The 129,783-nt window shown below is 38.3% G+C and overlaps 3 protein-coding genes across 6 annotated transcripts; 2 read left to right on the forward strand and 1 right to left on the reverse strand.

Annotated features, from left to right (window-relative positions):
- Window positions 1–5,483: 5,483 nt before the first annotated feature.
- p4ha2 (procollagen-proline, 2-oxoglutarate 4-dioxygenase (proline 4-hydroxylase), alpha polypeptide 2) lies at window positions 5,484–46,911 on the forward strand. Of its 3 annotated transcripts, XM_084729824.1 has the most exons (16): window positions 5,484–5,860; window positions 18,856–18,961; window positions 21,319–21,415; window positions 23,705–23,856; window positions 26,878–27,015; window positions 30,412–30,651; window positions 33,369–33,565; window positions 34,223–34,399; window positions 35,100–35,170; window positions 35,442–35,541; window positions 35,979–36,032; window positions 39,762–39,821; window positions 39,893–39,958; window positions 42,293–42,361; window positions 43,379–43,475; window positions 46,421–46,911. In XM_084729824.1, exons 2-16 carry the CDS (start codon window positions 18,874–18,876, stop codon window positions 46,489–46,491), a joined length of 1,677 nt encoding a protein of 558 aa, XP_084585950.1. In that variant the 5' UTR covers window positions 5,484–5,860; window positions 18,856–18,873; the 3' UTR covers window positions 46,492–46,911. The 3 variants fall into 3 exon arrangements, with proteins under 3 accessions (XP_084585950.1, XP_084585953.1, XP_084585952.1); XM_084729827.1 differs by lacking the exon at window positions 39,893–39,958; XM_084729826.1 differs by lacking the exon at window positions 39,762–39,821 and having other exon boundaries at window positions 5,485–5,860.
- Window positions 46,912–58,140: 11,229 nt separating this feature from the next.
- LOC146319244 (sodium- and chloride-dependent GABA transporter 2-like) lies at window positions 58,141–74,082 on the reverse strand. The gene is made up of 14 exons (XM_084729828.1): window positions 73,703–74,082; window positions 73,451–73,585; window positions 72,508–72,648; window positions 70,124–70,211; window positions 69,712–69,844; window positions 67,486–67,620; window positions 66,816–66,919; window positions 65,461–65,585; window positions 64,416–64,528; window positions 64,194–64,331; window positions 61,150–61,252; window positions 60,755–60,855; window positions 60,067–60,237; window positions 58,141–58,685 (listed from the first exon to the last, which is right to left on the reverse strand). Exons 1-14 carry the CDS (start codon window positions 73,890–73,892, stop codon window positions 58,551–58,553), a joined length of 1,812 nt encoding a protein of 603 aa, XP_084585954.1. The 5' UTR covers window positions 73,893–74,082; the 3' UTR covers window positions 58,141–58,550.
- A 3,445-nt stretch (window positions 74,083–77,527) lies between these two features.
- jakmip2 (janus kinase and microtubule interacting protein 2) lies at window positions 77,528–116,093 on the forward strand. Of its 2 annotated transcripts, XM_084729830.1 has the most exons (24): window positions 77,528–77,844; window positions 94,878–95,126; window positions 97,381–97,635; window positions 97,879–98,121; window positions 99,144–99,353; window positions 101,997–102,095; window positions 102,742–102,888; window positions 103,017–103,157; window positions 104,443–104,499; window positions 105,594–105,716; window positions 105,857–105,985; window positions 107,502–107,585; window positions 107,913–107,975; window positions 108,237–108,335; window positions 110,113–110,214; window positions 110,507–110,560; window positions 110,646–110,711; window positions 110,821–110,889; window positions 111,709–111,786; window positions 112,053–112,103; window positions 112,617–112,769; window positions 113,252–113,317; window positions 113,690–113,766; window positions 115,718–115,855. In XM_084729830.1, exons 2-23 carry the CDS (start codon window positions 94,998–95,000, stop codon window positions 113,738–113,740), a joined length of 2,469 nt encoding a protein of 822 aa, XP_084585956.1. In that variant the 5' UTR covers window positions 77,528–77,844; window positions 94,878–94,997; the 3' UTR covers window positions 113,741–113,766; window positions 115,718–115,855. The 2 variants fall into 2 exon arrangements, with proteins under 2 accessions (XP_084585956.1, XP_084585955.1); XM_084729829.1 differs by lacking the exon at window positions 113,690–113,766 and having other exon boundaries at window positions 115,718–116,093.
- The last annotated feature ends 13,690 nt before the right edge of the window (window positions 116,094–129,783 follow it).

Consider the following 129,783-nt stretch of genomic DNA (forward strand, 5'->3'; position numbering starts at 1 on the left):
TAAGACAGTGATGATGAATAGTAGATTGAATGGTGTCACTGTGTGAAGGGTGCAGTGGGCAAAGAGTGACGCCTGCTGACCAAACCATAAACAGCATGAAAACAGTTTGTGACTGAGGCTCCTAAAATTTTAGTCTTGTGATCCTTCATCACAAGTTGCATTTGTTCACTGCTTGTATTGTTTAATTTGAATTATTTTTAGAAGCCCAGGGAAGTAAAATCATATATATAAACAAAGGTTTAAATTTATGTTGCAGTCTGTCTGCTCTCCTATTTGGCTTATAATCTTGCGACCCCACAGAGTTATCTTTAGACCCTTTAGGGGGTTCTGACCCCCAGGTTCAAAACCAACATTGTAAGCTGTTAAGTAAACAGTGCTAGGTTTTTGCTGATCTCTGTTGTTAACACGTGTCATTCAGCCAATGCTCAATTAAAGAATAGTATGTAGGATTTAGTGGCATGTAGTGCTGAGCTTGCAGATTGAAAAACACCTGGTTCAAACACCGGTGTTTGGTTTGTCTGTTCTGGGCTGATGTAGAACCATAGCAGTGCAGCGTGACAGCAAGTCAGGTAATTATACACTAATGACAACATTCATATGAATAATATTTTCCATTTATGCCATACCAATAAATCCCTGGAAAGCTTACAGACTCATGGGCCCAGTCCGTCCCTTTAATAATCTAAATATGGCCCTTCAAGTACATGTTAATGGGCATTAACAGTCATCATTTTATTAATAGGCTAATAACCCCATTCATTGGTTATGTCTGTTAAACAGAGACACACAAATTATAAAAAAAAAAAAAAACTCAGGCTGTGTAAGCAAAGGGAATTAGGCATGGCAACAACATGTTCATTAAAAACAATGTTTCTTCTCCAGTTGTGAAAACTAGTAAAGTACAAAGGTGCCTTGGTTCAAACATTTAAATTCTTTATTTTACAGGTCAGACATAGGAAATGGAAACATCCAGCCTCTTCACACTTTACTTTAAAAAAAAATCTGACCCTTTTAAAAGATAAATTGAAAAGGCCTTGACTAGGAAAATGTCTTTATACAAACCCAGTAGTTGCCTACTGTGAAAATGGCTGGTACACATGGAAAAATCCTTCTAAAGCAGTTGTTCTCAAACTTAGAAGCCAAAGGAAGTTCACGCCCCACATCTTGCAATTTTTTTTTTTTTAACAATCATTAACAACGAAAGGGGAATCAACTAACAAAAAAGGGTCCGAGTTTTAGTGAAATGAAGGTCAGCACAACAGCATCAGCAAACACTTTTTTATTTTCTCTACATTAAGCATATTAATTCAGCTTGATTTCGCTCCATATTTTGCCCCTGGGCATCCACACTGTCTCCTGGCTCTGTATGTCCCCACAAGGAGGACCACCCCTGAGTTAATGTCACATTTATCAACAGGATTAATACATTTTATTTGCTTTTTTGTGTTTTGTTGTTTACCCAATACTGTTTGGATGATGATTTTATCAAGATATTCTTATTTATATCTGTGTTTTTACTTTATAATTCCTGTGTTTCATTTTTAATTTCTTTGAAAAACACTTCGGTCAACATTAGTTGTTTTTAAATGTGCCCGCATTTTGGCACAAATTATCTCTTTAATGGCAGACATAATATCTGTCTGAGAATTTTGAAAGCGTTTGCCTTTTATCCATTGAATACTGCTGACACTTAGTGGACATCAGTGAACGCTGCGGCTACATTGTTCCTCATCGACAATAATAACTTTATTTAAACAGCACCTTTAAAAACTGAGTTTTCAAAGTGCTTTGACAAACAAGACAAATGACCAGAATATTCCAGAGGCAAAATAGAAGGTCAATACAATAAGGCCAGAGAGGAGCGCTAATATAAAGCTAGATAAGACTGAGACACAAAGCTAAGACACAAGCAAAAGACACTAAAACATAGCAAGACAATACAGAGCAGTGCAGGAAAAACAGAAAACCAAGACAAAAAGAATAAATAAGATAGAGGGAGGAGATTTCAGAAACATTAAATGATGTTGTCTTCCTGATTGGCTGCTAAAAGAAGGTTATTGGTCACCTTGAGGAGGGCAGTTTCTGTACTATGTAAAGCTCTAAAACCTGATTGAAATTTCTCAAATCAGGTCAAATCAAGACAAATAAAAGCTAAAAGCTGGGTTGAAACCACTTTTAAAACTTTTGATAAAAATGGAAATTTAGAAATCGGCCTAAAATTGATAAAAACACAAAGTGCCTCCTGTGGCTGGCCGGTGGCTGTTGGGCGCCCAACCTCGCTGCGACGTGACGGGTGTGGCATGGTGGAATCTTGATATTTCGGCTTTCGTAACTTTAGTATCAATGATCCGATCTGCACCAAACTTCATGTGATTGGTAACAGTCCCGCCCTGAACACATCTAGATGACAATATTCCACAATAGTCATATCGCCACCTACTGGTAACAGGAAATGACATGTTTTAGACTTTGACATACTCCTCCAGGCAGGTTGACCAAATTCAACTCAGATCTGGTCAGAAAGGCCTTAAGACCTTGGTACTGATATATTGTGGAGATATTCGGTGCATGATGGCACAACACAGGAAGTAGCATTAACTTTTGTTTACTTGCTCGAATCTGCCCCAAACTTCACATGTTCAGCAGTAGTCCAGGCCTGAACATATGACAGGAGTTTTGCTGATGGGCGTGGCTAAATGGCTTGGTCACACCCTGTAGAGTGCTACCCCTACAGCACTGACATGAACAAAAATCAGTACACACAAATGCTCAACCCTGCTACTTCCACTCTGCCACACTGTAGATTCTGCTACCAGATACTGTTTGCTATGTTTAAAGCCATTATTTATGTGGCTGTGTTTTATCTCAGTCTTGTTGTTTGTTCTCAGAGACACATCCCTGCTCAATAATGTATTTTTACCCCAGTCTCATTATCTGTGTCAGCACTTATGCTCACCCACATAACAGCAATGTTGTTTATTAAAAAACTTGTGAATCATGCTTTTTCCTTTCACTTTATGAAATGTGCAAGCTTCCCTTTCCTACAAACTGGGCTTGCACATCTCATGATGGTGACAAAATACAGAAATGACCATTAAGCATTGCTGTTACATCAAATAAGGAAATATTTCAGGGTTCATATGTTATATGGGCAATGTTAGGAAGAAATATATATTCACATTTTTCCCCCAAAATCTTTTAAAATTATATAACATACTGTGTTTGGGATTTGGGGGGATAGTGGGGCATAAAACTGACTGCAGACTTCTGATTAACGGGATCAGTTCAAAACCAGGCTCATAGAGCATCACGTTGATAAAACAATGTTAAAAATGTGTGACTCATGATTTAGGGTTTATTTGAAAGCTTGTGGTTAAATAAATCTGCTGACACATTCGTACATGTACAACATATTAGCCGTGTCTGCTCTTTTCATTAAATCCAATTCGCTTCCTCTCTTCATGAGTAATGATGAGTCATGATGTGGTAGAGACAGAGCAGGAATATTAAATCCCTTAGGAAAATGAGGCACGGATTATAATAAAGGGATTACGAGACGGAAAGGTCAGTTTAAGTGCACACATAAAAAAAAAATTTATATCACAGAGAGTACAAAAGGCAAATTCAGGCCTACATGTTAACTAACAGTTAATTAGCTGAAATAATAGTTTTTAATTTCCCTATTTATTTAAATTCTATTCATTTTACTCAACATTCTGTGATGTTTCTGTGTAAAGTGTAAGTGCTGATTGAATTGATATTTATCAGTTGTGGGAGGGGGCTCTTCTGCTGACCCACAGTGACACCTGCTGGTCGAACTGCTTCTGGAGTGTTTTCATATTCTAGATGTTCATCAATATAAATCTATGGATTACATTGCTCATCAGAAATCAGATACACCTATGAGCCTATATTATATAATATCTTTTAACAGTCAAAATCCAAGGTGTATAATGTGTCATATTTTGGCTTAATTTTGCATTATAAAGTAATCTATATGTCTCTAAAAGACCAAAAAGTCAAGTTAAGTTAAACCTTTCTTTCTCTCATTAATTTGAAAGACGAGTGTGCAAATTTAGCCAATACTGCAATCACGAGGAATGTTTCATCAGATGTGCCTCAGCCTGACACACGTGTCAACAGTATGTTGCTCTACTAAATGCAAATGCATCTTGGCCCCTCACTATCCAACTGGCTTTAATTACAACGTCTTAAATCGTTTATAAAGGTGTAAATAAAGTCCCATTGCTCCCACTTGCACAAAATACAGAAACATCGTGGACAGGGACAGCACGAGAACAGAAACTTCGAGAACACTGGATAATTGAAAAGCCATGTCTACAGGTTCCGTCTCCAGATGGTGCTCAGTCCATCCACAGAACAAGCTCTGGAAACCCAGATCCAAACTGTAAACGTGACGGATTGCATGGATTCCCATTACCGTAAATATTCTATAAGATCGAACTGTAGCGATGAACAAGCTTTTGAATGTTCACCTATCATAAACATTTTTTTTTTTTTTTTTAGATATTTAGCGATTGGGAATAAAACGGAGGCCTACAGAAAAACCTTTTATTGCAAAGGTTTTTGTCAATCTATCTAACTTAAATATAAATTGGAGCATATATGGCTAATTCTCAGGATTTATCCTGACCAATACTGTCGTCACAAAAATAACATTATGTATGTGTGCAGAACATGTTTTGAACCATATCATGTATGCTTTAATTTCCTTTCAGGATCAGCTAGCCATGAATTGCAAATTAAATTGCTTTCATGCATTTTTGGGCAATGTACCCCCCCCCCCCCCCCCAAAAAAAAAAGTGCTTTCTTTTGGTGTTAACAGCAACTATAACATATTTCCGAGTCCCCCACAATGCTTTTTTTGATATATAAAAATATGTCTATTGTCTACTCAAACTGACATGGTTGTCAAATGCTGCTGTAGAGTTTATATTGCAACATCCCAGATTCTTACATCATTACTGGCACTCAGGAGTGAACGACAACCCATGGCTGGTAATAGTGATGGAAATAACTAATAAGGTCTTCATACTTCTGTTCCACTACATTTCAGAGGGAAATATTTTACATTTTACTCCACAATACATGTGACAGCTTTAGTCACTTATTTTGCAACAATATTATTAATCTTTTATAGATTTAATTACCCAAGAGTATATAAAGTAGTTCAAGTTAGCCTGCGTCAGCCTGGTAACACATTTAAGTGCTTCTTATATGTTCATGCATCAATAATAATGATTATAATAATCCGGCAATGTAACCTAGCACTCAAAAAAGGAGTTTGCATGATGAGTAGATCTGAATTTTTTTTTAGTACTTTTTGATTCAAATACTGCTGTACTTTTATTTAGATAAAATTTGGAATGCAGTACTTTTTACATTGCGGTATTTTTAAAAGACCCGAGCACTGTGCTGCTCCACCACTGTTTTTTTTTTTTTTTTTTTTTTTTTTGTTTGTTTCACTTTTATAAGCAACATTAATTGAATCCTTCTTGCAATTCAAGTTTAATTTATAAAACTGTAGTCTAAATAACCTATAAAACAAATTATCTTTTCCGTTTTTTTTTGTTTTTTTTTATGAGTACAAGAAGTCAATTGTCCAGCCTACACTGAAAAGTCGGAACTTACGAGGCGCACTAGAGGGCAACACAATAAATAAGCACGAAGAATGTCTCTGCGCCTCTACTCTGAGTATTAAGGTCAGCCCTCCGGGAGGTTCTGTACGTGGCAGCGACCAAAACCCCTCTCTGTCCTACTCACAACCCCGGGGTGCCAAGTCAAACTGCGTCCACATACCAGAGTGTGACTGTGCTCTTTCAAGCCCAGGAGAGCAGAGGTAAGATGACATTAAATGTTGTATCTAATGACCCACAAATCCCTTCTTTTCATCTCTGGAAGGAAGGGGGCTGAGTCGCTGAGCTGCCGTGCCTACCGAACATGCTGGGCTGGTTGTCAATAGCTGGGTCCAACAGGTTCATTTGTTTTTTTGGACGGAAAGCGTGTTTACTCGAGACTTTTGTGGTCCCAGAAAGGAAAAGTAATAACGTGCTGTTATTTCGTGAGGTGCGTGTTTATTTCCGACATGTTGGTCACAGTGTAACGTAAGACTGTGCGAGGCTGTAGGGTTACAGTGTTTCACAGCGAAAGGGGGAGAAAGTTTTGAAACTTTGTCGCCCAGCATCTCAACCGGTGTTACTTTCATGTCATTGTGTATGAAAGGCGTTCTTTAAAGCGGACAGTGAGACGATTTTTTAAAAATTTTGTCGCTGTAAACAGCCCGTAGCACAGGCTGCGGGACGTCCAGGAGACCCTCACAGCTAAAGTGTTTTTGGGAATTTCTAGAAACAACTGGGCTGACGTCACCGGGAAGGCTACCGTCCAGCTGGAGATGATGAGCAGACTCTCGGTTTCAGCAAATTCAAGGGGGAAGTCTGTTTTTTTTTTCGAAGAGTCGTTTCACACGGAACAGCTAAAAGAAAATCTTTTTTTCTGGCAAAGAAAAAGTCCCAATAAAAGAGTTTGTCAACTGTGAAGTCTGAGGATTATCAGAGTAATCAGAGTATCACCGTTTTGATAGATGTTTTGAGATGTTGTTGATGATTTATATAAAGTACGTAAAGTATTTATATGTATGTATGAAGTTTCATAAACAATCTGTGCAAAATAAGCAAATCTGTTTGCCTAGCAACATACCACAAAAGATGAATGAGATTTTCTATTATGGCAGATGGTATTTGCACCTATGTTGGAAAAGCCATTGGAGCTATTTGCACCCATTGGTGAACTAGCTAATAGCTATTTGCACCTGAGTGCATATAGCTTAGCATGGCAGGGGGTGTTCATAGCCAACAATTGTATCCGAGGAGGGAGGAAGTAGGCAGTGTGGCTACTTGATCTCTCGCTAGACCTAACCATAATGCAACTGAAAACTATAAAAGCAGGTAAGACTTACACTAGGTGTGGGAGAAAAAAAGATTCTCTTAAGTATCCCGATTCCTGAATCAGTTTCTTGATTGCTGAATTAGTGTTTTATCTACCACTTTTCTTTATAGTATATCATTGATGCTGTTGATATAAAACACAAATATTGACTGGCATGTTATGTGTATTGTTGTTGGAATTATGACTCATGAATTACAGTCTATCAAAATGTATGATTAATTTGTTTTTCTACATCGTCCATTATTCAAAGGCAAACAAAAATTGCAATAAATCACAATATTTAAGAATTGCAGTGCATAATGAATTGGCAACGAAGGAGCTCATATGCAAAACCCAGCTATCCAACCTCTTTTCAATAGCGACTTTGTTACTCTGTATAGTTAAAGTAAGGGGGTTAGTGTGAAGAGCCGAATAGCTGCTGTGTGCCTATCTGCACTCAGGAACAAATAGACACTCCATTATTTCCACTATCGCTTAATCCGCTGATTGTTTTCTTTTGTGTAATCATTTGCTTTAGATGCAACGAGAGCTGAAAAAGCATCTGCAGCCACATAGCAACTAAAAATAGGCTGAGTCTATTATACCTTGAGGGGCAACCATTTATAAATGTCCTCCTCCGCTGCCACTGAATGTGACTAAACATCCTAATGTAGCAGCTAGACTGTCACCTGACTGCTGTGTTGCAGACAGATTCATCTCTGCCTGGTAGAATTAAAACAGGATTACTGTTAACATAGCATGGGTAATTTTAATAAATGTATTTAAAAAATCAGTTAAAATGACACTTAAAGGAATGAAAACAAGAATTTTCTTATTTGAACAAACACTTAATTATATTTTCACAACTTATTATGTCCTGACAGACCTGAAATATTTTTAAGTAACAATAATAATGCAAAATCCATCATTGTAGATAAGTAAAAGTACATGGTATGTTAATCATCAGTTTTCATACTGCGCTGTACTGTGACACTGATATACTGCAGCAACCCTATCGCTGATAAATTGTTATCGGTCTGATAAGTCACAAAAAATTGCAGTTCAGAAATGCCAAACTTGGTTTGAGGTAATTCAGGAACAGAGTCATCTACTTAGTTTGTCAAACAGAGAGCACTGACAAGTTGATTTTTATAGCTTAAAATGTCTCACTCAGGTTGCATGTTAGTCACAGTCAGGAAAGATCGAAGGGATCGAAGGGATCTGTATCAAGATTGTTTGTTGGCTAATATGTCATTATGTTATCTTTGTCTTTGATCCATTGAACTCCCAAATATTGACGTCAGTATGTGCCTGAAAAATCCCGAATCTGTCAGGCTGTGCTTCAGATGTCCTGTTTCGTGCAACAAATTGTCTTAAACTTAAAAATATTCACTTGAATGTCATATAAGAAAAAGCAGGAAATCCTCACAGCAGAAATGCCGTAACCAGAGAATATTTGGCACTTTTGCTTGAAAATGGACCAAAATTATTCATTGATGATTTAAGTTAAAGGTTAATTTCCTTTCTGATAATCAACTAATAGTATCTGCTCTAGAACTAACCCTTTAATTTGTCTGAATCCAAAGTAGCTCAATGAGCAGCTCTTTGGGTTCAAAAGGTTAGTTCATTGAGAAAAAGCTCCAGAAGAAAAGTCGTTGGCTTTGTCCACCCTTTGGCAAATAGAACAAAATGTCACTGTACACCCAGTTCCAGTATAAAGGGTTGTATGCATGCCAGGCAGATGCCCTGCAGTGATTTGTATGTGGCACAATGGCCATAATTGGATGTGGCAGTCAATGGATTGTTTATAAATCAAAGACAACAATTGGAGGGATGCCATTAATCTGTCAGCAGTAATTGGGCAGTAAGGCAGGTGATATACATGCTCCAGAGGATAATGTCTTGCAAGATACAGCTGAAACAACTGCTTTATTAAGTTATGTGAGTCGTTGTCTGATGATCTAACCTTTTCTATGTCTCTCTTGTCTTTCTTACGTAAGGTGCAGTCAGTGTCCAGATCATAAGCAGAATTCCTGTGTGATTTATATTACAACATTTGTGCCTTTTTGTATTAAACGTTCATATGAGCCTGCAGTGTTTACATACCAGGAAGGCTTTTGGAAATGGATTGTGTACTTTTGCACATAAAAAAACGTGTGTGCGCTCGCTTATGTAAACTAATGCATGCAACTTTGAGCCTGTCTCTTTATGTTAATTTATGGTTTGAAAGGAGCCACGCTCTGCAAACAGCGAGCCTGTGGTATGAATGAGCTCTTCTACCAGGCAGAGATGAACCTGTTTGCATCATAGCAATCTTGCAGAAGGTTACTGGTGTGACCACAGTCAGTCTGCCACGTTAGGCTGTTTAGTCACGTACAGGGCAGGGGGGAGAAATGGCTTAAATTAAAGTAGTGCTAGCCTATTTTTAGTTGCAATATGGCTGCAGATGTTTATATTTTTCAGCTCTCATTGCATCTGAAACAAATTTGCCTTAATGTCAACCACATTTGGTCAGCAGAAATCTTGGAGTAGGACATAAAAAACTTTTTAACCCTTTACCTCTGTCCTCCCCGATATTGGTGGACCATAGGGCTGCAATTATTAATTAATTATTGTTAATTACTGTTACCATCATTACTTATTTTTATTGTTGATTAATCTATTGATTTTTTCTCAATTGTTTACTTGTTTGGTCTGTAAAATGTCAAAAGTTGGTTAAAAATGTCAATCAGTGTTTCCCAAAGCCCAAGATAATGTCCTCAAATGTCTTGTTTTTTCCACAAACCAAACATTTTCAGTTTAATTTCATACAGGACTAAAGAAAACAGAAAATATTCACATTTAAGAAGCAGAGAATTTTGAGCTTTTTTTCCTTTAAGAATTACTCAAACCAATTAATCAATATCAGAATAGTTGACAGTTAGTTTAATAATTAAGAATTGATTAACAGAATCGTTGCAGTCCTAGACTGTACATTAATTAGGGTTCAATATTTATATTGCTCAGTTGGGAAAGTTGAAAGTAAGATTTTACTGGCCTCCATACAAATTTATTTATTAGCAGTTATTAAATGATAAAGTAACTAGTGTTTTTTAAACATGATATGCTTTGATAATCAGTTTCGTGATTACCTGACTTGCCTCAGCATTCGTGTTTCCTACAAGCACCAAAAAGACCCCAGAGCAGGGTCTCCAGCCCTTTTAGCTGCAGTGCAAGCAAGACACTGTTGACTCTTATTATGCCACACTTCTTTTTTTTTTCTTTTGAAACTTGACACACCTGTTAAAAAAAACAAATGTGTTTTATCCACCTCGCCCTTAAATTTGCAGCAAACTGTGCAACAAATCGTTTCGCCCACATCCTTTAACACCACCCAACTAAACTCCTGTTTCCAGGATAACTGAAGTGCTGTCTTGCACTTCAACTCGGCCTGGGTGATAAAAACAATACTGATATCTATCAGTGACAGACATGTAATCAATAGCAATAAGAAAGTATGATCAGCTGTCCTCTTGTCACTCATTGAAGACTCCTACTGATGTCATGTCCCTTGATGAAGGAGTGTTCAGTGAGTGACAAGAGAACGGCTGATCATTTAACAGATGAACCCCAGGTGTGTTCCTGTCCCATAAACAGCCAGTCATATCCCTTGGTGCTTTAAGTGCCACGCGAACAGTGACCTGACAAAGAGTGGTAATACAACAAACCTATTTAATCACATAAGCTATTTCCACCCTTTGCACACAGCACATCCTCAGTCACAAGCTACATGATCAATATTTCTCGATATCTACCAGTATGAAGACTGTTACTATCAATATACACTTTTCAGTTATATGGTCGAGGCCTACTTCAGCTCCTAAACTTTGTCTTTGCCGCTAATTTCTTGCAAGTCAGTCCTGTGCATGTGCATCTTTGAACGGAGAAGTAAGATGGCTCACTCACTCTTAAGCTGCTTCCATCATCAGCCTTAAGAAAAACAATGTTTTAATTATTTTTTACAACAATGTGTGGTACTATATGAGGCATTCTGCCTGCTGTGGGCAATCAGACAATCCAATCCGGAAAAAGAGCTTGATGTTATCTAGTTTATAGGGTCAGCAAAACTGTATCGGAAATGCTCACTTCCGTTATCTCAGAGTCAGGACAGAGTAAAATGCCAGTGTAAGTACTATTCCTAAAGTTTAGATGTATGAAGTTGCAAAATTGCCTCAAAAGTAGAAACCTCTTTGACCTCTTGTGGTTTTTTAGTGGAAGTGAAAGTCAAAGCACTTGTTTGACTCAGCTGTGTTTAGAGTAAATCTTGAGGGCGCTGCTGAAACTAAGCAGACACCTAATGTTTAGCCTATCTGTTGTCTTACTAAATAATGAATAAAAATCATTGTCTTGTCAGCAATGCCAACCATAACAGATTAATTTTAATCTTACTTGAGTGTAATTGAGGCGGAACTATTCTTGTTCTGTGTAAATTGAAATGCACGGAGCAGCAGATGTGACAAGTTTCAAGAATCTGAAATTGTTTGCTTTGCTGGTGGAGAGAGTTAAATCTGTGTCTGACAGGCAGCGGTTGTCTGAGCATGTTCACAGCCTGTGGTTACAGTATGCACATGCATATTTACTGTATGTGGTATCTTATGTAACATGCATATATCACTCTGCACACGTGTTAGCATGCTTACGTGTGCCCATGTTTTGTTCTTTTCTATGTCTGTGTGTGTGTGGGCGGGGGACACACACCAGTCCTGCTTACTGATTAACATCAGTCAGAAAAATACCTGTTTAGCATCAACCATGTGTCGTTTATCTCAGTACACCACTTACAGTCCTGACAGTATGGAGAAAGTTGGCAAGCGCCTTGCCCTTCGTATGAGGGATTCAGTTTTCTGGCCTGCAACTCTAGATAGCTTTTTTCTTATTCAGGGCTTAGTTTTATCAAAATACTGGAATTTGCTCTTCATTGGTGAACTGTAATGTTGAAAAAATGTAATCTGCCACGATACCTCTGCAAGCTGGGAAAGACACCAGCCGGGTGTTTTCACGCTTGAGTTTGACAGTTTTGAAACAACTGTTGCAAAAGGGAATAGGGGTCAGATTAAAAGTTTGGCTTTGCTGGAACTGTGAGTCAAATACTTACATATTTCGCTCTGGGGACTGTTCATTTTTGTCAACTTGGATGCTCAATAGCCAGGCTGCAGTTCAATCTAACCTCATTCTTTTCCTTTTTTTTACGTCTCAGCCTCCTCTTTGTCCCCTTGTCTGAAGTTATCTTCATCTTCTTCATGTAACTATCTCACTACACATTAAATATATTCTGTAGATATGATTCTGAAAGAGTAGTTTAGTTTGTAGGACAAATTTCTTACAGTAACTAAAGGCTTTTAAAAAGTTTGGAATAGGTCTTTTGCAGCAATATTAAACTTTTGCCCCAGTTGTCTTGACAACGCTCTCCTATTCACATCAGCGCCAGTACATTTTGGCTTTGCTCTTACTTGGATTTCATATGAAGTGATATTATCTAAACTGTCCAGAAAAAAAACGTGAGAAAGATCAATTATATTGTTAATCCATTTTTAGAAATAGACTTTATCTCGTTACCTTGACATATATTTTAATCTGCTGTCTCTCAAAACTTCAAAAGATGTGCGTTTTAATAACTTCCTCGGTTGGCACTTGTGTGATCCCAGACAGCTGCTGCTCAGAACAGCCAGGTTTTTTTTTCTCTGTGGATTTGTTGGCAAGTAAAGTTCAGCAGAAAAGAGGAACAAGACCACTACAGATGTTGAAAATGTTGCTTTCTGAGTATAAACGTTTGCTTCTGCTCCATAGCAGACCTTGGATCCTGACTGCTTTGCCAGAGAATGTGTTACTTTGGTTTCTTATCTCTCTCATAGAGCCACACCTTCATGTAAAATAGCAGAGGTCTGGAGGAACTTGAAGTCAATACTTGGCTGCGGACGAGTTCCTGTGGTTTGCTGTCATCATTCAATCCATGCAGATTTTCATACAGCAGAGACTTAACACTGGTACTTACTGTAAATCAATGAAGAAACCACTAAAGACTTAAAAATGTCTTGTCATGTTGCAAACAAGAAGCCTTGCAGAGTTATTTTGCAGAGTACTGGATCAGCTTTAAACCATTTAAAGCTGTGTGTCAAATAAATTTGAGATACTGAACTGCACGTTGATGCGCAGTAAATAGTCCCAGTATTTATCTGACTGATTTGGCCTCGATCTGCAGACTCAGAAATGTTTTTCAGGCTGTCTAATGGCAAAGGCTTGTGAGATTTGGTTCCCTCTTGTGATGCTGCCAGCCAACAATAGGTCAACACAACAAATGAAACACAATGATGTTAAAGATTATGGTATCTGTAGATAAAAACCTACAAGCTGATATGCTTTTATAAAAACATCATCAACTTGACCAAATGTAATGAGTGAGGATGTAATATATTGAAAATTGTGATGTCAAAAATAGTGTTCAGTGCCTTTTACTGTAGGAGCACAGGTTAAAAGGTTGGACTTTTTTGTGCTTTGGTATCAAAAGAGGTTGAGTATAATCAGTATTGTATCAAAAATTAAACTACGGATATCATGACAACCCTAATTTAAATTAACACAAAAAACAACTTCCTGGACAAAAAATGCAATTCACATCAGATTATTTTTAATAAAGGATTTTTTTTCCAAGTCCTTGTTTTGGGCTATTAATGAGCGTTTCTGCGAGCAAAGAATTGAATCTTGAATAAGATTTACGCATTAAGATTTGCGAGTTGAGAAACCAGAGGTACTGCCTCACAGGTGTCAGCGAGAATCATGAATTTGTCCAGCAGGGTCACATTTTGATTATATTTGCTCACCTTTATTGTATTTAGAAGAAAGGGTAGATAGACTCTTGTTGCCTTGCAGCTTTATTTAATATTTAATGCACAAAAAAAAAAAAACACACACAAGGTCTGCAGCATTAGAGATGCCTCTGAAACACTTTTTCATATCTGACATCACAACCATGATGAACTGCTGATACCAGTGCAATACCATCCTTTTCCATTATTTAATCAACTAAGCTGTCAATAATACAGTTTTATGATTGCTCTTTGCATAACCAAGCCAAATGCTCTAATACTAAAACAAATATTGTACTGCCATGACAGAAGAAAGGCATCCTGATACTTCTTTTAATTTAAACTTTTTCAGCTTTTTTTTCATTTTCTTAGCACAGTTTTTGTTTGGTCAGACCCATTGAAACATTCAAAATGCAAATTAAATAAATTGCATAAATATATAAATTGCACTCTGCTGTTTTTCTTTTTTCTCCCTTGAGCTTAAAATAACTCAGCTGACATGATGACAGCACTGCTGACAGGTCGTACTCACGTTCTAGCTTCTGTGACACGTGATACTCATCAGTGTTACTTGTGCTGCTCAAAGTTTATTTAAGCATTTATGTGATCATTTAGGCTTTTTTTTTTTAAATCCAGATATCCAGTGATCCAGTTATTAGACTGATACAGATGCTGGTAAATGCAGCACAGGAAGACATGTTGCACTGAATGTATCAATGCTTGAGATACAGCTGTGTGGTGCTGTCCTCCCATGACCTTGTTATATCATATCTTCTCCTGTCAATGCTATTTCCTACATTTGCCAGAAATACCAGTAGAGGGTCAGGAGGACTCGGGAACATGGGTTAGTGAATGTAACAGGTCTCTTTTCAGGAATGTGACGTGGGTGTTACAGCTTGCAACAACAAGCAGGACTGTTTGGGCTGCGTAATTGCATGGGCTGTAAATTGCAAGGAGAAAAATTTGGTCCTTTCATTTGTTATTTAGGACTGAGGTAATACTTAGTTGGGCAGACGCTCATTATGTAAACCAACAGCAATCCCAGGTAAAACACTGGGAGCTTATTTAGTCCTGGTAAGAGTACATTTCCCTGAGACTTAAGAGTTCTTTATGAAGCTTTATAGTCACTTCATAGTCATAGCCTCCTTTGAGAGTGATCGATATCACTGTTTTACAGCACTTCAAACACTGAAAAAATCTTTTGTGTTTTTTATTTGCGCTCTTGTGTGCCATCAAAAGTGTTGCACATAGTTTTTGTATAGGAAAGTCTAAATGCCTGAGTGTTTTTGCAACTCAGATCATTCAACCAATGCTTTGGCACTGACGTTGGTCTGATTTCATGGTCCAGGACCGTCCATGTGCACCCAAGCCAACTGACCACAATGACCATGCATGCATGACCAATATGTGTTTAGTCCTTTTCAATAATCACGATAGATGGCGGAAAATTATTTAGTGTGCATGGCAGAGGAGCTTGTTCCATTTTATAGCTATTTTTGCTAAAATTAAAATTCTTAATAGGTGTAGTTTTGTGATTAACAGGCGTATTCTTGACATAGTCAGACAAAAAAGGCTTAAGCTTGATTTTAATTTACCTTTATCGTTCTGTTGCTCCAGATCTGTGGAGTATGTAGGCTTGTTTGGAGACAAGTTAGGGCAGCTCTCCTACAGAATGACAGACAGAAAGAATGACTTTTATATGTTGAGAGATTTGAGCCAAACTTTATTACTGCTACAGTTACTTATTACATACTTAATACCTATTACAATTACTGTAATTGTAAATTATGGTCTAAAATATATATCAAGGTATAATTTAAAGCATGGACAGTATCATGATATATCTGCTTTTCTTTAAATTTCAATCTAAATTCTTCTGCATGGTCATAACACTGGTATAACAATGGCATGACGGCTATTGCTGTACTCTTAACTGTATTACTAGGACATATTTCACATAGTACAGTATAGAACATTTAATGTGCAAAACTGGAATGATAAATACAGAAAAAAATACAAAACTTTTTCTCAAGTGTATCAAGTATCGCCACCACTTTAAAACCACTGTTGCTGGATATGATTTACAGATTATCATTTTCTGGTCGTTGTCATTTTCAGCCTGAACCATGTTCATAAAATGGCAGCTGCATCGGTCTTTTTACCTTTTACTTTCTCTTCTTCCTCTTCGTTGGATGCGGTGCAGCAAACTGTTACAAACAAGCTAAAGCCAACGCTGCCAGTTTAGCCTAGTTTGCCATGTATCTCCAAATTTGGCCAAGCTGTGATGGCATTAGTTCCTTTGTCTGTACTTACAACATTTTGTTGTAACATTTTATCGTGTTGCTTTTTGGACGGGCAAAGTCAGAGCTCTACCATGGCATTGCGGTCTAGTCTAACCTCATACTGTAGGGCAACTTTACACAGGTGTACTTTCTCTACCGGTTATGCCTTTTACCCCTACAGTGAATGTTAAAACTTGGATAAAGAAAACTAAGTTTCAAGTCATTTCTTTTCACCAAATAATTAGTAACAGCAAGTTACTGATCTTGTGTAGTTCTCTTTATGTTTTTCTGTTTAAGATTCATCAGGCAGTCAGTAAAAGCATAATTGTAGCTCAGGCCTCTCCTATCAGTGAGCATGACAAGTCATGCAGGCCTAGAATTCACAGTGGCTTGTTGTGTGTTTTTAAAACCATTTCACAGCCTTTCACTAATGACACCTGCTGTTTGTTTAGCGCCATATGGTGTGGTAGTCTTTGTTTGCCTCATTAAAAGGATCCATTTGTCACAAATAAACCAATTTATACCTTCCATCATGTTTGTTTCGCAAAGGATCCACTGAACACTGACATTGTATCCTGTAAAGTTCTAGATGTTGATGGGTTACTTCCTCCAGGACATGATGTTGGTGTCTTAGTGTCTCTTTGGCTTAAGGCTGCTATATGCATTAACTTTGTTATGACCTATTTTGGCAACAGTAGAAAGTCGACAAGTATTTTGTCAACAGGTGTCATGTAAGTGAAATGATTTCTTTATAACCTGGAGCAAATTCCTCACAAAGTTATTACTACACTAACAACTAAGCTGTCCCTTTTGTGCTTTAAAACGTCTGTCTTTGTAAGCCTTTGATTATATGGTGGTGCAGACAGAAGTACGGATGTATGTGCATGCTTTACACAGGCAACAGTAAACAGTTATCACTGAGAAGTGATGTGGCAAAGCAGACTTTTAATGAAATCCAAGAGGAGAAAGTGGAGCAGTGTTACTTTCACCTAAACAAATCTAACAGAGCGTCTCAGTTCTGAGCAGGACGCAGGGTCTCTGCCAGGTAATACACCATTGTTTAGTCCTTTTTTAACTTGAGCTCTGTTGTACGGTAGCCGAAAGTCCACACGGCTCATGTTGCTTTGCCCTAAATAACACTACTGTTTCTTTTAGAGAATAAATATGGTGAAGGAAATGTGGCAACGTCTGACAAGAAAACCACAATAAACCTGGAAACAAAAGGTTTCACACAGCTGTTTGAACTCAAGCCGCCTGCTTAATGAGGATAAGTTAACTTAACATTCACAGTGTATTTGTTTGGTATTTTTCCTTATTATGCCAATTGTATTTCAGGTTGGGTATTGTTCAAAAACGTTTGGTAACGGTACCTTAAATAATACCTTCACTTCGATACCAGTTCCTACTTTTTTCATTTCCGATCCATTTAACAAAAGGAAAATTACATTACACTTTACGGTACAAATCTTTAGTTTCACTTTTGCACACTCAAAGTAGTTTGGTCACATAAAAATATAAATATGTTTGCCACAATGTGGTTTAAATTAAGTTGTCTGTCTTAGCTCTTGACAGACAGTGATTTATCTGTCGATTATTATCCTGATTAATCAATGAGTTGTTTGGTTCATAAAATATCAGAAAATAGTGACAAAAGTTGATCATTATTTCCCAAAGTCCAAGATGATCTCCTCAAATGTCTTGCTTTGTCCACAACTCAAAGATGTTCAGTTTACTGTCATAGAGTAAAAATATTCACATTTAAGAAGCTGAAATCAGAGAATTTTGACTTTTTTTTCACTAAAGAATTACTCAAAACATTTAATTGATTAGCAAATTTAATTGATTAATCTATTAATTGTTGCAGCTCTACATAAAAATACCAAAGTTTGGTACTCAGTGCTACTTGTATGGCTACAACTTCAGTTTACAACTTCACGTTATTGATTAAACTACAGCTGACCATATCCAAATCTGCAGCTCACTTCAGTTTTACTGAACTTAATTGTGTCTTTGTTTCATCATCTTTCATTAGGCAGCTGGTGGCCATGTTGAACTCCAGAGCAGAACAAAATGAATGACACACACATGCTTAAGCTCAATTGGACGAGTGCTGGATCATAAAAATACCTGAACAGAGAAGGAAATATCTGCACACCAGATTCCTACATTTTGTTCTCACGGCTGTGTCTGCATTGTGAAAACTACGGATATAGTTTCTATATTTTGTGGGTACAGAATGTTTTGTTACAAAAAACACGTTTCTTTGTCCACATTGTCTGTCTTATTCTTTCGTAACAGGAACTGGGCGGAGAGGCTTTTATGACAGCATGCATCCCAGCAGGGATTACTGACTCATTTATAGGAAACACAGTGGAAACTTTGAATAGCGTTTGACCATCATGTAATTCAGTGCGGAAACACAGCATCATTGTATAAACTGTTGACTCGGGGTAATACAAATTGCAAGTTTATTTATATGTGTGGTTGAAGAATAAGAATTCTCAAATGAAATCCCGTTTGTCAGCTTTTAGTGGCCAACATGAAAGCACAGCACAGTCCCAATTATTGATGGGTACAATATTAAATTGGAAACAGATGGACTGGTGTTGGAGAAGAAATGGACTATATGCAAAAACTAATCTATAGTTAATACAGTCTTGCACAATTTTTGTTAACTAATCTTATGAAGAATAACAGACTGGTGATGCAGACAGCAGAGTGTTCTGCTACATGAAAAGGTCGTGTAAATCTATGGTGACATGATGTGGTTGTGTTTGTCCTTGCAGGTTATTGGAAGAGACAGAATGAGACGGTTCCTGTGTAATATCCTCTGGGCTCTGCTCTGGTGCTGCTGCTGCTGGAAAACACAGGCAGAGGTCTTCACGTCCATTGGTAAACTTTTTTCCCTTGTTATTTTTGTTATAATGAAATTTACAATGAGTGTGCTTCCAGCTCTCATTTGATCCAGTGTGACAGTTTCTGGATCCAGTTTGGTACCAAATCCTTGAGTGACATTGAGTCTTCGGTGTCAGGAGTTAGTGACACTGAAGCCAATATTTTGCTGTTGTTATGTATCATGGCCTCAGAAGGCTGTTAATACAGAATAAAACCCCCTGACTGTGGCTTTGACAGCTACAATAATTATTTAACTATTCAATGATCAGAATGTCCAAAATTGTGAAAAATGCTCATCGCAATTTTCCAAAGCTGAAAGCAACGTCTTCAAGTTGCTGTTTTTGTGATACCAACAGTCCAAACCCATAAATCAAAATCAAGAATTAATAAATCATTAAATCACAAAGAAAATAAACAAATCCTTACATTAAAGAGAGTGAAACCAGCAAATGTTTGATTAATTGTTTCAGTCATTTTAAGCAAAAATGCCAAACATTTATCAAAATACTGACAAGACTGTGAATGTTGGGTTGTTAACTAACATGGGCTGAGACTTTTTACCTCTGTATGTACATTTTTGTATGTGACTGTTATATCGTCTATGGATTATTTTCTAAACTTAACTTATTATTGTAATTGAAGGTGATGAACACCTTCAGCCTACTAATTGCGTCAAGTTTATTTTTGCTTCACATTCACCTCAGGATATAAAGCTAAATGCTATTTTGAAAAAGATTGTAATGATTTAGTCATGATTGAGGCCAGGCACACCTACTGATACTGTATTATTCAGAGTGCAAACCTTGCATCTTAAGCCACAATAACACAAAAACATATCGGCATGGCAGTGTGACACGTAACACACCACACCACAAGATCAGAAACTCCACCGGGTACCTTCTTACGCAGGCTATTAAAAACCGCACACTTAAATGTGTTTTTTGAGCTGTAAACTAAATGATATGACGTTATTGTGACGAAACACATTAATGATGGTGTTACTCAATTCAGTTTTGAAAAAAATTGCAGTTTCATGGTCTGAAAATAGCTCAACATGCCATCTGCTGTTTTAAATTATCCTGAACCAATAGAGTCGACAATTTGGGACTGCATGTGTTCATAAATAAAGAACGTAAACGCCCTCTAATCAGAGGTGTGTGGCCACCTCACTGAGCAACTCCTGCCTCAAACATCCACCCCGACTCCACCTCAGCCTCTGCCTGCTTCTCCTCTCAGCCCATTTATCCTCTTTTTTTTAGCATTTTTCAAAATAGTGCAGGTGGGATTAGGCTAAGACTTAAGGGATTAGTTATACTTAGAAATTGATAATTAGGACATCGAAACTTGTTACACTGCCCTGAATAGGAGCATCAGCAGAGCGCCACATGTAGAAGAGAAGAGGTTTGAGCTCAGGAATGCATGTTTTTCTCTTGCTATAAAAAAGGTTTTAGATGGAGGAAGTGGCTAGGAGGCCAGAGAGTCTGAGTTTATTTTGAGACTCCCTGAGTAACTTTTAAGAGAAATAATTGTGGTCCTTTAAGTCTTTAAATCAAATCTGTAAAAAATTACCAAAAAAAAGTTCTGTGCAGCATCACAGTCAGCAATTCTGAAAATGAAATGAAGTTCTCTTGATCCCACTTCAACAGAAATAAAGTGTCCCGTTGAGAAATCCCACAAACTGTCCCTTTGCCTTTTGTGATAATTACCTCCCTCAATCAAATACGTGTGAAAAGGATCACTGACTTACAAAAACTTCTTTTGATAATACAGTATGGATTGCATCACTCTGCAGGCTGCACCTCATGAGATAAACACCCACTTAAATCACACTGATTTACTGCACTTGGCTGGTCAGCTATACTGGTTGCACACAAAAAACAATGAAAGTGTTTCATTATTCTGTTTCCCTGGCAACCTCTGTGAATTAATGATGGCCGGTCGTTTCCATGGAATTGTTTACTACATCCCAATCGTCCCCTCAAAAGCTGACGGATGAACAGCCCACTGTAGTTTGCTGAGTAATTCTATACAATCAAAGCTCCACAGTTTGTGGCTGAGGATTTATTTTTGCCTCAGTGTTAGTCTGTGGCAAACAGTTTTACCAGAAACACATTTTGTAGGCCTTTAAAGCAAAACACAACAGAGTTCAAACAAGTAAAAGTTGTCAGTACTTGCAAATCTTTTAGTTTTATATTAAAAATGGGTAGGTCACGCAGGAATACAGGAATTCTGTGTTTTGTTTTTTTTAAAAAGGAAATTAAAAGGCGATGCATCTTTTTAGTGAGAAAGGTGATGCTGATTTTTATCTTGAGTGACACCTCTCGCTTACCTACAGTATCTGTCTCTCTCTGCAGGCCAAATGACAGACCTGATCTACACGGAAAAAGAGCTGGTGCAGTCCCTGAAGGAATACATAAAAGCAGAAGAGTCCAAGCTTGCTGCTGTCAAAAGGTACTGTAGTGGTATGATTTTTCACCATCCTGTCTGTATCTCATTCCCTGGTTGTGTTGGTGCGGTCATGTGTGTCAGCAGCTCCTTTCTTAAATGAAAGCCAAACTTAGAGATAAGAGAACACCTGGGATATGGTCAAGGACACACTTAAGAGCCAATGCCGAGAAAACATCCACTGGGATATTTTAATTGGGTAATCTCAGTCAGAGGCACACAAGAAGTCAACTGCCAGACAGAGTGTCTAGCCTATAAAAAACATAAATTGAATGGTTGAAGTGCTAGAAGGTGTACCTATCCGATGCAAAGCATCCATGGATGTTTGATTGATATTATTTTTAAAAAACAGTTGAGTAAGCCACACAAATCTAAGGGTAGTAGACATTTCCTGTATTTAGCTATGAGAAAGAATTAGGGGACAAGGAAAAGCAATAGACCAGTAAGTTTGAGTGTGGTTCAAAAGTTTAAAGAAAAGTCTCCAAAAAGTATAAAGAGAGGTGTATTAGGCTTTGTTCTTCAGTCTGATCCTGGGATCGGCTCGAGTTTGTTGGTTTTGCTGCACCAGATCAATCAATAAACTTTAAATAGCAGAAGTTGCTCTTTCTCCATTGATCCCCTTCCACCCAATCAAGGATACGACATATTTTATTTGCGATATTCAATATATTGTTACATGCTGGCTTGTGACCCTTTTGGAGGGGACTTAACTCCTTTGTTGAGAACCACTGGACAAAACAAAACTGTATGCAAATGTCATACATGAAAATATGACTTTTGCTACTTGATACCTTTGATACTAGTATATTGCTGATGTTTCTCCGTACTCTGTGGACTGGTGATGTCCTCGTATGGGACCAGCATTACTTGTCTGAGAGGCTCTAGTTAGAACTAGAATGAAGACTCTATTGTCATATGAAAGTAGAAGACCTACAGAATCCAGTGGTGCAACCATGTTAATCATGGTTACCTTGTCGGGACACACAGTGCTGACCTGCGTCTCAAATTGATCTTCAGGTTCACACCTTTCAGATGATGTATACCTTGTCTGTGTAGCATGTACTGTTGACCAGGTATCTCCCCCTAAAGATCCCGTGTCTCCCCTCCTTAATTACAAAAACAGGTCTTTGGTAATGGTGTATTTTTACTATGCTGCATTGTTATTTTTACTTTAGTACAGGAACTGAGTACTTCTTCCCCCTCTGACCATAATGAATGCTTGATAGCGTCTCTATGGTGTTGACAGGCTGGGTGGTGTGTCATGTGATATTCCTTATTGTGGATTAAGGTGTCAAAATCATCTCAACAACACTGACACATATTATAAATATTAACTATCTGTCTCAATAACATTCACCAGCACTAACACATGAAAGAAAGAAAAAATGCATCAACAGTCCTTCAACCGTTTAGCGGTCACGGATGGGAAACGAGATCCTGTTCCAGTTGAGAACCAATTTCAAATTGTGTGATCCGTCAGAATTTTGTGCCTCTGAGCTTATCAGATCCTTTTATCAGTGCCAGCATGTTTTTTATTTCAGTTGTGCATTGCAAAACAATGATACCAAACTCTCTGCTGTTTCACAGTGTGTTCAGACTCAGACATGATTGCTGAAAACCTTTGTTGGCCGACTTGTTCCCCCACGCAGAAAATTTATCAGGAATCAACAGGGAATTGATAAAGAATTGAACGGATAAAGCAGAATCAATCATGGTATTGATAACAATAAAATGTCACCAGTTCTAGTGGAGATTCTTGGTTCCATTTTGATTTTAGGGTCATGGTTTGATTTTCGATTTAAACGTTTTTACACAAATATCAGATTCTCACATGCAAAAAGCCACCAGCCCTTTAGAGAAGGTGGCCTTGTGGGTAACCTGAACTCTGTGTGACGGAGACTAGAGGGTTTGTTGCTGGCAGCAAGTCTCTCCCAGTGCCAGCATGTAGCTGCAGTCACAGAAAAGAGCAATATACGAGGGGTACTTAAATGTACAACATGGGGTTTTAACTGGTTATGAAACAGTCTCAATTATATACTGATGCCTCTATATTACCTACATGAGCAAACTAGATCGTCAGCGAGAAGACTGGTTATTTCAGTCTTGCTGATCCTGTCTTTGGTTTGGATTTAATTTCAGTACTGAAATCAAAAGCTCATACAGTATATGTATACATACTGTCAGACAATTTAGTAATAGTAATAGTCAATGTGAATGAGTACAGCATCTGTATGGATCTGTATAATGGGAGCGTTTATATTCATAACAACACTCCTCTGTCTGTCTGTCTCTTAGCTGGGCCAACAAACTTGATGCTCTGACCAGAATGTCCACCTCTGACCCAGAGGGCTACCTGGGCCACCCAGTGAACGCCTACAAACTGATGAAGAGACTCAACACGGAGTGGACCGAACTGGAGAGCCTGGTGCTGCAGAACCCCTCTGATGGTAAGGAAATGAGGAAGGGAACGAGTGAAGGAGTGAAGGAGGAGTGGAGCTGGAGATCACTGGTGTAATTTTACTTTACATGGAACATGGAAGCTCTCTGTGTAATTAGTTATAATATGTGTGCTTTATTTGCATAAAATTGACTCCTGGAGTGTGAGTTTGTGTTTCTTGGCCACACGCAGCTATGGGTCTGTTGCCTGACTGAGAGTAAACAGAGATTCGCTGCGATAACAAACACAGACTGTTAGCGTGAACTGTGCGTGCTTGTGTGCAGCAGCTCTGGCCCAAACATACTTTAACGTAAGAGTCTTGTATTTTCATCCAGACTACATACCTTTTTTTTCTCCTCTTCTCTGCTTTGATTAGTGATACATCTGTAAATGTTGTTCAAGTTGATTGCAGTTCTTTATTAGGAATAACCCCTTGAGATGCATCATTTCAGTTTCAAGTGGATCATTAACAACAAAAATACAGTATAAACACATGAAGCCAAAACATTTTACAAAAACAAAATGAATAATTAAAGGACAACTGAGAGTAAATCTGCAAAGTCCGTTCTAAACAATATTAAGAGGAAGAAGATTAGATTAGATAAACAGTTGAAACATTTCCAAATACACCTTGGCTCAAATCTGCATTTGTTAGCCTCAATTCATGCCCTTGGCGTTGTATGCATTTATACCATGTCTAAATATCTCTTCGCACTGTTTAATGCTCCCTGCTCATTCTGAGAAAAGCCCCAAAGAAATAAGTGATGACTGCTGCCCTGCAGATGCAAGTTTTGTGTGGCAAATAAAACCCAGAGCTGATGTGAACAAAGTGATTATAGCTTCAACTGCGGAGTGGAAATTTCAGCTCAGATACTCCTCATTTCCAGTGAACAGATAGAGAACAGAGCCTGTCATGTTCTAGCTCCAGCTGTTCCTCATCGCTGCATATTTTGGCCATGTTCTTCCTTTTTCTCTGTGTGTGTATGTTTGGACCTGAAAGTCTGTGTGTGTTTACACATTGGTCCCTATCTGTGTGAGGGAGACAAATGATGAATCATGTTTCATACAAGTGAAACTGTATACGTGGCTGTGACTGAGACACAGTGAGACAGTGAAAGAAACTGAAGTCAAACATTTAAGCAAAAGTAGACAGAAGAAATACTACATTTTTCTTTACATTAGCAGGCAAAGAGCATTGATCTTGTTTTCCTTTATTCATATTTCTTTTCCCTTTATGCTTTAGCAACACTGATGTCATGTCCTTCATATTTGATGTCAGTAAAGCAAGTTAAAGGAGCAATACGTAGCAGTGGCCACGCATTAAAAAATCAACTGTGCATTTCCTTAATCTAACATACCATGGTCATTTTATGATAAATTACTGTAAATACTATAGATCTCTTCGTTAATAGAAAGACTGACATCAGTTTGAATGTAAACAGCAGCAACATTATGGTGATGATAATATGATCAGCATCTTCATATTAAAGGTTTGACATGTGTGAAATATAGTCTGTCAGCTGTGTTTGAGCACGATGAATCATCAATGCAAAGACAGAGTCCCGCTCCCTTCGTCCTGCCAGAGTCTTTCGTGTTGCATCCTGTCAGAACTGATCCGCCCATCAAGTGCAACAACTTGATCCTTTTCCTGGCCTGTTTCATCCGTTCCATTTTCCTGTAACGTAGAGATGCCGTATGCATTGTAGATCGTCTCAGCGTCCACTGCTCTTTAATACAAACCCCACGCTTCCTTTTGCAATGTCTACAGGTGTATTTCTGTCATTGGTGACACCTGTTACAGAAATGTAGAAAAAGCAACAGTAGAGTAAAAGTAGAGAAGATGGTGATATCTGATATGTAGTTATGTCATTTCTCCAATATATAGTACTTGTTAGTAGTCATCATTAGCCACACACAAGACAACTAAATTGAACTAGATGTGATTGATGGGTATTGGCAGCATGAGAAGGATAATAAAAATCACTCTGAGCAGAGGCTCAAATTATTTACAGAAAGTCTGGAACTGCTGTGGCACGAAAGTTTGTACTGGCTAAAGGTTTCAAGCATGAATACATCAAAGATACTGGCAATAGCCATTGTTAGCTTTGTTTTCGTTAGCCAACTAAATAATATTGAGATAGGGTGAGTAAGAGGGGAGGAAAAGAAAAAGGACAAAGACGAGCACCCATTAAAAAGAAATGGGATGACTGGCAGTTCTGTTGTTTAAAATATTAAAAACATTTACTTTTCAGTCTACTCCAAGATGAATATTGACTAACTCCGAGGGAAATATTTAAAAAAAATGTATTGTTCAAAGTATATTGAGAAAAAGGTATAAATAAAATCAGTCAAATGAGTTTAATTATGGTGCAGATGGACAGAAACAGAGTGGCGAGCTCCATCTTGATTCTTCAGTTCAGTTTAGGTTGGTGTTGGACGGATCCCAAAATAAAAGAGCTGGTCCTTGAGCTGGTGGGTGGTGAAGCTGTAGTGTGTCTTCAACTGAACTGTCTAAAAGCTGGTGTTTCTGCAACACTCATTCAAGCACTGCGCCCCCGATACACCTGAACTTCGTTACTATTATTAACTACTCCAGTGTGTGAGTGTGAGCCCCACAGTGATGTAATTTCAGCAGCACACAACTCAACCACACCTCATTATTATATTTCAATGAAAACCAGTCCAGAGTGTTGGGTGGAAAAGGAAAAGAAAAAGGATGAAGATGAGCTATAACTCCCTATTACTCTTAACAACATCAAGTACAATGCTCAGCTCCAGAGCATGCACAATGGACATAATGTGTCCATTATGTAGGGGTGCACAATTAATCGTAAGAACCAGAACCAAATTTTTTAAAAGAAAAATGTGTGAAAAAACAGCATTAGAATGAAGTATTGTAGTTATAAATGCAAAAATGAAGAATTTTCATTTTTGGGTGAACTATCCCTTTAAACAAGGCAGTAATTGACTCAGATTTCATTCTCATAATCATCCCGACATTCCTAACAGCATGTTTGTACTTCCTCTCCAGGGTTCATTTCCAACATGTCCACACACAGGCAGTACTTCCCAGATGAAGAGGACGAGACGGGTGCAGCCAAGGCGTTGATGCGGCTTCAGGACACGTACCAACTGGATTCTGAGGCTTTCTCCAGAGGAAAGCTGCCAGGTAACCAAGAGTGTGCAGTGATCATTTGAGAGAACATGAATATGTTTACAGTAGAAGAGCAGAGTGTGCAGACCAACATTTATAAGAAAAAAAAAAGAGAGGAAGGCAAACCGAACCCACCCATAATGACACTAAATGGTGTGTTTGTGTGTTTATGCTCCTCTCCTTGTAATTAGCAGTTTGAGTTTTGGACCCCCTGACAGAGTACATTTTTGTGAAATTTGGTCATATTGACTTGTCCTCATTTCTTCAAGAGTTTAGGCTTGAGTTTAAAGTTAAAGCTACTGTTAGTTTAAGGTGAGATTTTAGTCAAGTATAAGGTTATTTTAAAAATTATTACCTTGGTTTTGGGCCATGATTGGATTTAGGCTGACTTAACTTCGTGAAACTTTCACACAATTAGTTGCTGGTCGCAAATTTCTCGAAACATTTACTACCAGTCAAAAGTTTGGACACACTTGTCTTTTGAGGTTTTTTTTCAATATTTTTAAAGGAAATGGTTCAGATTATACACAGTAGATAAAGCTGTCATCAAACCAAAAGATGGCGACTTCTAAAACATCAAAGAGCAAAAAACTTTTGCATGCTTTTAAGTTGACAGGTGCGAAGGAGAAGACCGTTGGACGACAGAAAAAAGCAAAAAGACTCTTGCATGCTGTCTTTTGTACTTGCAATCAAAGATTTAATACCAACAATGTTATTAAATCATTTATTGCACAGTCAGAAAACAGTATGTGAGTCTTTTTGCTTTTTAAGAATCTGAAATATGAAGCATTTTTCCTCATTGTCACATTTTTGCTTACTACATAATTCCATGTAGTTCCATATTTAATAGTTTTTACAGATGTCTCCAGTATTAATCTAAAATGTAGAAAAATTATATAGATAAAGAAATAACATTTAATAAGATGATGTGTTTAAACCATATATCGAAAGTATCAGCGTTATAAAAAAAATTATCTAAGTCTTTCATTCAAGACTTAAATTTAGTTCACGCTTTATTGTCCTGCCTGCAATTTGGCTTACAGCTAAATCAGGCAGTGGTTAGTGATTTTTATCGCAGTACCAGCTCTGTCAGCACACTGTGCTGGTGGGGAAAAAAACACAACCTCCTGACTACTCAAAAGAGAGACCAATGGATCATTTCACACTCCAACGAGCCTCCAGTGAGGGCATTCACCCTTTGATTCAGAAATAAATAAATAGCTTTGTCGCCACCGTCTGACTTAAGTATGACACTGTAGCTTGATACATGACTATTTTAAAGAACAGCCGTGATTCATATTAAAAATTCAGCAAAAAGCTATAACATAGCGTTATACTAACTACTACTAACTGCAGTGTAAACAGTCTTTGTTTGTTTGTTGACAGCGTTACCAACCTTGCATGAAGTCTGTGGTGATAATCTCTTAAGCGTCCAAGAGACCATCTTCTGTTTCAGTTAAAATCAGTTGGAAAGATAACGCATCATAGTTTGATGTCGTCAGCTGCCACGTTAGCAGCGTTTCGACTGGTTGTTGTGTAAAACTGCGCATATTTGTCAGCTCTCCCGGTTTTCCCAGGAGACTGAAGTTTTTCCATTGCCGTCTCCCTATTTCTTCCCAGAATCACAATTCTTCTGTATTTCTCCCCATTTATGACTATTTTTCACACATTTTTTTTCTTTTCACTATCAAAACCTTTTTCTGACTGACACTTCACAGTGTGTTTAAGCCCTGTGACTCTAAAAGTTTACTGTTTTCAGCAGACTCTCTGAAACTCACATTTTTTGGCTTCAAAATCATCCCTATTTTTGAGGTCTCAAAGTTGGCAAGTTTGTTGATGAGTTTCAGTCAACTACAGCAGCATGAAATTTTCTCTCTACAAAACCAGTCTTAGAATAAATGGGAGTGTAGTTAGGAAGCTAATGACTCTGTTATAGTTGCATCATACACAGACACGTTTAATTCCTCAACCTCAAGTTCAGCTTTATTTAATTCAGCCCTTCATCACAGTAAGATTTCAAGATTTCATGCACCGCTGTCTGCACTGTGTACTACTAGACTGCCATTGCCAAAGACAGACAGTCTTAAATTTTGCACATATTTCCTTTAAAGTCATAACTTATCATAAATGGTTGATTGAGATGCATTTGAAGCATAGTTTCTAAGTTTGAATGGAAATCCAGTTTCAGTGGCCTCTAGACATGAATTGGATACAGCACAGGTATGAACAGGTGTGTTCCTCTGCAGGTATGTGTCTGTTCAGTGGCACAAGCCTGGTTTTGTATCTGTGTATCTGTGCCAGTTTATACTGTGCTAGGATCCAGTAACCTTAGTTGATACATTCTGCATGTCTCAACTTGCCCACCAACAAATAACTTGTCAGAAATGTCCAAAAAGAGACAAGTCAGGTGTCTGATACACATTTTGTGACAGTGTAACATTTTGTTTTCCAGAAAATTTAAAAGCTGAAGCAGGTGGGCATGCATGACACCCAAGTACCGTCATTCATAAGCCTCACTTTGTTTTATAAGTTGATCATAAGGAAAACAAGAAGACATAAGTCAAGTGATCTGTTGGAGGGCATGTGTCACAGCAATAAAAGAAAGTAAATGCACATATGCATAGTGTATATAAGTAACTTTAAAATACAAACATTAAAGGGATAGTTCAACCCCCAGTTACTCAAGGTAATCCACACACCTTATTGTGAGCACTTTCATGTAGGAACTGCTTTCTTTATGCAGTAGAATTGATCGGAACTACTTTCTTTCTCTGAGAGAGAAACTAGTTCCTACATAAAGCCGCTCACAACAAAGTGTGTGGATTATCTTGAGTAATTTTTTGATGCTGGTTTTTAATTTTTTCAAATTTACTTTTTCAGAATAATCTAGATGGATAAATAGCACTACAGGTCAGGAGGGAAAATATGTATTTTTTGATTTTCTTTAATATTATGAACATTCAAGTTATGTCCAAAATGAAGTTTTAAAAACAAAACTGTTGGGTTGTAGGTGCATGTGATGTGCTGTCTGTGGTCATAACCTCGCCTCTCTTTAAGGTCTAATCATGAGTTGAACACATTATGTCATATTTTTTTTTATGTTAATATATCGGCCAATATGATCATCAACATTTTTGTGTCATTTTATAAACAACTTATCAATTAATTGAAAAAATAATTAATCCTTGCAGCTCTAAAAAAGGTCATTTAAATATTGTAAGAAGTTTTAAGTGAAATTGATGAGCTGTGCAAGTTTCTCTCAAACCTTGACACCTTATTCCAAGCCCAGATGAGTTTAAAACATGATTCATCAGTGATGAATAAACTGTGTAAATATGTCATGAAAAGTAAATCAGTAAAAATTAACGTATAATATGTTCGATGTTTAAATCGAATGAATCCCTCCCCCAGGTGTTCACTCCAGTGCCCTGCTGACGGTTGACGACTGCTATGACATGGGAAAGACAGCTTATAACGACGCAGACTATTACCACGCCGTGCTGTGGATGCAGCAGTCCTTGAAGCAGTTGGACACCGGGGAGGAAGCTGTGGTTTCCAAGGCGGACATTTTGGACTACCTCAGCTACTCGGTTTACCAAATGGGAGACTTGCCTCGGGCCGTTGAGCTTACACGCCGACTGGTCGCTATCGGTAAGGTGCAGCTTACACAAGTGTACAGACAAAAGACGTGAGATCAAATCAGTGTGTACACTAATACATATGACACGTGCTGTCATTCATTTATTCCAGCCTGAGTTGTTCTCACTATCGTCTTTCTTGCAACCATGAACGATGGGTGAAAGGGTTCATAGTCTGTACTTTTAGAAATCTAAAATAACGCTTCTGACAGTTGCCTCCCATAACACATAAAGGGACCACTTCACTGACCAAAACAGCCGCGGTCCTCTACCGTGGGGTAATTGATGGGTTGTCTTCTTGCTGTTTCACTAATGACTACAGTGCACCCCCCTCTGTCTCTCTGCAGTGATGCTCTGCTTGCCAGAGCAGCAGGGTGTAGTCCTTTCAGAGTGAGGACCTGTGGTTTATAACTGTTATTTTAGTCTCTGCATCAAGGACTGCGTTGACAGCTGCAGGGCATCATTTTAGAGCTGTGGTGTGCCTGTTTACATGACAACTAAAATGAATCAGAGTAGCGCAGATGTAGCAGACATAGTGAAAATTCATACATTCAGCTTACATGTGAAAAAAGAAAATGTAAACTGTAAAAGATGTAGAAGAGCACGAAGCAAAGTATGGAAGAAAAAGGAAGAGCAAAGGGCAAAGCAAGTGATCACTTTTATTCTGTTGTTGGAGTTAAATGTCACCAAAAACTACATTATATTCACATCATAAGAAGCAAAGAACATACAGAGTCTGAAGTGAACAAAAATGAACACAATAAGCACATGTACAGACTAGGGGTGTTCCTGTGGACTTTCCTGTTAATTAAAAGGAAGTTTAAAGAGAGTTCACACAAAAATGAAAAATCATTAATTTATTAGATATCACTGTATTTGCATTTGTTACATGGGGGGTTTGAGGAGGAGGAGGATGTGGGATGACGACAATGCATGCCAGGTTAACTTAGTTCTTATCCAAGCTCTATTAATGTTCTCTAGATCAAAATTCTTTATGAGATGAACAACAGGCCTTTAACGCAGGCAGAGGGCGGCTTTGTAATAATTTAAAGGCAACAGTTACCTGGTGTTGTACATTAACAAAATATGAATAAATAGTTTAACAGATTAGTATTTCTGTTGCAAACTAGTGAGGATAGCAACAATAATTGTTTAGTTGACAAATCGCGCTCAGTCCTGGTGCAGACAGAAGGATTAAAAGGGTTTTTTTTGTGAGACTTTTTCTTCGTTCATTCAAGGATCTAAAAAACAGGATGGCGCACACTTAACAGATTGCAAAGCCCTCTGAGGCAAATTGTGATGTATGATATCGGGCTGTATAAATAAAATTTGACTTGACTTGACATCACTACAGACGCATTATGGGACAGTACATCAGTTAGCTAAGCAATGCAATGAAGATGACACATGAAATGAAAGAAAAAAGAATAAAGAAAAGATTTTTGTCACTGTCTCATCATCCAAATAAATATTGTTAGATTAAGAGCTAGTTAAATCATTCAACGTTCTTCATGTTTTGTTTTGTTTTTTGTGGCAGATCTTCATTAGCACAAACTGTTGTCATAGTCGTCAGTTGCCAGGACTGAGTTTGTGTAGCTGAATCAATGCACTGCAGCACTGCTGGAAAAGACCACACATACTGGTACACTGAGCTGTTTATTGTGTCTCTTTCTGAGTGGTCTCACTCCCTGGTGCTGAGTTTAAATTACCTCCAGCAAACTGCACATTTTCGTCCCACAGAACAACCTTAGCTAAGTAAATATTTAGGATACACTTTGTTTATTGCTGATGTCCCTGTAATTTTGGTACACACATGAAAATGAGCAGGCGACAGTTTATGTTGCTGTAATTGCTCTGCTCACTGAGGATTCAGTTTATTTATGCAAAACTCCACAAGGGGGTGTTCTCTCTCAACTGTTCACTGTGATATTGCTTCAGTACATCAAAGGTTAACCAAAGGACATGAGGGGAGACACTAAGGATTTACTGTGCTGGAAGAAATAATCACATAATTAATTTAAGTAAGTGATATCAAACAATATCATGTAATAAAATCCTGTAGCACAAGCCAAAGCACTGCATTAAAAATGTTACTCAAATTAAAGTTCTAATGTAAAAGCAACAAAATTTACTCAAAGTATCAAAAGTAATAGTGCTCATCATGCAGAATGGTCCCTGTCAGTGTGGCTTTATTATACTGTTGGATCATTATTATTGAAGAAGTATTTTAATGTTATAGTTGGTCAATGTGGTGTTAATTTCAATTTCATCATATACGGTTGTGTAGTTTAATCTATATCAATGCATTATATTTCATTAACTGATCATATGTTTTGTATTAATCTACAAAGTAACTAGTAAAGATAGGTGTTGAGTGGTATAGAAATTGCAATATTTCCCAATGAAAAGTAATGGAATAGAAGTATTAAGTAGATTAAAATGGAAATACTCAAGTATAAGAACCATTAAATTGTACGTTTATACTGTGCTTTGTTACTTTGCACCACTGGTATTGTTTTCATTGAAGCCCACACTTACTGTTACGATAAATTGACAAATTGTTCCAGCTGCCATAATTGTTTAATCTTGAATTAAACCATACACTGCTTGCTTAAAGCAATTGCTGTCCTTGTTTATTGGTACTGACCAGACAAACATTTTAATGTGGTATCTCCTCAGCTCAGTTGAGACTTAGAACACTAACATCAACTTTTTTTTTTGTACTGACAGATCCTAGCCACCAGAGGGCAGGAGGAAACCTCCGTTATTTTGAGCGGCTGCTGACCAAGCAGCTCAATGAGTTGAACCAAGCCTACGAGCCTCCGTCTGAGCAGCCCATCCAGCTGGGAACCTACAGCAGACCTAAAGACCATCTCCCAGAGAGAGAGGCCTACGAAGCCCTCTGCAGAGGAGAGGGGCTCCAAATGGTGAGACCCTAACGGAAAAATGACGGCATGTTTAGAATTAGGCAGGACGTAATGAGAAGATCTTTTGATATTAGATTGTATACACATCTCAAAAAAACTGAAAAGTTGACTGCAGTCAATGCTTTTCATTTGCAGTATTTATACAAACCAGCATTACCTTACACATATACCTTACTGTATAACTTCACTATGTTGGAAATGTTTGACTTTAGTCGATGATGATGGAAAAGCACAAGCTTCTGATGAATTTAGTCAACTTGTATGTGGCTTGTTTATCAAAGCTGTGTAAACCCACAGAGGTGTTTATCAGTTATTCCATCTGATTAGAGCTCTCTTTATAGCTGGGAATTAGGTGACATTACCCAAAGGTGCTATGAAATTATAGTGTAGTCAATTGTCCTGTCTTAACAGGTCTCACTGTTGAAACCCTGTATGGGTGGAGCATGTGTATACAAGATTATTTATGGCCACAGTATTGCCATTGATTTTGACACCAGGGGGAAGTCGACGCAAATCAAATTCCAGATTTTCCAACTGAAGCTGTGCATGCAAGCTTTTTTAATTCTGTTCATCCTGCTGGTTAGATTCAGATGGATAATTGCACATCAATGAGACAAATGACAGATTATTTTCTGTTCATCTTGTGTGTTTTATCAGAATGAAGCGAGGCGCAGCCGTTTGTCCTGTCGCTACCGGGATGGTAACAGGAACCCTCGTCTCCTGCTGAAACCCATGAAAGAGGAGGATGAGTGGGATAGTCCCCACATCGTACGCTACCTGGACGTCCTGTCACACGACGAGATTGAGAAGATTAAGGAGCTGGCTAAACCCAGGGTGAGACAAGATGCAATGAATGAATCAATCTAAAAAATCTGTGCTTAAAACAAGAAATAAAGCAAAATTCGAGCCCTGCTCCCCTCACACCTAATGTTTATGGTTTGGCTCGCTTGGGTTGGTGTGAAAGATGTCATTCCAACTCTGGCGTGGACCGAACGGCTGAACCGAGACCACTTAAAAAGCCAGCGCAAGTTTTTTCTAGAGATGTTCCAATGCAATTTTTTGCCCTGCTCAGGTTAAACCCTTTGTATAAACATAAACAAAATGAATTCCACAGAAAATGACATTGCCACCCTGTGAAAAGTCCCTGATATATTCAAAAAGTTCAAAAGTTGTTCCCTCATGGCATATAACAAAGCGCACTTATGAATGTCGACTGTGTTTAACACTTGCCAAATAACAGGAAGAAAATATTTTGCCCATGAACTTATCAATGTCAAGAACTGATGGCTGGTGTATCAAAGACATAAATGGTACAGAGAAATCATTCTTATGTCATGAATGTATAAAAGCTGTTCTCTTTGAGAAAAGTCTCTAAATTTGCAAATAGAATAAGAAAAATGTGTTTATTTTGTAAGATTCATGGGAGAGAGTAAATGAAAAGACACAGATATTCCTACATGGTATAAGAATGATGTGATATTTATGATGACAAACACTTATTTTGTTTCCCTCTGTGTCGTTTTTGTTTTGTAAGCTTGCCAGAGCGACTGTTCGTGACCCTAAAACAGGCGTCCTGACCACAGCCAACTACAGAGTGTCGAAAAGGTAACTCATTCAGAAGAGAGGCTCCGTGGGTGCCTTGGATGGTTCAGTCATTAACACACAGTTAGGACTAATAAAAAAGAACTAGTTTATTATTAATACAATTTGCAGTATAAGCCAAGGTACTCCAACCATTTACAGTATCGCATTTTTTGGACGTTGGACGTCAAATAGAAAAATCTAAAGAAGTTGCATATGCATCCAATGTTAACATGTTTGTGTGCATATGCACTGCACTATGTGCTCATACTGTATGTGTTTTTGTTTTTTTCAGTGCATGGTTGGAAGGAGAGGATGACCCCGTCATTGCCAGAGTCAATCAGAGGATAGAAGACATCACAGGCCTCACAGTAGATACTGCAGAGTTATTACAGGTAATATAACACAGACTCCAGAATTACATTACTGTATAAATATATCATCATGTCACATATAGCACAAACATTTGACGTCAATTCTTCTATTTTTGTTAAAGGTTATAACATTCACATCCATAATAATAAAACTGGTACATACAGCATATATCTAAGAGCACAAAAAATGTAAATACAGCAAAATAAACACAACAGAGTAGAAAAAGACATAAAAACGGGTAAAAAGGAACACTACAAATATCACAGAATAAGACAAAGGATTATATAATATCTTGTCTGCAGATGAAAGCCTTTTGAAGGGATTAAAATAATTTATCTTGATCTATCATGCCTGAGTCTGCACAGCATGTACCAGTACATGGATTGTAGTTTTCCAGTGAATCTGTAGTCATGCTATTATTTTATTAATATAATTGCTTCTGTCATTGGCTGCCCAGGTTGCCAACTATGGAGTTGGAGGACAGTACGAGCCACATTATGACTTCTCGAGGGTGAGTTCACTTGTGGGTGAAGAGTGGGTGTGAGTCAGTAAACGTGTGAAAATTTAAGTGACGTGACTTAACGTGCTTCAGATCAGCCTGGGAAGAGGACAAACTACACAAACTCAAAGGAGACAAAGCCATTGACTCAGATGGGAGAAAGGAAACAAACACAAACGAGTTGTGTTTCCATCGACGTATTTGTATTCACATCTTGAAATATGGTTTTAGGAAAGCTTGATAGAAATGGCCAAAAAGAAGTCCTCTGTTTTGAAAAAACTTTTTTACATTCGCTCGAGGTGTTTTTTGCCCTTTTTTGAAAAAGAGTTAATTGGAAAAGGTGTCTCCATCTCCCTTTAAGCGCATTAAGTTCTGATAAAGCAACATTTAATGAATGACTAATAAGCTTTTGGAGAAAAAGAAGCTGTGTCAACTGTTGGTGTCGACTGTCCCATGAAAGAATTATTACAACTTTCCCAAATGGAAAAAAAAATCCTTAAGATATCTTGCTAGTAGCTCTTGAAGATGGCGAAGGTGACAGTTGTTTTTTTTTTCTTCTTTGTTTTCTTCTTCTTCCTCTAGGTGTATTTAGTCCACAAACAGTTGGTTCAGTTTCCAGTTCGCGATGTCTACCTCTTCTAGTCTGTTTATTGATGTAGCCTATCCAGCCGATTTATGACAAAAATATGCTTTGTGTGGTTCAGTTACTTCGCTAGCAAACTAATATAGGGGTGTAACAGAACATTGTTGGCCCGTGCTTCGTACGGATCAGCCTCCGCGGTTCAGCCTGCATGCGATCCACGGACTAAAGGAAACAGTCATAGTGTGAAACGCAGTTTAAGGGACTGATTTAAAAGCCATCAAAGCAGTAGTCAGTCTATAAAAAAAACACAAAGGCTCTCCGCTGGCAGTTTGAAGAAGTCCATAGTGGGATTTTTTTCTATACCCGGAGTCCTTGAGGTAAAGCAGCTCAGTATTTGGAGATCTTTCCAAAAATGTTTTTTTCCTTTAAGAGTATCTCTCTTCATCAGATCTGAGCATGGCATAAACACACCATCTTGGTACAAGTTACCAGTATGACATAGCTTGTTAAGATGCCAATTTTTCCAGTATATTGGTGTCCTCCCAATAGAAATTGTAGAGTTATACCATAAAAAGGAGTAAGATTGTCTGCAATGTGTTATTTTTAACATCTTATGTATTCTGGTCCAGACCTCTTTAGAGTGAGATAAAATGGGATTGGGGGAGCCATGTTGAGATTGGGATAAAATATTTGTAGGGATAAATGGAGAACACATCTTATCCTCAATAGTAACCCTCTCCAGTTTATTTTCTTTAATCCAATGTTTGGCTTATTTGGCGATTTCAAATGAAATTTGATATCACCTCAGGTCAGGTAGACCCAGACCTCTTTTGTCTTCCAAACCTTGGTTTTATGCACAGCTATATCATTTTACTTTGGGGGGGGGGGGCAACAACCATTTTAATAACATTGACCTTGCCCCATAAGGTGAGCTTCAGGTTTCTCCACTTGTTTAGATTACTTTTAACTTTTTGTAGTGCAGGCTCAAAATTTAGTGATGGTATTTCTTCTATGTTCTGACTTAATTTTATTCCCAAGTATGACATGCCGCTCCCCCGTTTGAAGTTAAGACCACGATACTAAACTTGAGCGACCTGCCAGAGATGGACATGGCCTCAGATTTTCTCCAGTTAATTTTATACCATGATAATTTAGAATAAGACTGTACTGTTTCCATTAGGGGGGTAGAAAGTTCACAGGGTTTTTGATCAGTGTTAAAATATCGTCCCTGTACAGTGATTTTTTTTTTTTCCCACCTCCCTCCACTCCCTTGATGTTCACATCCAATTTAATGGTAATGACTAGTAGCTGGAGTACGATGTTAAACAGTGAATGGGAGTGATCAACCCTGTCTTGTACCTCTAGTGAGGCCAGAGAGAGGTGAAATATTTCCAGTGGTCATTAGAGCTGCCCGTGGACTTTTATAAAGTATTTTAATCCAATTAATAAAAGTCGGTCCAAATCTAAATTGCGATTACTCGTGACTTCTGACCAATCAGATAGTGCTGTTGGTGGAACAGCGTGTATAGTATTGCATCATACTGTATAGTGTATAAGTATCTATTACATGCACTGTAGTAGATCCGATCGATGTGTGGTCTGTTGCACCCCTAGCCATCTGTCATACAAATGTGGTACTTTTTTCTTGTGTGTTTTGAAATTGTGTCTACTAATTAATTTTGTTTGATTCAAATGTGTGTTGGTATCCAAAGACAATCACACACTCAGTCCCATCATTTGAATACTGTATGTCTACAGTATGATATCTAGTCTGCTTGTTGAATGGCTGTATCTCAAACTGGCTGGTGATGACCTTGAATCTGAACAAATAACGTCACTCAATGGTCTCTTCAGTCCATTGTAATGCTAATGAGATTGTTAGCATTTGCACTGATTATTTCCCCCACCTTACGGTCAAACTCTAGAGCAATGAATGCATATATATTGATTGAACTAACGACTTTCTGTATTTAGTGTAAAATAAACTTCTTACCTCTGTTCTTTTAGATATCCACCCAAATATTTTTCCCCCCATTAAGGCTTTAATTTGTCTTTGTTGGATGATGTAGACTTTGACTAAATCAAACCAGTAATTAAGTGGAAGCTGTATCTTTTTTATTTCTAGAAGCATTTCTCCTATTTTAACTTCTCATGCTGTTGTTGTAGTTATTCTAAAGACACCTGACAATAATCTCAAAGCCATTGAGATATATATATATATATATATATATATATATATATAGTGTTGTTAATTGATTTTCACCAAAACAGTTCCTTGGCTGTCATGATCTGCATGAGATATTGACCAATTCACATTATACTGACAAATTTGTTTTTCCACGGCAAAATAAAAAAGGTTCCTGTTTGGAAAAAACAAGAACCAACCCAATTGAAATGTGCCAAATTTTGAACGAATTTTCATAAATGCCAGACAGAACAAATATAATACAAACAAAATATCAAATATGTAAAGTATATAGGAAAAAAGATGGAATTAGCATTAAAGTTTTAAAAAATGTAACTTATTTGACAGTTATTTGATATGTTGGGCTTCATATGGTTAAGTATTATCTTAAGTTCCTCCCTCACAGCCTCCCTTTGACTAACCCAGTCACACTGACCACCCTTCGTACGCTCTCCTCCACCTGAAGTATCTTTAAATGTCTCTGACCTTTAGCTTTAACTATGAGCTATGTTCCCTCTCTGTGTTGTATTTGGCAACCTTCTGTGAGTTTTATGTAATCTATAGCTGTGTGCACTCTGCACTGCATGACCAGCTGTCTGAGGTTTTGCTGCAAATTGATATGTAATACAAAAGGTCATTGCAGTGTTGCTAAATCACTCACTTGAGGTTAAGACTGTACAAAATGATGGGAGATGATTAATGACCATTGTCCTCTGTGGATACCCCTAAAACAAATAAGCAGCTTTGTGATTAATTGAGAAGTGCTGTTTGTTATCTTTATATCTATATGTGCATTATTTGTTTTTAGCTAATATTTTAAACTGAGATGACAAATGTAATTCAGTAATTTAAGTAATTTTCTGACAGATAGTAATAGATTTTGTATGATTGAGTGTAGTTAGTGCCCTTTGTGGCGGGCTCCTAGTGTGAGTCTTTTTGATGATGGGTTAAACGTTTTAAACATCTGTTGCAGCGCCCTTTTGACAGCCTCCTCAAGGCCGACGGAAATAGACTTGCTACGTTCCTAAACTACGTAAGTACACGTGTGTGGGAGTGAGCTGTGTTTTAATCATGTATTTTCACTTTTGAATTTTATCTTTGTAGAAAGATGAGCCTGATGCTTTCAAAAGATTAGGCACTGGAAATCGTGTGGCGACTTTTTTGAACTACGTAAGTACGTGCATCCAGTCGCCGTTGCTTGAAGGCGGGTCGTGGTAGTCACCTGAAATCTGCGCTCCATCCTCCTTTTGTTGTAGTTTCATGGGCATATGCATAAGCTCTGGTTCAATCTTGGACTTGGATTGATTGACTTTGATAGTCTCACTAATTGGCCTCTAGTGTGGTGTTAAAGTCCCGTAGTTCAAAATCAAGAATTAGAAATAATGCTCTAAAAATGGCACTGGATAAATATCTAACAGTGAAGTGTTTCTGTCAATCAGTTCCAGTACATGTTGTGGAGAGTTGTGTTGGATATTCCCCCATTAACACACTGATGTAGAAGCCTGCCACTCTTTATTTTACCCCTGCTAACACTGGGCCAAACAGAATAAAATGATACCCAAAAAGCAAAAGTATTCGAATGAGGTATGTACCTGAATGTTGTTTGGGTTTTTTTTTAATTATTACAATTACAATTATTACAATTAAGGAGCATTGTGTAAAATATGGCCTGAATTTTAACTTAAAGCTACCACAAGGAGTTTTGACCCAGTTATGAAACCATCTTAATTTAATACTTTATGAGAGATTTTGTTAGATCATTTTGTTTTGGACATTATATTTTGAAGTTATTACACTACTGTTTTTGTCCACAGATATGACAGCTCCTTGTATTAGTTTTAAAACATTAAAAACCTGCTGAACTAACATTATCAATAGAATGTTAACACATATGCGTGATGTCAAAGACGTCTGTGTCTGTGTTAGCATGCTAACCAGCTATCCCCAGTCCGTCCTGTCTAGTGATACCACTTTGTGTCTCAAGAGACGATACACCGAGACCCTCATAGATTCAGCTGAGAGATGCATGCAAGCGGCGGGGTTGCTTCTTTCACCAGCTCGCTGAGCTTTTTGTAGTTTAATAAATAAACAAAATAAACAACGTGTCAAGAAAGTAAATATTTTTACAAATATTGTCCATGATATACTGTACACCTCCTGAATTCAAGTTTCTCTCTTTTACTTAACTCAGACAAGCTTGCTTATAAAAGACACTTCAAACTGGACAGAAACAAAACAAAACTGAGCCAGAAGACTTTGTTTGTCTGTACTCTGTCCCAAAATTCACAGACTCCTGTTTGGTTAAAATTAATTCTTAATCTATCATGTTAGATGTGAAAATATTCCGACACCCTGCAGCTTCTCCGATGTCCGACCTCCCCCTCTCTCCTCTCCGCTTCACACCTCTCCTGTGCCCGCCTGCCGCCCTCATCTCCCTCGGAGTCAGAATCCTGGTTGGAACCGCTGTAAATCAACCCAGTTCAGTTAGTGGTTACCCTTGTGATATGCAGCCCCCTGTGCATTTGGAGTTCCTTTCGACAGGTGGCCACATTTTACACGATGCTCCTTCAAGTTGCTCATTAGATACGTACAGGATAAAACGGTCTAACAGGGCAAAATACAATGAAACCCTTGATGGGAAATCATATCTAAGTAACAGTAAATACTACAAAAAATAAACATATATAAAGCATTTAAATGCATGTATCAAAACAGGGCATTACAAATAAATTTATTTGTAACAACTGTTCAATAGTGTCCAGTGCATATTTAGTATGACACTTAAAAAAAACGGTAAAGGAAAAAAACGTCACACAGCGACAGTACATATTTTAGATAGTGGACCATCACTGCAGATCAGTAAACATGTTTGAGTCTTGGAGAAACAGATGCGTTATGGGACGTGGCTGATCATCACAGCCTATTAACTTTGGAAATGTTATGTGGAACAGCTGAAAGGTCAGTTTAAAGGAAGACCATGTTTCCTTTTCTTTTTCTTGTTTCCAAACACTTCATTCTGTCTTGTCTTTCCTTGTTTTAGTGCACTTAGCAACTTTCTTATACTCCACTGTTGTTTAAAGATGCGTAACTTGAGATTTTGTACAGCTTAATTTTTGCAGGACCTTCACATGACTTTGTTTGTTTTATCATATACCACTCATGAGGCGTTTTTTTCTATATTTTTTTCTAACAACATAAAATCTTTCAAAATTTGATTTTTCAGCTAATTGGCATCCATTGGTATTTATGAATGTATACACATAAATTATTATTTTCATTATTTTTGCATTTCTGTCACTTTAAATCAAAGTATATCTTACTAGCAAGTTTTATTTTGAGTATACATTTAACATGTTGCTTTGAAAAGTAAAACAAATGTTTCTTTAGCCACAAACTCAGATGTGTTGCGTAACAAAATCACCCTTTGAGGATTGGTGAATTCCTGAGTGTATTCCTTCACAAATTTCAGAAGACGTCTCCAACCACTTTGTCTTCTTTTCTCAGATGAGTGATGTTGAGGCTGGAGGCGCCACAGTATTCCCTGACTTCGGAGCAGCAATCTGGCCTAGAAAGGTGAAAGAAGAGTGTGTCCCTGTTTGCACGTATGAGTGAATGTGTGTGAAGATAAAGTGTTATGAGCACCATGTCACAGTGTGTTGAGAGTGTGTATTTCAGTTGTGTGCAAAATTAATGAAAGATGAAAGATGAAAATCAACATCTCTGAGGTATATCTAAAGTTTTTGGTGTTTCAGGTTGATTTGATTGGACTGATACCTTTATTTTTTCAAAATAGGCCCCCAGATTGTTTACATGTGGGACATTTAACTAAATTTTTAAGACTTATTGGATTTCATTGTCTTTATTGTCTTTTCACTTTATTAAGGAAACCATGAAAACTACTTGATTATTCTTACAAGGTTATATTTGGTCGATCAAAATTGGTCAATTTGTGCAACAATGCTGCCTTCAAATGTTACACACGAACATGTTTGAAGTCTTGTGCGCGACTCATGAACTCGGAGCTTTCAGACAGTTTGCATTTTGGAGGAGGGCCATTCATGTGAAATCTTCTCATGAACAAATGTAAATGTGACCCCATTTGAGTACAAGAAATAATCAATAACAGCGGTGAGTTCAGATGTGCTGTCTACGGTCAGTACCACCAACCGACCTCTGGATTGCTGATGTGAAAAGTGAAAATCATCGTTCATGCAGTGTTTGTGTTGTAGCTTTGAAAATGATCAGTCAGCGCAGGACGTTCTCTCCCGTCATCAGCCCAAATCTTAGATGTGCTGGTTGAGTGTAGAGTTAACCACTTATATCACGTTTCTTGCCTATCAGTAATTGCACACAGTAGCTCCTCGGATTTCTTCTGCATCCATTCTGCTGTGACTTTGTGCCAGTGTGGGACGCAATAGCATAGTTGTCAAGCCACCAAAAGTCTGTTTGAGGAACATATGAGTCATTGTAGTTGTGCAATAAACTGCTCACAACATGAAACCAATTCTTCTCCAGGTCTGTTTTATTTCAGCATATTTCTCGTCACATTCCTCCTATTACCATAAATTTGTTTGTGTCATTTCTCTACAGGGGACGGCAGTCTTCTGGTACAATCTGTTCAAGAGCGGAGAGGGAGACTACAGGACCAGGCACGCGGCTTGTCCCGTCTTAGTAGGGAGTAAATGGGGTGAGTCTAAATTCAGATTCATCACAATTAGGTATTGGTACATTAAGTGGGATTAGAAAAAAAGCTACATTTTGACGGAAATTGAGCTTATAAAATTAGCATTATTTGGTAAGAGCATAAGCAAATTCGGGCTGCGCAGTTTGTGCAAGTTTTAATTTTGTGTTTCACTGTCATCCATTATCCATCTGACACTAAAACATGGATACTTACTGGGAAGCTACAGAATGTTATAAAAACTAAAATAAAATCATTGGCCTCCCATTTAAAAACCTTCAGCAGATGACACACAATCAGTTTAAATGATTGTTTAGACTACCAGCTCTAATCTGTTTTTGGCGTATTCAGATTGATTTTTAGAAAGTCTGCACTGTTAAAAAAAAACGCATGAAATGCAGATCCCAGAAACATTTGGAGGTGGTTCGCTCTGGCCGCTCAAAGCCAAAGTTTTTTTTTTCTGTGCAGACTTTATAAAATCAATCTGGATATGTGAAAAAAAAATTGGGCCAGCAGTCTGAACTCTTAGAGTTATCTGATGGCCGGTTAGTGCCTCTCTTACACTGTCTAATTCAAACAATAAAATAATAAAATTAAATGAAATTAGGGGGAATAAGGGGAGCGTTTTGCCTAAATTCTCAATGCTCTTCCTGGGTGAACTTCCTGTCCATTTGATCTGCTCTGTGCAGCTCTGTGTATTCAGGCCGTAATGCAGTACATTGTGTAGGACAGCCGCTATCGGTTTTGGTGGCTGTTGTGGCGCTGCAACCAGACACAGACGTGTCCAGTGGAACGAAGCTGTTAGATAGAATCAGGAACATCATGTGTAGTTCCTTTATCTACAACCTCAGCTTGTTACAGATTTAGTTAAGAGGGAAATTTAAGACTGTTTATCAGTTCAGTCAGCCCAGAGAAGATGTTCTGGTCACTATCCAAGGTTTCCCCTATTCTCTAATAAAGAAATGTTAGCCTTGACAGAAATGTTCCTAGAAGGAGAAGACTGGGAACTGGGGATTATTGTGGTTTGGTAACAGTGTCACATATCTGGCATCCACGTCCTTGTTTGATAAGTTTTTAAGAAACCACTTCTACAAGCAAATACCATCATGCATCAGCCAACATGTTGTACTGCATATACAAGTTATTGTAGCCATTTTACAAAATGTTTAGCATTAAAATCATTCTCATTCGAAATTTTCCCTGCCTTGGCAATGTAGTCTACAGAGAAGAAGCTTGGTGTCACAAAGAAGTAATTTATTTTATTTAATTTTATTTTTTTATTAGACTGCACATTGGTGTCATGAATAATGACTAACAGGCAGAGACAGGACAAAAACAAGGCATTTTGCACAGTTATGTTTTACTGTGGGATCATTGTCACACACTTTTTAATGGATTTACAAGCACAGCAGTTTTAACAGCTTTTGACTTATTATTGAGAAAAAATGCAAATGCTGACACGCATATGTTTTGTGATAATTGACTCCATTATAATAATAATAAACCTTATTTGTATAGAATATTTCATAGAAGAAATGCAGCCCAAAGTGCCTCATAATAAAATACATTACATGTGCCAAGTGTCTCACATTAAAAGATATAGAATGAACATTATAAAATCCACATGTAAAAATAAAAATACATAGAATGCATCTTCATATGGGTAAGTAAGATAAAAATAGAATGCATAACATAAGATGGAAAATAAAACCAACTGAGATAATATTAATACAAAAAAATAAAGCTAAAAATAGAGTGTACAGAATGTATAAGATTACAGAAGATACAGCATTTTAGAACAGCAGTGCACAAGTTTGAAGCAAAATGCAAAGCAGTTAAGTCAGCGCTGGATAAAGGCTAAAGTGGAGAGATACATTAATAGCTTTCTTTTAAAAAATATTTAGCAGGCTGGCTTCTTTATCTACAGGTAGTGTGTTCCAAAGCTTTTTGGCGTAACTGACAAACACTGTATCCTCAGTTTTCTTTTGGCTGCAGCTGTAAGGCAGCTGCAGATGATCACATTGTTTCTTGAAAGTAAACAGGGAATAAGGGAGTTAGAAATGTAACTTGGTCCTTTCCCATTAAGGGCTGTGTATGTAAAGAGCAGTCATACCTGTGTGACACAAATTATTTCATGGTATGACAGAACTTCACTCCAGCCTGGCCACCCATGAATCTCTTGTTAAATAAAAATTCCCCAGCATCAAAAAGGGGACAGTGATGATCAGAAACAGGCCATTCTGATAGAGAAACATTGTCAGCATCATCTGTTATTTTTACCAGATGTAGAATGTTACCATGCTGATGTGCGATGAGTAAATTCAAAGCTGGCCAGCAAATTCAAGAACTCCTTTGTAGTCATTATTTTTATTGATAGGAATATTCAGATCTCCATGAATATTGTTATACAGAGTAATGATGAACACTGACAATTCTGTTTTCAGCTCAAGAGCAAGATGTTCAAATAATGATCAGTGTCATTACACAAACTGTAGAAAAAATGTCAGCAATCCCTCCTCCTCTCCTGTTTTGTCCGACTAGCCAGGTCACAACTAAAAATGTGGCACTAAAAAGAGCAAATTTAAACTGTAGGCATTCTGTGGCACAATGCTGACAAATTAAAGATAACTGAGACAGCTCTTTTCTACTGAGGAAATAGTCCAAATAAATGTACACTTAAAAACATCAGCCTGGGCAGTTTAAAGTAAAATATATGGTGAGGGCATGAATTCATCCTGTTCTGAAGCGATGAAGAGATTCAACATCTTCAGGTTTCAGGTTCTATTAGAAACACATTTAAAGTAAAGCTGTACCAGAGCAATGCTTTTACCACATGCTGGCATGGAAGATTTTGGCAGTGCTGCTGTCTTTTTATTGTAATAGAGTTTTTCCTCCACTGGCTCAGCAGTTTTTGGTCGTCACGTGTATGTTTTCTGTTTTTTTTTTTTCAGTGTCAAACAAGTGGATTCACGAGCGAGGGCAAGAGTTCAGGAGACCCTGTGGCCTTACAGAAGTGGATTGAAGTTTGATCCACACTCAAGGAACATCCAAACACACACACAGAGACACACACACACACACACACACACACACACACACACACACACACACACACACACACACACACACACACACACACACAGATACACAGCAGTGCCTTAACTTTGGTAATGTTGCAACTCACAGACATATTCAACAACACTTACATAAGTGCTTCCACCCTCAGCTCTTCTACATGATTACCAAATACTTCACGAGGAAATTACGACACTGGTGTCCCCACACCAACCCCATTTAATTAAATGATCAAATTAAGTTAAGGATTTTATAACTGCTGAACATTTAGGAAAAAAACACCAGCTGCATCAGTGCAATCTTGGTTTGCCCATGTACGCCCATTTTATAGTATGAAAATTAAATTAAAAATTCAATGACAGGCAGATCCAAATGTGGGAACTCTATGCCAAACCTTTTTCCACTGATACCAAAACGTAATACTTTCAGGTTAACAGCTTATCCTCCACAATGCTACTTTAAGATTTTTCTGTAACAGTTAGAAGTAACTATTAACTTTTCAAAGTAAAAGCATTAGCATTAGTGGTGATACAGAGAAGCCCTTGTTGATTTAGCTAATATCTGGTGTTAAAATACCAAAAAATACAGGAGGTGTGACAAAAACCTTACCAAGTGTTGTCAGAGCAGCTTAATTTAATAGGTACATTTCTTGAAGAGAAAGAAAAGTCAGATTTCCCTACATATAAAACCCCAGTTCCAAAAAAGTTTGGACAGTTTGGAGTAAACTGTTATAAAAACAGAACGCAATGATGTGCAAAGGTTTTTAAGCACCTGTGATGGTATGAAAGAGTGTTGGTCACATCTGCCCCATTGATGCTGAAAGGGACATACAGGTTTTGGAGAAACATACGCTGCCATTCAGACGTCTTTTTCAGAGACATCCCAGCTGATTTCAGCAAGACAATGTCAAGACACATTCTGCATGCATTACAACGCCTCATAGTAAAATAGTGCAGATACTAGACTACTTGAAATCGTATAACAAGCAGAAATAAGATAGAATTTAAATTTTAAAACTACAATTAGCAGGCTCAGTTCCCAAATGATTAGTGAGTGTTTTCAAAAGAAAAGGTGACGTATCACAGTAGTAAACATGCTCCTTACAGAAAAGCTTATCAGTTTGAACATGAAATAGCTGATCTTTTTAAGGTATTCAAGTGAAGTCAGCACCAACGTTTTTGGAACTGGGGTTGTATTTCTGAACAGGAAGCGGCAACTAAGTAAAACAGTGGGTTTTTTTTTGGTTTTTTTTTGATAAATGAAAAATAACTGCTTATGATGATGCACGGCTCTAGACTTCTGGATCCGAATGAGGACTTTGCCCAGCATTCATATATTACAAATTACACCAGAGTTAGCTATTACCCCTGTTATGTGATGGTACAATGTACATTTTCTAGTTCTTTAGTAAGTTTTTGGGAAGGGCTGCAAAGATGTCCTGCAAAATATTTGGCTGCCATCTATGAGAAATAGTTAGTTGTCTACAAAGTAAAGTTATGGCCTGGTATCAGCTCTATTTAGAGATTAATTTAGTCTGAGAAAAGCTATTGTTTATGTAAAACAAAAATTGATTTTTAAGGAATAACGAAAAAAAACATTTGAAGTTACCATCAGTCTTTTTAGACACAGATTGTCATTTCTGTTTCTTCACTGCTAACAGCTTTACTTACTGTTATTACAATGACACTACACTCCTGTCACTCTGTTCCTTATCATTTGCGCCCAAAGTGTTTTATTCTCCATCAAAACTGACAGAGAAACACATTTCCTCCAAATCATGTTTTTATTTATATAGTGTTTAAATTATTACACTGTTGTTACATTGTGTGCTCTTTCCATAAAATGGCAAACAAGCAAGTCAATAAACAGTGTCTTTTATTAAAATGTTTGGTGTTTTTATTTGCTTTTACATTGTTTCTCAGTTTCTTGACAACCCCTGATGACTAATTTTCTGCTTCTGCCATTTTTGGGCCTTTTTTCTTTGTTTTTTCTAGGAAAGCTTAAGTTACGACAGGAAAGGGGAAGAGAGAGGGTTTAGGGTGACACTGATTCACAGGCATGTGATTCATAATGGCCCATGAGATATCTGTATCTTGTGATTTTGTATTTTGTGATCCCCTGTTTAGGAATGAATGCTCAAAATTCTAAGGGATGTATCCTAGAGCCAGCATTTCGAGAATATATTGTCTCATGATATATCTGCACTTCTTGGCTGCTGCTTAATGAATTTTGTGACAACAGGGAAAACAAATTCAGATTAACCGGTTAATATTTCCAACTTTAGAGTAACACATAAAATCAAATTATTTTTTTCATTTTTAGATAACATCGCTGTACTCAGGTATTTGAGATGACTTTGCACAGGCCTCAGGCTCTGTCCTGAACTGATGAATCTATTAAACTGCAGATGACGGACGCTGACGCCCCTATTTTGGAATGTTTCAAAACTGTTTACAGCATTTCTTTTCCAATGAATCTCCACTAAATCTGTGAATATATTTTGGTAATATTTGAAGTATCCTTTTGGAGTTGATTGACTGAGAGATAAACTTGACAATAGGTTACAGTAAAGCAACGTTTCTTATTGGTGTAAGATGTGCTTTAATGTTAAACGAATGTTATAACTGACTTATTACCAAATGCAAGACACCTCAAAAGAGAGATCAGGATCAAAACTGAACGTGTGTAGGAGCAGTCATTTTTTTCCATGTATGTAGCTTCTTTTTGTCTGTATGCACCTTTTAATGTTCATGAAAGTGTGTGCAAAGAACTCTGAGGTAATTCATGTTCAGTAATTGTTACCAGGTGAGGGTTGGTTCTCAGAGCTGTTCATCACAGTTTAAGAAACATCAGCATCTGCAACAATAAATCATATTTTTTCCTCCACCTCCCTCCAATGTGTTAACAGAAGACAGACATTTCTCATAACAGAAAATAAAGCCTGGGGATAAAAGAAGGTGCCAATTAAAATAAATATTGCTTTCTTAAGATGCAACAGCTGCAGAAGGCGCGAAAACTACCATCCTTCTTAATTTCCACCCATTTTAACCATATCAGTTACTGTTAGCTAACTATTGCAATGTGTATCAACTATTTATCACATACATGTGACTATTTTAACTGTTTATACATTATTGTCAGCTAAATATTTAAACTGTTCTGTTACTTTTAACTATTTCACAATTTATCCACTAGCTATTTAAATAGCCTTTTTACTTTTACTTGGGCTACATTCCAACAATTTATCTATTGGCTAGTCAAACAATTTATAAATTAAGTAACTAATTTAGATGTTTATGTGTTGCTTTCATCAAACTCTTTCATCTATCTATCCATATACATCCATCTATCCATCAGACTTACTTTTAGCTGACTATTAACAGTTTTTCCATTAGCTAATTATTTCAACCTTTTTTTTATCAGCCTTTTACTGTAGCTATTTTGAAACTATTCATTTATTACCTTTGGCTAATTATTACAACCATTTAGCCTATCCTTTACATTTAGCTAGCTAATTTAGCTATTTATTACTTTTTAGCAAACTATTTTAACTGTTTATTCATCACTTTTATCAGACTTTTTTTTTTTTTTTTTTTTTTTTTTAGCCATTTATCCATTACTGTTAATGGAATTATATAACCCATTCTATCCTGTCAGTCTACTTCTGCTTAATTATTTCAAGTATTTATCCTTTAGCTTACTTTAAACAAGGACATATAGGACCTTTAGTCCTACATTTACATATATAATCCTACATATAATCTTTTGTCAACAGTGACTCCCCCGAGCTCTGTATAAGATCAAAACACATTGAGAGACTGAACTGGGAACAGCCTTGAGCACAATAAACTCATCATGTGCGAGCCTCAGCTTCATCCAGTTTTAAGTATTTCATAGATCCATTTAAATCTGTTTATTTGGAGGTCAATCTTTGTTCTTATTTCAGAGACACTGGAACTGACTCAAGACCCATCAACTCAGATCACAATCTTTGGTTTCCCTGAGTAAGGCAGACAAACTAATGTGATACCCTTTGCATCTTTAATTGCTCATCATCGAATTTTACCATTTTCCAAATTTTTTACATGTAAAAATCACTCACCCTAGATAACCAGTAGATGTGTCAATGTCATTTCTGGAACTTGAGAAGACTGAATTCACCATGTGTGGTTCCACAGAGAAGTTTTATAAATATTGGCAGCCTCTCATCTCTTACTTTAAATCAAGGCAATCTATCACTGGATTAAAGTATTGGAGATATGAAATATCTCATGTAAATATCTGTGTACTGGCCCTGTAAGGGTCTATCCATGTAAATGCCTTCAGCCGTGTAAACGTAGATCATGTGTAGATAAAACAATGTATAGATATATACATGTACAGGTTGTCATATTGACTGTATGAATCATCAGCTGTCCATTTTCCACAATCTCTTTATTTATTGTATTTTTTTCTATTATGACTACATGAGCAGGGATCAGATTGCTGGGGTTTAGGGAGGACAGTTATGGTTATTATGGTCTGAAGAGAGAACCCGAATCTGTAATGCTGTTCCACGTCATGTGCATCTCATCATATAAAACTCTGGTTATAAAATAAATAAATAAATAAATAAATAAAATCATGGTGCCCACTGTGGTGGATTACCTGTCATGTTATCTCATACTTTGCAACCACTTTATTTTGTAGTAACTGATGCTCAGATTAAATCTCCTCAAGTGTTCCTTGCCAGCACTGAAGCCACTGAAATGAGAAAGTTTTGTTGTGTAATCTTGCACGTGTTTCAAATGCTGCAGTCACGTGAGTTGTCTGACCTCATAGGGACCGTTAACCCAAGAATGGATCTTTTCCCCATGATCTCCGTCTTTATTTACTTCATTTTGTGGCATCTGATATTCAAAGTCAGTCGCCTTAAGTGTGCCTTGTCAGCGCTGAAGCCACTGAAATGAAGTTTCGTTGTATAATCTTGCACGTGTTTCACTGTGTTTCAAATGTTGCAGTCACATGTGTTGTCTGACCACAGCGGGACTGTTAACCCTAGAATGGGTCTTTTCCCCCTCATCTCCACCTTTGTTCCAGGAAATAAACCAATAAAATTTAGTGAAATCTCATGTCCTGCTGCTTCAACATCTGTGAGTTACATACAGAATCTTGATATGCCTTGGACAAAAATGAAAACACTCATGATGCCCACTGTGGTGGATTATATGTCATGTTATCTGAGGCTTTGTTACTATCTCGTTTAGTAGCATCTGATATTGAAATGGAGTCTTCTCAAGTGTTCCTTGTCAGTATTAAAGACACTGAAATAACACAGCTTTGTTATATAATGTGTAAAATGTAGTGAAATCTCATGTCTTGTGGCTTTAACATCTGTGTGTCACATACAGCATATCGCCACTTAATGAGAGTGAGGTATCTGGATAGTACATTTGGGGAACAGTGACTTAAAGTGCTTTGCAAGGATTAGACAACACAAAACAGAGACGCAGCAAGAAACCTGACCGGAGAAATAGCAGAATATTTCAAGAAGAAGAGAAAAGTGGCTTCCATTGCAAAATTAACTGATTTGTATTAATCTAATAAAGTAATCTGCAAACCAGACTAGTTGAAGCCAGATTCATATATTTTAGAATAACTGAACAATTATGACTTGAAAATACAGGCCCAGGGACAATGTTTTAGATGTATATCTCTACGTTTTTCAGCAATGTGATTTCTAGGAAACAAGTAGGGGGTAACTGAGGTCACAACAACAAAAACACAAAATTATAGGCAGATTAAATTTGGCTGTTCTCCGACAGTTGCTCACATTCCTTGTGGCTGCCTGTATTCCCACAGGCGTGCACTGAGCTGTTCCCAAACATCTGATGTAAACTGAGCATATGGCAAGACACAACAAAATCATGTACAGTATTATTTCCGAGTTTCGTTCTAATTATGTTTACAATAACAACTTACAATAGCTAAAACAAATCTTGATTGTCATAGTTCTTGCCATAAAATGATGTTGACACAATGCTGACTCCCAGCCATATATTGTGGTTATGAGTTTATATTACTGTTGATTCCCCTTTATGTCAGATCCCTAGTAGAGAGCCTTTCATGTCCATACAAGTGTCAGAACTTTTGAATTATGTTTGAAAATAGATATTAATTTCGTGCCAGTTCACACTTAATTAACATAATAAAATGCCTATGAATCATGTCAGGGACGCTAAACAGTGAGGCTCTTATTTCATCTAACACATTAACCACCGACTGTGTTGTGGTTCATGGTTATTTCAGGCAATCAACAGACTTCATTGCTTGTCAGATTGAACTTAAACCACCTACTGGGCTGTTATTGTAGCACCCCACATTCTTTGATGGGTGGAGGAGTCTTATGAGTCCCCAAGATCACACAATAATCCTTGATTAACCCTTTGCTAAGCCCCTCCTGCAAACAGCTACTGTCCAATCATAGCACGACTACATGAGCAGGGATGGGATTGCTGGGGTTTAGGGAGGATAGTTATGGTTATTATGGTCTGAAGAGAGAACCCGAATCTGTAATGCTGTTCCACTTCATGTGCAGATCATCAAATAAAACTCTGGTTATAAAATAACTAAAAATCAATCATGGTGCCCACTGTGGTGGATTACCTGTCATGTTATCTCACACTTTGCAGCTACTTTATTTTGTAGTATCTGATACTCAGATTAAATCTCCTCAAGCGTTCCTTGTCAGCACTGAAGCCACTGAAATGACACAGTTTTGTTGTGTAATCTTGCATGTGTTTCAAATGTTGCAGTGTTAGAATGTTTTTCTTTCTATACTGTGTTTAAGGGGATACCATATGTGACCATGTAATTGCTAGTGGGGCTCTCCCCTGCACCACTTTTGCTGGATGCCAGTGTCATGGTTTTGGGTTTTTCATAGTTATTTCCTGTTTTATTTTGGTGCATTTTCAGTTGTGTGTCTTTGTTGTTTCTACTTCCTGTCTTTGTCTGTTTTCCCGCTCTTTTTGATTGCTAATTATTTTCACCTGTTATTGACTGCCCTCACCTGTGTCTTGTTGTCCTCCCCCTCCCTAGTGTATTTAATCCTGCGTCTTTTCCTCCTTAGTTGTTGGTTCGTACTCGTCTTTTGTCAGTGTTTCTTGTTGTATTTTGGTTGCACATGTTTTTTTCTCCTGGATGGATTTGTTTGTTTTATTTTCTTCCCTGGACTTTGTTTCTGGCATCTCCTGGAATTTTAGTTGCCTTTATTTACCTGCCTCCTCAGTAAGTTTTTTCTTTGTCCCTGCCTTGTTTCAAACTCGCTGCCTTACGTTGATGTAAGCTTTTGTATCTTTTTGTTTCTCATTAAATTTCACGGAACTGCTCTGCTCTGTCTCAGTTGTCTGCATTTGGGTCCAAACCTGAAAACCCTTGAGCATAACAGCCAGCTGCCTCGCTCACACAAAACAAGCGCTCCCCCTCCCTCTCCTGTGTCTCCTCTTCATTTACTCAAAACAGACCACACTGTAAACCGAGTGGCACCAAGTCCCACCACCAAATTTTCATAATGTAAAAGCATAGAATAAGTTTGGGTTTTATAAGAAAGATGAGAAACACTGCTGCAAACCATTGATGCTGCAATATTTTTATAGTCATGTTGAACTGTAGGGATGAAACTGCCCAGGAAGAGATTTCAGATTTCAGAGATAAACATTTTTTGTAATGTGTTGTCTGTTGCCAGTTTGCATGCTGTGGTGAAGTATTTGCCCGACACATCTGTGCATCATTTCATGGGAGAGCTTTCCTGCTTGTGATTTTTGTAAATCAGCTCAAATGCAATAACTGGATCTGCTGTCAACTGGATCTCTTGACATGAAGTTGTAATGGATGTGGTTGAGGTTGGAAGTTTGGAGTGAAAAGTGGGAGAAATGGGAAGCTAAAGAAATAAAGCTGCAGAAGTAAAGATGAACCCTAATTCTGTGTGAAGATGAGGTGCTGTCCGTCTTCAGCATGTACAGTTTGACTTATTTTCTTGACTGTGTGATGTAGACTGAAACAATACAATGACAAATTACAGAGTGACCTGCTGTGTATTTGAGGTTATTACCTCAAATCACCCCACTAATGAAATAGTAGTAAATAAAAACTGATTTTAGACATTGAATATAAACTAAATTTGGAGCCACTGAAGCCAATGACGTAACAAAGTTTTATGATATACGCTTGCACGTGTTTCAGTGACATAAGTTCCCTGACTGCATGTATTTCCAGGAATATTCTCTCCACTTTTGTTCCTGGAAATCTGTGTGAAATTGTTTATATATTTATGATTAATGTACATTTGTTCGTCTCTTGAGGAAGGTAATGTTATAGAAGATGTACTGACCCTGCCTTGTGTTTGAGGTTAAAATTACATAATTTAGGCTTCACCGCATGTTTTTTCAGTTTCACATGTCCACTCCCTGGTAGTGTTTTTGTTTTTTGTTTTTTTTGACTCCATTCCAGTACATCTAGAGAACACAGTCTCTAAGAGCTTCACAAGTAATAAAGACAATAGTGAAAACTTTAAAAAACAGAGCAAGAAACAAAAAAGCAGCATATTCCAGGGAGAACAAAAGTAACATTAGATAAAGATTCTCAAGCCAGATTAAAAAATGTTAACTTTAGGCAACCAGGTCAAAAATGATTTAGGTGTTTATTAAATCAAATGACTGAAAGAACAGAATTCAGTGGGATCAGATTTATTATGGTTGTGCTCGTCAAATTTAACTTAATCCACCCATTGGACTGTTGCTGTATGACATCCCTAGTTCTAAGGTAAGGTCACACTTAATTAATCCCTAAATCATATCTTTATTGAGAATTTAATCCTGTGTTCCAAACTACTTGTCCCAGTCTGACCCCGAAAAACTGGTCCATGCATTCATCCACGAATGATCATCCAAATTTGATCACTGTAATGCTCTTGTTTGCAGGGTTTCCCAGAGGGACAACAGTTGGGCTCCAGCTCATTCAAAATTCCAAGCCACAGTCTTAACTGGGACAAGGAAAATATAACACATTACACCTGTGCTGTTAACACTTAACTTGCTACCAGTAGGTAACTGATTTCAAAGTAATTTCAAAGTAATACTAACAGGACAAGATATCCATGCGCAATACCTTTAAGGTATCGAGACATGACATGATGGTATCCAATGAGGTAGAAAAAAGTAACAAACTGACTGGTTTTGGTATCTAGTATTTAAACAATACCCAGTCCCCTGTGTTTTACTGCACACTGGGTTTATTTGTGTATGTCCATAATTCAAACCATTGAGACTCACCTAGCTGGTAAATCAAAACTGGTAGATAACTGGTGAAATGTATGTAATTTTATAGAAACTCTTGGGAGTCTGACCTGAAAGATCAGGGCCCCCTTCAGCTCAACAGGAGCCTGAAACATGCCTGGGATTACAGTGAAGATATTACATATTACATAAAACTGCACCACAGGAATTGTAAAAGGTTATTAAATGACAAAACAACCAGAGGGTGTTTTTGTTGTTGCTGGAGATTTTAGTCAAACAGACATGAGAGTGTTTTACCTAGATTTCACCAGCAGGTCCAACTTCCTACCAGAGGAAGCAATATCCTGGACCATGTCTTCACTAGTGTTCCTGGCAGCTACAAAGTCCTCCCTTGTTCTAATTTTTGTAAGTCAGACCACATTTTCCTTCTTCTCCTGCCGTCCTACAGCCAGCTGACAAAAAGGGCCAGACCATTACACAGTCAAAGTGTGGACAGATGAAGCTACAGCAGCTCCATAGGGCTGTCTGGGAGAGCACAAATTGGCGTGTTCAGGGATGGTGCTACCCAGGAGAATCACATCAACAAAATAATGTGGTGAAAATGAAGACAGTAAAATCATTCCCCGACCAAAAAGCCTGGGTAGAGGTGAGGGCTCTATCCTAAGGCAAGAAAGATGCTTTTAAGTCAGCTGGCAAGGAAGCTCACAGCACTGCCAGAGCAAACCTGAAAGCTGGCATCAAGGAGGCGAAGTGAACGTATCAGGAGAGACTTCATGTGTGAGGCCGCATTACCAGATGAGCTAAACACTCGCACGCTCGCTCTGCAACAAAGAGTCAGCTGTAAAGTAAGACCTGCCTCTGTCTGTATCCACAGAGGATATAAGAAAATCCCACTGAGAGTGAAAAGTGAGTAGAGCTTCTGGGCCTGATAATATCACTGGCCGTGTGCTAAAGACATGTGCCAACCAGCTAGTACATGGCATTGCTGACATCTTTGACATATCACTGTCACAGCTGAGTGTTCCCACCACCACGGAGGGAACTCTACAGAGTTCATACATGACAAAACCTAGATCTAGCCCACTACCTAGGCTAGATTTCAAACTATGAGACTTCATATCGGAAGGAAATCAACAGTCTTGCAGAGTGGTGCACAGAAAACAACCGACCGCTCGATGTCAGTAAAACCAAGGAGCTGATTGTTGATGTTCAGAGAAATTAGGCAAAGACACACACCTCTGTGACCTCTACTCTTGTGAAATAAGTTCTCACTAGAGAATTTGAAAGTGCCTGGCCTTTTCCGAACAATTTCTATGGACGGAGGTCTCTGCTGCAGGGGAATAAAACCACCCAGAACATCACTGGTATCTATCTACTGAGCATCACTGATGTCATGGAGGTGAGGTGTCAGCACAGAGCCCAAGGGATACTAAAAGACAGTACCAACCCCAACCACAACCTGATCACCCTGTTGCTGTCTGGCAAGAGATGCAGAAGTATCTGCTGCCGTACCACCAGACTGAAGAACAGTTTCTTCCCTCAGATTGCTTAACTCATCGTCACCACTACATCAGGCAAATGAGTTATTCTATATTTTCTATTTTATATCTTCAGCCATTCCAATGAAATCAATCAAAGAGGGAACTGTGACAAAATCTCATTATACAACTTATGACAACTTAACAAATTTTTATTCATATTTCTAGTATTATGTTTGTATGCACCAACATTCCTTGTAAGTGAAAACCTACTTGGCCATAAAACTGTTTCTGATTTTGATTCTGTTATTATGGGTTTGTTTACCAATAGTTTGCATTCGGGGGCATCAGTGACATGGTAATATAATTTAAAAACACATGACAAAGTGCTTGTTTTTATTTAAATGGTGAAGATATTTATTCTTGACGAACAGTCCGTTACAAAGGTCTAAACATGAGCTGAACCCATGCTCAGTATCCTGTGCTGTATGTGTGCAAACACAGGCAAAACTGCCAGCATCACTGAGTAAAATGGGTTAATACATCATGCACAATACAAAAATACAATGTTGTTTTCCTCAATACTTTTTCTCATGTTACAAAGCCAGGAGAAAAATCATATATTATATAGACATTCAAACACAACATGTCAGATAGGTGATCAGTACTGGCCTTTGTGATCATAAGTTTTGCACAAGTCAAATCCATATTCTAGAGAAAAAAATACATCTTGAAATACATCTTTACCAAGTGACACAATTTCATTACAGTTATAAACCAACATCTGTGCGGTGGTGACGAGGCCAGGGTCTGCATTTATCACACTGAGATCACAAGTGAAAGATTTTGTCGCTTTACTCACACTCTCAAACTTAAGAATTAAAAGTATTCATCAAACATCTTTGCACTTACAAACATAACTCTTTAGGAGAGCTCCAGAAGTTGGTTATGAGTAGCTTACCGGGGAATTACACGGCAATGGTACAGAAACAGAAGCAATAACTGCACTACATAGCATTACTCATGTTGAACTGTTATTGATGAACTGTTCTTTTGAACAATATGAGTAAGTCAGAATACAGTTCTAGCGTACTATTTGCAGTTGCTGCACTCCTGTGTAATCTCCAAACGCACGTCTAATAGGACACCGTCTTTTCTTTGCATTTCCCAAAAGGTGCGCTTGTTATTGTTCCCCATGATGTACTGAATGCCCATTATTTACATTAAATTACAAACATCTAACAGCTTGTTTGTGTTTACTGAGTGAGTTCTCCAGTCTGGGATAAAGGTTTGAGCTCTGAGTGGACAACGGTGCCATTGGTTCCCGGTGTCGGAGGACATTTTTGTTGCATGGGGAGGTCGTCCACAGGCTGGCAGAGCAAGATAAATCGCTGAGGAAAAAAGAAAGATACAACAGTGAAGTGAAACTCGCCGAGTACCCGAAGATAAAACATATTCTGTATTACTTTGAGCCTACCAGGAGTTATTCTGTTGTTCCTGTATGTACAGTACAATAACAGTCAAATGTGCCTTACTGGTTTTTGTGTACTTGCTGTGTACTTGCTGTACTTAAACAACCCCTGCATGCACACCGCATCAAACAATCCCATCACAACAACAAGGATTTGAACGAGGCCAACACAAATACATTTAGCTGATTTATTCATCCAAACCACAGAGCTCTTTACAAACGGCAGAATACTGACTCAACTTTTTCACAAATCAAAACATGATTTTTTTAAAAAAACACTGTTACATAATAGATCCCACAGCAGCACAATTCGATTTTAGTTTAGTTTATTAAATGTATTTATATCAGGGACCATGCGCAAAATAAAAGTAGAAAAGAGTCTGCCAACAATCAGTGATTATTATACTATGAGCTTTCTGATGTAGCTTTCTTGGTTTTTGGAACAAAATGAACTTAAAGGGACAATTTATCCAAACATACATATTTTTTTCTTTTACCTGTAGTGTTATTTACCCATCCAGATTGCTTTGTTGTGAGTTGCAGAGTTTTGGAGATATCAGCCTCAAAGATGTATGCCGTCTCTCAAGGTAATCCACAGACCTTGTTATGAGTACTTTCTTTTAGGGACTTTTCTGTCTGTCACCCACCAAACATATTACAGTGCATGTAGATAGTGTAAAATACAAACAGATGCATAAACAATACATGTGTTAAACGAAATGGGATAAAAATAAAAATAAATAATAAATAAAAATAAATGAGGATCAGCAACAGACCAGTAAAATAATAATGTATGAGAACTGAAACCATTTAAAAGGAGGAAAAAATAAGAGTAAAATAAAATACTGTAATTAAAACCAACAGTTGACCAATCAAAATAAAAAGCAGAGGGACACATGCACCTACTCATGGACAAGAAGTCACAGCTCAGCTGAGGAGGACACCACAAGCACTAGCTTAATGTCCATTAATAAATGCACGCTTCCCTCTGTGCTGTGATACAGTTGGTGAGCGGTAGAAAGAAGTTGCTTCCTGCATGAAACGCCTCACAGTGCTTTTTAAATGTATTCTTTGGCATTTTGAGCATCGCAGGCTGAGTGCCATGTAGTTCCATTATATTGAAGAGAAAGCACACATCCCTCTGACTGACATTTCAAAATTCTGCAAATCACACGAAAACAACCTCAATGGATAAAGGGCACTAAAGGTAAGAGGGAAAATGTATTATTTTTATTTTGTGGTGAACTTAACCTTTAACAGTACTTTAAGAATTGAGAGAAAAACAAGAGGATATTGCTTACCTGTCGGAGAGAGCCTTCTCCCTGCATTATTTTATGTAACACAAACAGCGGGATGATGGAGAGAGAGACTGTCGCCAAGAACCAGCCCAAGATGTTGGCCCAGAGTGGATAAACGTAGCTGTTACTGAACTTCAGCGGGGAGTATTTGACAATAGAGAAGACAAATGTGCCCTGTGAATAGAAGAGAAAAAGAGGGTTAATGTTAAGTGTTACACTCTGTAATTACGTAACTATGAAGCTCAAAACTAGGGCACGATCGATGCTGAATTTTTGGCGATGATGCGATATTTGGGTGTAAAAAACGAACAGACAATGGTAGCTTTAACATAACCACAACATAAAGAACCACAGGAAAGGGAAGGGAGTATAAATGAAACATGTCGATAAATCTTTTCACAAACAGGATGCTTGTGACAGGCATTTTGTTAATGGAAGTTTTTATGTTAGTTGCAGGTTTGGGGTGTAAAGTTCAGTTGGGAGAAAACTTGTCAAGAGTGATATACAGACATTACAATGACAAAAAGCCGCCATCTGTGTATGTGTGTGTGTCAGTCCCTGTGATTGATCTGCTCATAATTCTCTCTGGGGTGATCCTCCCTTTCTCTCATGAGACTTGACAAAGAAAGCGAGCAAAGATGGAAAACACAAATCAATCATATGGCGGTGAATGAAAGAACTGAAGCCTTACGAAACAGATGAAGGGAGTGATGTAGGTCCAGCAGTATTTCATGAATGGGAATGGACGGTAACCAATCATGTCTGTAATGTTGCCATAGAAACGGTCAGCACCTTTAGGGAAAGGAAAGATTTTTTTGAAAGGTCAATGTCCTCTTTGAGATGAATTTATCACTATACCAAACGTGCATAGAAGGGTTTTTGCCCTGTGGAAAATAGCTGTAAGTTGGTAATTATGGGCTTTTGAAGGCCTGAAATACATCAGTAAATGCCAAAATATATATACATACATATATATAGTGTGTCTCTAGTTGTGACCCAAGTTTCTCATAATCTAAAGAAGAATTCTGTCTGTTTTGTCAACAGGTTATAGTCTTTACTCGGTGGGTTGTGCTGTCTGTGACTTACCGTACACCCAGGCAATGCTGACAGACTGGCAGAGGCAGAGGAGGAGCAGGGTGGTGCCGCTGCAAACATGATGGTCCATCAGCTGGAGGAGGTACATCCCTCCCTAAAATAAGGAAATAACAAATCAGCATAAAGAATGAAAATGATGAACAAGAAATTTTCTTCCACAACCTCAGTTAATGAATGAGTCTTTTTATAATGCATCTCAATTTTTTTGTATTTTAGATTTTTTTTTCATCTCATTATTGTCTGATTAAAAACAAAAAAAAAAAGTTCAGTCATGACCCTACCCAAATCCTAACATCAATGAACAACACTGTCATGTTGACATTATGATTATTATGCAACACCAGTAATGACAGATATTCCTGGCTCGCAGTGCACAGCGGGATACACCTATCAGCTGTGCAAAAGTGCCTTGATTGATTATGTTTTGGGCTAAACGTGCAATAAATCAATCAGAAAGTGAGCTCTCATCACCTTTAAGAACCAGGGGCACCAGATGTGCACCTGGCTTTGGGTAATGATGTATTTCAGGATGCGAAACACACAACATGCTGTTTATTTCAATAATTACACTTACTAATCCACACTTAACATACAGTATATGAAAGATGTTTTGTTATTGTGGAGATGTGTGAGATTTTGCCTTAATTTTTAGACCTCCAGGCCTTGGCCACACAGACTAGGCACAAGTTCATTTGCTATCTTGCAGATGTGGCAAAAATCAAAACTATGCCGGTGTAGATAGCAGTGCCACCTGTGCCACCATCCACTTTGCGCTGGGACTAAGATAGGGACTAAGATAGGGACTAAGATAGGGCCTCTTTTGTTGTTTTCATCTCAGAAAAAATTCCTTAAGGTCGTTGGCACCTCTGCCACTCCCTTTTATTGACGTATGAGACAGCTCAATTATGTCTTTGGCTTTTGTTCTAAAGATTAAGACTTCAAAGGTGAAGGTCGGGAAAACAGGGAAGAAAGACCTGCTGGGAGGTTTGACAGGCTTTTCTGCAAACCCTGCAGAGCAACAGAGGGAGGTTGGAGTGCATTTTTAAAGTTGAACATTACTGATAGAACAGTGTTTACTGATTTTGGCAGTAATCTAATGATGAGACAATAATAAGTGTTATTCAAGCTACTACAAGGAGTTAGCCAATTAAGAAGAAGCAGGGGGAGGTTTTTTTTAAAGATAATTTTAATTTTGGCATTATTTTTAATATTTTGTAGTTATTGCTGTGGCCACACTACTGTTTTTGTCCACAGGAACCTCCAAAATCAACTAAATATCAAAGTTCCTTGTAGTAACTATAAATACAGGCTACTCTGTAATATTGTAGCTGCAGAACTCTGGATTCATGCTAGCAGACAGTGTTCCTCAAATTGTTTTTACATTTTACTATTACATTGTATCACAAGAGATGTGCGCATTAGCATTGCTGGTCGGTAGGATTTTATTACCATCAGACAAAGCCAGGCTAGCTGTATCCCCCTGTTTCCCGTCTTTGTTTGTATCATCTTTTGTATAACTTCATTCTTATTTGAATGGACTTACCTGCTTAGTTTTTTAGTTGCTTTTATGCCTCTTACTCTGCTTTCTCTACTAACCTTTCTGTAATATTCTACCAGTTCCTAAGTAAAGGACAATGTAAAATCGACAGGGTAATGAAAGACCCTGACGTGAATTGGAAGGTTCTTGAATCATCCTGAAGGGGTTTATTTCACAATAACGACCTGTTCACTGTACATTATCAAGCTTATTACATGGTTACTTATCAAAAAAATTGATGTAAAATATTAATTGAAAAACAATTTTATGGATTTTATTGCCTCCATTATTCCGCCAGAGTCTATTATCAGAACTATGTCCATAGCAGACTGGGCACAAGTTCTTTTGGTTTCTTGCAAAAATGACAGCTGCGAGTATAAGATAGCAATGCCACCTGTGCTACCAATGCCATTGGCTTTGCACCAGGTGTAATAGGGCCCCTAGTCTGCCAAGTTTGTTTTATTATTTTTTCATTTCTGTACAAATGCTTCAAGGGCTTTGACAGCTCTGCCACTCCTTTCTATTGATGTATGAGTCTGCTCAATTTTGTTTTTGGCTTGTGTGCTAAAGATTAAGATTCCTAAGGTGTAAGAAACTAATTCACATAATACAACATCAGAAAAACAAGCAAGAAAGACCTGCTGGGGGCGTTGGCAGGCGTTCCTGCAACCCCACAGAGCAGCAGAGGGAGGTTGGAGTGCATCTGAGGCCAATTTCTTTCTGCAAACTAGTGTGCAGGAGTTTGAGTGCCTCTAATTTTGAATGAAACATGGCTACATTTTTAAAGTTTAGCATTATTGATAGAACAGTGTTTGGCAGATGAACTGGTGAGTCATGCAATATTATGATGAGACAGTAATATGTATTTAAAGCTACTACAAGGAGTTAGCCAGTTAAAAAGAAGCAGCACATTTTTACAAGATAATTTTATTTTTGGCATTATTTTTTATATGTTGTGGTTATTGCTGTGACAACAATACTGCTTTTGTCCACAGGGACCTCCAAAATCAACTGAATATAAAAGTTCCTTGTAGTAGTTCTAAATATAGTCTACTTTGTAAGATTGAGAGCTGCAGAACTCAATATGAGAAAAATAGCAGTATTTATCAGGTAATTTTTTCCATTCAAACTAAGCAAAAAATGAAAACATTTACTAGCTTACAGTGTGAAAAAACATCAATTTAAACTATTTGCCAGCAGCTTGCTAACATAGTTTGGCATAAAGACCAGCTACTGAACCAAGAAATAGTCCGGTTCATAACCTCCCTGTAAAACCTCAAACTGGTTTTACACTTCACTCTTACTTTATATCACAAGAGATGTGCACGTTAGCGGTGCTGGTAGGTGGGGTTTTATTACCATCAGACAAAGTCAGGCTAGCTGTTTCCCCTTTTTCCCATAGTATATTATATAAAGTTAGATGACCCTAACTTTTTACTGTTCCATACTCCTTCAGATATCCACTGTCCAGCTACGTACCACGTACTACTGTACAAACCTCAGTGACCAGGGAGAATCCCAGCAAACAGCAGGTGCTGCAGATAGCCAGCAGAACCAGCTCACGTCTACAGCCTTGGCGCAGGTAAGTCGGGAACAGATCAACCAGCGATGTCATCAGACACTCCAGACCGACAAACTGGAAAGAACCAGATGGAGGAAAGAGAGTCAGTCTTTGTTAATTTGATTAAACTCCATTCATCCAGACAGGCATGGCCGGTACCTGACTGTCCAATCCAAGCAGAATGATCATGACGAAGAAACACACCGCCCACACCTGAGGCATGGGCATCATGGCTACAGCACGTGGGTAGACAATGAATGCCAACCCTGGACCTACACACACACACACACACACACACACACAATGTAACAAGATATATTACGAACATAAATTGAAGGCAACAGACAAAATTGTCACTTGAGCATCTTGTCTTGTCACTTGTCCTTGCTTGATCTGTCCATCCACCCCAACTTCCTTCTGATGGTAACTTCTTCCTCTTTATACCACATTAACAGCCCAAGGTGTCTTATACATCCACAGATGGGTTTACATTGAAGTCACAATAAAAGGAACCAGTTTGTGTATATTTCTCACTTGTCCCTCGATGGCCTGAATACCTCACTAGATTTATCGCTCATTGCTTTTTAGACAATAAGTTGCTAAGGGGGTCAGAAAAGTTGGTAATTTGGCAACCCTGTGCCTGTGTGTGACTGAGGGGGGCTAGTTTAATTTATACTGATAGTAAATATTTTTGCAGTAAAAAAAAGACCCGTTGCTACAGGTAGGCATTAGACCACATGTTATGGGAGAACGCAATCTTTCTTACTGAATCTCACTACTGACGGACAGCAGTGGTTACTTTTTAATTTTTTTTATGAAGAAAATACATGTAAAGACAGAAAAGACTAGCATCAATGTGCAGACAACTGAACTTTAAATGCGTAGAGTTGCAGCATAATTAATTTCTGACCATTTTCAAGGGCAGTAAATTTGATTCTTGATCACATTTTCTACTTTAAAAGCATACACAGTCATATTAAAAGGGGAAATAACATTTGATCAGAGTACATACAGCAGCTAAAACAAAACACTAATCACAAGTCAAAGCATTCGATCACCATCTATGCAAAAAAAACAAACAAACAAAAAAAAAAAAACCACCTAATTTTCTTTCACACTATATGCTCGATGACCCAGCAAGAATTACTGGATATTTTACTGTAACAGTCACAGTAAAATTGAACTTAACTGAGTCAGTACTTGCCTGATTCGGCTACTTCAGAAATATCCACTCCCTGTTCGTACGTCATGAAACCCAAAACAGAGAATATGGCGAAGCCTGACACAATGCTGGTGGCACTGTTCAGCAAGCACAAGTAGAAACAGTCCCTGGAATAAAAAAAACAATTAAGGAATTCGAACTTTGTCCTACCTTAAGACAGGAAATGTGTATTATACAAGCATCTGCACTTAATAAAATCTTGAATAAACTCTTAACTTTAGGATAACCGTTAAGCTGTCCTAAACTTTTACTTTTGCAACTGTGATAGTAGCTAACCATGTAACTAGCTAGCCTGTAGTGTCTGCTAACAGTCGCTAATGGTGGTGTTTGCTAACAGTAACTAATGGTAGTGTTTGCTAACTTTAGCTAACTGTAGTGTTTGGTAACAGTAGCTAATGGTAGTGTTAGCTAACATGTTTAATTCATATGGATTTCTTTCATCTCCCAAAACAGAGCATTGTTGTAAATTTCCCAAAACATCTTTGGATTTCTCTCATGTCGCCAAAACCTGTAACTCTCATGTCTTGAAGTTAAGAGCCCATTGTGGTTTTTGTTTCTTTTTTCTTTTTCTCTTTGTATTTTAGGAGATGTTTCAATTATTTAAAAAAAAAAAAAAAAAAAAAAAAAAAAAAAAAAAAATCAGTGTTTACAAAGTTGTTAAGCCTGGCAAAATGACAAAAATAGTGGTGGTTGCTAAGTGACAGACATAAAAGTCTAGAAGCGATGTTAAAATATTTAGGATTGAAAATATGCTTTTGGTGCCCGCAACAGAGGTGGGTCCCCACAACATAAGCAGGCTCTGAAAGATGAGAGAAAACAATTGCAAAGAAACATTCAAGCTCCTAAAAAACAATAAAACTGAATAAGACATTCATCCAAAAGTTTCTTGTTACAGCCCAAATCTTGCAACATTTGGAAGAAGGGAAAAGTGTAGGCTGCACTCCAGCAATAAAAATTCTGAGCCAGCTAAATATCTAAAAGACTTTTTTAATCTAACAGTCAGATACAAAACAACAGTGACTACTGCCAACAAGGGAGTGTTAATAAGCAATATGGGAGTATTTAAGTATTTAGTTGAGTATGATAATAAAGATAGATAAAATAGATACAATAACCTTAGACTTTTCTTATCTTAATCCAGTTAATCATTTTCTATAATATGGCCCAAACCATGCTACAGTTCAGGACTGAATACATTTTTAGAAATGTAACAGTTGAAAAAAAGATAGAAAGGGGACACACACACACAAGTGCAATTTATAAAAGACAAGAAACACTAACATCTTCTTTAAAGATATACTCTATATAGGATAGATATAGGTTACTTTTGCACATACCTGTAACAGTCGTTGTTGTAAGTGTTGTAACTCCCAAGAGAAGTTAAGAATCCCAGGCCGATGGCGTAAGAGAAGAAGATCTGAGTGCCAGCATCCATCCACACCTGAAAAGTTAAACAAAATATATGTTTGTACGTGCATGTCTCTGCGTATCCAATCCAATCCAATCCAACTTTATTTGTAAAGCACTTTAAAATAACCACAGTGGACCAAAGTGCCGTACAGAAATAAAATACAAGAATAGATTAAAAGACATAAAACAGCTATACAATTTAAAACAATAAAAAATAGAACAATAAACCAAAAAATATATATATAGAAATAAAATAAGCAATAAAATAAAAATAACAATACATTCAACATCTCACATGGTGTTAAAAGCCAAAGAGAAAAGATGGGAAACACACCCATTCTTAAGAACATCAGCTGCATCAGATTTTCAATCTTATGGAATTGACGTCTACTTTTAATAAAAAAAAAAAAAAACACTAGTAGGTTGGCCTGTTACAAGGTTTAAAAGCCAAGAGTTTGATCTTTTGAAACATATTTCCCAGTATAATTGAAGAGTTAAATCTACCCCACCCCCGTAGAAAAACATTTCCCCCCTCATTCTCAAGATTGAGTGAACAGTATCGCAGTTCTGCTCTACAGGTTGTATGCGTGTTCTTACCTGGGGATCTGAGAGGCGAGAGATATCAGGGTAGAGGTAGTAAATGATCCCGTCCATTGCCCCCGGTAGGGTAACACCACGTATGAGCAAAACCAACAGCATAATGAAGGGGAAGGTGGCTGTGAAGTATGCTGCCTGAAAGGAAAGACGATGATTCATGATTTACATTACTGAATATTTATTTGAATAACTGATCAGTTTATAAAATGTAACACAACATCAATATATAATATATATGATATATCTATCAGTAGTTCTCAGAACCCAGTATGACTTCTTCTAATGTCTATCCAAAGATATTCAGTGATATAAAAGAAAAGCAACAAATCCTCCCATTTGGAAGGCTGAAACAATTATTAGGCATCTTTGTTAATAAATGACTTAAAGGGACAGTTCACCCCAAATCAAATACATATTTTCTCTTTACATGTGGTGCTATTTATTCATCTAGACTACCAAACCCAAAAGGGTTCTTCCTGAAGGGCTGAGGTCCTACACAGAACAGTTTGCTTCCTGAAAACCCTTTTGAAGAAAGGGTTTGTCAGGGGTTCTTTACAAGACTAAGGGTTCCATTAAGAACCCTTTCCATACAAAGAACCATTTTGAAAGAAATAATTCTTCAAGTACTGTTAAAATCCTTGAAGAACTCTTTTGTCAAAGCTTTGTCAAGGGTTCTTTGTACCATAATATAAAATGGTTCCTAGTAGAGTTCTTGTTAGCACCCTTTCTAAGAGTGTAAGGTTCCCATTGGAACCCTTTAGGAGAGTTCAACCTAGAACCCAACATAGAGGGTTCTTTCTAGAACCATCTGTAAAAGGTTTTACACAAAACCTTACAACATACTGTGTGATTTGATCAAAGAAGCAGACATCAGTTGAGGCCACTCTGCATGGGACCAGCCAAGAAGCTGTGTCTCAAGTAGCAGATATGTGATTTCACTTTAGGTTACAGAATAGTTCTGTCATAATGTGTCCATAATTATTAATTATTAATTAATAAAGTTTAATAAGCGTCTAATAAAGGGTCAAATACTGTCTGAAAAAGAATATTATTTATATTTTGTGTGTAATTCAATAAAAAGTACAGCTTGTTACATCTTATTAGTGTAAAATAAAGTGTGACGGAACATGTTTGACAACAAGCCAGCCAGTTTGCTGCTGTCATAGGCAGAATGCTGCCAAAACCACAAAGCAACTGACAATTTATTACCCTCAGTTTTCTCATCCCACCAAGAAATCAAAGCATACACCATTAGCCAACAACACGCAACAACATGTCGACCTAACAGACTGTCAGTCTATCTACCTTACCATAAAAATGATAACCTGGTTTTTGCTCTGGGAACTTTGGTGGAAAAGGTAACTTAGTGTGAACAGAAGGGTGCAAGATAAAAAAAAATGTTTGGCTATTTAATATAAATACATTAGCATATGCAATTCATATTTACACTATGACTGGTGTCTTGTTTGGGTGACCTTATATGTAGATAATCAGATTTAATCTGATGAAATCTGTAATATGTTTAGTGTAATAAATTATAATATGACCATAATATGTCATCAGAAATGAAAGAAACATGCTAAGTCAAAATACTCTACAGCCACAGTGTCCTTTGAAATTTCCATTCTGGCCCAGAATAAAAGTTTTTGTCGGCCCATTTCACATTAATCAAAGTTTTGATTGATGCTGAATGTTCTCTGAATGAGCTAAGTGTCAGTTATGTAATATATTATTAATAATCTCATGGGTGGATATTTATAAGTGTTAAATTGAGCAATATGTTGATGGGTCACTGAACTCCGACTCCAGAGAGTGTATTTTCAGAGCAGGGAGCTTTTGTTTTTGGAATAACAGTCTTGTCCTGTAGATTTACATTGAAAGACAGTTGACAGGTATAAACAGCTTTTCAGCTTACAGTGTAGGAAATGATAGTGTTGCACTTGTCTTCCTGCAGCCTGCCTGAGCTTACTCACATCTGGGGAAACAACTCGCTTCAACCACAAATTGTGAATTCAATAGGATATTTAACATACCGTCTATGGCTCTAACTCAGTATTTGGAGTCAATTTCGGATGCTAAATTGTTACATATTGTTCCTTTAAATAACTTGAAATGCATGAAACTTCTGAAAACATAACGCTAACTTTTTTGGGCTAATTTTTGGCCAGATTTTTACAAAAATGTGTGAAACATTTATTAATGTGGTTCAGTGTTTGAGTTGCTAACCTTTCCTGTTGATTTAATGCCTTTCCAAACACAAAAGTAGCAGATGACCCACGTCAGGATGAGACACAAGGCCAGTTCCCACCTCAAGCTGCCCACCTCCTCGATACCGCCAGAGATTTTCAGAACTCGACGCCTAGAGAGAGAGGAAGGGGGCAACGGTTGGGTTGAGGGGTTGAGAGGGAGATCAAAAATAAACGACAGGTGAAAGGGAGGGAAACAGAATTATAGCGAGAGAAGAAATCCAGGTAGCAGGATGAGAGGGTGGATGAATGTCAGGAATGAAAGGGAGAAAATCAAAAGTTGGCTGGAGAGATTTATGAGAAAAGTTAAAAGGGAGAAGGAGAAGGAAAGGGAAGGGATTGAAAGAAAGATTAGTATCAGCGAAGCTTGTATGAGTTGACTACATGCTTACTGCCAGAACTCCACAACAGGAAGAGTGGCGTTCGGTCTGGATGTCATGCTGAGGCTCAGATTTGGATGGTTGAGGTCCAAGCATGAGTCTAGTACAAGAAAATTTAAATGTAAAATTGCTCATTTTCAAATTAGGTGAACTTAAATGTACTTTGTGAAATCCATCAGAGAGAATAACATACAAAGTAGTTATATAATCTGTGTTTATGGCATTTCATGACATTTTAGATTACACTCATTGCTGTTGTTGCTGCTAGTTTTCTAAAGTAATCTGAAAAAGATGTGAAGTTAGGGAAGAAAGTGGTAAAAAGTTGGGAACTTAAAGGGTCACTTCACCCCAAAATAAAAAAAAACATATTTTTCCTCTTACCTGTAGAGCCATTTATCCATTTTGATTGTTTTGTTGTGAGTTGTCAAGCTCTGGGGATATTGGCTATAGAGATATTTGCCTTCTCTTGATTATAATGGAACTAGATCACGCTTAGCTTGTGATGTTCAGAGTGCGAAAACATTTGAAACACTCAAAAGCAAAGCCTTTTTCCAGAAATCATGACCCGGCTACTCGATAATAATCGAGATAATCCACAGACCTTGTTCTGAGCAGTTTCATTACTGAACTACATCCGTCGACTGCAGAACCGTCACATAGGTTGTGCAAAGTATACACCCTTACGGAGTACGCAAAATGGACTCAGGGTGAAACACTGCTTCTTAACTGGAAGCAATGTGAATGAGTGAGTGAGCTAACAGCCGATTGCCTCTTCAGTTTTTAATTCGGATGTCCTAACCTGCTCCGTGCGTTAGTGAACAGACTGTGCGACGTGACACTTGTTCGAAAACTCGTCTTGGTTCTATTTAGCAAAAATTGGTGCACTTGCTTCACCTCCAGCATATTTTGTCTGGTCAAAATCAATGCAGATATCCTAGCTGAGAAAATGCACCTGTTATGTGCCACAGCAGCATTTTTATGGCAATATCCCCCAAAAAGGACGAGGTCTGGAAGGAAAACAGGGAACTGTCTGCAGTTTAAAGTAAGTAAACTGCCCTCCAAGATTAGACATCTCTAAACATTTGGATCTCCCTTCACACCACGCCCCACTGCAGACATCTTCGTGCAGTTACTTAAGGTTTTTAGGCTGGGACATCAAGCATCTCATTATTACTTAATGCATCTGCACTGCTCAGACAATTCTGCCTCTGCCTTTAAAGCAGTGTGGGAGTCCGATCAGGGCTCATCAATCTTGAAACCAGACTCATTAAACACAGTCTACTGGACAATGTCAAAATTATATAGTTAAAATATAGGTTAAACCAAGGGCCTTTTCCCCTTGAAATGCCAGGGGAGAAGGCCCTCTGATGCACATGCTGCGGTACTTGCCTGACATACATGATTGAAAGTATTCAGAGACATGAAATTCTCTTTTCTCCTAGTCTTAGGTGATACTTCTTAAAGATCTCAGTTCCTCAGATGCAGAGTGGATTCAGATGGTGCCTAACACTTAATCATCTGCAGGGGGAGCAGTCACAAGCTGTGCTGCTGCGACATTGCTCATAATATATCTGGACAAAAATGTATTGCACCAAGATTATGCATGCAGTATTGCAGTGGAACTAGAATATGTGCGTGTGTGTGTGTGCGATTCATATCTATGCATGTGAGCGGGGCCTCACACATCAGGTTCACACAGGACCTCGTACGCCCCCTGCGATGGCTTTGGCCAACTGCATCACTGCACAGAAGGAAGTGTGGATCTACTCAAGGAGGAGAGGTTACAGCTCCGCCGAGCAAGATGCCATAAATGTTTACATCCTGCGCTGTCATGAGCGTGCACCTCTCTTGCATAGGTAGAGACCTGCTTTCATCTGCACGGTGATACAAGGTCTGTGTGTTAATTATTAAGTTCCCACATTTTTACCCTCTCCCTAACTTGACATCTTGTTCTCTTGTACCTACATGTATATATCAGTACGTAGCCTTCGTTAATACAAATCTCCAGCCTGAACTGTAAATTGGGAAGAATTACACTTCAGAGGTGGAAAGAGCACTGGAAATCTGTACTCAAATACAAGTAAAAGTACGGGTGTTAGAAAAATACTCAAGTAAAAGTACAAAATATTAGTCTCAAAAACTACTCGCATTTTAAGTTAGTTACTAATAAAAGTATAACTACCCAAAAAACTACGTAGTGGCAGTATTTATTATTAGTGACTTCCTCCCCTGATAGGCAGTAATCTAATACCTAACCAATTTTTCCACAGTATCAGTTAGTTAAATGAGTGATCAAATAAATCTCAGCTAAAAAGAACGTCACGTTACTAAATTCTGGTAATTTTTTTTTTTTTTTGTCTTTCAAATCTCTCGCCAAAGGCTGCAGGACAGCCTACCTGTGTTCCAGTAGTTTCCACATGTGGCCCAAGGCAAATCTGCACTGAAGGATGAGAACAGGTAGAAGAACGCCCATGCCATTATGATAATATAGGAGGTGGCACTGAATGCGATGATTAAGTGACTGGCATAACCCATGCCTGAAAAAAAGAAAGGAAAAGAAAACAAGCTAAGTGAGAAAAAGTGAGTTTTGCAGAATTGCCACATTTAGGAACAGAGAGACCACTCAGCCCTCTTCAAACGTCTCTCTCTCTCTCTCTCTCTCTCTCTCTCTCTCTCTCTCTCGCTCACTGTTTCTTGTGGAGTTGACTAAATACAACTGTGAGTCTGGATGAGTACCAAGGGCAGCTCTTGGTGGGTCAAAGCCTCTCTGACTCTGTCTTACAAGTGCCTCACATGTAGTAACACCAGAGAAGGCAAACAGTTAACTGGCACTCCACCATCCGGAACCTGAAGCAGGAACCTCATTGCATCAATATAAGCCATGATATGAGCCTCCACATACACTTTCCTGTCTACAAGTGCACCAAAGATGAGCTGTGTACATATGTACATATATATATATATATATAAAGCTATAATACAGAAAATATACTGAACTTGCAAAGCAACATTTTGTCCTGAGTTTACAGTTTATAACACTGTTTGTATGTCCTTGCATGTCATGAGAGGAATATCATACAAACCACAAGTCATAGTGGGCAATTGTATTACTGCACTTATAACAATGTGTGTGTAAAAGAGTAGGCTGTGCAAAAAGTAAATTAAACATTATGCTGACACGAACTGTCTGCTTGTACATGGTGACAAAGGATATAATGATATGGTCAAAATGATACACGTCGTGCGTAATTACGCACAAGTAAGCGTGTCCAGCTACGCATTAAGTGTACTACAGTGAATATTTTCAAAAGAAATTATTATTGTATTTATTTGATTTACCTTGGAAAAGCGGGCAAATCTTTCTCCAGCACGTGATTCCTCCCTGGCTGGTGTACTGTCCTAACGCAGTCTCAAGGAAGAATAAGGGGATTCCGCATGTTAACATGAATAAGATGTATGGGATGAAGAACACACCTGCAAAAAAAAAAGGTCTTTATGCACCGAGAAAAAAGATACCGGCTAACAACAACAACAATAATGATGATGATAGTAATGGTCCCTGTTCTTGAGTTATTGTGTAAAATCACTCACCTCCGCCGTTTCTGTAGCACAGGTAGGGGAACCTCCACACATTCCCAGGTCCGATGATCGCTCCCATCACAGTCAGGATGAACTCGGCTTTGGTCCCCCAGTACCCCCGTTCCTCCACCCCAGGCTTCTTCTGTTGGTATCCCTTTGGCACAGGACTTCTGCAGGTGCCCGTCTTTCCGTTAACGGCCATCGTTCCTCCTTCTTTATCACTTACCCGTTATTTTTCCTCAGCGGCAACGCAGTGGCCAAAACCTCACCTGTGTGTTTCGGCACAGTGTGATCACAGCTCTGACGGTCCCGTTACTGAGGATGATGTAGGCTGCAGTGTTTAGGTTTCACATATATGGATGCACTGTGGTTGCTGGGTACGGGAAGCTTTGTGCACAATGGGCGGTACAAGTCGACTGTTCCTCCTCAATTCGTCCGGCAAAACAATAACGTGGAGTTAAGGACGTCACTGTGGCAGGTAAACGTGTCTTTGTCTATACACAGGCTGAGGAGTGGTATGTTAAATTTCAACATTAGTGAAAGTTTTGCCACTCGCTGGGTGAAAGCTCAGCCGCACAAAAGGTGTTTTGCAGGTTAAACCAGAAAAGGTGACATTATGTCACAGATTGAACAACAGGTGGTCTTCTGTCACTTCCGATTTGTTTTCCAGCTTTAAACATTTAACGTGGAAACAACTGGGCAAACTGGTTTGGGGTCAGCATTTACCCTGATTTTGCATCATCAGTTTCAGCTACAACAGATGGATAAGAGCCAGTGAGAAATTGTTTATTTTCTATTTAAGAGTTTTACTTTCATAATTAGTACAGATCTTTTGATTTTCTATTTCATTATTTTTCTTCTATATTTATCCTGCTTACTTTTTATATTTTATTCTTTTTATTTTATTCATTCATTTATTATTCGTGCACTTTACTGAATTGTACTTTACATTGAATATATCCTTGATGTCCATTTCATGTTCATTTGCCCATTGTCTGCCCTTTCATGTTCAATAAAGTAGTTTAAAAATAAGATCAGAGCCAAAAAGTCACCCACCTGCATCAATGTGCATCAAAGTTATTTATTTCCATGGTGTTGTCTGCTTTACTTGTTCCTTTAAATTCAGACAGCACCAATAAATGTGATGGGAATCAATTTGCAGAATTCAGTCAAACAAACATTAAGGCTGAGAAGAACTCATGACGCCTGCATCAGAGATTAGGTATCATCTGGCAATTACTCCCAGTTCTGAGATTGACCATTAGATGGCGCTACATCTCACTCAGTACTTCTCACCATACAACAGCTGACTGCAACACATGGTATAAGATACTATATGAAGCAAATATTAACCATTTGAGGGATTTCTCTAGATTTAATTTTTGAACCAAAGACAAATATTATTTTATTTATTTTGTTTATTTATTTTATTATTATTTCATAAGGAACTACTTTTTTTTTTTTTTTTTTTTTATCTTATTTTATCTTATCTTATCTTATCTAATTCAATTAACATAGTATGTAGTTGTGTAGAAAATAAGCTATGAAGAGAAAGTTACTCCATAGTGTAAGTAACCAAGATGGTGTATTTGGCCACTTTGACATCTGAAAATCTTCTGTGGTCCATTCGAACCTTTAATCACAATTCTGATCAACACATCAGACTAGTCTTACTAGTGACAGGTGTTATGGAAATTCTCTGCTACTTCTGCCGGCCGACAAGGTTTTTATTTTCTTTGCAAAGAAAAGGTCAATCAACACACTAGAGGTCAGAGTGAAGAAAGATCCCAAACATGTGGAGACCTAAACATTTATACCTGAGGAACGTGGTGTGTTTCACACCTTTTTGTCTGCCGCAGGTATCGGTACCCTACTCAGAGTGTTTTCACACTCTTTTGTCAGGTATCGGCACCGACTCCCAAGGGTGTGTTTCACATAAGGTGCATCCTGCAGGGTTTTGTATCCAGATGGGAGGTTAAGAGGTCTAGACATGACAATTTAAAACAAAAAGGACATGGTATTTTGGTGTACTCAGCGAGAAGTGGGGAATCTCAAGTATATGAACACAAAGAAATTGAAATTACAATTACACAGGTCACTAAATGCAGTGTGACACCTGTTAAACTAGGTCAGATAAATTAACACATAATTTAAATTCTATGGCTTTGTTTTATTTATTCGGGTAACTTTTTAAATATTAATCTTTTTTTTTTTTTTTTAAGATTATTTTTTGGGCTTTTGCCTTTATTTTGGATAGGAACAGCTGAAGATATGACCGGAAAGGGGGTAGAGAGAGGGGGAATGACATGCAGCAAGGTCACAGGCCCGAATCGAACCAGCGACAGCTGCAGAGAACCAACAGCCTCAGCACATGCGGGGAAAGCTTTACCAACTGAACTATGGGAGCACCCATTAATCAGATATTTTATAGTAATTTCAAACTTACAAAATTGAAACTTAAAAATGTTTTATTTATTTAATTTTAATGACTTCTCATGGCTCACCTGTAGTACTTTCACTGCCCACCAGGGGCTGTGGCCCACTCTGGGAATCCCTGGTGTAGGATAAAGATTTTCTTAAATAGTCCAAGTGTAATTGCACCTTTTGTACAATTTAATGCAAGCATGGCTGCAGACTCTCTCTACCTCCTCACAATTGTATTATGAGTGTAATTCATTTGCCAAAAAATGCAAATAAAGAAACTTAAAGATTAATATGATTAAATGCATTATTATTCCAATTTCTTTTTTAAAAAAATCTATAGATATTGCGATAATATTGTCATTGTGAATGCTTTTCTTCGTGACAGCCCTAATGGAGAGATGGTAACGTGCTGCCAATATACGTGAAACACTCCTTGGCCTTATTGTTGATAAGTGTAAATACAAATAACAACACATAAAAATGCCATTTTAGTGGTTATGATATATGTTTATTGTCTTCATAGGGTAACTTATCTTGGACTCACAGTCATGGTCATAATGCCATATGGCAAAAACTACAAATTTTCTTCCCATTAATGGGAATCAATAGAGCTTTTTCATTGCAGTCATATTGATATGAAATAGTGGGGTAAACACAGGTGTCACAAATGACAGTTTGACCCTGAAGCAAATAGGTCACTATTTTCGTGTTGCATAAAGCCTGATTGTTCCCTTGACTAAGTGTTTAGGCTGTCATGGCGGTTGCTGTCATAATATGGCATAATGTGCACAGTTACCATGGTTACACATTACTCAGGTCATTCTTCAGTGGCACCAGAGAGAATTATTGTCAGTAGCTGAAACAGTTAGCTAGCTAGCTTGTCAAAGTTGGACAGCAAATAAAACAACAACAACAACAACAACAAAAACAACAAAAGAAAGCCAAACTGGACAGAAGATGAGAAAGTTGTTCTTCTCGAGGAATATGGAAAGTACGTTCAACTCAATAACCAGAACAAATATGCCAAAGCAGATGTGGTAAGAAGTAACTGAAACAATCCATCCGAGAAATCTGCTGAGAGCAATGAAAAATAATTGCCCACCCAGGTGATTTTATGCAACATTATTTATTTATTTATTTATTTTTTACTAAGACTCCCTTAGATGAAATTGCCAAGTCCTTTTATGCAACTGAACATTTCCATTGAGCTAAAATGTGACTCTGACCTGCATGGAAAGGAGCCTCAATTAGTATCAACGGTTGCACCTGTGTTCAAAATATAAATGGCAAAAAAAAAAAAAAAAAAAATAGCTATACATATCATGAATGAACATAACGTGGAATTAAAAATAAAATTGTTGAAATTAAAACGTTTACTCTGGAACATTTTGAGAACTCTGTGAACCCTTATGTGGACTGTTTCAGGAACGTTATGGACGGTTGAATGACCGTTTCCTGTGTGTTTGTTGTGTGCTGGTGGACTGCGGCGGTGCTGGGGCCGCCGGCGGAGCTGGAAACCAGTGAGCTCATTGTGGCTGCATGGAGAGGAGGGCGGGGCTCCCAGCATCATCACCACCGGCCATCACTGCTTCATTGTACGAGGCTGCTGCTGCTGCTGCTGATGCTGAGATCATAAGCGGAGGAGGCGATTTTATTCCGAGAAAGGAGCATGTCATGGACACGGTTTCACACAGATTAGGACTCCGCACACGATGAGCATCGATTACGAGGTAAGGTAAAGAAAGCCGTGCGTAAATCCTGCTGCTGCTGGGTTTAACATCGTCTGAACTGGGAGTTACTGGGACTAGCGGGCCTGTTGGTTTGAGTCAGGTTGATCATCTCAACCAGCAGCGATGCGAGATTACAGATTGTTTTTTACGCCAATGCCGCTTTGAACCATTAAGGTAACATTACGGCAATGTGTGTCATTATCGTGCACGATAATATAAAACCGTAAATCTTGTCCTACTCGCGTGTGTAGCTTCGGTTTAGCCTGCATGTCGGAAGTGGCAGAGCTCGGCCTACACTAGCAAGCTCCTCCAAGATGACGAGGATGGAGCTTGTGTCCGCTTTGGGATTTTCATCGCCATGCAGGCCCATCTTACACACGCTGCACCGAGCATCGTCTGTGTGTATCTCTGCGGCTGGTAGGCTTTAGATAACCCGACTTGTTGTGCAGTGAAGCTTCCAGCTGGTGATGCCTGTGCCTCAGGTAAAGCCAGATGCCAGATGCAGTATGTGCATTTTTTTTTTTTCCTTCTGCTTGACAGGTCATCATCACACATTACTGGACATGTTTTGAGAGGATGCTGCAGTGATGTTTCAGGAGAATACTGTGGTACAGTCAGTGGGTTGGCAGGGCCTCCAGACTGAGGCACAGAGTCTGCTGTTGAAGCCTGCAGCTGCCTCGGGGTGTTACACTGGCCTGATTCAACACACATCACCCCTGCTGGGGAGGCATTTGTCACACTGGGGTCAGCACAGATGTAGGCTAGTTAATAGTTTATGGATTTAATTGCAGAAAGAAGAAATGTTCAATAGCACACATAGATGGAGCAAAACGAAGCAAACGGATGAATAAGGTTTGATAAATAACTCCAAAGGGATTCAAATGTGTCATTAGACCTTTGCACATCAGCCATGTTGACATGAAATAAGGTAAACACAGGTGTTATCAGTGATACAAAGTAAGGTCCAGTGTGTAAAATTTACTAGGATTTAATGGCAGAATATGGCTGAAATGGAATATAATATTCATAAGCATGGTTTCATTCATGTATATTCACCTGAAAATAACAATTATTAGGTTTTCTTTACCATTTAATGAGCCGTTCATGTCTACAGAAGGCAGGAGTCCACCTCCAAGGAGGCTGCCATGTTAAAAAATTGTGTTTCTGCTAGGGCTGCACAATTATTTACACAGTGGAGATTGCAATATTGCCAAATACAATAGTCAAACCATGTAATGAGCATTATAATGATTTACTGTAGGGCTGCAGAGAAGCCCTGGCCTACAAGTCTTGTTCTCCAGATGGAAGAAAACCATGTCTGTTTTGACACCAACAAATGTCACATTATCATGATTTTAATAGTTTACTTCAGTAAAAAATGAACATTGTGATGCAAAAATGCAGGCTTAGTTTCTACCGTAGCTCAGAATGGACAAACTAAACACTGGTTCTAGATTCTTCCTTTCATATTTTTCCAAAGTTATGTGGCCACAGAAGGTTCTCCTACATTCTCCTTAGAAGGGGAGGGTGAGACTAGGTGTTTGCACTCTGCAAGCTCATTGCTACACAACACTAAATTCTACACACTGGTTCCATTCCATTACAGGCCAATCAGAGTCATGGTGCTGCTCATGTCCATGTTGGGTCACTGGCACTGCAAGGCTCTGCTACACTTAATGGAATGGGGCCTTAATTAATATCACTGCTAACAACTGTGTTTATGAGAGCTATGAGAACTGATACTGGATTTCTGACACTGAAACTGATATTAGAGTGCAGAAAAGTTCCAATGTTCATGTAACTGCTGACATTCTTTATACAGGATATATGTAAATGCACATTTCTTGCAATGATGTTATCAAACTCTTGTGACAAAGATATGTAATGGAGGCATATCTTACAGTTCATGAAAATTTATTGTCCAAAGTTATGTCAGGACACTGAAACAGTAAACTGTCACCAGCATTTTAATAATCATAATTATGAACAGAAAACTAAATTAAATAGCACTAAACAAAAAAATTCTTCATCATCTGTGATGTCAAAACATGGGATATAGTCAGAGATCAGAGATTTCATATAGTCAGAGAAAGTAAAAGTGTTCATTCTCCTTTAGTTTATTTATAACATTTCGGTGCAGCTCTGCGGTGCGCTGGGATAAAGTGGCTAACAGCGTGTCACCTGCGGTCCGTTTCTATCACTCCTGTCTCCTTCCATCTCAGTTAGTTTTGTGTTTTGTGGTCATTTTGAGAGTCAGCGTTAATGTAAATGTTATTTATGATTCCCCTTATTTATATTTCCTCATTGAAATGTTATCACTGTGCATTTTGGAAGCTTTATCTGTTTTATCCTGTTATTGTGAAGCACACTGGCTGACAAAGACAAAAAAAAAACACTCATCGACTTGAAGAATCTCAGTTGACTAAGGGGTCTATTACTGATGATTTGAAGTTTTCATATCAGCACACATTAGACAACAAATATGCTTATACAAATATACACTGGTATAGCTGTGATAGGCCAGTATGACGCTGATGATATTGGTTGACCAATATTGGGCTCTGTATTGTATCTGTATTGGGCTCTAGTTTTTACCCTACTGCTTCATATTGATATGGCTGCAGTGAAAAAGGTTTATTGTCACAGTAATGGACCTGATAATGTCAGGCAACAGGATTCATATGTGGCAATGATGTTTACCGTCTTTTGATTGGAGCAGTTAATATTACAAATTTGCCATAATTTGTTTTACATTGTAGAACGTGACACCTCTAAGTGGCCTGCCTGCTATCTGGTCCTGTTGCATTGCAGTACATTGTCATATAATTTCACAGATATATTTTCCCTTCATGTATTATTGCTCATCTAGCATCAGTAGAAAATCTCATTGATGCAATCAGCTGTTACATGAAGCATTAAGTAGGATTTAAGCTGTAATGCACAACAAGTTAATGCTTTAAAAAGACTTCTAAGGAAGATCAAAAGGTCAAACACTCACTGTAAATGGCTAAAATAACATCAAATTGTGATTGGTCAGTCACATTACATAACCAGTAATGACTTGTACAAAGTCACCTCAGTAGGTCTATCAGATCACACTGAATCACAGTGAATTTTCTTTGTATTTATTGTTTTTGAGCTGTAATGCAATTTAAAAAATAGAATGTAAATTCAATGTTACATGCAGCTCATGGAGCATGAAACATTAGTAGAGCTCTGTTCGTACACTGAGTCGGTATTTTGACAGGAGGGAGATGGATTAGAAGTCATTTATGGCCTAAACTAAGAGGCAGAAAACATAAACCAAAACCAAACATAATCCAGAAACAAGCAGGAGAGTGCTGCGTGTCTTCAGTTGACATGATGACTCTTTAAACCAACTTACATCACAACCAGATCCCAGACTGATAAAACTTAAGGGCACTCCTGGCTTTGGTTTGACTTTTCTTTTGCTGACTAGATTGCATAAACACAAACTGTCTCAATCAGAACATCCCAGTAGGTTTGTGGAATCACACTGAGTGTTTTTTTTGAGTGATATAATGTACTTTAAAATGCTTTAAAATTCAAGTCAAATGCAAAACATGCAGCAGATGTGAACATAGAACTCCATTTCCGGCATTAGTAGTGCTCCGTTCACACACTGGATTGGCAGTTTGACCTGAGGCAGCTGAATTAGAAGTCATTTTTGGCCTGTGCAGACAAAACATAATCCACAGAAGAGTACTGCTCGACTTCAACCAACGTGCCAGCGCTTTGAACCTACTAATGCCACAACCAGACCACAAACTGATTAAACTGAAGTTCCTCATTGACATTGTGGAAGTGACTAATTTTTGCAGACTCGATTGCATAACCTGGATTAGTAAAAAGAATGATAGAAATGTCCGATTTTGGTCTGGTATTAGGAGAAGCTTGGATTCCTGTTGTACATGTGAATGAGTAATTACAGACAGCACTCAGTCTGTTAATATGATAATACTTTTTGATTAAATTCGGGAAAAAAGTTGGTGAAGATTTTTCTAAATTTTGTCACGTAGGGTTATCTGTCAAGCTGAGATGGTGACAGGATATTGCAACATATATGGGATCGGCACCGAAGTATTGTCATGGTCGAATTGTGAGCCCTCAGCCCTACTAGCTTAGCTCAGTCGCCACCAAACTGACACCTCTGGGTAGCAGACAGCTAGCTGGGGCTTCATCTAATTGGCCAATTTATCCTTGGTTCCATCTGATAGGTAAAATGTTCACGTGCTGAGTGTAAATGCATGGGGTGTGTAAATAAGATATTTTTTTTGTTATTCATTGCATTTTTTGGCAGTCTTTTACAATGAATTTATTATTATTATTATTATTATGCAAGTTCATATTGCAATGATGATGAAAATATGATTTCTTAGGCAGTATGAATGAGTTTTAAATCAAATGCATCAATCATAACTAGATTACATATTAAGAGAGGTTTTACCTTTGGGCTTATTTGCCAGAATTTGGCATTTGATCAGGTAGAATCCGATCCTCACTTCTCTGAAAATGTTCTGCAGCCATGATCTTGTCAACAATCAAATATACTGTGTCTAAGGTGCATCTTCCCCTGAGGTTTACCAGTAGCTGTTTTTGTTTAGTTTTTTAAAATATCACGCTAATCAATAGACTGCTGCAGGACTGTGTATGAAAACCCAGAAATTAGATAGTATATTCAAACTTCTGGTTAGTCAGCAGGTCTTTTAGTTGTTTTTTTGGGATTTTGACGAGGGAACCAGAGTGAGACTGAACTTTCGTCAACTGCTTCACTACAGAGCTACTTCTGTCTTGCCTAGCTGGCATTTTCAACATAGTTCTAGAGGGCTTATTGAAATACTGAATATGATTCCCAAAAGCAACGAAAGCTTATCTTATTCTTTAATCCTCACCCTAACCCCAGGCAAAATATGGCTCGTACAGTAGTCTGACTGGGTAATGGATGACAGATGGCAGGTCTCGATATAGAAAATGTTGGCTCTAGGTTGAGAGATTTATTTTGGAAATGAAAGACTGCAGAGCTCAATAGCCTTTTGTTTACGAGCGGAAAGGGAGATGCCCACTTATGTCTAATCTCAGCCCTTACATGCTCCGAAATGAATATGAAATGCCAATTTCTAAATGTTAATAGCTGAATAGATGCAAATAGCAACTTTTGCAGAACACAGTATCCTCATCTTTCATTTCCCTTTATGACCTATAAAATTTAATGGTAGTAAATGAAGCAGATTTGGAAAACACTTGTGTAAAATTTCTAAATAAAACATTGGCTTGTAGTCCAAATTACCATGAAAAAAACTGGAAGGATTTCAAAAAGAGAAAAAACCCATCAACCATGAAACCATACACCATAAGAGTACAGTCAAACTGAAGCGAGGCTTGTTGCTTTTCTGTTAGTATCCTGGCAGACTTGGTTTGGAAAATGCTGGCCTGACACCAAAAATTGATGTTTGAGGAGTCAAAAGTGGGTCATGGTGCCAGTGTGCTTCATGTGTCACTGTAGTCAGCAACCTCCAGAGAATTATTACCCAACTCTGTAGCTCCATTGTGCTTTTGATTGTCTTTGAGTTTGTTTTGATTTTATGGACTGCAAGCTCACTGTATGGTTTAATCTTACCATTCTAACCAACCCCTTTTCCAACAGCTTTTTTTTTATTAAAAAATGAATGTTACCTGATACCACCCACTGCTCAGCACCAAATGGCAGACAGAGTCAGAGACTAACTTGTGAGAAAAGTTAAATATTTAGCAGCTAAAGACCCAAATATTTTTTTTCTCAGGAGGTAATGGAGACTAGACCAAGGTCTTGGCCCAGATATCTGTTTTCCAGGCCAAGCCCCAAAAAACACTGGCTGTGGCCCCCAGAGGCAATGGTTGTCGATGTTGACACTAGCCATTGGGTGCCAAAATTTTGTGTAAGTAGGCAACTTTACCATAATAATGTTGCTGCATGTTTGATGGATGCAAGTAAGTGAGTAAGTAAACTTTATTTATAAAGTGCCCTTCAAAACCACAGTTACAAGATGCTGTACATTGAAAGCATTCCCTGAAAAATAATAATAAAAACAAACACCAACAACAAAAACTACCCAGAAGCCAAACATGTTACAGGTTAAAATATTTTGGAATAAGAGTAAAAACAATAAAGCAACAATAGGAAATAAACACAATAAAACTACCATGCATTGCAAGATAAAATACTAATGGTATAATTTAGTTTTTAGCAGCTTCTTAAAGCTATTGACTGACGGTGTTTTTTTATAGCTAGAGGAAGATGGTTCAAAGGGTGGGAACCACAACTGCAAAAGCTCAGTCACTTTTGGGTTTGAGCTTAGATTTTGGGATTGCCAGAAGGCCTTGTTCCTTAGACCTCAGTGTTCTCACCATATAGAGAGATGAAGCAATAATTCTGAAATATAAAGTGGGGCCAGTAAGTAGGCAGTGGTTTCCTGGGTCAATTTTATAAGAAGATAAAATGTCAATGTTGCAGTAAGAGCTTGTTCCCACTGTTCAAAGGAAAGCAAAACAATCAAAGAAAAAATAAATGTTAATTCATACATTGTATAAATATGTTGTTGGCTTATACATTATCCATTTTTTGCCAGGAAGGTGAAGTCATGACCAACACTATTCTCACTGTGACTGGCTAGTACTTCTTGTCCTTTTTGTTTGGGTCCTTTGGGTTTGGCATGAGGAATGTGATTGGTTATTGTAAGGATATCAGGGTAACCCAATCAGGTGCGCAGTAGGTCAGGTCATGCCTTCGCCATCCTGGGCAAAAAAGTATTGTACACAGTGTAGGTATCATTCTTTGCTCAGTATGTAGGCTACACATTGTATAGATGATGAGTTCATATCCAGTCTATAATCATAATACATTTCAAGTCCCTGCCTGATTTCTGAAGATACTCTCGGCAATTAATGCATTATTTGGCACACCTTAATTTTTTAGGGCAATTTAAATTATACTTCAGTGGATGGCAGTGTGATGGATGTGTTATCTGGTTGACCTGCTTGCTAGTTCTTAGAGGAATACTGTAAACAGCTTTTGCGAGATCCAGTTAAACCCTTTCTGGCGTGGCTGTAGCAATTTCATTAACTTGTGTCAGTCCATATAAACTGGTGTTCAGTTTTGTCAGATGGTGTCATTCCCTGTTTGGAGCAGCTAGTACTGCACACTGTAGCTGTTGGGTGTCCTCGTCTGTTTTGACAGCTACTAGGAGTGCCGGTAAGTCTGCATCTTAAGTCCTGCATTGATGTTGACTCAGGCTGTTGCTTTTATAGAGGTAGTGTATGGTGATTGGTGTTGTGTTAACTATATTGAGTGCTATCCTGTAATGCCAGTCTGTCTTCATTGCAAAGTTAGAAACATGGCTTCTTTTTATAAACCAGTACATCAGTAATTCACACTGTGGTTGTATTTTGGTCCAGTTTGTTGTTATGTTTGTTGTAAAGGGTTTGAAATCAGTCTGCATGGTGGATGAGAAGTTCTGAGTTTATCCTAGTTTCTTCTGCCAGCATTGAATTCTTCATGTTTTGTTTTTTTTTATATTATGTGAGGATTTCCTCACTATTTTCTACCACACAATAGCCTCTGCTGCAAAAGCAATATGCACTAGGCTATTTGTAAACTTTATTGTTTTATTTTTTATATTTGACCATGAAGCTTTATTAGCTTCAAACATAGAAATCCAAAAATTATTCAGAGGGGATTTTGTCGAGACAAAATCCTCTAAAATTTGGGGTCCTTGGTGTAGTGTGTGTCTATTGTGGTAGTCCTTGGCATGAAAATATTTGGGAACCCCTATATTAAAATATTGTATATTGATGTCAGTTTGTATGTCTTATAAGAACAGATGAACAGCACAAAACAATACAACACAATGAGCAGAAAGATAAACAGCAAGTTCAGCACTTCAAGAAACTTAAATAGAAAATTGACACTAAAGAAGAAAAAAGAAAAAAATTAGAAAAAAAAAATGTTTTGTTTTTTTTTTTAATAAAAGAGCTGTGCAGTTTTGTGCAGGAAGATACAAACTATTCACCAGGGAATGTGCAAAAGTTCACAGTGTGCAGTAGAAGATAAGATGACTTAATCAAGCTCAGTTCAAAGCCTATTAAATAGTGCCTGCTAAACCAGTTGCTTTAAATTCTTTCTTTAAACGAGACATATCATCTGCTAAAACTTCCTGTGTTTAAATATTAAATCTATTCCAATGTACAGTCTGTCCTGTGAAAAGTGCTGAGTATTGATATTCCCAAGAAAAATAGAAATGAAGGATTCCTGCTTTTTGTTACACCCAATAACAAAGGGAAAGGCTAACCTCTACTTACCCTAAAATATGTTTAGTATCCACAGAGCAGAGTGATAAACTGTATAAGTAATACCTATAAAATTAGAAGTGGAAGGCAAAATAGGTTAGACAGTTGAGGCAACATCCGGTGCATGGCCCAGTATCGCCCATGATGTCTGTCTGTGTGTGTGTTAGTTCATTTGACTAGCCGGCGGATTATTTCCCGGCGCAGTCTGAAAATGGACTATGACGGTAATCAGATTGACTCGGGCTCACAGCAAATTCATATCTGGTCTAACCTTTGAGAACAGTATCTGGCTGCTGTGAATGGTTTGTAGGTTAATACAGTATTAGTAGCCATGGTGAGTTGTGGTTGGCTGTGAATGATGTATTCAGCTGGACCAACTTGAATATAGATGAATCATCAGTGAATCATCATCACCATCGCTGTCATGTTTTTGTTTTACTCTATGCAAACTAGTTTGTGTACATACTGTTAAGTTTGACCAGTCAAAGAACAAAAATAAAAATATAATAAAAACAAAAGAAATATAATACGCCTGCAACTAACAATTCATTCCTGATCAAATAATTGTTATAAAATGGTGAGAAAACAGTTGAAAATATCCAGAAAATGTTTCCAAAGATCAAGATTATTTATTATTTTGTCCAACCTTCAGTCTACAACAAAGATACTCATTTATAATGATATAAAACAGCCCTTAAATGCGACCGTCCTACTGCCAATTTTTTAAACCTGAGCCAGGTACAACAATGATAACAATAATATCACAGGGTTCAGTAGTATACAGCTGTTAAAAATAATATGGATAATATAATATAATGTGATGTGTATTGGATTGGTACTCGCTATCGTCTGATAGCGTACAGAGTTCAGGTGTTGGAATCTGAAAAAAAAAAAAAAAACCGAAAACAAAAATAGAATAAGAATGTCTCTAGTACCAATATGAAAATAATTTATATATATATAAAAAAAGATATATTTGTATATTTTTTGCGTAGAAATCATTCATTTTTTTACTATATCTTTATTTACTGTGTTGTACATATGATTACTACAGCAGCTGACATAACTATTCACGTGTGAGAGAAAACCAGCTGAACTGTGACTCCAGCCTGGTGTTGGGAAGTAGTGTTGAGAAATGTGGGTTGAAAAAGCATCCATTATCTAATATGAATAGCTTACTAGCAGACACAGGTATTGGGTAAACCTCCCTGCTCTGCTGTAGCTGTGTGTTTTCTGTATTAAAATATTAAACCAGCTCTGTATGTAAAGGCTGTCAGGTGGAGAGGGGAGTGCTGAGCAAGCATGACCTGTACATAAAGCAAAGGAAGCAGCAGACTCATTACAGTTATGCATTGGCAGGAATCTGATGATACAGTATGTATCACAGGAGTTATGATTCAATATATTATGAGATATTAAAGGTTTTCCCTGGTTTTTTTTTTTTGAGACAGAGGTGGCAAAGGCTGGAGAACGTGTGGTATATGCAGTTTGGTGATGCACCTTTAGACTGACCTGGGCTTGAAAAACTTGAGATCAGACAAAGAAACTAGAGAGAAAAAGATCAGAAGGACATGAGATTTTAATAAATCCTGAACTTTCCTCACATATATTAATATAAAGAAGAAGTACTAAAAATCCAATAAAAATGGTGTGTCCTCCTTTGTGCATTTGTGATTTTTAATCATAACTCGCACTAAGTCAATACAAAGGCATTGAAAGTAAAATAAGCTTTGTGTCATTCAAATGGTAATTTATTGACGGTCCCTCAGTGAACTGGCAGAAGCACTTGTTGCTTCTGATCAGGTTAAGCCAGGATGAACAGGAGGCTTATTACTGTGGGATCACTGTCGCACACTTTTTAATGGACTGAATGGATAAAGTGCCTGGAGTACAAACAGCGTTTGACATATTAATCAGGCAAAATATCCGTGCCGACTTTCAGGTATGTCCTCTAAATGATCTGTCAAGTATCAGCACTCAAACAGGAAGCCACTGAGCTTTGATGTCCAGTCTTCTTTACTTCTGTAACTTAAACTAACAGCTTTCATTACAAACTCGCATTTGTTGGCCTCACGATTATCTTAATCTTGCAGAAGTTGTGAATGTGTCATTCCCTCGATGCCATGTGCCATGCCTGTGTGCAATGTGCTGTGCTTTGTATAAGATCACCAAAGCAGTTTCTGATAAAAGGAACAGTAGTTTTGGCATAAACAAAAGCCTTTAGGCCAAGAAGAGAATCAATGCAGTATAACAAAACATGATATCGCTACACTGTCAGTGCACGATATGCAAATTGACATATTTTCGTAATCGATTATGTCGATCACATTGACAAATCACCCCCAGCCCTAACATAATCACATGTGTTGCTCACAGTATGTAACAAAACAAAACAAAGCTGTGCTGTAGATGTACTTTGGCCATACATTACAGAGACCTTTGCGAGGTTGGTTTGTTTTGTGTCCCAGTATAGGACGGCCCCCTGATAATCATTGATTGGAATCATTGGTCGGAGCCTGCAGAGTTGACTGATTTTCTTCTGGTTGAGCATTTGTTTTTTTGTTTTTTTCACTTTATCAGTCAGTGCTCATTACAGTTACAGGATAAAACACTTACAAGCTTCCAAAAATGCACAGGAATAACATTTCACTGAGCAATTAAAGGTAACCATAAAAGATCTATTGTTATATTGGCTCGTGCACTTAAAAAAAATATCCTTGGGACCACATGCGCTGTAGGTTGACTGATCAGAGAAGGTGAAACTGCCATTGTACACAGAGCAATGTAACAGTATGACAGGCTGTAAACTTTACAAACTGAGTCTCATAATCACCACAAACCACAGAACTAACTGATGGAAGAAGAGGAGGGTGATAGAAGCGCAGACCAGCTGCAGGTGCGCCCACAGAGCAGGTGACGCTCACTTGTTTTCTTGTTGTTTGTGCTTGTTTTTGTGACTGACAGGCTCAGACTGTTATTTTTTACTGTCTGACAAAATTATGGAAAGGATCACGGCAGTGAGTTATTTTAATGAGTGAGATACGTTTCTTTTAAAGAAACAGATGTTTAAATTGCTCTCACGGAACTCACCAGAATCATTTTGCATCATCTTCAGCTCTGTTCAGACTTCACAGGGACTAAATAAAACTCACCAAAAAAGTCTCGGTTCATCTTTCCCCTGTCCCAACAATCACCAACTCTGGTTTGCTCGAAATGAATCCTTAATTCATGGTGTAAAGGAGCGCACAAGACAGGTGATGTTGGACAATGGCTGCAGCCTCAGGAGAGAAGCTCCACAGGTTTGCTAAATTAATAACTGAACTGTTGGAGGATGCACACTTTTAATTTCTCGGACTGTGTGAAAATCTGATATTTTCACGTTACAGATGACAAAGACAGGCATTAAAATGCAAGTCTAACTGGTCAAACGCACTGTAAAAAAAAAAAGAAAAAAGGATGAATTGGCTAATGTCCTAGTCCCAGTAAGTGGTGACCCAGTAAATGGTTGTGTTCAACAATGTAACTATGGGACAAAATGTCCCATAGAGTAAATCTCCTGCAGCACTTGGAAAATAATTAAGGTTTGGAAGTCAACCTTAAGCTAAATTCTTAAGCTTAATTATGTGTTGCTGTGAGAGAAAAGACAGGGCAGTATGGTCCCGTTAGCAGCATACCGAAATGGTACATCCTATATCAGAGCACAAATTCCGTATAATAAAAGCAATATTAAAAATAACAATAACATATTCTAACCCTCCAAAAATTCAAATTTAAACACCCTAAAACTAAACTACTCTACTAATGGACTTGTTCTGAGGTTAGGATTTGTTCAGGCTTTCTATACTTAAATACATATATAAATATACTTAAATTCTTGCTTAAGTCATATGAATTTAGTTATTATTTTTCTACACAGATAGATAAAAGGGTGTATACAAGAAGTTCAAGAGACCAAAGGTTAGGGTGAGATGAGTTCAGGTGTTTAGATTGTAAAATAAAATATTTTATTTCTTTCTAGTTTTAATCTTCTCATGGTATGGTTATTGTATATTCTTATTTGAGTGTGACTCTGTTGAGAGTCATCCCTTTTACATTTATTAACATAGCTCTGTAAATAAAACCTTTTGTTATATTGTGTGGAAACTCACTGTAGCCAGACAGTATCATGCCACCGTGTCTCCACCTCACAGTGAATATAACTCACCTTGAATCAGCCAAAAATTTTGGACCTGAGAGAATCTTTTCCCTCAACAAGACCAAGGAAAACATCCTTTATTGTCACTTGTCACTGGGTTTGACATTTTATATAGAAGTGTTAATTATTTAGTCTTAAAACTAGAAATAATAACTAAACTGTGCCACCTAAGTTTTAAGGTATATCCATATACATTAAGCTGAAGTTACCTCTGCAAAACATTGCATATTCATCAGTTATTGATTACAGGCATTAGTGTCAGTGTGTTACAGTCCATTATATAAGAGTTTCCCCCCACATTGTAAATCATGTTTGAAATTGTTACTTTGCCCTTTTTTTCCACATGATGTGCTGACATCACATGCACTGTACTTTGTGTACAGTGACTGATCCAGTTGTCTTCTTTGTGTGTTTCTTTGGACAAACTCCATAAGTGATGCTTAAAAAGAGCAGCAGCACTTTAAAAGGGACCCTAACACTGCCGAGTGTTGAGCCCATGCAGACTAAACGTGGTGATGATGACTGCTTCATCTCTAATCTGTATCTCAAAATCTTTTAAGCGATGTTACGTCATCCCTCCTCTGATTATGACGGACACCATCCAGCACCTCCTGAGTCATCATGGCTAGCACAGGCCCAGTTCTACGAGGGTGCAAAAGCATGCAATGTACCCTTAGTTTTATATTTTATACCATCAGTTGAACTTTGAATAATAAATAACAAGTACAATGTGGTTGGAATTCTTGCTGTTCCCAACTGCCCCTGTAAGCCTCTGTTTGGGAATATATTCAGGAGATACAAACTGCCTCATACACATCGTCTATTATGGTTTCATGTATACGCAGCAGTGCAATGTGGAAAAGGACTAGTTGAAGTTGAATATAGATGGATTATTGAATACTTTCTCAGTCAGTCACAACACTGGTCTCATAGCCAGTCACAGTTAAACGTGATAATGAAGCTTCCAGGGGCCACATAAAGATAGTTTTTTTTGTGTGTGTGCGTGTTTTAACTTTTTGCTAATTGAGAAAATGACATCAAAATGCTTAATTCATGAATGTCTCTGGGCCTCCCCACTAACTTGGACTATTCTGTGATCTTACTGTATATCTGTGGAAATTATCTAGGAAGACAGTGGCCAACCAAAAAGACAATACTCATCCCAGCCACAGCCTGTTCACCGTGTTGCAGTCTGACAAGAGATACAGAAGTATCTGCTGCTGTACCACTAGACCAGTTTGTTTCCTTAGGCTGTGAGACTCTTGAGTTCATCCTTCTCATACAGCCATAAACAAAAGCTTATTTTTATGACTTGTTATTTATTTGCAAGAATTGAAAAAGCAGGAGAACAAGTGATGTGGAGGGCCTCATGTCTGTGTTTACTTTAGCTCCTGGTATCAGGCATAAATATTCTTTTATTTGTTGGAAACTTAGTTCTCCATATGTGTTGCACTGAATAGTTCATATTCAGCTGCATATTAACCTCTTAACTATACCAACTGAACACATTTTCCCCTTTCACTCAAAAGAAAATTCCACATATTTATTTCTTGGAAAGTAGGCCTGTTAGGATGCTATGTAAAATAAAGCGTTACTGTAACCACAAATTTTATTGTAACAACACTGTAATAAAGAGCTGTGCTGACTGGGACCGTACCGTAAGTAGTAGAGATCGGTTTCTCATTTTGTAAATAATCCATAATATATTTACACTGTGTCCAACCACATTAGTTTAGCCAAGCAGTAACCACAGGATTTCTAGTTCAATCCATAACACTCGCAGTTGGAGGCAGGTTGGCAGTGCATCTGTGTTGACATCTGTTTCTTTGCAAAGTGTCCTGGAGCAAAGCACTGAGGCATAATTGTGGCACTTTGGCCCAGAGTTTGAACTTCACCGAAGAAAAGCTTGTACTCACCGTTGGGACTGCTGTGTGTATATTGCATGTGATGTATGGGTAATAGACAACAGGCTCAGTTCAGTGAGCTGCTTGTGAACTCAGTGAAGGTCATCTTCTTCCAGCCAGTCTCGTCTCAGGTAATGGGTCTAAAAAAATGTGCATTATATGCATTTCTGTGGTGCACGTAGACTGCGCCACATTAACCTTTCTTTTTCTGCCTGTAGTCCATAGTTTAAACTCTCCATTGACGTATATTAAACACACGTGGTCCATGTCATAATACCGCTGAGAGATGCAAACTTCATGTAATGATGTGTCTGTCACAAAGTTAAAGTTTGATACAGATGCAGACTTAATTGGGCAGGAAGACGCTGGTGGAGGATTAATATTCTACTGTAAACTGAGCTGACACTTAAATAAGTCAAGAATATTTATGTTTAATAAAAAATTCCCAAAAGAAGAATGTTATTCCATAACAACTAAATGGCCACGGCTGCGCAAAGTGATTTTGGTTGGTCCACTGATCACCAGTCAATCCATCAAAAGCATCAGACTTTCTCATAGTCTGAGCCCTGCTGCTTATATAAGCCCTAAGCATGTCTGTCTGCAGCACTCAGCAGGTCATTGGCTTTCAGCTGACCTCAAGCTGTGCATGAAGAAAAGGCAAATAGTAGGGCAGGAAGGATTACTACTGACTTTTTATACCCAGAGAACCATTTCCAAAAAACACTCTTCTGGTATGTTATGCATCCATTCGTTAAAGCCTGGATGCCAGTGACTGCCTTGTCAAACCTTTTATCTCTTCTGTTTGTTGAACTCTTGAGCTCTCAAGCTCGTCACTATGGCAGTTTACTTACACTGCAAAAATATGTGGATGCCTCTTCACTTTTAGCACTTACTGTCCATCTGTTTACCACAATATTATATTTTTTTTCAATTTTATCTTATATTCTACACATGTATTATATTACATGAAATATATTTTATTCCTATGTTTAGTCTAAAATTTATTCTGCACTAATTTGTTTCATTACTTGCTTTATTTTCTTTTTTAAATATATTGTAATTTGACAAGTGACGATGAGTCCTACACTGTAAACTGATCAACTTTTTATAACTCTCAGCTGTCTGTCAATATAAAGTTATCCTGAGAGCAAAAGCCTACTGCTTAGAAAAAAGAGAGGCAAGGGTTTCTTTTTTTATAGAGATATTTTGTGGGGGTTTTATGCATTTAATGTCATAAGATAGCTGAAGCTATGACAGGAAAGGGGGAGAGAAAGTGGGGGAATGACATGCAGCATAGACAGGAGTCGAACCCACAGCCACTGCAGAGGACTCACAGTCTCAGTGCTTCTTTAATTCTCAGATGACATATGATCATTTTATGATTTGTCATAGTAAAAATGGTATAGATTTCTCTATTAATAAAGAACTTAAAACTTGAGATGCTCTTTTTTACTAGCAAAGGAGAATATAGGTAAAAGAGTGACTGTAGAGCGATGTGTCTTATAGCAGAGAAAGAGTTCACAGCTGTCAAGCTAAAAACATGGGCACTGAGACCAAGCTACTATAGCATATGAGAAAGAGTAGACTGAAACAAATGGCTGTTGGCTGGGCTAATCAACAGGTCTGAGTGACAACAAAAGGTGAATAGAAGTCAGGAAATCCCAGACAATATATTTAACAATACAACCTGATGGTGGTACATTTGGCTGATCCCTGCAACACCTATGGCAATGTAGTATCTATCTCTAAAATCTACCCAAACCCTGTGTCTGCCTTGGTGTGTGTCTAGGGAATGTAAGCAGTTCAGAAAAGCTTCTCAGTGGCGATCTTCCTGGATGAGTAGTTTAAATGGTTTCACCCACACTGGTCTATTAAGCAATATAAATGGTTTAAATACGGAGCTTACTGTCTCAGAGAAAGGCGGGCACCTTATAAGAAAATGCAAAGACAGTAACAAGAGTAATATTACCTTTGATGTCAGACTCATTGTCCCAGGCAGTCCAAGTATTTAACTTTTTCCTCTCAGTGTTAATTCATGGTGATGCAGTAAGACAGTTTGTAAGTCTGTCGCTCTCCCCAGCAGCAGTTGACACAGTATGATGAGAGAACTCGTGCACACTGTACTTGCAGTAAACTTTTAGATGAGACATAGTGGTCCTGAGACCGGAGCTTTACCCGATGTTAAGGACAGTGTGCTGCAGTACTCTCTTCTTTTGCCCATGGATTTTCCTCCTATGCACCTATCTACAATAAACTGGAGGTATGCATGAGCATTTAATTCTCTGACAGGGAATGATACCTTGTGGCTTCACATTCGGGTTGGGCGATTGTATGAATAATGCTGGTTGTCTTTTCTGTGGAGATTTTTTGTGTGCGTGCACTTTCAGAGATGAATGTCTACAGTAATTCTTAAATACAAAAGATTTCTTTATCAGAATTAGAGACTACAGTTCTTATATACATCTTCTGATACACATATTTTATGTGGAGCGCAGGTTAATCTACACATACTCACAGTCTCAATTATATCACCTCTGCAATCTGTCTTATGTCTCGGTCTGTCTCTCTTTGTCTCTCCTCCACCTCCTAAGCCCTTTTGTCTGATAGGAGAATGAGGAAGAGGAGGAACTGGAAAACCGTGGGATCACCTTGGAAAGTTTCTGTGATGTCTCAATGAAAGCATCAGAGGAGCCTCTCTAGTGTTTGACTCGATGGCCAAGAAAGGGCGTACGAAGGGCGAGAAGCCCGAAGCACTCATCTCTGCCCTACAGGCAGCCAATGAAGATCTCAGGTCCAAGCTGACTGACATTCAGATAGAGCTACACCAAGAAAAATGCAAGGTACTGTACATCACAAAATACATACGTTTGCCCTGACTATATGAATATTGTAGGTCAATTCCAGTGTAAAATAAGCAGATTATTACCTCCTCAGAGTCTTAAGTCACAGCAGTGTATATTTTTTGAATGCCAGTCAATAAACTGAATTCTAAAATATGATCAAAAGGAATCTTTATTGCAACCTTTGGACTTTACAAGTTGCAGAGATCTAACCAGGGTCAGATCTGCAAGTTCATCTTGGGACCCAGTACCAGATATGTCATGCTTACGTTTAGACGTTATGTATGTATAGCATTCAGCCAGTTAATGGTAAAGCGCCGCTTATGCTATTTGTACACACCATGTATTCATATAGTCAGCTATTTGCCTTTGTACTTGTGCTTGTTAATATACATCTTAATGCTCTTTACTGATGGGGTTAAATATTAAACGGCATGTTTTACTTCATGTGCAGTGTGTTGCTTGCACAAAATTGATGGTTTTCTTCAACAAACAATAAGACATCTCTCATACATTTGAGATTATCTCTCATGCGTCATCTGGTCCTGAACACAGAAGAAACCGATAATGTCGTTCTATGACTACAATGACAAATGTAGGATTTATTTTTTTGGTCCCAGGTTTCACCTCTAAGGCTGAGTCTGAATGTTAGGACTCCACAGCGCTTGCAGACTCATGGACATGAGGCTTGCATCTGTGAGTGCTGAGGGCTGTCTAAATGCATATTCATCAAGTCCACAAGGGGCCTTAAGGAAACTCATACAAATATGGATGTGAGAATGTGGAAAAAAAGGAATGACAATAATAATATTTAAGACAGAATGAGTAGGATTTTCCTAAAAACAAAGTGTAGATTAATATGAAAACAGTTGCTCTCAATTATCACTTATGACCCACTAGAAGTGTATTATAGTGTCTGTGTCTTTGGCAGTCCTGCTGTCTGCCTGGGTGTTAACCTTTGGGCAGTGGGTGTGTAACCCCCCAGTGAGCAGGGTGTGAGGGCGGGTCTTTATAAAAACGTAGCGACCAGACAGATGGCAAGTGCACATTAAGGAGGAGCTGTCGAGCCAGGGGAGAGGAAACACCATTAAATGTTGTGATTTTAAACCACACCCGACAAATCCTACTCAGTTTGCCTTTAAGAATACATCATATTTATTTTTGAGAACATTCCCCTTTGAATTTTTTCTATATATGTTTATTGATGTAGTGAACTTTAATATTATACATACAGATTATGCACTGGCTGAATGTTATCAATTATGGTATCTATGTCAAAAGTTTGTGAGAGTTCAGTCCACAAGTCTGTAGGTTGGACATTTGGATTCAGCCTTACTTCTGGAGGTTGTTGACAATCATTAATCTGTGCTTAATTTGCAATTAGTGCCCTAAAAAGATATCAAAGAATCAAAAATAGCGTTGTGCTCTTTGTAGTAAGATAATGCATTATTTATTTATCATGAAGTATCAGGTCTCTATTATTCTTAATTATGTTGGTATTTAGATATTTGGTAGATTCATATTTAGGTATGTAACTGCAAATTACATTCCCCTTTAGTGTGGTTGAAGAACCTCTGACTTAATTTTTCCCCCACCACCTGTCAGGCCTCAACAATAGGGACTTCCTGCTTGCCCTGGGCAAGAAAAAAGCCATAACGGGCAAGTAAATCTGGCAACTCACTTGCCAAACAGGACAAGTGGTAGAAAACAATTAAACTGTTAAACTGTTTTGATAATCAGTGAATTGCTTAAGTTAATTTTTCATGCAAAAATGGCAGAAAATGCTGTTTTCAGCTTCTGAAATATGGAGATTTGTCTTTGTTTATTTACATATTAAACTGAATATCTTTGGGACTGACAAGACAAGACATATAAAGACATCACCTTGGACTTAACCAAAACTGGGAAGGACATTTTTCACTTTATAGACATTGCAGCTCTAGATTAAACATGACCATTAACTTTAGTCTTTGTTGTTTCATAACTGCTAGTAAATAAAACAATTTGTAGAGGGTCAAGTAAAAATTGACTTTGCAAGTAGATTTCTGAGCCACTTGCCCAGCATTCAACCCCACCACCATTGTTATGCTCTTGAATTAATGAGAAAGTTGGTGCAAAAACACAAATTTATTATTAAATAACCTTGTGATCTCATGAAATCAATTAAATCAAAGAAGATAAGATATAAATAAACCAAAAAACAATCACTGAAACCCACTTGTATGAAGTAACGTCTTCCTTGTTCCTCTCACAGGTGAGCAAACTAGAGCGAGACAAGGTGCAGGAGGTGAAGCGGGTGCGAGAGCAGGAGCAGCACCGTCACACTGCCATGTTAACAGAGCAGCGGGCCAAGTGGCACGAGGAAAAGCAGAAGGAGCTCCAGGCCCTCAGGGAAAACCTGACACGGCAGCATGAGCAGGAGCTGGCCCGCCACGCCAAAATCAAAGACCAGGAGAACCAGAGGCTCAAAGCCGCGCTGAGCGCCATGCGCGATGGCAGCGGAGAGAAGGTGAGCTGAAACAAATATACGGAAATAAACGCATATATTTCGCACGAAGCAGCAGCTGTTGAAGTGAACCAGGACAGAGGGGCTTGGCAGTCACCTTCACTTCTGAGAAAAAGCTCCTGATGTGGCGAGCACTAGAAATAAATACTCATTACTCACTTGTCCTTTCCCCAGATAATCTAAAAATAAAATGGGTGAAAATTCTGCCAAGCCACGTCAACGCCCTTTCTTCCCTTGCTCCTTCAGGTGCGCACTGCGCTGACCCTGGAAGCCAAGGAGGAGGCACGTCGCTTCTTCGACCAGGAGAGGGTGAAGCTCCTGCAGGAGATAGCGGAGCTGAAGACCAGCAAGAAGCAGACAGACGAGGCTCTCAGCAACATGATCCAGGCCGACAAGATGAAGGCCGGCGACCTGCGGGTGGAGCACCAGCAGCACCAGGAGCAGATCTCCAAGATCAAGTGGGACTGTGAGAGGGACATCCGCAGACTGGTACGTACTGTCACTGCTGATAAATACTCAACGGACATGAATATGACAACTATTCGAAATATTAGTAAGGCTCACTGCTCATGTTACATCGGATATCTATCCAGCGGAGGTGGGACGGTGCACAGTGGGGTGGATTTTTTTCTGCTACGCTTCTGTTGCATGTGAACTGCGTGTAAGAGTTGGTTTTAGAGCTACATGGAAACCTTTTCAAGTTTAACACAGCAAATGGCAGTGGTGACTTTTTAAAGCTTGGTTTACAAGGATGAGTCAAAAAAAGACTCAAAAGTGAAGATTCACAGCAGAATACCTTAACACTGTGTGTGCAGCAACAATTAAGGCTACAACTAATGACATTTTGTATTAATTTCAGTCATAAATTAATTGAGCAAATCATTTTTCAGTGTAACAGTTTTAATTAATATTTCAATTGCTTATTTTGTCTCACCAACAATAAAATTTTATTTATTTATTTATTTTACAATAACAAGAAACTGAGAAAAGCAGAGCAGGAACCAATTTCTTAATTTTACATCATAAATTACTTAAAGGTGCAATATGTCAGAATATGGAGCAATTTACATGTATTCATTGCTTTGTTTTGCCAATTTTTGAATAGGTTGTAACATAACTTAAAAAAATGTTACTTCCTCTTTCTTGGTTGCCTAGAGCAACCTGTGGGAAAATGGGAAGATCCAAAGGATCTATGTGCGTGTGTGTGTTAGCTAACATTAGCTTGCTTGCTAATGCAGACAAATAGCTATCTAGCTATCATAGCAACATGATGTTTTGAGTGGATAACATCAGCTAATTCATCCAGACTCGCAGGCCTTATCTGGCTGGTAGATTATCTGGTTTGCCATTTGCAGGTTGCTCTGTCGGCTGGCGTTGCTGGATGGCGTTCACCAGACCCATGCGGAGTGGCTGGGTTTCACTTAGAAGAAATAAATCAGAAATAAAAAACAACACCATTCAGATGAAGGCAGTACTTCCTTCAGCTTCTTTTTTTTTCTCCTTTACTGTAGGTGGATGAAATCAAATCTAAAGACCGCACCATCTTTGCTCTGGAGAAAGAACTGGAGTCAACAACGGGTTTCTTGCAGAAGCTGCAGCTTCAGAAGGATGCCCTGGATGAACAACTCTTCCTTGTCAAGGAGGCTGAGTGCGGCCTGGGAAGCCCGAAAAGAGAGATTCCCGGCAGAGCTGGAGATGGAGCTGAGCACTGTGGTAGCCCAGTAAGTGGAGAGACGTTTTATGCCCGACTCATTCATATCAAACATTAATATCAGTCTGTTAATTTGAAAGAAGCTGGGAGCCATCCTGCCTCTGAACCCCAGTTATGACTCTTTGCTTTAGCACTTGAATACCACTTTGTAGCTAACGTGCCATTGTGCCAGAGCTGGTTCTGAGAAGTTTCTTTTTACAGACAAGGGTCCCGCAACACTTTGCCAGCTACAAACCTATGAAAATAAGTTAACAAAAGATTTGGGAGAGCACAAAACAAATTTGAGCGCTACTCAGTCTGCAAGTCAACCTTTACAAGAGCACAGGCCAAGATTTGTGAGAGCAGAATTAGATTTGTGCACATGGGAGGAGAAGAGAGGAGTCGTGAGAGCAACCGATGACTTGAGCATGCGAGAGAAATTGTGTAACTACATTTGAGCCAGTGAGAGGGATTCTTGGCTCGTAATGATCAAAGCTGCTCGCGGTCCCTTTAGGCGTACTGAATCCCCTGACTGCAAAATCAAACCTGGAAGTGGCGGGTTATCCTGTTAGACCTTTTCTTCTATTTTCAAAATAAAATTTGGGACTGTGACTTTTAACAATCAGTTAAAGACATGTGGTTCTCTTTATTATTATAAAAATCAATATGTGTTGACAATAAATTATTAAATCAGTTTGTTAGCAATTTAGTTTTACAAAGAATAGTTACTAGATATGTAGCTTTGTGTTAACTTATATTTCTCTTGTATTTCTACTATGTTAACCAGATTATTTTTTATTTTTCTCAGAGAAAATTATCAGAACCATTTGATTGCTAATGACACTTGATCAAGTTGTACATGCACTCTATGATTCACCTGTCATATTGTATTACCATTTAGTTCCATGCAAGATGAAACACTGTTAGGCCCATTCACAGTTTGTACAAAAGGACACTCAAAATATTGGACAAAAAGCCTGCGAGCTGTGACCAGCTGTTATCGCTGTCACATAATTACAAAATACAACTTACTGGCCTTTGATAACTTTGTCTATGCTCACATATCCAGCAACCCAGAGCATCTACTGGAGGCAACTGTGTAGTTCAGCACAGCTTTTCTCCATTAGAGCTCAGTACCCAGCACTATCAGACAATTCTCCACACTTCTTGTTTTAAATCACTCACAATCACAATTAAAATCATGGTTGACACAACCAGTCACGTGACCATTAAGTACTAGTATACATGGAGTCTGAATGTCCCATTTTTTATCTCCAGATTGCTTAGAGGGAATTTCTTCAAACTTGACTCAAATTTTCACTTAGACTCAAAGATGAGTCAAAGTAACTTACCGTAAGATTATCATGGGGTGTAGCTACATTCAGAATGACAGCATTTTCAGAACAGGAACGGAACAAATTCATCGTGCTGGTGATGGTCAGGGGATCCATTGGAACCTGCAGTGCAGATCTACATGTCCACAATAACTGCAGTTCTCGGCTAAAGAACCACTATGTTTCATTTGTCACTCAATATGCCCTTGTCCACTTCCCCTCAGTGTTTCCCCTCGGGGGAAACCACACTGCCATCATAAGTGCTGTTCCATTTGTCTGAAAAACTGAAGTGAACTTGGTGAAATCGACCAACAGAGGGATGAGGGAGCAAGTCAACAGCGCTGGCCCTTCTGTATAGGTGTTTATCATCCACAATGCATTGCAATGATGCATTTGGTGCAAAAAATATAGATTTGTTTATTTATTTACCAGTGAAAATGCATATTAATCAACATTTCTTGCATGGAAAACAATGACTCTTTTGTAAACCTGAATCACTAATAATGATAATCATGACACAGATCACAAACAGACATTTCTCAGAAAATCAGAAAATTATGCAACTCGTCAGCAAGTGCAGAAGATGCTTTTGCCTCATTGAAATGAGTCTAAGTAAGTAGGTAAGTATAAACTACAGCTGGCTATCGTTCCATGATAGTTTGGGTTCAAAGTGAACAAAGGTAAATGTGTTTCATAAAAATCCTCTGCTTCTTCCTGTCCTCATCTCTCCAAGTGGCCTTTTGTGTCATACCAAGGGCTGAGAACTAGAACTACGAGTGGAATGCAGCAAATAACTCCTGTGTTTTACTAAATTGTCATATGGTCTACTTCTTTCCATGTGTGGACTCGGACCTTAACCCTGAGCTCTGTTCCAGGTGTGGCTGTGTCCTGTTGCAGCTTTCCCGCTTGACAAGCGACCTCTTGCAATCTCAGGTGCTCAGATGCACAGAGAAAATTGTGAGCATGAGCTTGATCAGGAACGCTCACAAATCAACTGTCAAGATTAAAGTGTGTTAACTTGTGAGTTGACCCACTGTTAATGTGGCAGCTCATGAAATTAAGATTTAATGTCCATGAGATGCAAGAATATTAAGATTAAAAGTGCCATGGTGCTTACAGATATTATCATTTAGTTGCGCTCAAATTGAATTTATTTTTATTGTTGAAGTCAGCCTTCGGCAACATGCCACTAATACTGAACTCTAAAAAACATATTTGTTTCAGTGGCCTGTATTTATCACACTTAATTAATTCAAAGGATCATTTTCTCTACATCTGGCCCGTTACTGTATTAGTGAAATGATGAATTATGGTATTTATTTTTTGTTTGTTTCTTTTAGGACCTGAGGAGAAACCAGAGGCGCATTTCTGAACTCAACTCAACTATACGCAAATTAGAGGACCGCAACTCACTGCTGGTGGATGAGAGGAATGAACTGGTATGACTGAATGATTTAGATAAAAACTGTAGATCTCCCACTCTGTCTTTCTTCTGTCACTCATCTTCATCTTTCTGTCTTTCCTTCTGGTATTTGTTTGTTTGCACATATAGAAAATTTAAAAATACAGTATAAAATAATTTACAAGGAAATGTGAGGGAATATTGCCTTCAAACCCTTCAGGGACCTGCAAAGTGACATTTGCTAGACGGCGTATTACTGGTAACAATTATTAGTAATAAGAATTACTATTATAGAATTGATTACTATACACAATGTGAATGCATCTAGCAATGTATTTAAATATAATACAAAACTGAGAGTACATAGTACTTGACAACAATGTATCCCATAAACACCATTCTGTGACACAAACAGTCACTCACTCATAGTCATAAGACACACAGACACAAGCCAAAACATTCATAATGCATGCACTTATACACTGACACTATCATTAACAGACTAAGATCATACAGGCATGTGATATGAGTTAGAGATGTCATAAGACAGGTAAAGGAGAAAATAAACACAAGCAATGACAAAAAAGAAAGCAAGCAATATTCATAGTAAAATATTGATTGCTTCCTTCCTTCCTCATGCCAGTCACAACTGAACATATCCTTGTGTCACTGTTTCTCACCAGCTGAAGAGAGTTCGAGAGTCAGAGAAGCAGTGTAAGCCCCTACTGGACAAGAACAAGCTGCTGAGTAAGAGGAACGATGATTTGACTCAGACTATCCAGAAGCTGGAGGAGAAACTCAAGAGCCTGGTCAAGGAGAACCTCGAGATGGTCAGCAGAGAGTCAGACTAGCATCATATATACATTTTGTACTACGCTGGCAAGAAGAACTGGCTGATCGACCGGTGGATGTCGTGATCTTTAGAGGACTTTTCTTTCTGTGTGTTGTGTTTCTGCAGAAGGAGAAGATCAGCTCCCATCCCCCACTGAAGAAGCTGAAGTCCCTGAATGACTTGGACCAAGCCCACGATGACCAGGAAATAGCCTTTCTCAAGCTACAAGTCCTGGAGCAACAGAGCATGATCGATGAACTCACAAGAGTGAGTTTTTTTAATGTACAGATAGTGCAACTTGTTTTGTTTTCTTTAATTTTTTTCAATAGTATGCAGAGTAGAAAATTGGGGTTATGGGAGTTAACTCTGAGCCATCCATTTGGAAACAATTAAAAAAAGAAAGAAAGAAAACACAGTACAGCGTGACAGATGTTTTTACATGTTTTGTGTTTGATAAACATCTCAAAAAGTGTAAAAACTTAAGGTTGCTGGATCACTGATTGTCTTAAAATTTAAAAATTTACTGATCGATTGGCTGGTGACTGGAATCAGACGTTCTTCAGCTTGATCTCTTTCCTCACTTCTGGTGAAGCAGCACTGGCAGCGCTACACTTATAACAGTAACATCACAGCAACACACACAGACACACCAGCATGTCTTCGACATTAGGGGGCATGATAGTCTCCAAGAACAGGAAAAAAAGAGGGGGGAGAAATAGAGGAGAGGACTTGAATAGAGAGGAAAAGGAAATGTGAAAGAAGACAGAAGGCAAGAATAGGGGAGGAGAAAGATTGAAAATATTTAAGGTGGAGAAAGAGAGCGATAAGAGAACAAGGCCTGTCAGTAGCATGGAGCACTTTTGGAGAAAATATAAAAGTGATTTAATGATCAGTGTTTTATTATGATCATCTAATTTATTTTCCCATAAATCTGACGTGGGTATCAGCCAAGAAAAACCAGAAATGTTCTGCAGTCATTTGTCTTTTAAGAACAGGTACTGGCCACCCCCATCAAAAGGCAGTTACTTCTCCAGTTATTGTTAATAATTGATAATAATTGTGGGGTGCGGAAGAGCATGAAAGTTTTGGCTTTTGAAGGAGGGCATTCCAGAAAAAGTTTGGGAACCACTGGAGTAAACGTACTTGTAATCAGGCACTCTGTGTACTGTATTTTACAAATACATTACATGTAATAATGCTGATGATCAGACAGAGCTCAGGCTTGAAAACCACATAATAACCATAAAACCACTTACATTGCAATGACCACAAGGCATCATATGATGTGTTCAAGTTGTTATCCCATATTTAGCCTTTTTAACTAGTAAACAAACAGCCATGATGATTAAGAAAGAAAAAAATGAATTAACTCCTTCAACTTCTAATGTTTCCTAACATCCTCATTAAACTGTGTGACAGACGTTGTTTTTTAGCTAAGCGATTGTTTCAGTGTTGTCATCAATTTATTTTTCTTTGATTTAATTTGAAAGTAGAAGAAAATGTTTATGTTCATCTTACAATGGTGTGTTTTCTTTTATCTCTCTATTTCCAGGATCGAGAAAAACTACTAAGAAAGAAAAGGCATAAAAGAAGTTCAAGGCCAATAAAGGTGGGAATGATTTCATTTATTTCTAACTAGTATACTTAGTTTAGTTACTGTTGTATAAAACCAGCAAACACATTTTTTGATGGTGTATTTTTGAAAACACTGGAAGAAATGTTTCATCAGTTTTGAAAACTTTGCATCCTTAATATTAATGTATTATTCCGCAAGCCCTTGAATGTTGTAAGTTGAGTCAGCAGCCACATGTTCGCCCGAATTACCTGAACTTTAACTACTTTTCAAGGAACAATGGATAACCGTCCATTGTTATGTGTTTCCACAAAGGTCTACAAACAGTTAGAAAAGTTTGTTTGCTGATGCGTGAAAAAACGGCTGCTGTTTTTACACATCATTTTTACACACAACTCTACAACAGTGACTCCATATAAAGTGAAGGACAGTCAACACAGCAACAACAGAAGCATGGAGGAGATTAAAGTCGTGCTGCTGTTGATCACAATTTACTGCTTTGCAAATGGGGTAAATCAGTCAGGATTGGAAAAGACACGAGCAGTGGTAGAAAACGAACAAAAAAAAATGGTTTACGGCTGTTTGTGGATGAAATTAAGTGCTGTGAATACTAAACTGATCACAAATGTTCAGCACCACCACTAAAGTTCCTGTACTTTTGGGAAGAGCAAACCCCCCAAGCAGGGACTTTTGGGGGGATACAGTAATGGCCCCGAAACTTAATTTAGGCCGTGGTCATTGTGGTGGAAATCCAATGAATTCCTCGAAAGGTCCTTTGTGCCCGGGGAAAGTTCCTGTGGTGGAAAGGCAGCTAGTGAGTCTTGTGGAAGCAGAGGAGGAGTGTTGTGTAATAACACAGAAAACAAAGCTCAAAAATGTCAACTTCACCCTCCGACATTCAAGTAATTTTAAACCTTACAGTTTAACCTGAGTTCGAACCTGCATTCACATTGCTGGAGTCAGTGATACGATCACAGAGGTGTATTTTGCTGAATTTAATGATGTAAAAGGAAAGGAGAAAGCTTTCCAGGACACAGAGTGAGGAGGAGTGAGGAAGTTGTCGCTTTGATCAGCAACAAGGCATTGATTGTTGGAGATTTTTATAGATCTTTTAATTTTCCTTTCTACAGAGGCACATCGTAGTAGACACCTTCTTTGGGTATGATGAAGAGTCTATGGACTCGGAGACATCATCAGTGGCTTCGTTCCGGATGGACAGAACTCCTGCTACTCCGGATGAAGACCTGGAAGAGGTGAGAACTTGCCTCGTATTCATCAAGTCACCAGGAAAGTGTTTTCATTCTTTAGCTTCTAGTGTCTATCAAATCCATTCGGTTGTACCTGAATAGCGATATACTGTGCTGACTTTGACCTCTAAACTGTGTCGAACAAGGGTCTGACCAGCGAGGAGTCGGAGCTGCGCTTCCGTCAGTTGACCCGGGAGTATCAGGCCTTACAGCGAGCCTACGCCCTGCTGCAGGAACAGAAAGGAGGAATTCTGGATGCTGAGATGGAAGCAAAGGTACATACGCTACGCAACAAGAAAGTCATTGTTTATTTTATTTCTGTTCAAAGTATTTGTGCTCCTAAAACATTCTTACATGGGGTTTCGTATTTTACCATAAAGATGTAATTTTGAAATGACTGAGTAGGGTGGAATGATGTTGGATCCACAGATATCCAGTCTTTAGTTTCTTTGAAATATTGAATTTAACCACTATACATATATTACATCTGAAGTTACTGCCAGGAACACATTTAGAATAATATTCTGTAAGTTATCCTGACCAGTATCACTCCATTTAACAATCCAATGAAAGCAAATGTATACTGGGTAATTTAATAAATATGAATTTTGTTGGAGTACATTGAGCCAAGGTCATAGTACATCCGGGGTTTGGCCATATTGTTTCCATAAGGCTGTTTGAATTGAGTTATACAGTATCTGATTGTCTCTAGGCTTAAAGATTTACCCCAACATGATTTTAAACAGCTGCCATTTTTTTCTATTATAGAAGTTTGGCCTTTTCAGGATTGTGTTAGTTCATATCTTGTAGTTTGTTTGCTTGTTTGTACCAAGCACTGGTACAGTAGGTCGACCTTTTTCCTGAAGGGACCCGTTTTCTATCATTGACTAAACTGACGACCCCTGACAGTGTGGTGCAATTCATGTATATTTCATACAATATATAAAAAAACAGTACAGTACAGAATAAGTGATAAACTGTACAGTTAATTCAAATAGTAAATGCAGTAACTGCACTACGTAAACTGAGTGATTTGGATGGGTTTTTCTTATGAATATTGCACCAGAGATGAGTCTTACTGATATTTATAGTTTTTTTTATATACATTCTCTACCCGTATTATGTTTTTTATTTTTAACCATCATATGGAATTAATAGGCTTATTTTTTGACAAATTCAGTCAAAGCTGACAGTTGACAAGTTACTTTAAGGGTGTAGAGAGAGATGCAGTTCAGTATAAGGGATATTTGCAGCCCAAACAAATATGAACAAAATTCCACAAGAGTTACAGGCTGCCAGTTCACTTTGGGAAAATCACAGAATACATTTTAACCGCTTGTCTCATGAGCATCAGATGTACTTGAACTTTAATCAATATATCTGTCTACAGTGGTCGAATAATAGCCCGCACTCTGCAAAGGATCCTTTTAGGCTTCAAGTGTATTTTCTTACTGCCTCTGTGCATAAACACTTTGCATACTGGGCTGTGAGAGCTGTCCAAACACTTTTGTATTGTGCAAAACAGATCCAGAGTTACAGGGATGAAGCTGATACGCTTTCACGACGCAGCCACTGTAGACAAGTGGTCAGCCTGAGGAATTGATTGTTTTTAATCAAATAATGACACATTTTAAAAAGACAGCAAATTAAATTAGTGAGCAATTTCAAATTTGTATCTCTTTAAAACAAACCTTTGCAATACCAGCACAGACCTCTACGGCTTCACAGTCCCCCACCTGAGAAACTGTGCTGTCGTGGCAACAATGACTGTCTGTTTTTCTCATGTTTCAGGCTCACGAGCAGCTCCAAGCAGACGTTCTCAGGTATAAAGCCAAAATAGAGGACTTGGAGAAGGAACTCACCCTGAAGGGACAGGTAGGTGACACAAGCACATGCATGTATGAAGGCAGATGAATGCTCTTAATAGGGTGGTGAACTAAACAGAAGGTACACCTGAAAATATGGTGTAATGCAATAAACCCTTCTATAGTTTATAAAGCAAGCTGCACACACAGTTTGGCAACCAAAGTCTAGTGGCCCTCAACAGCTTGTCAGTGGGCACAAGAAACCAAACTTATATCTTATTCAGGAAAAAAATTACAACAAAAGATGTACCAAGATTTCGGTCAGTCAACATCTTAGCATTCTTTCTGTTTCTTATCAAAGTAACAAGTTGTTTCAACTGTCTCTGTCCTCCGTCAGGACTCCAAATGGGTTGAGGAGAAGCAGCTTTTCTTACGAAGGAATCAGGAGCTTTTAGAGAAGGTTGGATTCAACTTTTTGTTTGGTCTCTGATTATCAAACAGCTACAGTTTTTTAAAGGATAGTCATGATAGTATATATTGCATGGTTAACAACAAAGTAAAAAATGTATTTAAGTTGTGCTGATAGTCATATTATTTTAAAAAAATGTAATAACTGCCTCAAAAAACTATGATTTTCAGTTAGATGTTGCATTTTAACTGCCATTGTATCTCCAGCGTACTTCTGGTCTCTGTATTAATTCTGATTCTTTGTGGCGTCCAGGTGGAAAAGATGGAGTCAGAGTGCAGTCGGCTGCAGCAGGAGCTACAAGACTCCAAAGACCAGAATGAACTATTAGAGTTTAGGATACTGGAACTAGAGGCAAGTCACAAAGTTGCCTACCAGACCTTTGTTGAAGAGAAATCTCATACGAACACTTTGCTGTAGTTTATTATGCAGTCCACATGTTTTTTTTTTTCATGGTATTGTCTTTTCCAAACAAGATCTTGTCTAAAACGGATTAAACCAAAATTCAATATTCTGTAACCAATCAGATCTTGGCACATCTATACTGGGAGAAAAAACTGTTGGTGTGGGTTTGTCTGAACAATTTCCCAGCTACAGTGAACTCATAGTCTGGTATTTCTGAGATTATATGATATATTATATGATATATTTTTGTAAAGCTCAAACATCAAAAGATGCACAAAGTAAAATACGTTGAGTTAAAAAAAAATCTATACATTATAGTACTTGTTTTTAAAATCAACTCCTACTACAGATGAAGGACAGAAGAATTATATTGTGAAAGCTAAAGACCAAAATCAGGGTTCATAAGTGGGAAGTGTCCCATTTTGTGGAGTGACTTGTGGCTGAGCCGTGCACGGACCTTTATAACTTAACTGACTGTGATCTTAGTGTGTCGGCTGTGCTGCAGTGCAGACGCCTACAACAACTTGTTAGGGCTCAAGTCGCCATCTAGTGAGCAGAGATGAGAACAGATTGCTTGTGTGTAGATAGAGTGCAGTAAATATGGGTGGTCAGCATTTTCATGACTGATCAAAGCCAAGAGCGCCACCTACTGAAAGTACGTGGAAACGAGGATTCATTTCAGGGAATTCTGGCAAAAAGCAAGTACACAACAGATAATAGATCAAGTAGTCTTGTTACAGACTGCAGCATTAATCAAAGTGTAACTTTGTGTATTTTTCAACCTGGATCCTATTTTCCCATGTTTTTATGCCTGAATGACAAATTATTGATTATGAAAAGGATCCCTACAGAGACATTTTTGTTAAAGGCTAAAATCATTTTTGTCAAACCAGAAACACCTGATTTATTGTACTCGCCAAAGCCTCAAGAATCTTTTTACAAAACAGTAATTTTATCATTATAATAACACACACACTCATACAAACACAAACACTCAATTGGATAGAAACAAATAAAACTCATGAAAAACATCTGCGGTCATTTCTCCACTGCTCCAACAATCACTATCTTTGCTTCAGTTGAAAACCCTGTAAACTCTTGAATTAACTGAATTCATGTGAAAATATTCTGGCTGTACACAGTGTTTTTCCCCCTCTACTTCTCTGATGACCTCATGCTGCTCCTCCTCTGATGAATCGGTGAAGAGAGGGTTTGTTTTAACCAAATCAGAGTTGGTGGTCATTTCAACTGTGTAAAGATGAACCAAGATGGTTTTGGTGTTGTGTTGCTTGGCAAAAACAAGCACTTTTAGAGGGAGTACTTTGCCATAAGGTCATTTCACGGCTGATGGCTGCGGCACTCTTTTTAAATACTGGGCTGTTTTCAAAGATCTTTGTCCCTAGTAGTCACCCAAACACAAAACAGGGAAAATAGTCAAAAACAGAAGTTACCCTCCAAAGTCAGTGGCCTCTGGTTTGATGGCAGAAAAGATTATTGGCAGCACAAATGACTGTTGACACAGAGCAGCGGGGTCACAACAGCAGGAGCTTAAATAATTCATAAGAATTTATCACATCCTCTTGTTTGGCTCTGAATTGTCAACATTGATTTTAAACTGGCTAATGCAGTCTGAAGAGGCCTGATACACAGCCTAAGAAGAGGGAATCATGATATCAGTAACAGCACCGTCTGTTGTATAATGAAATACACACATCTGTTTTTGTAGGAGCGTGAGAGGAGGTCCCCTCCATTCAACCACCTGAGAATGCATCCCTTCTCTGAAGGAGTCAGTGCACTGCAGATCTACTGTATGAAGGAGGGGGTCAAGGTATGAATTCTTCTTATTTATTACAGTAATTCATCATAACACAGACCGGGCTTTTCTGGGGTTTTTTTCTTGCAAGGGATCCGTATGTACTGATCCCACAATTCTTATGACTGCGGCAAACTGAGAGCTGTGAAGTTCCTCGCTTTCGTGTCTTTTGTTTAACATGCAGATATTAATGTACTCTGAACATTTTATAGTGGAAAAATGTCTTGAATGAACATAAAAATTAAAGGTAAATGAGACTTCATTTGTGTGCTTCTGGATAGATAGTTCTGTTTTGTTTTCTTTACAGGATGTGTGCATACCAGATCTCATCAAACTTCTAGATATCCTGGGAGACAACGGGGTAATTTATATGGAACTTAATGCATTAACATGTGATGCTAAACAGACGCCTTATTAACTCAAGTTTATTTTTTTCTTTTGTACAGAACTTAAGAAACGAAGAGCAAGTGGCCATCATCCAGGCCAGCACTGTTTTGTCGCTAGCAGAAAAGGTAAGTTTGGAGACGACATCATGGTTCCAGACACGATGACATGATAACATCATCACACAGAGCAGTTTGTGATGCGTCGACTCATGCTTTGCCGTCTGTCGCCCTCTAGTGGATTCAGCAGATTGAGGGGACGGAGGCAGCGCTGCACCAGAAGATGATGGACCTAGAGATAGAAATGGTGAGTCACAACAAACTTGTACAGGAAAATACACTTACCTCTTTTGCGTTCTGCTTAAATCCACATTTTTTTCTTATTTTCAATGGCTCACGGCAGCTCTAGTCCTGTGGGACATGACTGAAGCTGCCAGAAATATTTATAAAGTAGTCCAGTTTTGTGTTTTTCCGTTTACTGTAATCCTCTAGTTAAAGGACTGAAAAGGTTTTGCCAAACACATTTTTATACAGATGTGAATACGTGTTTGCTATTCCAAAAGTGTCTTCTCTTCAACATAAATTCAGAATCAGAATCAGAATCAGGGTTTATTGCCGAGTCCGTAGGTTTACACAAAACAAGCTTTGCTTTGGGATATTGGTGTATAACAAGTAACATAATATTAGAAAATATAAATAAGGAAGATAGAAAATGCTAAAAGTCAAGAAGCATAAATAGAAAACTGACACTAACTAACTGAAAAAAAATCTAAAAGTAGTAAAAGGCTTCAAGCTGCAGAAAACACTCTCTTTTAACATCCACTGCTTTCTAGACACGAGCACCACATGTCTTAAACAGCCCGGCATCAGGTCTTATTTAGCAGCACTTTATGCAAAACAGATGATCTGCGGCCGGGATTACTTACTAATTCTTGAGTCTTAGTAAATATTCTGCTTAACCAACACAAAGGTTTGCACCCCTGGTGGTAATTAACAGCTTGTTTATTAAATATCCCCCATTCCACTTCGACTCTAGTTAGTCATGAAGAACCTGGTGCTTCTTGTTTTATGGTGCTTTACTCTGTTTTCTCCTACCCACTGCCTCTGACCTGCTTATTCTGTGCAGGAAATGTTCTGTAAACAGAAAGGATATCTAGAAGAGGAGCTGGACTACAGGAAACAGGCCCTGGACCAGGCCTACATGGTTCGTGTGTGCTTGTTTTTCTTCATTTTGTGTTGCTAAGGTCAGAGTGTTGGGACTCAGTTACCATCTGGCGACAAATATTTTACACCCCATAAGGTTTGTCATTTATATTTCAGGTTAAGACTTGGTTTTAGGGTTGTGGTTAGAATCATGGTTAAGTCTGGGTTTATGCCTGTTATACGAGCCTAGTTGTGGTCAGGGTTATGGTTTAGCCTGCAGGGACATGACAAAACGGAATAACAGCTCTTTTCTTTTCCTCCTAACAGCAAATCCAGGAGTTGGAAGCAACATTATACAACGCCCTGCAGCAGGACAAGGTGCTTCATGTCACAACATTAAACAGCCTTCTTTTTATGTAAACTACTGTAAATTTCTCTTGTAATGCGTCAGCCTCTTGTAAAACATCAGTTCTGGTTACATTTATGCACTAGAGGGATGATGTTTACTAAATTATGACATCAGTGTAGAAAATGTCAAGATGCGTCATGAACTGTTATTACCGATTTGATTTAGACACACATCCTTGTGATCATGCACATTCCACTCATCTTGAACATTTGTTTTATCTACATGGAGTCTACATGACCAATTTATATGGTTTGAATGTTATGACTATGGAAACTTTACAGTTACTGTATGAAGAATACAGAGGCCTCAGGCATACACAAGATTCCTAGAAATCCTATGATTCCTTGAGGCCTCTGCTGGTGCAAGAAGTGATCATAAAAGAACAGTACGACCAGAGATAATACCGTGGTGTGTTTTTTTTTTTCTTTTGTTAAAATCCATCATGTTAACCACTGTGTCTGTCGCTTGTCCTCTTCCTCCAGGTGATAAAGTACGGTGAGCCTCTTGACGAGCTTCAGAGAGACGAGCTGCGGACGGCGGTGGAGAAGCTGAGGAGGCAGATGCTGAGGAAGAGCCGAGAGTACGACTGCCAGATCCTCCAGGAGAGGATGGAACTGCTGCACCAGGCGCACCAGGTCAGCTTATAGCACGGGACCAGTGTCACCTGTGGACCTCAAGTAGTTTCCAATAATTGCAGAGGTTGTCTGTGATTTTAATCCTGTGCTAATCTGCTTCTCTGTTACTTGGGGTTGCAATTATTTTTTTAAACATCTGTTTTTTGATTTGCCACAAATGTGTATTTATGCTAACACATGCAGAAAGTGGGCAAAACAAGTCTAAACTATATTATTGAAGGGGCTGCTGAAGATGATGTCACCCACGCCCTTGACATTTTCTCGGGATAATGTCAGTAAATTCATGTAGAATACAGACTTTACTCATCCTGGGCAAAGGGCTTAAGTTTGTCAATAGATGTGTGTGTATATGTATGATAATAGAGCTTTGTGTGGAATAGACTTGTATGAGAGAATTTACCCCTCGTTCTCACAGGCACTGTCATATCTGCCTCCCCTCAAAGAAACACATTCCTCACTGTTTTCTCGCTGATTATTTGCAGAGAATTCGTGACCTTGAAGACAAGACAGAAATCCAGAGGAGGCAGATTAAAGACCTAGAGGAAAAGGTAGGCCACATTTGATGTCTCCGCAAAAAAAGAAAGAGTAGGCACATTAATCAAGGATCAGCAGCTTGTATACAAAACTCACCATGAGAAAGCTGCTTAAAAGCAGCCAAAAGTGAGGGATTTTAGGCCTGTGGAACCAATGTATTGAACTGCATTCTTTTCACATTATATATATATGAAACCACTCTCATGAAAACTCAAAGTAAAAATGCTACATTAGATGCTTACATAGATGATATTCAGAAGTATGGTTTCATGGCTTCTGTTCCAGTTTCCCTGTACAGTTTCTGTCTGTTACTAACATATCTCGAGTGTTCCTCTAATTCTCTCACCTTCTTTGTCCCTCCTTCGTCTCTTTCTTTCTTTCTCCAGTTTTTGTTTCTGTTCTTGTTCTTTTCTCTTGCCTTTATCCTTTGGCCTTGAAGTCTTTGGCGTGTCCTGTAGCAGAGGTGAGTCCTGAGGGCTTTGAGTAGAACGTTCAAACCGCAGCCGTCTCTCCCCGTGGACCTCGGTCAAATACTTTTCTATTAAAGCAGAAACTGCACAGCAAGTGTTTTGGCTTTCTGCAGCAGCCAGAGTCAAAACTGGGAACACTCTGGCTGCGGAGCCTCAATTGGCCTTGACAAGCACTCAGTCAAGTGCATTTCTGTGGCATTATTAAGACTTCCTGGTATAGGCTTCTGACCTTAAGAATAAAAGTAAGGAATTTATAATTATTTTGAAAACTGTCTTGAAAGTACTCTCATTTGGTATTGACTCATCATCTCCATTGCCTGTGCTTAATCCTCACCTTAACATTTAATCTGTAGTTTTTTTCACATGGTATAATTGTGACATTTTCAGACAGTTTGTTTTTTTGCCCCCAGAATGTGACCACTTGGCGGCTCAGTGCTTTAAAGAATCAAAACTTATTTGACCCCGGTCTGCTCGCTCTCCCTACTTCACATTTACTGGCTTCATCTTTCCTTCACATAGAAATGTTCACCTGTCATTGCTTCTTTCTCTTTGCAACTTTCTACTCAGGCATTTCTGTTAACATTCATGTTTTTGTTCATATCACATGTGCGTATCATTTTTACTTTTTACTTATCATTTTCAAGGTTTTCAGGTAGAAGGCATCTCAGAAAGACATCATCATCTTTTTCTTTTCCATGTATGTGTTTGTTGTCATCTCTGTCTCTGTCTTAAAATTATTCTAACGTCTTGGAGGGTTTGTAAATGGTCTTACAAGAAAACTCCTTTGCACAACTTTTAAACCTGCATTTCTAGGTTTTTCAGCCACTTTATAACAGTGTGGCTAACATATTAGCAAACAGTGGTTTATTTACACATCTAGCACCTCTGTAGCAACATTAATGTTCATTTCAAGTTGTGTTTTTGGCCACCTGAAAAATTCAATTCCAGTATTCACTCACATGTTGGCTCTTTAGAAAATGATCTTGTGCTTTAGCTGCTAAATGCTCCATCATGTTCACCAGGTAGCCGCTAACATGGTCTTCTGTTTGGTGCTGGGCAGTTACCATACATATGAGGTTTAGAAGAGCTTTTTCCCCTGAAAACAGCTGCCTGCTTCACCATAGAGAATGCACCAAAACAGTTAAGTTGTGGGCTTTTAAACCAAAAAATGAGCTGAAAGATGCCAAAATGAGTCCAGCTATGATTCCCTGTGGGACATGAAGGCCACTCCCAAAAATGAATTGCTATAAACCAATTAAAAGCATTAAAACTACAGCTGGTAACTTCTATAAATATAACTTTTTGTTGTATTTGCTGGAACTAGTACATGAGAGAGATAATATGTAAAAATCAAGTCCTTCCCAGTGCTCATAATGACATTACCAAGAATCCACCATGCCTGAACAACCCAAATTATTATTTACCTAATTTATGTGCATTTATTTCATGTCAATGTCAGTTCAATTTCAATGTGAAAGTCTTCATTGCAGAATGCTGATGTGAAATAAGTGCACATAAATTAGGTAAACAACAGTAAAAATAAAATATGCTGTTTCTTTCAGGTGCGGTGGGGAGTCCCAGAGGGTGACATTTTTGGGAATGAGACCAACGTTTTGGGTTAGAAGCTGGCTCTGATTGTTTTATTTTTTCATTCAGGAGCAGTGGGGTTCTTGCAAATACTGTTAGGAGCACTAGGAGGAGCCAGAGGAGGCTGATATCTTTCATATATTGTGTGTACTGCTGTCTGGATATAGCGACAGTTTGAGCAAATATGACAAAAAGTTATTTTTATAGAAGATATCAGTGGCAGCTTTCAGTCATGTCAACACTTGGGATTAATGTCAGACTTAATGACTTCTAAATAAATAAAATGTGCCGTGTATGTTTCATTTACTTTGCCTCTCCTGATTCTTGGTGCTTCCTCTCTCTGTCTCTGTCTCCCAGGTGGTGTGTCAGCTTGGAGATCTTGTTTGTGACTGCAGTGTTATTTATTTTCTGGACAAGTGTGGAACAATGTACGTAGCGGTGGCTGCTAGTGTCATAACATCAGTGACTGCTGTCAGTATAGGTGGATGTGTCGTGTGTTGGCCATGGACGTTCACACTTCAGATTTTATTCTTTGGGGGTTTTTTTAACCGGAGGGGGTGGGGTTCTCAGGATGCTGCCCAGGATGACCTTTTTTCAGAGCGGTGTCGGACATAAAACGTCTCTCCAAACAGCTGGGAGTACTGCAAGAACGACTCTTACAGTAGATGCACACACACATGCATACACACAGTTTATGGACATGCGTGCATGCAGATACATGTACACACACACACACACACACACACACATGCTTTGACAAATCCAAACCAAAGCCTGGGAAATGTTCTCTCTGCCATGCAGGGTAATAATACGCCATTCACCATCATTTAGCCACAGTGGGAATATAAACAGACAGAAAAACTCATAGACAACGAGGCAAACAAACCGCCCGACCACAGCTTCTCTTCTTTTCCTCCTCTTTTCTTTTCTTTCCAAACCTGGAAGGACGTTCGTCGCGAATGCAACCTCTTGGTGAATAGGAGCGAGCCATCTCAGGGCCCTTGAATGAAGTTTTCGGGTCAGATAATAAGAAGGAACAACATGGTGTGTCTCCTCGCTTTCCCAGAACGGTGCTTACACGAGACTGCTTGGACTCTCCAGAGCTTACACCTGGAAAAGGACAGTGCAGAGACTGGTGTGTACAGACACTAAGGGGGCATAACAGGACATTCAGGTTGACACGTAACAGACTTGAGTGAAGAGAAATTAAAAAAAAAAAAGAGAGAGAAGGAAAAGATAACGGGGGAAAATGACACTCTGATCCAACTCCATTCAAACTGGATCTCCACAGAAAAACCTACGGATTGTCAAACCGCTTCTTAATTTGTCTTAAAAACCAGCAGACTGTAAGAGCTTTACTCTCTGGTTGTCTTTTTTTCTCCTTTGTTTTTTTTACAGCTCAGATACTGTGTCCCAAGATTTCCACTGAGAAAAAAGACATCCCTATGCTGTACTGTAATATAAACAGTACATTTGTTGATATGTACATGTGTCTGAATTATTTCATGTATTCTTCCCCTTTTATTTCTGTGAATAGTTGCACTTTTCTTTGACTCTGAAGCAGCTCGAACAGTTGATGTACTCTGCGGTTTGTAAAGGGTAAAAACTGCTCTGTTTTATTGTGGTGACGGCTGCAAAGAACAAACTTTATTTCCTTGAAAATTATAACTGAAAAATCGTTGGAATATGAATGTGAAATAATGGAATATTTGCCTCCCCTCTCCTTTTTTCCCCGCCCTCTATCACAAACAGTATACTGTATTTATTATTCTACTGTCTCAAACGTGTTGCTCTGGTTGACCAGCAGAGGCTGCTGGTGTCACCTGAGCGACTTTCAGCTCGCCCTTTAAAGTTACGTGAACTTTTAACAAACTTGTATATATTTTCAGACCAACTTGCAGAATATCTTTATCAACTCTGGGTCGATAATTGGAAATTTTAAATTAAAATCTAATGGTTAAAGGGATAGTTCAGCTTATTTGAAGTGGGGTTGTGTGAGGTACTTATCCATAGTTTTAGTATTACCTGCAGTAGATGGTGGTTGACACATCACATTTGGAGAAGCAGGAGGAGTACCGCTCAGTTTAACAATGTAGTACTGTGGACAGGGTCGGCAATAAAATGTATTTTAGCCACTGAAAACAGGTCCACCTAAAACAGTCAAAATCAGGTTACGTGTACACTATATTTAGAATACTTTCACCACTTTACCTTGCCATCAGGCAGCCTTTTCCGATGGGAAATCGCTGTTATGTAAGTGAAACATCCATCTCTCCGAATCAAACAGACTTCATTGGCAAAATTGGTAATTTTACCCTGCAGAATATGGCAGTTGCTGGTCTACCACTGTCTTCATTGGTTAGTTTGTTTCTGTTTATGTGTGCCTTAGGTATTTTACAAAATTAGCTTGGATTCACGGAAGTTACACGGCAACAAAAACAAACTAACTTATTGTGGCAGCGGCAGAGAAGCGACTCCCATGTTTTGTGAGGTAAAATCCCAGATTTCGGCATTGGAGTCTGGTTGGTTTAGAAAGAGTGATATTTGGCTCATATAATAGCAGTTTCCCATCAGAAAATGGTGTCTGATAGCAAAGTAAAGTGTTAAAAATGTTTTACATACAGCTTAAACTGATTTTCATTTTTTTAAGTGGACCTTTATTTTGTGGGTAAAATACATTTTGCTGCTGACCTTGTCCACTGACTTAAGCCTTGTACGTTTCCATTCAATCACACCTTTTTGCATATATATATGTTAAAGTATAAATGTCCTAAACTAGGGAGTAGCTGGGGTGGCAAGGTATCTTTTACCCCTCTAAATCTGCCCCTGGTACTCCTTTCTGCTTCTCCAAACTGGGGGGTGTATCGATCAATCAGTATCTACTGTAGGTGATACACTGAATACTACAAGTACCTCATACAACCCCATTTCAAATAATCTGAACCATCCCTTTGAGTCATCATCACTTTCTTGTCACACAAAAAAAATAGCAAACTCTAAACTCATCAGTTGAATTTCATATGACAAAACATTATAAGGTTGCCCATTCCTCTGTTCCAAGAATACTGCAGGTTCTCTCTTTACCCCTCTTTTTTTACTAACCCAAACGTCTTTGATACTAACAACCTTCTTTTACTAAACTCTACTCGCCATTTAGACGTCCACTTCTCCAACGTGAAACAGGAGAGAGTGAATGCAACACTACACCTGCCCCACTTCTCTTCCTGTCAGGCTAACTCTGCCCAGTCCCTGCAATATTTACTAGCTGACCGTGCTTGTTCCCTGTGTACCTGAGCTGGTGTGTCTGCCATCATACCACCCCTCTGGCTCCATTCACAGGTCTAGGGTATCTCAGCATCTCATTACATAGCGGACAGTAGCTATGACCATCCACTTTACCGAGGGGAATGACTGAGACTATTTTTGTGCAAACTCAGCTAACTAGCAGTTGCCTTAAATGCACTTTCCCCCCTTTTTTTCCACAATTATTTTTTCAGGCGGTTGATATTATCATGTAATGTAATGTATATTTTTTTGGGGGTTTTTATTTCACACAGGATTTTTTTTATCTTTACCCCGTCTGTCTTCCAGCGAGAATTTAACCCCTCCTCCTACTTCAACGTCTAGATTATTAAATAAACTGAAAAAATGAGCAATGCTGTAAAAAATAAAAAAAATCATGGCCTTTGACCATAAAGCATAAATTGTCTTCTTTTCATATCTTTATTACAGGTATGCTTGGGAAGGGTTATGTGTTGAAGGGGAGCGTTTTTAACCCGCCTTATGTTTCCTTTATTGTTTCTTTTCTTCTAAACTTTCAGTATCCTGCTTTCTACATCTAAACGTCACGATAATTTAAAACACAATCTTCAGTCCTCTATGTCAATACGTCTTCTGCATTCAAAGTTAAGAAAAAATATTTAAGACACTGATGTCATTCGTTTATTTGTCATGTTTGAAATTAACTCTTTAAAGAATTACACTTGAAAATGTTCTGTTATCTATTTGTGGAAAAGTTGAAGAAACTCATTTTTAACATTCTGTTTAAAATGATTAGGATAAACTATGAAAAACTTATTGTTCTTACTGTAATTTGTACTTATAATATGTGTTATATTTGGTATCTTTTTAAAAAAGTCTAAGCATATTATATATTTTTTTCCATTAATTATTTAGTGAGTGGAGTATGAAGAAAAAGAAATCAATATGCCCTTAAGTGCAACTAATTTATCAAATTTGACATAAATTGATGTTTCTGTTTTGATTTGCTTCTGTGTTTATTTGCCTTTATATTAATAACTATATTTATTTACTTTCCCATTTAACCTTTGATTCCGTTTATAAATTTATTCATTTTCAAATCAGTTAATTTATTTATTATTTTCTTTTGCATTTCCTCCCTATTTATTTCCACAAATGTATTTAATTTGTATTTTCTTTTTTCCATTTCTTTATGCATTTCTGGTTCATTGAGGGGGTTGACATGGGGTTCATTTTTCACCTACTGGTCGATAACATCAGTGTGCATAGATCAACTATCAACGCCTTGTTCCCTCACAGGTGGCCACCGAGTCAGTCTCACCTCAAGGTCCTTTTTAGTGGCTTTTCTGGAGATTTTCATTGGTATCACACAAATCTTTCTGGAGTTGCCCAGCCGTCATGGAATTGTAGATGTTTGCTTTGTCTTTTTTTTCCTCAGTAATGTAAAGGTCTTTACATCAACATGGCCTAAAAGCTGAGACTGAGACTGAATTCTTGACCTTAATAGCTTGGAAATAGCTGCTCCGGAGCTTTAATTTGAAGTCTTAAGAGACATGGTTTGTTTTTTGTCCTCTTCTGTTTCCAAGGTCAAGAATTAACTTTCAGTGTCAACATCCGGTGCTTTTCTCTGTGGTGACTTGGTTGTCAGGATTTTATTTTTCAATATGCTCCATTTTATTGTTTGTATTGCAGTTCATTGCTGATTCCTGTCAGTGTTTGTTGGTATCTGTCATCAGTCGTCCCGGCTAATGGAGTCCTGCTCTGTTCAGGTCAGGAAGAGGGAAATAGGCTTTGAGCTATTGCTGGTATTGGCTTTTCCTTCGACCTGCTGCATGTTTCATTCAATGGACAGAAATAGCAGGTTGTTGCAGGTCAGTGTTATTCTGCAATGCAGATTTGTAAAATTTTTTTGTAGCTTCATTCATAAAATCAGCTCAAACATACAAGTGCCCAGTGTTACGAAACAGTTGTAAGACTTGTGGTATATTATGAGCATCGTGAAACCTTCTCACGCTGAAGCAGTGAAGGCTTCAGTTGTCTCTCGAGCTTGTTAAACAGCGGGCTTTACCACTTTTTTATTGCGGGACACAGAGCAGAGTCAGTCCAGGATAACAGTCTGTCTTTTCACTTTAGTGTAGTCACGGCTGTCCTTGCCAAGTCAGAAGAGAACAGAGGTCGAGCCAGGTTTTGTGCTGTAGACTGGCCCTGCCAAAGGACGTCTGTTATAAAAGCTCTTCTATCTGTCCTCCTCTCACCACTCACACAGAGGTCACTCTCAGAGATTATATTGAATAACTGAACTGAATAACTCCCTGCTAAAAAAAAAAAAAACGATTTAAAAGGAAAAATAAAGTTTTAAACAAAGAATTCCTGTGAAAACAGTTAGTGTGCTATTTTTTTTCTGTGATCTATATTGAATTCTGCGTATTTCTCAGTTTCTGAACACATAATCCTTGATGACATATTTGATGTGTGCAAATGGAAACCGCTTCCTCCGCAAGAAAATCTACTGGAGATGTTTTTTCAGCACAGACCATGACCTAAAACCTATTTGACACCACTCGGAAAAGGGTGGACAGTTTAAAACACATTTTAATGACGACTCATTTTGCACAACATGAAAAACCCCTGGACAATTGTGTGTGAGATGGTCCTGTAATGCGTGCTGTAAGGGTTACAAGACTGACATTTCTGACAGTATATCATCCTCAGAGGCTCTTTAACCTTGTTTCACCAGCAGCTGGTCAGCAGCCAAACCATCACAGCCGGAAGCAGCTGCCCAGTCTGCTCCGTTCAGCTGCTTAGCAACACTGACTTCATAGCTCATACTCCTATTAAACATGTGAGGACTGGCAACTCACTCTTTTTAACTACACAGAGTGGTGAGTCATTGATTCATTTCCATAACTAGTCAGCAAAAGATTCGAGGAATTACAATTAGTGACATATTACAATCGAAAATGGAGGAAATTACATCTGCATTGTGGGGCACAGTGCAAAGCAGCTGAGGTGTGTTTTCTCCTGCAGCTTTGACCTCAGTTCCTTTTTTAACCGGTTCATACATCATCCAAAAAAAAAAAAAAAGGCCTTGAATGTAAGTGTTATGTTCCCAACCAAGTCTGGACAAGCCCCCGAATTGTTAAGCACCCCGATATGTTCCAGGGGATGAGGGGAGAAATAACAAAAATAACCTTAACGAATCAAAAAAAAAAAAAAAAAAAAAAAGCTAATGAACATTAACTCAGAATAATAAATCAGGCATTAAACACACAAAGGCTACATTCATACTGCAGGCAAAAAGTGGCCCAAATGTGATTTTTTTTTTTGCCCATACATGGCTCAGATCTGATGTTTTAATGGTGCTGTGAACAGCACAAGTCACATGGAATCTGATGTTTTCAGAATTTGATTTGGGTCACTTTGATATGTGGTCCCAAATCAGACACAGATCTGATTTTTTTTTTAGTGATGCGAATCAATGTGGACTGTCAAATTGGAATTCATGCAACTTTTTTGTCAGTCACTCATCTGAGGTGTCTTACAGCGAGACTCTTGTGTAGATAGATGTAGTTAAAAGTAGCCCTTGACAACCTAAAATTCTGGATGAAATCCGTTTCTGTAAAGCCATTCAGGTCACGATCCCACCACTCTTGGCTCCAACTCTGTGTTCACGTACTCCTCTGTACCCATGTAGCAGCCATTTCTCCACAAAAAGCCGTAATTAAACATTTGTTCCTCTTCTCCTCACCCTTATCATCTCATGTATTCACATGTCCACTGCACATCAATGTACTAATGAAACTGAAAATGCAGACTTTAGAGGGTTCACTGATCCCACCCTAACATCTTATTAGCAACAGACTAGCAAATGCAATCTACTCTGCCATCAAACAGACGAAAGTACAAACTGGTCATACTGGCCCACTGGCTTGCAAGCCCTGCTTACAGATTGATGCCAGCTGCCGCCAGTCGGTCACTGCAGCTGCAAGGAGGGAGACGGCAGCACCTGGACCAGAGAGCTCAGGAGGAAACACAAGTCTACAGCATGTAACAGTAACCTACTATGTGTTTCCTGACCATCCTGCATGCGCTGCCAAAGGTTCACTGCTGCTGTGTGCTGCTGCACTAACACTGCGCCACGCTGCTCTGAATAATGACGGGGAAAGTTTGTAGTCGATGTTTAACAGTTTCTAAAAATATACAGTAATAAATAAGTGTCATAAGGCCAGGGAAAAAAAGTTAGAATGAGCAAACTAGAATCAACAAACAGTTGCAAGGGCATGTAGTTTAGTTGTATCCTATAATTCAACAGACAGACTGGCTGAGTTGGTACGTAGACTTAACTACAGGTTTGCTGTGAGGCTAAATAAACATATCTTACTGTCCACATGTTGCCAAGTGTTGAGATTTACATTTTGTGGCAGAAAAACAAATTATTTTAAATGATTCAGTACCCGACGCATGACACATACATAGAAAAGATGGCCATACAAGGTTGGGACATGATCAAAGTCATCTTATTTGGCAGTTTTTAATTAATCATTTTACCCATTAATGACTGTCAACTGAATTTAGTATGTTAAGGAAAAGCATACAGATTTCTTTTTCTTTTAGGGGTAGACTCACAAAAATTGCTGTGGGAAATTTCAAGACATGTGGCTACACATGACAAGATCAACATTTTTGATTTCACATATTTATCATGCTTGAATTAGTAGACAAAGTTGATTTTCTTAAAAAAAAAGGTTTAACATTCATTTGACGTATCAGATTTACCCTGCATCAAGGCACATATTGTGGAAATCGAAGTCATTTTGTATCCACTGGTAACACCTTGTAGTTTTTGAGATAGTGACATTTCTGTTTCATACTATATTTAGTCGTTAGTCACATGGAGGGTTTCTAATTTTATCATTTTTCAAAAAGACACTAGTGGAACTACAGGTTCTTGTAATCACATGTTCAGAGGAATATATGCACTCAATGATAAAGATACTCAATGTGCTTTAGAGGAGAAATAATGAGAAATGTAAGGAGTATTGAGTTCGCAGGCATTTTTCTACCCATAATCCTCATACAAATGCATGGAAACTCATGGGTGTGGCTGTATTCTGATTAATAAAGGTGAGCCAGTGCAGAACCCACGTGGACAAGGACATCATGCTTTATCATTTACTGTTTGAATTAACTCGTATTGACTTGCCTGTGGGACCGTGGCCCACTTACCCACATCCTCAAAGATCTCGCTCGCCGTAAGGCCTCTTGTGCCAAATCCATGAAGAGCACTCGGCGTAAATTTGCCAAACTCTGTCCTATCTGCCGTCATTCCGTCATGCCTGGATGAACATGCACTTAAGCCGGTGGCAACATGAGAGCTTTTGTCTTATGGGGGACATTCATTCTACTGTACTAACTGGCCTACCTTGCGTTCATTTTTAATATGAAGATGGGGGATACTCTCCTGCTTTGTTCCTGCTGTCATTGATTTAAAAGCCTCATTAAGTCAGGCCGATATCCTGTTAGCGAGAGTCTCGACCAGCTGCCAAACACTGCATGTCACAGGTTTGTGCATGTCATTCAAAAGGTGTAATGCCAAATCTTGTGTCATTATTTGGTGGAAAATATCAGACAACCCATCCTCAACACTGAACGATTTTTACTTCTTTATGCTCAGAGGGATTTACTTTGATTCAGATCATCTTTATAAGCCCATATGGGGAAATTCATAATTGTCCAGACATAATACAACAAGAAAGTCAAATATAAATAAAAAACGATAGAAAAGCCAGGCTGTGACGCTGCTTAATTCATCCTCAGCACTTCATCTTATTAATTAGTTTCCAATCAATCAATCTAAGACTTATTCTATGCACAGAAAGGATTTACTTCTGTCAAATTTTGTTTTTTAAGATCTGTGTTACTGAAAACTTGCTAAGATAATCCATCCACCTGATGGGTTTGATGTATAAAGATGCTGATTAACCATAATGGTTACGGTAATGTGCAGGTTTTTCTGATCACAATAAAAAGACTCTAAAATGTGCAGTTTTATCTTGAAAAAAGACATTTATTAAGCACTGAGCTATGGCAATGTCACATGGGGACACAAAATACCATTTTTCCCCAGGAGGGCAAAGTCATGACCTGCCCTATTCTGCCTCTGATTGGCTTATCCTGATGTTCTTGCCCTAACCCTAACCAATCACTCCTTTAGCCTAAATCTAACCAACCCAGTCAACCAAGGCAACAAAAACAAGCCAGTCAGAGGCAAAGTGGGGCACATCATGATGTTGACCTTCTAGGGGAAAGATGGTATCCACAGCCTAGTCGAGTAAATGTCCTTTTCAAGAGAAAACAACACATTTTAGAGTGGCCTTTTATTTGTGATCATGCTGTTTAATCAGCTTCTCTATGCCACACCTGTCAGGTGGATGGATTATCTTGACAATGGAGAACTGGTCACCATGAGATTTTGACAAATTTGTGAACAAAATTTGAGAGAAATAAGTATTTGGTGTGCACAGAATAAGTTTTAGATTTTTTATTATGAAGTCTTCAGTCTTTTACTTCAACCAAAGTGTTGTGTTTATATTTTTGTTGAGTATACTTTTTTGAGGTTTTTTTTCTAGGTCAGGTTGTTGCTGTGAGTGAATTTGAAGTGAAGCATCCCTTTTTTTGTTTTGTTTTTGGATGATGAGTTTGTACACTAGGTTTCTGGATCAATGCCTTACAATTTTCCCCACTGTCCTGATTTTTCATTTCAGCGAGGCTTGGTCCTTTTTGCACGTTACCAAACGCGCAGATATGACCGAAATACAGAACACTGAATACTGATGTGTACAACAGTTCTAAAATCTGACAATTTCCATTAAAAATGTCAAGTTTACATAGACAGTGCATTCTCTTCCTGATATTTGAACTCACAGTGAACCACTGGAAAATTCACCCAAATGAAATAAACAACAGACTGAATGTTTTGTTTTTATGGTTTGCAGCTATCATGACATCACCGACATTGAAAGCCAGACGGTGCGAGCTGATGGTTCTGCTGCCTCCCAGTCAACCTGCTCTGTCAGGACCACAGTTAAACCGGCTACAGTTTAAGACAAACATCTGCACTCGCCTTTGAGCGCTGTCCTTGTTCTCTCACATAAAATTTAATTCTGTCCAAGTCATCTGAACTGGTTTGGTGTCAGTGTGCGTGGGCGAAAACCTACAAAATGCTGTCAGCTTTGTTTTGTTTTGTCCCCCTGTCTCTCAGCATTATTTACTGTCTAAACACAAGCAACATACTGGGAGGAGAGGAGGACAGGACAGGCAGTCCAGTAAGTCACCATAGAATTACAGAGGCAGGACATTTCAGTTCAGGATCTTGGCATCCCTGCAAAACCTTGATGCTTTAATCACATTCATGTGAGGGGAAATTTCTGCTGGCCTGACAAGTCGTTGCGCTAGATGCCAACGGAGCCACAGGAACTGCGACAGTGGTATTCAACGAGGAATGTGTGGAAATAGAGCTACTTATCATATTTTACACAGCTTTACTCTCCTGAAAAAAATCTCCACTAAGCCATCCTTTCAGAATATAGTGCTTGATCACTCTTTTTTTCTCTGCCATGCATCTGAACTCATGGACCTTCTCTTATTGTCAGTACAAAAAAAAAGTAAAAAGGGCAGTGTCAGCCGCTATGAGACAAAATAACAACACATTTGAACTAAAGGGAAAATGGTGCACCATACTACTGTGTCTTTACAGCACACATTCCTTCATGCATTTATTTTCAAAGGTAAAGGGATGTTCGACTGATGCACATTACTGTAGCCAGATTTTTTGCCACTCAGATGTTCTCCTTCAGCTTATAAACTTATAAATACCGTTTTGAAAGCCGTATCAGTCATTTGAAAGTTGAAAGCCACTACAAGGAGTTTTTGACTGATTGTGTAACAGTCTCACTTTAATACTGATGCCTCTACATGACCTACATAAGCAAAAGACTCCATCCCTGAGAAGATCGGCTATTTCTATATAGTTGTTTTTAATGCCTGCCACTGAGTCTGACTCTCCTTGAAATCACATGAAACAAGCCTGTGTTTATATTTTCCGAGGCAGAGTTACAGCAAGTAGTACGTTAGCCAGTTAAAAGGACACAGGAGGAGATTTTTTCTATTTACAAAATTAATACATAACTGTTATAACATAACTGTTTAAATTCTTAACAGCAATTAATCAATTATTGATTACATCACAAGTGGAAACATAAACACCACATTTGTTTTCTGTCAGTTTTAACATTAAACTAACCGTCCTGAAATGTTCGACTAACTTATGTTCTAGGAGAGTCATCTTTACGTTAGCTTTACAGTAGAAAAACTTCCTGTTGTAACATGTAAGAGAACATACAGTTACCTTTTTGGGAACGTTAATAGAAGGTTAGTTTTATATCAGAAAAAGTTACTCCTGTAGCAGGGAATGTTAAGGGGAATGTTTAAAGAAATAGTTTGTGCAAAAATGAAAATTCAGTGATTATCTACTCACCCTCATGCAAATTGAAAGGTTGAAGTGTTACAGAATTTCCAAACAACTTAAGCAAATGGTGACAAGTTTTCAAATGTAAAATAACAACTGAAAAAAAAAAAGCCCCAATGTATGAGCTCCAATATGCTGTTCACTTGCATGTGCACATCGTCACACCATACACACCCAGTACAGACGGTGTGCATGCAACTATCTGTTTAAGTAACCTACCTGGAATATTTGACTCACCTTCCCAGAATGCTCTGAGTATGTAACTACAATGTTAGTTCTGTGCTGGAAAAAGTTTCATAAACACAACAATAACATTAGTTTTACACAAAAAAAAAAAAAATACTGTTCTAACGTCTAGATATCGTTATGCAGGAACGTTCCATAAACGTTCCCAGAGCCAAAAATAAATGTTTCAATAATGTTCTTGGAACCAAAGCAAGCAGACGTAACAGGGAAATACTGGATGCTGGCTCGACTGCAGCGCCCCGTGACGTGGCCCTCTGCAGCCAAGTCTTCATTTCAGTGATGACAACCTGTTAGATGAGACCTGAGGATGTGGCCTGACTGATTTCACTGTGGCCCAGTGTGAGTGACCTTGAGTCTCCTTCTCATCTCTATAGACTCTGTCACTCTCTCTCTCTCACACACACACATACACACACACATTTAGCACTTCAGTGGGATCTGGAGGGCAGTTATTTGTAATCCAGCTGATGAAAATTTCTGCCAAGCCTCAACTTCACAGTGAAACCGAATCTACTGTACCAGACACACGGTCAAAGGCCTGAACTGCCTGTATTCTTTCAACTTTTAATCCATATCAGTAATAATAATAATTATATCAATAAGAAATAATTAACATGAAACACAGTAATGAAACCTACTAGGATAGGTAAGGGGGATCATAGGAAGGCATGATTATAAAAGTGCATTTTAGGAAGAGACCTTAATGAAGAGATAGACTCCTGTAGAAGGTTATTCCAGAGCTGGAGAGCACGAATGGAAAAAGCTCTTGTCACCTTTGTTCATTGGTCCAGATTTAGGAACCACCGGGTGTTAATAAGTAAGAAATATAAGCCTTGGAAATGTAGCCTAGGGCCAAAATCCACTCTAAAACTAACACTTGAAAGGGTAATTGATTCTTCTCATGAAGACTAATGAATGTTATACTTGTTAAGTAGAAGATGAGGCACTGTGGACTAGTTCAGTAGAGTTTGTGCCAGATATGAGTTTACATGAGGCATATATTTGGATGTATACTGCTGTAATTGGCAGGAAAATGCAATGCAGTTATTTCTCAAAAAATTTTCTGTCTCTAGTCTGACCCCACTCAAACCAGTGAAACATGCTGATTTGTCACCGTTACATAATTACATCTGAGCGATGGTGTTGACTCGTGTCTCCCTCTGTTACCCTCTTGACTCAGCAGTCTCTCAGTTTGAGGCCGGCTGCCTGAAAGCTGCTTGTCTCTCTGCTGCTGCTGACACGATCCTGTCTCGTTTGTGCTGGCCTAAGTAATCACCCCGGGGTGCCGCTGCTGAAGGCCCACTTGAAGACACATCAGCTTTAGCCTACTTTGAGTTGAAGTATTACCTCCTGGCTGAGAGGTCTGAGCTCAGGTGTAGCTACGTATCAAACGTCTTATGTTGGGGCTGAAATGACGGCGGCCTAGCAAACATCTCCATCCTGTGACACTTGCTGAGTGCACACCTGTGTCCACTTAATTAAAATTAGGTGGCAGATTATTATTGACTGCTCAACATCAGAATCTTTAAGGGTAAATATAATGTTTCGACTTTATATCCAGCTAAAAAGCCTGTCAGAAAGGATAGGTAGGGGAGACCGGGGACACTTGCAACACTTTTTGCTTTTCTCTCCGTTGACCTATCCAGATCCAGACCACTCAAATCTTTATATATTAAACTTACATCTGTCTGCTGGTTAGATATGCCATTTAAATCGTTAATGGTGATAGTTTAGTCCATCTCGTCAATATATTTTAGCACTTCTCAGTGTTGAGGGGCAGTAGTTACATTTTCCAGTATAACATTATGATGCTCAAATATAAGAATCTATCAACAGTCAGTTAAAAGTTATTTGAAAATTTGCAGGATGATCACAAAAAATTAATTAAAAAATCATCTGTGTTTAAAGTTAGTTAGGTGTAAGGTCTCGTGTATGTTTCATCTTGGGGTTAAAGCAAATGTTATATTAAACAACTTTTGAAGTGATGAGACGACAAGAACGGCCAGCTGTCAAGAATGCGCATCAGTCACACAACACTCTGTGTGATGCAGAACGCACAACCAAGTGGAGTACCAAGTTTTTAGGGAGACCCTGTTAAATGTGTTTTCTGTCTTTCTGGTGGACAGAGGGTCTAATTGAGTATGTGCAGTAACTGGCATGTTTCTTATTGGAGGAATAAGTGTTGTCGCAACCATCCCTTGTTGCAACCACCCCCAGTCTACCCTAGGTATTTTGCTCAGCAGTTGCACTACAAATACACTACAAAAATATCTTAGTTAAATAGAGACAAAAAGCCTATGTCCATATGAAATATCCTTTGGTGAGTCTACGGCCCTTTGCTGCACATGTGTTTGTGTTTTCACTGACTATAATTTTAATTACAGACTCA

Source organism: Lutjanus erythropterus, chromosome 11 (genome assembly GCF_056507025.1).
Source record: "Lutjanus erythropterus isolate fLutEry1 chromosome 11, fLutEry1.hap2, whole genome shotgun sequence".
Taxonomy (NCBI): domain Eukaryota; kingdom Metazoa; phylum Chordata; class Actinopteri; order Lutjaniformes; family Lutjanidae; genus Lutjanus; species Lutjanus erythropterus.

Excerpts from the sequence above, each read along its gene's own strand:
- p4ha2 (XM_084729824.1), top strand. The coding sequence starts at position 18,874 with ATGAGACGGTTCCTGTGTAATATCCTCTGGGCTCTGCTCTGGTGCTGC. Across the intron at positions 35,542-35,978 it reads ATACTGCAGAGTTATTACAG|GTTGCCAACTATGGAGTTGG; the intron begins GTAATATAACAC and ends TTGGCTGCCCAG. Across the intron at positions 39,822-39,892 it reads TTGCTACGTTCCTAAACTAC|AAAGATGAGCCTGATGCTTT; the intron begins GTAAGTACACGT and ends TTATCTTTGTAG.
- LOC146319244 (XM_084729828.1), bottom strand. The coding sequence starts at position 73,892 with ATGGCCGTTAACGGAAAGACGGGCACCTGCAGAAGTCCTGTGCCAAAG. Across the intron at positions 72,649-73,450 it reads GATTTGCCCGCTTTTCCAAG|GCATGGGTTATGCCAGTCAC; the intron begins GTAAATCAAATA and ends TCTTTTTTTCAG. Across the intron at positions 70,212-72,507 it reads TGGAAACTACTGGAACACAG|ACTCATGCTTGGACCTCAAC; the intron begins GTAGGCTGTCCT and ends TTCTTGTACTAG.
- jakmip2 (XM_084729829.1), top strand. The coding sequence starts at position 94,998 with ATGGCCAAGAAAGGGCGTACGAAGGGCGAGAAGCCCGAAGCACTCATC. Across the intron at positions 110,561-110,645 it reads ATATCCTGGGAGACAACGGG|AACTTAAGAAACGAAGAGCA; the intron begins GTAATTTATATG and ends TCTTTTGTACAG. Across the intron at positions 111,787-112,052 it reads CCCTGGACCAGGCCTACATG|CAAATCCAGGAGTTGGAAGC; the intron begins GTTCGTGTGTGC and ends TCCTCCTAACAG.